Genomic DNA, 138690 nt, shown 5'->3' with positions numbered 1-138690 from the left:
TAAGCATTGGACATGCAGATTGCAGATGGTTGTTGCATGACTGTCTCATGATATTTGGTTCCATTCTGTGTGACCAGTTTGGGGCTGGAAACATCATCCACTGTCTATGGGTTGTCTTGGTGGTAACTCTGTTGACAAGGCTTTTTGTGTTGATTAGATGGTGTTGCAAAAACAGCCATTGCTCTGGACTCGATGATCAAACAGGTTTGAAACTTCACATTGTGTAAGTTGAATGACCCATGCATTGGACTTCAAAGGTCAATTGAGATTTTGGCCGGGTGCCCCACAATTTAAAACCGCATATCAGTATTTCTGTCAAAAAATTTGTCTGTTGCAAATGTCCTCATAAACTCACTTACGCCACAAGGAAACTGTTGATGCATTGGAGTTAAATTAATTGTTGATTGAGTAGGAAGGCACGTCCTGTTGCCAGGACGATTTTTAGCGTGTTAGGTGCAGTTTTAGTGCATTTTATCATCATCTCGGTCATCTGGTCATTTGGTACTGGGTGCTGTGAAAAAGTTTGTTGAAAAAGCATCAAAATGTTTAAGGTGATGTAGTTCAAAACTGAATCACAGAAGTATGCCTTTATTTGTGATTTTTTGTTAGGCACGCCTCTTGTCTATGCATTCAGGTCAAAATTAGTTCCGGGGTTATTGTTTAAAGCGCCCCCCAGGGGTCATTATTTTAGCTAAATTGGCATCAAAAAATGTAAGTTGGTTTTGTGAAAAAATGTATTACTAAAACCCCATCAAATTTGCAATTTAATGTTGGCCCCAACCCCTTTCTAGGCTACAGCAAAAATTATTGTTACAGGAAAGTTGCTTTGGTAGCCCCCTGGGACTGTTTATGCTATCCTATAGGACATAAGATTTTCCTGGAGGATCTCAGATCGTTGCTGTGTTTTGTCCGATGCAGCTGTAATCGTTTTCTTCCTCTTTGAATAGACTAGTAGTTCTTCTTGGTTCAGAGACCTCATGAATTGTTTTGGGCAAAAAAGCAAATCACTCAGTATGGGTGTTAATACAGACAGCCTTCTAAACATGATTTTTGGTATGTAATACTGATTGCCATTTTCTAAACTGTGCAATGTATGTTAATTGTTTGCATAAATTTGTAGATTTGTGTATTTGAAGAAACATGAAGAGGTTTTGAATGGTCTTGAAGCAAGTTAACAGCACCATTCAGATGTCATTTTCATGGTGTTGAGATGTTCATAATTTCCTACCACATTGTATGCCCCCTAATTGACCTTTGGATGTTGATTAATTAACACTTGTGTCATGTAATTAAGGTTTGGACATGCAGATTGCAGATGGTTGTTGCATGACTGTCTCATGATATTTGGTTCCATTCCATGTGACCGGTTTAGGGCTGGAAGCATCATCCTATGTCCATGAGTGTCTTGGTGGTAACTCTGTTGACAAGGCTTTTTTGTGTTGATTAGATGGTGTTGTAAACACAGCCATTTACCTGGACTCGATGATCAAACAGGTTTGAAACTTCACATTGTGTAAGTTGAATGACCCATGCATTGGACTTCAAAGGGCAATTGAAATTTTGGCCGGGTTCCCCACTATTTAAGACAGCATGTCAGTATTTCTGTCAGAGCTTTGATGATTTTTTTCATTCATAATGGCATTTTGCATTTGCTATCTTTCCCAATATCAATTTGCTTTAGTAATCGATGCTTGCAATTGCTTGAATCAAATGTTACTACATTTTACGTGGTCATCACTAATTAACAAAATTGCTTATTTAACTCTGAGCCATATTTATTACCCCAGAGAGTATTATTCATAGAGAAAAAAAAATAGTTGCAGCTGCATCCGCCAAAACACAGCAAGGATCCGAGGAGCCTCCAGGAGGATCTTTTGTCCTATAGGATAGCAAAAACAGTCCCAGGGGGCAACCAAAGCAACTTTCCTGTGACAATTTTTTTTCCATTGCGTAGAAAAGGGTTAGGGCCAACATTAAATTGCAAATTGAATGAGGTTTTTGCGATTCATTTTTTCGCAAAACCATCTTACATTTTTTTGCAGCCCATTTAGCTAAAATAATGACTGATCGGGGGACGAAATGACCCCTAGGGGGTGCTTTAAGCAACTTTCTTGCAACTAATTTTCACCTTACGGCGTAGCCAAGAGGCGGGCCTAACATAAAATCACAAATTAAGGTATACTTCTGTGATTCAATTTTGAGCTACATCCCCTTGAAAATTTTGATGGGTTTCAACTAAACTTTTCACAGCACCCTGCACCAAACGTCTGACTGACTGAGAAGAGCAAAAACTGCACTAAAACTGCACCAAACACGTTGAAAATCGCCCTGGCTACACCATGTGACTTCTTGCTCATTCATCCAGAAAATTGACACCAATGCATCACCGGTTGCCTTGGGACGAAACTGAGACTCTCTATGACAGGGGAGTACAAGACGGGCATTCCCCGCGGGCAAAACTATTTTGATAGAATTACTGATATGCGGTCTTAATAGTGGCGCACCCGCCCAGAATCGCAATTGTTCTCTGAAGTCCAATACATGAGCCATTCAACTATTACATTGTGAAGTTTCACACCTGTTTGATCATCGGATCCAGAGTTGTAGCTGTTTTTCTAACACCACCTAAACAACAGAAAATGGCCTTGTCAAAAGATTTACCGCCAAGGCAACTGATAGACAGAGGATGATGCTTCAAGCCCCAAACCGGTCACATAGAATGGAACCAAATATCATGAGACAGTCATGCAACAACCATCTGCAATCTGCATGTCCAATGCTTAATTACATGACACAAGTGTTAATTAATCAACATCCAAAGGTCAATTAGGGGGCATACAATGTGGTAGGAAATTATGAACATCTCAACACCATGAAAATTACATGAGAATTGTGTTATTAACTTGCATACAAGACCATGCAATGCATTTATTTGCTTAAAATCAATTGATAAACCAAACTAGGAGCAACTTTACTGGTAAAATAGTAGCACAAACCCAGAAAATGTTGAACATTGCAGGTTTCAGTGGTGTAAGCAGTGAATCCGTTTGTATAAAGCATCAATCATATGGTGATGGAGCACTTCTCTCTGGGGTAATAAATATGGCTCAGAGTTAAATAAGCAATTTTGTTAATTAATTATGACAAAGTAAAGTGTAGTAACATTTGATTTGAGCAATTGCAAGCATTATTATTAAGTCAAATTGATATTGGGAAAAAGATAGCTAATGCAAAAATGCCATGATAAATAAAGAAAAATCATCAAAGCTCTGTGGTAAAATCAACCCGAAATGTGTTGCGGACTGTTCATGCAGAGAATTCATGCTCTTAAACCAATTTTTTGGGCCATTTAAATGCCTGTGATTGAAGAACTAGCCACACATATTCATGCACATAAAGCGGTGAAAAAATGTTTTTTTGTCACTAGGTGGCAATAAGTGACTGGAGATGCTTGAAAACCTTTCCATGTTCCTCGAAATACATAAACTTACAAATTTAAGCATAAATTTGACACACATTGCGCAGTATACAGAATGGCTAATTTCCCTGAGGCCGCATATCAGTATTAAATCCCAAAAATCTTGTTTTCAAGGCTATCACCATAGTATACTAAACATATAGTAGGCCGACTGATTGTCTCGGTCATGCATGGTTGCATCTGCTCTAATACTGTCTGGTTGACATTTGAAAACACGGTTTTCTGCAGCTAAACTTAATGTAGTGACGGAAGTTAAGCGAACTTAAAACTGTTATTGCAAATTATAACATTAAAATAATGTAGCTGTAAGTTACTTTGCTTGTTTTGTTAAGTTTGTTGCATTTTGTAGTTGCTTACTGACTAGTAGATTACGCTAAACTGAAGTCGTATGTCTCTGGCAGACAACTTGTGATAGTTTGTACAGGCGATAGCAAATATTTTTATTGATGAAAATGGAGTTCGCAATTACCCAGTCCATTTGGCATGATGTTATGACCGTTGAAGTCATAAACGATCTTCTTCTGGATGACCTTGACGGCGATCACGCGGAGGCAGCTACATTTACAGCAAACGTATCTGAAACGTTAATTAAATATAACGTTCATCTGTCAAAATCTGGTGAAGAGATTGTTCTTGAATGGTCCAGGTTAACAAATGAAAAAAACAAAATGTCTGATATCATATCACATTATCCAAAAATTTGTAAAAATGCGCAAAAATACTTTGCAGAAGGACTTAATCAGTGCAATGCGGCTCATGTTTTATTAAAGATAATGCAGGCTATTGTCAAACTACCAGTTGTGCAACCTGTTGAAAAAGCATACGGGGAAATAGGTGAAAAAGAAAATGATATTATTGAATACTTGGGAGGTTATACACTGCAGAAGGCCCAAAAAAAGTTTACATGTACTGAAGTTTTGGATTTCCTGCAAGCAACACAGCCACAGGGGAAATTAATTAAAATAATGGAATTCAAAAGTGGTTGCCTTAAATATCCATCAGAAGATTTATTACACTTGCTCCAAAAGGTATATATTTAACTACTAAAGAAGTTAATCAAGCCCCAGGAAAAGTGGACTTTGTTTTATTGGCGGAATCAGTGTGTGCTTGCAACTATTTTATGCTTCTAATTGACACACTCAAATCTGTGTGCAAAAAGGAGGTTGATATGGTCGATAAAGTCGTGACTTATATAGTTAAATTGTTTGTCCGTGTTTTATCTCACACTTTTTCAAAGAAACTTGTGGAAAAAATGCTAGGTAAAACTTGTAAACAATCCAAAGGACTGCGGGGTGACCTGAAAAACAAATGTAGCAAGTAAGGTGATTATTACAAATATGTTTAAATGTGTCTTACCTTATTGTATCAATGGGACAAAACCTAGCGCATGTTGAAACCCTACTAGTGGTGACAATAAACAGTCTTGTGTGTTTCTTGCTGTTTATCTTTTTCACAGATTTTAACAATTGATAAACAAATATATAAAACAATAAATTATGTACATAAGAACCAAAAAGTTTAAGCAATTCGCCCCTTCTTGGGCATTGGCTCATTAGATACTGTTATCCATGAGTTTTTGGCTCCATGGGTTGTGCTTCCACCCTTAATTTTTTTAATAATTTTTCGTTGTAAAATGTGTTGCATGCCATAAGATACTTGAGAAATGTCTGGATTTGAAGACCGCCGGCCAAGTTGTCTCTGAACATTTTCTGAGTTTTGTTTGAATCACACAAAAATCATGGTACTTACTATGTTCCCAAAAAATGCTTCCAACACATCTTGGGTAAAGGTATGCAGTAACACATACTCCAAACTATTTATTTCAAGAAGCTGTTGGCAAACACCAATTAGACTAAAAGTCGTGAACAAAAGGCCTTCCAAAGTAGGATATGCCATAATGCGTCTTTTTTCAGCAGTTTTAACACTAGCCTACAATACATAGAAAATGTAATGTATATTTAAATTTAAAACAATTTGATCTATTTGGATTACCTGCCAATTTTGCAATGTGCTGACAAATGTAGTTTTCAACCAAATGATTCTGTCATCCATCATATTTCGAATCGGTATAGTGCTATTTACGATATCGAACCACCTTGTAGAAAAAGATGTTTTGGATTAAATGCAAAAAAAACAAATGAATATAGAAGGTTTCAGTGTGTTTACTTTGCAAATAGCAGTACATAATTAGCAGTGCCCATTGCCTGTGGGATCATTTTGAGGCAGTTTCCAACTTTCCAGCTAAGAGTGTCTCTTGCCAAGCTTACTTTCATCTATGAAAAAAAAAAACATATCAAATGTTGATAATATGGCTTTTTCTGGCACAGTACTACTAACTTTTGTGAATGGATTTAGATTTATATGGGCATCTGTTAATCTGGTACAAGACAAAAGTGTAGAACTTTTTTCCAATTTATACAATTCCTTTATATGGGTCCACAAGATATCTTTACCGTGTCCTTCCATATTCATGTATCTTGAACTAGTTGGTTTGGACGCAAATAGCGAATTTCTTGTTGTCTACATAAAATTACACATATTTTGAAAGTCAGTTGGCCCCAGGAAAAAAAAGTTTCCCAATACTTTTAACAAGTGAGATGGGTCTGAACATAAAAATACCATCCTTTGTTCCTCTGTGAATGGATTCGGAGCTGTTAGAGCTTTTGTAATGGAAATGTTGTCCATGCCGGAAATTAATTTAAAAAACTTTCTGTTGGTAGCAGATCCATCTGCAACAACTGCATGAATATTAACATTTCTGGTTTCACAATCATGTAAAATATTCCAAAAAATTAAAGCCAGCTGCTCTGCTGGAGCGGTGTTGGTAGGGTACCAAGCAAGTGGAAGAGACAGCTCTCGCTTGTATGGATCTCACATAAAACACTGAAATTCAGTGACTGATTGTATAAATCACAAATAGTGCATTATAAAAAAGCGATTTACAAACCAAGGATGTGGGTTGCCAGTTTCAAGTCATTGCAACCTCCGCCTTCCGGAATATCTACAAACCCAACCAATTTGCCATCTTTTATAACAAGATTTTCACGAACTGCAAATAATTGTTGAAGATAAAACAGAGATATGCTGCAGATAGAATTGTTATACTTTTCATTTCATCGAGCGTTAAATAAGATGGCAGGGGGCCATTTTCACGTAGTGCAAGCATGTTTATACCAGGTTTTGGCGAAATACAATTTCTTGAATAAATTGTGTTATATGTTTAAAAATACAAGCAATTCAAAATAAACTTTTTGCAGACTGACCGATATTGTTTGATTGTTGAAGTTGATGGTAAAATTAAAACACCACTGGTTCTGACATGTTCGTATGCTGCTGGTGATCTAGAGTAAAACTCAACAGCCCATCTAATTATGTCAGGATGATACCTCCCGTCTTGTAACAGGTTCTTGTAAATTTAACTTTTGGTGCTCAAAGAATAATTTTTGCCATTCATTAAAGACAGACTTTCTACTACTTTCATCGCTCTAAAACATTTGATGTCTTAGATAAAAATATTGCTGCAATAAACTTATTGTTTTACATTTCCTGTTGCACTTTTCAGTTCATTTACAGAGACACAAGATTCTGTACTTTTACCTTTTAACATTGCTATGCATGTCTCACAAGATCCTCCACCTCTAACTATAACAACAGATCTTGAAATTAGTAAAAGCTGATTTAACAGCTGATGTTAGTCTCTGAGAAAATAAGGTTGGTTTACCATGATTCTTTCATGTCAGAACAAAAGACCATGAAATACCACCTATTCACTCAGCAAATTCACATAAACCTTGTGCAGACTGAATTTTTAGTCTACACATGACTGTCTAAATTTTTCTGATAAAATCAACATAAATAGCTCCACATACAAAAAATATCAACCACACAACATAATGGCCGCATCTATCACTGCACATTTCACACTAACCACTAGTTTTAAACAAAAGACACAACAACAAACATTCAAAAAATACACCAACTTCCTGGCAAAAAGTTCATCACTATAATTAACATCCTTTATGGATAAAAAGTCCATCACTACAATTAACATTATTTATGGAAAAAATTGACACTAACCTACTACTTTGCAAGAAGGAGAACGGAATTGTTGTTTAATTTTAAGTATATTTTCATCCCAGTATGGAAGTGGATGGGAAACAGCATTTGGCATGTTTTCGAAAACCCCCTCACAGGCATCCAGTCTTTCAATGTCCCCTAATTCAAAAAATCACTTAAAGTGGAACTGCTTGCAACAGTAACAACATCATCTCCTAGTCTACAAATTTTACTTGCCTCAACATTTTCAGACTCTCCTATACGTTTTATGCAATGTTTTACCACCTTCCTTGGCTGATGTTTTTGTGGGAATGTTTTTGTGGTAACTTCTATAATTGCTTGAAGATCTTAAGTTTTCTTGTTTATACCTGCATAAAATATATTCTGTATATTTCATTTTTACCATGTAATATTTTAACTTACTTGTTCCATCATTTGGCAGGAATTCTTTGTGCAGAATTGTAATCAGACCAGACAGAGACTTGTCTGTCCTAAATCTGACATGACATTCTTTTAAAACACGATTTTGTCTCTCCACACCATTGTTTGTGCGAATGAGGACCTTCAACTGATCGGCTCGATGTAACCATAACCATCGCTATAATTTGTTGGTTTTTACATTATGAAACTATTTTGTAACTGCTATATAACATACTTTTTTTTCTTTTAGCCAAATATTAGTGAAGTACTTTTGCAGTTTTACATTGTTTTTCCAATGTGGGCTTGACTGCAAGAGCTGCAATGCTTTTTCATAGCTCTCTTCACATTCAGCACTTGTTATATTTCTCATTAGTGAAAGCACTTCGTCTTTATGTTGGCCAACATTATTGTCAGACTTTCTTACCCATCTTTCCCATGCCTGTTCTCGATGGAAATCACAAATAAGGACATTTGTATCTGTAAGTAAATTTATCTCATCAAATTATGTCTTACAAACTACAGAGAGGAACATGTATACCCGCAAAAACACTTTCAATTGCATGTATTTCTGCGTCACATTTGTCAACCATAAAGAAACTTGGTTTCCAAGAAGGTGACCAAGATTTTAAGATGGACAGTGCCTCTTCAATGTCCAATTGCCGTTCATTTTGTGTAATGAAGCTGGCCACAACTTGGTAGCCAACATTTGTTTTTACACAAAGAAAAAATAAAGGAAGGGCATATTTGGATGTTTTGTATGTAGCATCCAGTAAACAAATATCTTGCCCATAACGAATAAGCAATCTGTGCTGCCAGGCAAATTGGTGTACAAACAACATAGTTTGTTCTGAATGAATTACTGGTGCTGATTCTCCATTCCCAATAACATCAGGTATCTTGCTGGCAACATATGGGCGATAATGTATTTTATCATCTGCATCGCCACTTTGTTTCCACTCATCAACCAAACATTGGACATTGGTTTGATCGATTTTTGCCAACCTGTATTTTGAAAAAGCTTTGTAGTAATGATTTTGCACATCCTTTTTTGTAGGATAAAATCGTCTATTTGAAAAGACTGGACCCTTTTCATTTTTAAAAAGTTCATGGACTACATAGCGTTTTAGGCTACGCAAAATTTCCTCAGTATTGATCACTCCCTCATGAACCAGTTCATCTATTTTTGCAATCAACCTTTCATCAACAGGTTGTAGAAATCCAGCAGCCTTCATTGTAAAAAGTATAGATTATTTTATGTTTACATTATTTTCTACCTTAGCACCTACTTCCCCCACAACATGACCAGAATGATGACTGTTTATTGGAAAACGAATGCTGCAAGCCATTTCTTTCACCAATTGTCCATCATTATTTGATAATAGATCTTTAATAATGACATTTGCTCTTTTCTTTATGAGGATGTCTTGTAAGCATGACTTTTAAAAATTGTAAAAAGCTACATGTATTATGTGAACAATTGGACAGTTCAACACATAACTCTCAGGTATAGACTTGCACTACTAGATTTGGCATTTTTACATAAGATTAGAAAGTATATTAAATATTGAGTATAAATAGACTGGCCCATATTGCTATTAACACTGTCATGTTAAAGACGTTATATTGATGGAGCTCTACCAATCGCGTCAGTCAAACTGATGATGACAAAAGTTTTTGTCGAAACGTCTTTAACATGACAGTGTTAATAGCAATATGGGCCAGTCTATTTATACTCAGCATTATGAGAAAACCCGTGAGTTGTGTTCCTAAATATTAAATATTGATATTGAAGTTATAGCTAGATGCTTTCTAAATTAGATTAGCAAAAAATGATAAAGTTCATAATATATCTTGCTTTTTTTGGGGGAATTTTTCTGGACAAAGATTGACACATTTAATGGTGTACAGTTTGCTGGTTTTAATGAGAACTTTACCCAAATAAAAAAGGTCATGGACAAAGTAGCATTTTTAGTAAAACATGAAAATTTGAACAACTGACATTTACCTCAAACTGGATAACTACAATTATCAAGTTGTCTAAGTACGCAGCTGTAGAATACTTATATCATCAAAGGAATACAAACTACCTTAAACAGTGGAAATTTTATAATTTTTTGCACATATATTTTTGCTTTGCAATCCTTTTTTTTTGTTCCTTGCACAAACAACCTCTTTTTGCAAGGGTTCGGATGATCTTGCAACTACAAAAATTTCAACAAATGACCCAGTTAATTCAGTTGAATCACCTGTCTCACAAAAATTTACATGTTTAGGGATAGATGCAGCACGTGTCTCATTTTTCTTGTTGTTGCGATCTTTACCCTGGTGGCATTCCAAACTCACACTTTTTAAAATAATGTATGGTATTTGTGAGCTGTTGTCCCGAAATATTCTACCTTTGGAAATGTCTGCGAAAATGGTTTAAAGGTTTATCATAAAACTTATCTTATTACTGGACACTTTTTGCATACCATATTCATCCTTCTCCTTTTTAATAAACTTTGTTAGGGTTGAAACTTCAAACTTTTCAATTACTTTATAAGCTTCATCCATCGAGTTAACCCACTGCAAAATGTTAGTGTCAAATGAAAAACAATATCTGTTAACCCAAACAACTACCTGTGCATTTTGGTGGTCACTGTGCAAACTGTCCGGCTCATTTGGATTCTTAAATGTCTGTTGCTAAAAAACATAGATGTCCGTCTATCTACATTCAACACTAACAACATAATGAAGCTAACCTTTATTTTGCCTTGATTTTCTGGCTCAAACATGACTTTCACAAATTTTACATAAAATCCTATTTCTTGCAACAAATCTGCAGCTTTGACAGACATGCGTTGCCTGATTGCTTTACTTGCCTTATCAAGCTGGTAGGTTGTATCCTGGTTCTATATACACAAATGACCAATGCTAAACTTCATGCTTTACACCAGGGATGGTCTACCTTTTGGTTTAGTGCAATTATTGCTTTTTAAATGCAATATACCACAACTTTTATCCACTCAATTTCATAGCATGCTACATTTGCATTGCATTTAATGTCGGTTATACAATTTTAGCTATGAGATACAGTGTGGTAGTTAAAATTGTGCTTCCAATCCTGTTTAATGCAAAATTAACAACTTCGTACAAGTTTACCTATAGGACAAATAGTTTGCAACAATCACTTATTTTTGTTCTCTGGAAAGTGTAACACATCACAAATTGTCACTACATAGTGGAGTGGACAATTAGTTTTAGTTTCAAAGTATCTGTCAAAATGACAACATGTTTTTCCGAGCTCCTCCTGTGTAATTATGTATGGAATTCCATTGGTCTCACTCCAATGAACTTTATGTGAAACTGAATTACAAAGTAGCAAATTTTGACCTCCACTTCGTAATTACGTCATCATTTTTTTTTTTTAAATACATAATAACAAAACTTCTATTAAAAACAATAATTTTATGCTATGCTACCTATAAGAGAGTTTTAGCTAATCCCCTTACCTTCAGTTTTGACTTGTGAGTCCTTTAATTTCAGTTGGACTGATTCCAGAAACTGTTGTGCACAGTTTCTGGCATCCTGTTTTAACTGAAACCACTATACATAGACAAAGAAATAGCTTGTAATGATGTCAAAACAGTTTTTGTTTTATTAACATGCCTACATACCTTTTTAACTATGTTTGTGGATGTAAAATCCGACAAATGAATTTCATTTGAATACATCTTTTTCTACAATTTTAATTGTAAAAGAATCTGAAAGTTAATAATAATACAGATAGTTTTCTCTGTGCAACTATAAAGCTACATTTGACAACCAGTTGGAACCTGTCAAAAGCTTATATTAACGTTGTTCACAATATACTTCTGACTGCCTCTAATTATTATGGCCAAAAAACATTCACGCGTTAAAAGAGTTTGACTATTAATAGACAGGGTATAACGCAGCACGGTTGTCAAAAATTAATAAACACTTGCAATTCTTTTCAAGCACCGAGTTTGCCAAATTATCTGCCATCAACAAGTTGCGAAAATTCGACAAGCACTTCACAGCTGGCGCCGTGTTCACGTGATTACTCTCCCGCCGTTCACTCTGTGACGTAATAGTGTGAATTGTCAGTGATCGCTGGAACATGTGCAACCCCAAATCAGTATGTGTTGAAGTTGCTGTTAAGCAGTTGGTCTGTCAAGCAAATGTATATCGAGAATATTGGGAGGTTGATGTGGCACATATTGGTTAGGCTTGAATGGCACTTTTGTGTATTAAGAATAATTCCACATGTCGTGGTTAGTTGATGAGACTAAAAATTAAGAATATTTTATGTGAAAGTGCTAAGCATGGATTTCTTTATCCAGTGAGTTGGTGATGTTGTAGAAGCAGACGTGAGGACGTGGCGCAGGTAATTTACAGCCGAATGTAACTAATCTCCCTGTTATCATGACTGTTAAGATTAACGTTATACTATCGACGATTGGGCGTAAATAAGTCTCATTGATGTTCGTGGGAACTGGAAAAATCCCCATTCATGTTTGAAAAAACTTTGGGCCCCGGTGTATTAGTATCTTCCATGGTTATGAGTGTTGCGCCAAACATAGAAATCACAACAATAATGAAAATAACTAATACAGTTTGGTTTGGGAATCTACAAACACCATTAGAATCATAGTATTAGATGTCCACACTTATAGTGTAAAAAATTGTTTTTCTTACTTTTTTCGCCTTGTAAATTGCGGTGAACAAAAAAATATGTCAAACATATCTTTTTCCAATATCAAAGTAATTCTCCACCTACTTTTTTTGTTGTTGCTGCTCCTGCCCGATGCTGGTGGTGGTGATGGTTCACCACCACCCATTGAACAGTGGTAAAATTAGACCGCATTTCCAAATTAACAAAAGCATAAATAAATTAAGAGTAGTCACAACGTAGATTTATACAAATAATTTTTATTATAGGCAAACGGTAAATTCACACAAACGCAATCGCACGCTACAAAAAATACCTTGTATACGTGATGTAATGTTTCGCCACAGAAGGTTCGTCACCAAATCAGAAACGAATGTTTATTTATGTGAAATCTCTGATTAACAACGATAGTCTCGAGAACCACTATACCATCCGACGACAGTTTATCAAGACCCAATAACGCACAATAATCTCGGCACCAAGATTTTTATACCATAGACATCATACGTTACAGAGCCCTCCCCATTAGTTTCGCGTCCCGCGAATGACTGAAAAGTAAACAAAACAATAACGAAAAAAACGGACAATTCAATAGTACACCCACTCTCCATAACGTCCTGGAGGGTAAACACGACGACCCCCGCGCGATAACCGCGACGACAAAGTTCCCTCCTCTGGTATGTCGCTAACCTCCGGCTCGTCAGCCGCAATATCCGGTATCTTTTCTGGCATTGATCGTTGCCCCGAGTGTTCAACGACATCATTGCCACGTGAAAAATAAGGCTTTAGTTCATCGAAACTAACAAGCAATCGTCTCCGTCCCCAACCATGTGACTGGATTCGATATGTCGATTCACTTAATACTTTCACCACCTTGAATGGGCCAACCCAAGGTTTCCAGAATTTCTTACAGTGACCTTTGGGCATCACAGGTTCGTGAAAATACACCAAGTCACCCACAGCAAACGGGGCACCGTGTATTCGCTGGTCGTAAATTGCTTTCTGTCTCTTTTGCTGTTGAAACCCATGTTGTCGAGCTAGCTGGAACGACAGACGCAAGTCCCGTTAAATCCTCTCCGCGTAGGTTTTAGAGTCAACTTGCAAAGGTGGATCGTTTTCCTGGAGATCCACGGAAATTTTCATTTCGCGTCCATTTTGCATGAAGAACGGTGTGAACCCAGTCGTCTCATTCACACTGCTATTGTATGCGGCCATCACCATTGGTAATTTCAAATCCCAGGATTTTTCGTCCGACGATACACTCGAACACAACATTTGTCCAATAGTTTTGTTTAAACGCTCACAGAGACCATTTGATTGGGGATGGTAGCTACAAGTCATAGTGCGATGTGCACCTAATGCAGAACACACCCCTTGAAAGACTTCCGACAAAAAGTTAGTTCCCCTATCACTGTGGATCCTTTCCGGGACACCCTGGTCACAAATCCATTCCACAACCAAAGCTTCTGCCACAGTCATAGCTGTTTGGTTCGGCATAGCAACCGCTCTTCCATGCTTGGTGAAGTAATCGACCATAACCAGAATGTATTTGTTACCTTTGGCCGTTTCAGGAAGTGGCCCAACGACGTCGATTCCAATTCTTGCATTTGGGTATCCTACTCTACTGGGTATCATAGGTGTTCGGCGCTGCTTTTGAGGGGACTTCCGGCTCTCGCACACCTCACATGATTTGCAATATGTGGCGACATCATCGTTCATACCCGGCCAGTAATATCCAAATTTTATGCGGGCTAATGTCCGGCGTTGGCCCATATGTCCAGCCAATGGCTTGTCATGAAACTCTTCCAAAATTTGTTTTCTCGTTGTTGTTGGCACTATGACCTGAAGATTGTTAGCAAGACCCGTAGGACGGCCAGAATCGCTTTCATTTTTTCTACAAACCACCCCGTCTTCCCTTAAGACTAACATGTCCCACATGTTCCAATAGGACCTTAGTTGCCTTGACTCTCCATCAAGGTCACATGATTTCGGCCGCTCTCCCACGTTCAGCCATTGAAGCACCCGAACCAGTTCTCCATCCATCTCCTGTGCCTGACGAAGGTCTAGACCATGGCTGGAACCACCAAGAGCCATAACAGACTTCCGGTCAGGTATCCTAGACAGAGCGTCAGCGTTGCAGTGCTTTTTTCCCGCGCGGTGAGTGATTGTAAAGTCATAGGCTCCTAGCGTTTCCAGCCACCTCGCCACACGTCCACAAGGCTCCTTCAAATTTCTAATCCATTGAAGTGCGGCATGGTCCGATCTCACACTACAAGGTCGCCCAAGAAGGTAAGTCCGGTAATATACACAACGGCCAGCAATTCCTTGTGAGTTGTCGAATATCGTCTTTCCGCGTTGCTCAGCGTTCGACTTCCATACGAAATTACATGTTCGACACCATCCTGCATCTGAGACAGTACAGCCCCAATGGCACCATCGCTTGCATCACAGTCTAAGGTGAATTTCCCATCCTCGCGCGCAAATGCCAAAATAGGTGCCGTTGTCAGTTGCGACTTCAAGGTCTCAAAGCTCTGTTAGTGAATGTCAGTCCAATGAAAATTTTCATTTTTCTTTGCTGACAATTTGTGCAATGGACCAGCGATCTGTGCAAAGTTTCGAATGAAGCGACGATAGTACGAAGCCAATCCAAGAAAACTTCTTACATCAGAAACAGATTGGGGAACAACCCAACCCAATACAGGGCTCACTTTATCAGGGTTGGGACCGACACCACGATCGCTAACCAAATATCCAAGAAACGGTACTTTATCGCGATACAATCGACACTTAGACGGTTTAAGTTTTAGTCCAGCACGCTTAAGGCGGCACAAAACTTTGCTCAAATTGGCATTGTGGTCATTTTCATCAGCGGCATAACACAAAATATCGTCAATATAGCACAAGCAAATATCATTGAGACCCCTTAAAACGACACTCATTAAACGTTGAAATGTGGCACATGCATTAGTTAAGCCAAACGGTAAACGATTAAACTCGTACAAACCATTGTGAGTGGCAAAGGCGGTTTTGTGTTTGTCCTCTTCGCACATAGCCACCTGGTGATAACCTGAAGTTAAATCCAATGTAGAGAAAAACTTCGCACCACCCAAAACGTCCAGGGTGTCATCAATCCGAGGAAGCGGAAACGAATCTTTCACGGTCACATCGTTGAGCCTCCCGTAGTCCACACAAAAGCGGTACGACCCGTCTGACTTTTGCACCAAAACGACAGGTGAACTCCAACTGGAAGCACTGGGGGAAATCACACCCAAGCGCAACATTTTTTCCACCATCTCATCAATCCTTTTTCGATGCACAAAAGGTGCGCGTCTCGGATGCTGTTTGATGGGGGAACCAGTGGTTTCAATCTTATGCTGCGCAAGCTTTGTATAGCCAACATCATCGGAATGCTTGGAAAATACTTCACGGTTATCCCAGATAAGCTGTGCTAACACTTTAGGTTTCTCCAATCGCCTTTCGATCTCTTCAAAATGCAGTTGCTTCAACAGGGTCGCAAAATCCGGATCATTCCAATCTATTTCCGAGCAGTGCATGTCACCGTCGCTCTCCCCCGAGACATCTCTCACCGCCACCATATCTTTCGGTATGGCTGACAACCTTCCGAAACCAGCCACAGGATGCAACACACCAACATTTGCCCCTTTCCTCAAACAAACTGAAGAGTCAGAAGTATTTAGTGCACAGATTACAACTCTTCCATTTTCAGTTTTTAGCAAGGCTCGCGGAATCATCACCTGCGATTCTGATTTTGACTCGAACATTCCTACCATGGAGGCTGCGTGTGCACTGTTGACTCCGAGATCGGTAACCACGTGACCATAGCTACCCGAAGGAATAACGCAATCACGACTGACATATACGCGTTGACATGACAGCGCAGCGGTGTAAGAGGAAAATGGAACGAATGCGTCACCGGCTTGCAACACATCCTGCGAGTACAAAATATCACACCGAAATGCTGTTAGAAAATCATGACCTAAGAGACAGGTTCTGTCCAGACTCCTTGTGACATAAAAGTCAAAAACGTTCGACAGACTTCCGAGCTGAAACGACAGCGATGCAACGCCGTCAGTTGGAAGCAAGGTTTGTCCGTCCGCCTGAAACAAAACCGTTTGAGAGGCAGCCAGATGAGTTTTTCTCAACCCTAACGCTTGCCACATGCCGTAAGCAATTAGACTTACTGGGGATCCGGTATCAATAGTAAACACGACGGACCGAGATTCGACTGCGCCATTTACGTGTACTACCGAGCTCGCGCCACTGGAATGCTGTAGAGAGGACAGAGGCACTATTTTTCGTTGGGTTGGGGCAAAATCCTCCCGCGGTTTCCCAACCCATTCTCGTTTAAAGGACATTCCCGACGAATGTGTCCAGGCTTACCGCAGCCGTAGCAGGTGAGACCATACGGTGGCCTGTATGTTGACCTTCGCCTGGGGTTTTCTTCCTGAAAGTTTAATTTGGCTAGGTCACTCAGTTTTTCTGATATGTCCTTCATTGCCCCTTGCATTTGTTTATTTACGGCTTCAAGATTAGCTAGGCGGACATCGGTTGATACTTTGGGCTCATTTTCAGGACATCCGTGCAACGCATGGACCATCTCTCCACTCGGTTTCAAACCAACTCCAAGCAGTTGAGCGCCACGCCGATATTTGTCAACTATATTTAACAAGTCATCTGGAGATAAATCCTTGTCAGTATTGAAAATGTGGAACGCCAGATTTCTATCTAAAAGACCACGCAGAAAAGCACTGCGTACTGCCTGGTCTGTTATCTTTTTAAATTCAGTTTTGTTTCCATAAGCTAAGCGTGCTAAGTCATTTAGCTCACCCAAGTATTCTTCGACCGACTCCGAACCCAATTGCTTTCTTTCCATTAACTTGCACATTGCAGCACCGCTATCCAATTCCGGAGAAAACATGTTTCTCAGACAGCCCGTGAAGTAAATAAAGTCCCTCTTTTGTTCTTCGTCGAAACTCATTTTCTTAATTCTTAGACCAATTTCCGGCGAGCAAAAAGTTAACATTGAAAAGGCCCGTTGATCCAAGGGGATATGTAGAAGCAAAGTTCTCAAAGCAAGCCAGCCATGCGGCAAAATCTTGTCTGCCGTCAATTGTGGTGGTGAATTCACCCATTTGGTAGGCATTCCTGTCCCTACCGGAAAATCCAAGCCTTCACCATATATCCCCTCATACCTTCTTAGCCAAGCCTTTGCCTCGTCGGTTTTCCTTTTTCCGCCGATTTGCTTTTCCACCTGTGTTGGATGAGGTGTCTGTAACAGATTTTCTGTATCTTTCCCCTTGCTTTTTGAGGACGAAGCCATGTTGATTCGCCAGCCCAATGAAGTTGCAACTGTTCACTTCTGAAATGGTCACCGCTGCCACCACTGTAATGTTTCGCCATAGAAGGTTCGTCACCAAATCAGAAACGAATGTTTATTTATGTGAAATCTCTGATTAACAACGATAGTCTCGAGAACCACTATACCATAGTATAGAGTATACTACGACTATACCATCCGACGACAGTTTATCAAGACCCAATAACGCACAATAATCTCGGCACCAAGATTTTTATACCATAGACATCATACGTTACACGTGATTACTTACCCGCCGTTCATTCTGTGTTATTTCGGCTTTAAATGCTGGTTCGGTAAATGTTTTCAAATTAATTGAGATTTAGATAATGCTACCAAATTAATTTGACAAGTGTTTGTTACTCTTTGCCGAAACCGATGTACCATATATTTGCACGATTTCTATGATTACAATTGCCGACCAAGCTGTGGGGGTTGTTCTTTGGTAAATACTATTACACCGGGTCACAAAGTTTTCGCCAAACTTGACAAACATATAAGTCTGTGTAAAACATAAATCTGTAAGAATTTTAATGATTAGGTGTAAACAGTGCTAACACCTGTTAGTTTTGGTTATACATTTGAGTTGAAATACCACACGAAATCGCAGCGTTAATATTTGCACAGATTTCTATGTTACATAGGCTTGTATGTGGATCAAGTTTGGCGAAGACTTTGTGACCTGGTGTAAAAGTATCTTCCTGGTTCTTTAGCATCTACCATTTGTCACAAAACAACGAACACCAACACAAGCAGTAATGCGAGGAACCTCAGTAAAACAGCGGTAAAATCGGACAATCGATACAACTTAATCCGAACTTAGCTAAGAAGGAGTTAAGCGGGGTTTCTGTATTTCACCCTTTGTGTACATCGTCCCTCCGTCCCTCCGTCCCTCCGTCCCTCCGTCCCTCCGTCCCTCCGTTTAGTGTACACCATCCTTTCATTTTCGTCACTGCTTTCTTTCAGTTTTGCCCTAAAAGTAGATGGCTTTTTCGTTTCTTCTTTCAGTTTTGCCACTGCAACATGATGGCTTAAATATACAAAGTAACATATAAGAAAAGTGTTTGGCGATCTGGAAACCAGGGTGTACGTGTGCAGATGCTTATAAATAATTAGTTGTTGGTTGGTTGGTTGGTTGGTACTTAGTAGTACTCTCGCACCTGTGCTTAGCAATGTTTTATTTTTTTATTTATTCGATATTAAATGAATTTCACTAAAGGTTGCTTGTAAGTCATGTCTTCGTACGATGGACATCAAGCTAAGCGACAAAGGTTGTCAGAAAATGGAGGGTCAAATGCAACAGTAAGTCAAATGTTGTTACAAAGTAAATATGTGTTGTTACAATTTTTTTTATGTAGGAGGATTTCAGAGGGGAGCGGGAGCACAAGTTTAGGTAAATCTTACAAATTATTGTCAAACAAGAAAACATTTCTGTATCCATATTGGAGAAAAAATCCTCCACGCGCATTTTTGAAACTTTATCGGCAATCAGTGCAAAAAATTACATTGCCAAATGTGAGAAACATATCCACATTACCAGTGCAGTCTATTGTTCCCAAAAAAATATTCTTCTGCACCAATTGCAAACTTTCTAATCTTGTCCATACTACAATATCAACCTTTAAACACTTATTGCCTATTTTCTTGCATGGTGATAATGTGATGGAATAAATTTAGACCAATCTATTTATACTCATTTATTATTATGAATTCTTTATTTTTAGACCCTTCACCTTTTGTAACATCATGATTACTTTCCACAATATATGTAAAAACCTTTATGAAATATTTTGGCAGGGATGGTCCTGATCAACCCAACAAGGTACTGCTATTCACAATAATGAATGCTGTCTACCCAATCACCACAGTAAGTTTCTTTTTTGTGTAACTATTCATGAAAATTTTCTTGTATTGATTTAACTTTCAGGAGGTAATTCATACTATTTGTGAACCTTGTGGTGAAGTTCAACGGATTGTAATTTTCAGAAAACGTGGAGTTCAAGCCATGGTTGAATATCCTTTTCACTTCAATGTTGTGAAAGATTTTTCCAAATTGTAATATCTTAGTTGTAAATTAAGAATAAAACATGAATTGTGTTTTTCCTGAACAAACTTTACATTTAATTCGATTCAGTCTGCACAGCGAGCAAAAGCTTCTCTAAACGGGGCAGATATTTATTCTGGTTGTTGCACCCTTAAGATTGAATGGGCCAAGGTAAGCTTTTCTGTACAACTACAAGGTTCATCAATAATTAAGAAAATTTGGGGATGAACATCATAAAATAATACACAAATCTAGAGTACTTAATACATTTCTTATATCAGTGGTTTCCAACTTTCATGGATATAAAAAGAAAATAAAGTATTATGACTATTCCAGATTTTTCAACTATTTATTTGATTTTCAGCCCACTCGACTTAATGTTTACAAGAACGATGATGAAACTTGTGATTACACTGGTGCGCTAGGTCAGTCCTTTATTACTATTTTGCTTTGGTTTAATGTTAGCAAAGTTTAAGGGCTAATGTCACGAGTATGATATTGCAACTTATGTCTAATCAACTTACTTTTATTGTTCTACAAATATTTAAAAAAAACAAACAAACTTTAATTGACCAAATACAATTCAAATTAATTTAGTATAAATCCTTGTAAAATAGTTGATATCAAACATTCTATACATTGATTTTTTTGACAGATTGCAAAAGTACAAAAAAATATGTATAGTTTTTAAGTGCGCCGGCCCAATAATCCTTTAAATATGTAATGAAGCAACCACTGTCTTTCTGAACAAATTGACAAAATGGTTTTCTTGAAACAATTGTTTATGTCATCTTCATTCATCTTATGACATGACAGAAAGTTGTGCTGCAATTTCACAACAGTTTTCACAGCAGATGACAATCATAACAACCATGACTGTGTGTTGACTGTTGCATAGCAACCAAACACAAAACATTTACCACAAGGCACAGTAGATGATGAACAGAAGCTGAACAAAGAAACAACAAAACAAAAAACTACAAATGGTGACAGACAAATATCTGACAAAATAAAAGACACACAAGCACTGGAAATGTACCATTTTGAACTGAAACAATACTTCAGGGAACATGGACCACTAAGAGGTACAAGCACATCACAACATCTACAAACCTTAAACAAACAAACACAAGTGAACCAACCAAGAACATGTAGTAGTTTACTTCTTCTAATAATCTTGTGTTGATTTTCTACATGACATCAGACTGTGAACAGAAGATCTGTTAGTGAAAGTTTTGGTAAGACTGCGGAAAACCTGTTTTCAGAACATTCTGGTAAGGTATTTGTGCAAATATGTGGTGAAGTTGTGTGGTTGCAAATATGTAGTTTTGACTTTATGCTTTTGCACATGAAACTATGTTGGTGTGTAAGTTTTTGTTTCTTTAAACAAATATACAAATTCTTCACAGTTAATAGTCTGAACTAAAATTTTAATTTTGCTATTGTGTACCAACAGCGTCTGGGAGGCTTTTTCATTCAAGAAATATTTTTGAAAAAAATGACTTTTTTGAAGATCAACGCTCGCTTTTATTTGCTTCTGTGTTTTTGTGCTTAACTAATTTACATTTCATCTGTGTATTTAGGCAAATTTATGCTCCTATTTGTAATGTGACAAAAATACTCTTGCTGACTAAATGCAATAAGATTTTGTGGTTTGCAGTTGGTTATTTTGTTTCAGATTCACTGGAAGGTGGAAACCAACCTGCATTGCTAGGTGATGCTCCAGTGGGATATAACCATGCCCAGGGATTTGGACCAAGACAAAGCAAGTTAACAAACATTTACACTATATGCTGGAACTTGGTTATCTAGATTCATTTTGTCTGACAAATTTGTTGAGATCAGTGAAAAAAACAAGATGCCTTTTTTGAAATATCAGCACAAACTAATGTATGACGTTAGGTCATGATGGTAAATCTTCCATCAACTAACAACAAAACGTTAGGAAAAAGGATGAAGCTGATACGTTTTCACTAGAGAAAATCTTTTTTTGTGGCTTGGAAGGATCAGCCATTAAAAAATAGCTAATAGTCATTCTTATAATTTTACATGTTTGGAATTTGTAATGTTTAAATACCTGTAGTGAGAAATGCACCACCTCGTGGTCGTGGTATGATGAGAGGTCGAGGTATGATGACTCCAAGGCCTCCAAGACCAACGCACATGCCATCATCAAGTAACGCTGTGAGTTAATAATAAAGGCTATAGATCAGAAAATATTAATAAAATGTTTACCTGGGGTTAATGTTTCTTTAGTTGTTTATTCTGTTCTAGCTTAATTATGTTGAAAGTTAAAACAAACATGTTTGTTTGTGATTTAATATGTCATTAATTATTTTTAAACGATTTAATCTTCTGGCCAATTTTTTTAGCAAGTTTGTTGTTACAGATGGGAGGTGGGGAATATGTTGAAGATTTTGGAGGACAGGATATGGGGGGTTATAATCAAAGTCCTGTTTTAATGGTTTATGGACTCAATCCAGATAAAATGAATTGTGACCGTCTATTCAATATCCTCTGTCTCTATGGAAATGTGATGAAAGTAAATTGAATATTTTTGTAAGCTGTTTCACATAAACAATTTTTTTTAGGTTTGTTGTGTGAAATTATCTTTGAAGTTCAATTTAACAGAGTGTTAAGCTGTCTCACATGACAAGAAACATTTTCTTGCAAACGTTGAATGTGTCAACAAGACCGTGTAAAATTTTATTTTAGATAAAATTTTTAAAAAGTAAGCCGGGTACAGCCATGGTTCAGATGGGTGACCCTTCAGCTGTGGAAAGAGCAATTACCAGTTTGTCAGGAATGAAATTTTTTGATGACAAAATGGTAGTCGGGTAAATACTGTTGTATGTTTACGAAATACTCTAATTTTTATGAAATCATCTTTCATTTTGCATCAATTTTGTGACTCTTATTAGTCTTGCCATTTTGACTGTAAGTCATAGTAGATTCGTTGTTTTGTCTGCATTGATAGAAACACAAATATGATTGCAATTAAGTTTTTGAGTTTGAAAGTTAAGTTGAAATTGAAAACAAAAACGTGTTTTCAATTTGTTTGTAGACATTCCAAACAAATGTATTTGACTGATACTGGTGCTGCTGTTGGTGAGCAATCAGATGGAACACCAAGCCAGGTTGATTATTCAAGCTCAAGAAATAACAGGTCCTTCACATAAACAATCTATTAAAATATGAAGAGGCAATTTCATGAAATTAACTCACTGCTGACATGAATCGTTTGTTTGTATAATATTAAAATCTGATCTCTGTAGATGTTCGAACACCAATACATTTATTGTTGCCAAATTATTTTTGCTTTATGTGATGTTAATAATTTTACAGAAATCAAAAAAAATGTTTAGATTTATCAAAAAAATTAAAGTTAAATTTTAAAAATGCATTTCCAGAAAGGTATTTTATCATTTTACCAGATTTACAACTACTGAACAAGCAGCAAAAAACAGAATCCAGAATCCTTCAAAAGTTTTGCATTATTACAATGCTCCGATTGATTTTAATGAAGAAAAAATGAATGAGGTAAAAAGAAGTATTATTGTCAGTAACTTGCAGTGAAAATAGATAATTGTGTCCATAGATGTCTATTTTTTAACTTCCAGGCTACCCAGTTAAAAGGTTCTGTGGTGTATAAATGTAAATATATTTTGTATCTGATGTCATGAGCGACAAATATCGATTTATGTTCGTTAACAGAAAATCAACCTTATGTCAAAGCAGAAAGCTTGGTTATATGCCTGGGACATGCAGTTCCTGAACGAAAAAGAATGTTTGGGAACTGCATTTCCTGTAGCGATTAGACAATCTCACATGACAAACCAAAACTGTAACACAACGCTGAAAAAATTCTGTTATGCGCAAAATGCCCACAAATATTTTTATTTTAATAATTTTTTCGGACTTGAACCACCTAGCATACAGCGTGAAAAACAAGTAGCACAATCCAATAATTTAAGCAATATTAACAACTTTCGTCCCGTGAGTCGTGATGACGACATCCGAAGCAATGCAGCATGGGCGACTGGAATGGTTTTAATTTATATAATTTAAGATGGTTCTCTTTTTTGTTTAAATTAACAGAGCCTGCTCGAGAGACACTCAATGCTGGAGGGCAATTTATGCTCCAATTTCTGATTTTTTCACAACACATTCAAGTTTACTTGTATTGCATGTCTCTTGCTTTGCACAATAACATGACAACCTTCTAATACTAGCTATGCCTAAAACACCAAGGTTCTCTGATACATACTGTGTGAAATCGACCAGTTGTGCAAATAGTTGTCATTTACAAAATAAATAAATTGAAATAACACATTTGAGTCAGTAAATAATTTGTTTGAAATAAAAGATTATTTTATTAGATCAATTTTTATCTATAAGTATGTAATATTATATGTGTATCCTATCAAAGGTTACCAAATGCACCATGATAATCAAATTAACAGAATATTCTTTGTATATTTTATGATGATAGATAACCACAATATGTTTGTTCTACTTTTTCAGATATGCAAAGAATTTAGTCTTGCTGAACCAAAGAAATTCACACCATTTAAGTCAAAAAGTAAGTTTAAAAAATTAAAGTTTTTGTTTTCTTTTATCTTATCTGACTGCAGGTGAACGGAGTTCTTCTGGCTTGATGGAATTCGATACAAAATCTGAAGCACTTGAAGTTTTGACGATGGTCAATCATTACAAGATGGAGAATCCAAGTATGTTAATGGGGAAAAAATACCTTTGTTTGAAGTCAGTGGTTCTTTTTCAATATCTAAAAATCTTTTTTTGGTCACATCTCCCATACTTATTGTTTTACGCATTCTGACCCATGTTAACGTTGAAACAAATAGTTGAATTCAGTTAGCAACACCACAGTAGTTCTTTTCTGGTTGAACAATTACTTATCTAGTTAAAAAATTGCAAATTTTCTGTTTGTTTGAAGGCCACATGTCTTTTCATAAATAAGTTTTGCCTGTGTAAAATGCTTACCCTGTCACAGTTAAAAATTAATTAAAAGGTTGATTTTTAGTTAAATGAGCGCATGTCCTGTTGCTATGGCAAATTTGAGCATGTTTAGGGCAGTTTTACTTTTTGGGGTTTTCAAATCCGAAAGTTACTTAGTGCTGGGTGGTAAAACTATGGTAAAAAATGCAACACAAAATCCAGGCTGTATTTACAGAATCATGAGTCCTTTAAAGTGACAGACTAGTTAAAGCAGAAAAAATCAACCACATCCTGATTTCAAGATGTGATAAGAATTGTTCTGAAATAAATTTCCAAAATTGTAGAAAGTTTTATGAAATTTTCTCAAGTAGTTTTGTTTTAAACAATTTTGTTGTGTATTTAGATGGACGCTTTCCGTATATTCTCAAACTTTGTTTTTCCACATCACCTTCAGCAACCAGGGAATGAAGTGAATTTATCCCAGTGAAAATTTCTTCAACAATATCTCCATAACAAATGAAGTAATCTGTTTTATTTTTTACAACCAAACTTTGTTGCAAACAAGACTTCTATACTGATTTGCCAAACACATTTTTAAGACACAGTGAATGGTTTTTGGGTGAAAAAAGATTCGAATTCTTCTTCCATCTGCTCGCGATCCATAAAACCTGTAACAATACGCATGTCATTAACTGTTTTTTGTGGAACATGTTTTGAAAATAAAACTTAGTTCGTTTGCTTTTTGACTGTTTTATGTTGGACAGGTTTAAAAAAGTAACAAAATTAAGAAAACAAATACATTTGTAGTGGAAATGTGGGATGGTCCTTGATTTGATGTCATGTATTTGTCGATCCAATCGAGTTTGTCGTTTTTGAAGTTTATCAAGGTCGCTTTGCATTCTTGTCAAGTCTCGATTCATATCAGCATTTACTGCATAAATATGTTTAACAAAAAAAAAAAGTAAATTGTGGAAACGAACCAGATCCAGGAATTGAAAACTTCATCATATCTTCCATTTTTCTCATCATGTCACTCAACATTTGATTTTCATTTCTGTATAAATCTGGAACTATTTCCCTCCACTTTTCACGATCCTAAGCAAGTATTTTTGATCAGAAATAATGTAACATTTCTGAGGATAATTTAAGCTTGTATGACAAAATCTCATCACTCCAAAGAAATCTTGGAACATTTTTTGTGGTTCCTCAAATTTACATGGAAGATCATTTTTCCAATTCTTTCCAAATTGTTTTGCTTTTTGCCTTCTTTCTTGTTGCTTCTTTACATATTCTTCTTGTTCCTGAGCCATCTTTTGTACTTTTTGTAAATAAATTAAATCAAGAAAATGAGAATTTGTCACCAAAGACATTTCAACCAATATTAGGTTGACAGGAAATTATCTAAACTAAAAGTGTTCATTTCATCACCTCTGTTTTTTCTCTCCCGCTCATTTTGCATCTTCTTCTTTAGTTTCTCCATCTCTTCCCTGCTTTCATGATTTGCACAATGAGAATCTTCAAATAAAAACCAGGTATTTGCCCATAATAATAAGGAAAAAAAACTTTAGAAAACTACAAAACTTCTACATGAAAAGTAATATTCTTACTATTAGATAATACTTCATAAGCTTTAGCTATTTCTTTAAACTTGTTTTCAGCAAATTGTTTTTGTCTTGGGTTCTTGTCTGGGTGCCATTGCTTTGCTAGTGTCTTGTATCTGTTGCAATTCAATTGATCAAATAATGCAAATACTTTTGTCATCAACTTACGCTTGCTTAATTTCTTCCTTAGAAGCATTTTTGCTTACGCCCAAAACACAGTATGGATCAGAATTTGTTGAAAGCATTTTTACACACCAAAGCTTTGGTCACAAAATTTTCATTTGAATTTAAGCCATCAAATTTGTTCTGCAGAAACATGCCCAACATTTGTTGTTTACAGGGAAAAGTTAAATATCATGAATTAGAATGTGACAATCGTTTTTAAAGCATAAAGTGTGTACGTTTATATTGAGAAGTTTGCTCACATGTAACATACTTCCTTATACTTAGACAGAAGTGAGTATTTGTTATGGTAAAATTCCCAGATATAGTGGGTGGGAGGTATTGAATCGCTTTGCATTGTTTGTGTTACACCCGGTAGGAGGCTGATATTGGAAGGATATCAGTCTTCCCTATTTGAATCTTCTGGAAACATATGCTATTGTCAGCTGATTGTTCATAGTTTCCTGACTTTTAAAAACTACAATCTTCATACACGAGTTAGAATGAATGATCGGGGACAATGTGAAGATGTTGTAAAATGTAAGCTGGTAATGGTTGGAGAGCAAGCAGTTGGAAAAAGTAGTCTTGTATTTAAGTTTGTTACTGATCAATTTGAAGACAACTACAAATGCACCATAGGAGGTAAGATTAAAACAAGTTTGGTTTGAAATATAAATAATAAAATAAGTTAATTGGATTTTCTTTCAACTTTAAAATTATTAATGGGAGTTTAAAAAATAAAGACAAAATGAATTTGAACAGCTTCATTTCTCACCAAGCGAGTTTTAATCGATGGAAAAATAATACAACTGGATATATGGGACACAGCAGGCTTGGAGAGGTTTCAAAGTTTAATCCCTATGTATTATAGAGGTGCCAATGCAGCACTGGTTGTATATGACATCACAAACCAAGTGAGAAGAAGGCAACAAAATATTACAATATAGAAAAGTTTATTATTTATTTTCCCAAACAGGAAAGTTTCTTGCGAGCCAAAACTTGGGTAAATGAAATAAAACTTAAAGCTGAAACAGTTGTTGTCACTGCACTGGTTGGAAACAAATCTGATCGCTCAGAATACAGGAGTGTAGGATATAATGTAAGATAATGTTGCAATCTTTACACTAACTTTTCTATTCTCATTGTACTAAACTTATTGTGTTTATGACACGAACCTGAATTAAATTTAGAATTCTACAATTTTTGCCAAAGACCATGATTTGTTATTTGCTGAAACATCGGCAAAAACTGGGGAAAATGTTAACACCGTATTTCTTCAAATAGGTTTGTAAACGCTTTTATTACATTTTCTGTTAACATCAATACTCCTTAACACTTCGATAAAAGTGTAACCTTTGATGTTGTGAAACAAATGTTTGAAATTTATCAACTTCTCACCAATAATTTTAAATATAAGCAGGTAAATATGGAATTCAACATTTTTTGAAAAAATATGAGTAAAACTTTAATTACCTGTTACAGCAAAAGAATGTGCAAAGAAAAAAGCATGGACTCAACAAAGCTATGGAAGATCGCAGAACAAACTACGAGTTAATGCACAAAATACCTCATCTAAATCTTGTTGCAAAACTTAAAATTTTGAAACTTGTTGTCAACAAATTTTTTTCCTATTTAATTCACTAAAAAATTTTTTTTTTAGAGAAATAATCAAATTTGTATGTAACATATCACATCCATTTTAAAATTACCACCAAATTTGTATTCAAGATATGTGTATAGTGTGTCCAAAATAACTCACAAAGATTGATGGATGATCAGTGTCAATGCGATCTTATTCAAATAGAATCATATGGGTAGTGTCTGAATAGTACATTGAAGCATGACTGCTCAAAAAAAACTTGTAAAATAACAAAATTAGTTATTGAAGATTTATACACAGTTTCCATTATTTTTATTTTGGAAATGCTTGCATTTCATACAAACCGAACCTAAACAAAAAAATCCTGTTTCACATTTCAAAATAGTTGACCAGTTTCGAGGACAGTAAAAAAAGGGAATATGAAGGACATGTTTCTTCAAAGCAGCAACCAGTTTATCCACAGAATCTTTGTTTAACAAAAGGGATCGTTTACAAAGTGCCTTAACCCACATTGGCCTTTCAACTTTTTAAAGCTCATCTTGCATTCTTATATCAGATTTTTATTTCTCTCATGCAATATATATAGTTTTCCTGCATGTTTGGTTGATTTGTCAAGTTATAGTTAAGCTATAAGCTTGTAATGAAAACAAACTGTGCCAGAAAAAACAGGAAGTCTGTCTAGACCGGACAATGCGTGTCAAGTTACAATCGTTTGTTAATTCGTCAAGTAAAGTTTGTGACACAGGGCATTACATTGCCTTTGATATTGTACGTTTGCAACTTCCATAATAAACCACAATATATTGAATAACCTGAACAAATTACGGGTGACAGAGATAGCTTCTATGGTTACCAAGGCAACTCTTATTCCGCGCAGTTGCAACGAAGACATTGTTTTTTAAACACATTTCCCTTGGTGACCTTTGCGCAAAAACGTTCAATGAAGACATATACGACTTCTCAAATTTAACAAATTTTTATTTCGTCAACCCAACGGTATTGCTTGCTTCAGCGGCCAAACGAATCCGAGGATTTTTTTGATTGTAAGTTATATGCAATGTTGTTCATATCTGTCACATTATTCTTGTAGTCAAAAACTGCTCGAAATTATCTGTCTTTGTCTGATAATCGGTAACTCTAAGTTGTACAATCAAACCCAAATAGCAACTGGTTCAATGCAAGGTCCATCTCTCCTCTACACAATAGCACCAGAGCTTATATAGTTGCTGATTTGCCTGAGCTACCCCTCCAGGGGTGTTTATTACCCCCACACTGTAGGTCACAAGATCTTCCAGAAGGCTCCAAATCCTTGCTGTGTATTTCTGTCCCCGTCCAGGGGAAATATATTTTATGGCCCCCTATAAGTCAAAAAGACCCAGCAACGGTCATTGGGAAACAAGCGGTCGTCAGGTGCGTTATTACAGAAAGCCTATTAGGTCCTGTAGTCCAAAATTACTTACAAGGAGAGGAAGAACGACAAGCGTTAGTTCGGTCTTTTGTGGTGAAATATATGGAATTATTAATTTTGACGTTACGGCATTATTATCAGTTTCTGTTAATTTTGTTTTTTCAATATTATTCAAATAGAAATCGGAGCAGTGAAGAGAGATTCGTCAGAGTCTTTGTGACATCATTCTCAGTTACAAGTTGATATCCCTCCTGTTATGATGTCAGTTTATGTTTCACGATTATTGTTCATGCACGTGGTTACTATGTGAACAAAATAAGTGATTTGATTTAGTTACAAAATCAATCTTTTTTTGTTAAACATGTAAAAACAACTTTTGTTTTACCTGACAAAAAATGCCAATGTAATGCAATTCTTCGGCAACTGTGATCACTAATCCCTGTTATCACGTCTTCCTACGTCATAAACTAACAGCTAAGACCGCTACTAAGTTTGTCCAATAGCCGACCTTTAAGTGCTTTTCGTACAAATTACAACCGCAAGTCGACCAAAATCACCATCCCCGGATTTTCACACAGGCAACATTATTATTCGCAACAGTTACTCCATCACTGACGTTTTAAACACGAAAAAAACGCGATAATAAAATAAAAAGCGCCATAAACTTTCGACCCGAACTGTTAAAAAAGTAGATCATGATTATTTTCGTGCAGAAAAACGACAAATTCATCTTTGTTACGTCACAGCGTTCGACGCTGAACGTCTTTGCGCAGAGCCTTGGGGTTGCCCAGTGACGTCACTTTTCATTACCGATTTTCTCTCCTTGACGAATATGCGCTTGACATTGGGTTATCATAGACCTCAGTTCCTGCATGACCACACCGTCCTTGCTATGGGTAACTTGTAACACTTTCAACGACTGAAAAATCACGACAAAAGGACAATTGTTGTTGTTGTTTTGTTGGTAAAAAATAGCTTTTAGCAAACTTACAAAATCTCTTTATTTTATGTATATTTGGCAAAGAACAGGCAAATGACTAAAAATAAAAGAACTAGAACTTAAACTAACTAAGAAGTATTGTTCGTTAAAGTACCAAAGTTTTATATATCATATATATACTCACCTCTAATAACATTTGCAAAGCATCATCAAACTTTCCAGCATGAAGTAAAATTTTCCCAAGTTTCATTACTTGAAGTCCAGTCATTGGATGACATTCATGAAGATATTTTCTACACAACAAAATTCATCTTCATGAAAAACTTTTTGATTCGAAACATAGAAAAAATTCAACATTTGAGACCCACAACAACAATTATGGGATTTATCCACTTTTCACCTGTAAGCGTTTAAGGAAAGGACTCCAAAATGAAAAGCTTTGTCATACGTATGACATTCAATGGCCGCGTCCATTGCAAAATCCAAGACCTACAGAAACAGTATTTAACACTAAAATGTTTTCATAATTATTTTGTAGCATTTTACCCTTGCCATATAAACATTCTCCAAAGGAAGAACCTTTCGTTGAATATAACCCCCACATAAATCTTTAATTTTGTTATAATTGCCACTATTTCGAAAATCATGAAGATCTTTCAAAAAACCTTTCACTGATTCTTGTTTTGATAACGACATCAAACCATCAAAATCCCGAAGCATCAACTTATCCTGCAAAATAATGTTTGCAACAAATAATAGTATGTATGTATGGTTAAGCTATTTCGACCAAAAAGATAATCGGGACCAACATTTTTTTGTGACTCGCAGGCATCGCATTTGCATTGAAAACGGTAAATGTTCATTAATTCTTCTTGTCGGTCATTGCTTGGAGCAAAGAGATCAATGTAACTAATCAAAAGCTGGAATAGAAAATTAAAAACATGATTGCAAAAATCCAGTGTGTTATTTCCATGTAAATTGCAACGTGCATAAAAAATACATGATAAAGAACAAAATCTTAAATATAAGAAATGGAAAAAAAGGAAATCACCTCTTCCCCTTCTTCAAGATCTCTCAGTGTACGAATATTTAATTTCATTTGATCAAATTCAGCCACACAATTAGGCACACAACTGTGGTTTAATAAACTGCAACTGAAACAAGGTTCTTGATGTTTCATTGTTTTATCAAAATATTGATCAACAAAGAGGACAAAAATTGATGTAACTTAAATACATTCAATACAAAGAGTTTTAGAACACTTTTTACAAGCGTATTTGTTGGATTGTTTACTGAATTGTAATGTGACAAAGACAAAAAAAATAATTTGAGAGTTATATTTGGCATTTTGACATTGTCACATAACGTCATGATTTATATTTACAAATAAACTTCCAAATTCCAAACATTGTTTCTATTCGAAATTGTGGTTTTTGGTGAAAAGTTATTAAAATATAAAACATAAAAAAAAACCTTAAATATATTCCAGTTCCAATATCTGACTGCATCTCTTCGTCAGAGATCGCAAAACTGTTGTTTTTTATCTGTCAACACAAATATATACTCAATACACATAACTGGATGAAAATCCACCAGTCACAAAATAACAATCAAACAAATAGAAAAAAAGCCTTGTGGAATCCTCACTTTTGCACAAAGTTCTAAAACAGCTTTTATATCAGGAACTTGTAGTGGAAGTGACCCTTGACCCCAATATGAATGGAGAACTACAACAAACTGACCGAGGCCTTCTTTTTGTCCATCACTCAATCGACTGTAATCTGAAATATTAGTTTGGGAAATTAAATCACAAAAAAAAGAAAATGTTTGATTCTGAATGAACTCTAAACAGTGACATAAATGTCACTTGTGGCTGAAGCAAACGAAAAGGTTCAATGGTGAGACACAAAAAGTGGGTCATCCAAAGGTGACAACAGGTTAGGGAAGGAAATTACTTCACCATAGAAACTAATTAAATAAAACAACAGTTTCACTGTTTAATAAATTTGCTTTCATAGAATTTAAAATTTTAGAACTAAACTATTGTCAAAACATACTTGATTCCAAATCAACAATTGAAATTAAGTCCTCTGGTTTGTTTCCATCCATAGAGTCTTCCTAAAAAGGAAAGAAAATGTTACCAATGCATCTGGTTCTCATTTACTTGAACTAACCAATTTCCACAAAACTCGACTTAACAAAATCACAAAATCTGGAGGAATTTTAGGAGAAACTCTTTTTAGTGCAGAACATTCTGGTTTGTGTTGATGCCAAGCTCCTTTCTAAGAAAGTAAAATATTATATGGAAGACTCTGAACCCCTTATAAGGACTTGTCAAAAGTCCAGTCAAATTAAACATTTGTTATTTCACCTGACATTTTCTGTCACAATATCGCATGAATTTGCATCCTGAACAACGGAGCAAAGTGTCTTGCCTGAAACATACAAGACTTTCAGTGACTGCTCATTCTAAGGAGAAATCAAGTTTATGTATCTTAATAAATCAGTTAATTTTTTGACTAGATTAATGACAAAATTTTGAATATGCTTCCTTGCTCACACATCATCATACCCGAATCAGATCCCACCTCAGAAAACAGTGTGCTTAACCACAATGTTAAAACATATAGGCTATACCTTTTCAGGCAGTGGTCGCATCTTATTCCCTTCTGTTGTTTCGAAAGCACGTACACAAAAGGATCACACGACAGCACAACAGAACCACGAAGAATTCCGTCTTTTGTGCAAAGTCCACGTCCTTTTTGCGCCGAATGAAACACTTCAATCATGCTTTTGTAACATGCAAAAAACGTTCTAACTGCGAAAACATTCAAACTAATCTAAACGACCAGTCTGATTGAGAGATGACAATGCCTTGCAATAAAACCAAAACACACACACTTCATGTTGTTCCGCTCCGTTGCACATGTGCAACCATGCAAAAACTTATCTAATATTTTTTGACAAAAAAGGAATTAAACCATAGGCTACCTGTTAACAGGAATTTAGTTTCAGTTTTCCCCTCAAATTAACAAGTTAGAGCGATTCAGAGGTTCACTTCCCCTTAACCCTTCACTGTTTTGAAGAAGCTGTTTTTTTTTCACTAAAAAAATTCTGTCTAATGACCGAAATGCCAGCAAAAATTTAGGACATTTTCAATTTATTTTGGTCATTACGATATAATGTTTTCGACCGTCGTCCGCTCGAAAACGATTTGCCGAGAATTATAAAAACGACGTCCGGGGCAACGCAAAGGGCGTTTTCGCCTAGCGATGAGACGCTCGAACCATCTAACAGTCAATTTCCTTTGGGACATTGTGACCAAAACGGCTTTCATTTTTTTTTTCACAAATTACACAAAAAAAAACAGGGTGGAAGTATGAATTACCGAGCCTATAACATAAACTGTGTGTTTCAAATTTCAAAATATCCAACAATACTTTTAAAACCGAAAAAATGATGACTTCTACATACAAGAAAAGAAATTCATTAAGTAAATGCCAATCTGAATAAATCGTTTGCCTATGTCATTTTAAACTGTACATAGTGTAACTGTATGAATGAAATATTAACATGTTCGCTACACTGCGATGTCACAAACAGCATGTTTTCAATATTTTTGAAAATAAGATTTTTACCACAAGTTGTTTTTTCAGTGGAAACTAATTCAAAATAAACCTTACAAATAAGAAGGCATTTAAATGACGATCAAAAAATTGCCTCAAAAAGAGGAGCTACTAATGACACGTAACAAAATATTTCCTGACCGCTTTGTTTAATGCGCAATTAAGCTGGAACAATAGCTGATACCTGATACCTGATGCCGTCGTGAGCAACAGGGGTTGTAACCAAAAAGTGGCACGGTCCATGTGGCACCAACATGGCACGCATGGCACCAAATTTTTCCCACGTGGCACCAAAATGGCACGCATGGCACCAACATGGCACCAGCATGGCACCAGCATGGCACCTGGGTGTGTTTTCTGTTTGTACTACTTAATGAATCCACTGTATGCTAAATCAGTAATATAGTCTGCAGTTGTCATTTGCACTAAACGTTAGGGCATTTCATCAGTGTGGGAAACTTTGTTTCAACAAAAACAAGATGCAACAATAACTTTAAGCTAGGGTTGCAAGGTGTGTTTGTTCAATAACTTTACAATTGATCTGAAAAGTCTTAATAGGTTTAAATTTGGTTATCAATGAAATGTTGTATTTTGCTGCATGCCTAGTTGTGCATACAGATGTAAACTTTAATGACCTCTATTACAAATTACAGGTAGCGAGGCTTTCCAACATGTGGTCATTCCTGTTACATCAATAGTTAATTGTGCCATGTAAATTGGTCATGAAATTTATCATTTTTATGCCTGTGTATGTTTTTATCGTGTTCTTCTTCTTCGAAATCTCTGTGTATACGACACCAATCAGTTATAAACTTTTATTAAGATGGCTCAAACGAATGGCAGCAGAATTAAAGAATGCAGCAAGCAAGCCAATATGGCCTATTTAAAGTATCCTAGGGCTGACCAACCGGCTACATCATTTGATAATTATTGTTGGACACATTTCTGTTTGTGGCAAACAGGTCTCGGATTAATACACTGTGTTCGCTACTTGTGTGAAAACGTTTCATTATCAATTTAAAACCATACGAAAATTTTTGTAACAAACGTAGTTATCGCAATCAATTCCAAAACACTAGTTTGCGTTGAGGTTTTCATTGATTCAATGTTTGCAATAGGGTTCCTCGTACAGTTCAGATTTCAAATTGCTGTGCTGAAAAATAAAAACAAAAGGAAGAGTTAATTCATGTCACAAAAAGAAATGTGGGCCAAAACTTCATACACAAATCAAGTAAACTGACCATAACCCTTAACTAAAAATGTAGTGTTGAGTGTGTATCTGTGACCTTGCCTAGCGCTATTAGCTGTGTCACCTCAGTGAGGGTTTTTCATAAGCAGATGAAATGTAAGGCTAGGTTTCACACTTTATCATTAACTACCGTCAACATGTATGCCAAAATAACAACTAATGTTTGGTATATTGACTTACTTTATATTTTTAACAAGAATACAATACATAGGGGAATAATACAATGACATAACCACAAAAGATAGGCCTATACTTGTGTTTACAAAGATTTAACAAAACATGCTTTGAAGCAATTCACCAGTAAAACTTTAAAAACGTATATAAAAAAATATAACAATTACAGTAGCTGGTCAAGTAGGAGGGTAGGCGAGGTCTTTCATTGAGGCAAAAATTCCATGTCGATCCATTGCCTGGTTCATCGTAAACTTGAGCAAGGTCCATAATCCAGAAGTGGTAGAAACATTGAAATTTCATCGAAAATGCATTTCTTAGCATGAACTGTCCTTTTCTACATAATATTTCTGTAAATGCATCTTTACAAACATATATATGTTCCATGTTGTTGCCAAACTATGATTTCTATGGTGCCATGCCCTTATATGCAACAGGGGTTGTGCGTAAAAATGTGCGCTTCGGTGCAGTCACTTCACTCAACTTCACCGATCACCGTACTCGGTGAAGGGACTTCACCTTATAACCTCACTCGGTGCAGTCACTTCACTCAACTGCACCGAGTGAGTCACTGCACCGAGTGAAGTCACTGCACCGAAAGCACGGCTCAAGTGAAGTAACTTCACCGAGTGAAGTTGGGTGAAGTAACTTCACCGAAGTGAACTTTTTCACCCACAAGTCCGTCTCCTTATATGGGGTGCCATGCCCTTATATGGGGATTCTTCAAGCGCCTGTCCTCTACTCGCAATAATTTTAATTTGTAAAAGCAATTCATATCTATATTAAGGAGGTGCTTAACTGCCCTTTTCTTACATAATAGGTTGGTTAACGCAAAGGTTTCACGCAGAGCCTGTTTGATTCCAGCCAAATACCAACTCTTTTCATTTCTTTGTTTGCCAACTCTTGCAGTATTTGTAAGTTTTTTCCTGACATCCATAGACATGTGTCATCAGCGAATAGTCTGGTATTAAAGATTGTGGAGTTTGGCAGATCATTGATGTAAATTAAAAACAGCAGTTGGCAATTTGCTGTAAAAGTAATAGAGACAGTAATGTATTTTATGGTGAGCTGCAGACAGGGCCCTGTTTCAGTGCAGCTATGGTGTGACTCACAACGATCTTGTCAGCAAAAAACAATAAAACTTCCACTTTGTGGTGGCTACATAGTTGGCATCAACCATTGGGTGTCAAACAAGATGGAACCCACGGAACCTAAAATAAGTGGAAACACAGTGGCCAATCAAAAGCTAAAACTAATAGTGCCATACAACTGTCCCTTTCTTACGTAACAAGTTGGTTAACTTAACAGCAAGGTTTCACGCACATAATTAAGAAGAACGGTTCCACATTTGTAATACGATTCATTTTACTTTCAGGCTTTCAAACAAACATTTCTTATCACATTTTTAACATATTTGATTAACACATATCTTTAATCTTCGTATACTCATGTTTGCTGTTGCATAAGTACGCTATTTTAACATAACAGTTAAGCGAAATGCGGTGCCATGTTATGGATTGCTTTGAGGTATTACAGATGCTTTTTGTCACAGTTGCAAGTGTATTTATTATTAAATACAAAACTTATTACTGCATCTATCTGCTTAGTGCTGCACAGCTGCTCTTTTCTAACACCAAACTTTGGCAAATAACAATTACATTATGACATTGTCCACAAATACATTGGTCCCATGTTGGTGCCACGTGGGAAAAATTTTGTGCCATGCGTGCCATGTTGGTGCCACGTGGGAAAAATTTGGTGCCATGCGTGCCATGTTGGTGCCACGTGGCCCGTGCCACTTTTTGGTTACGAACCCGCCTCGTCGTGAGAGTGGCTTAAGGGTACGACCGACCGTCGGTGCATTCTTTAATCTTCGATTATTTATATTTGTCTAGTGAGGAATCTCACGTATCTAAGTTCCAAATATCAGGGAACACAAAAATTTCGTCACCACATCACAATTAAAATTAATCTCTGTAGGGATGCACCGAAAGTTCGGTTTGCCGAATTTATTCGGCCGAAACCAAGTTTTTTATAATTGTTCGGTTTCGGCCGAATATTTTTGCAAAATTCGACCGAAACCAAAACTTTTTTAGGGTCTAGTGTACTATTAATGCATGCAACACTTCCACGCCAAGTTTAGAATCATTGTTCAAACTGTACTAGTGTGTTTTATTGTTAATTGTCATCGAAATCAACTTTAAGAAGTTGCATTCTTAAAGTACCAATAAAAGGCTGTATGACAGGATCAGATCCATTCCAGCACATGTTTTGTTTAAATTTATTGCGATTTTAACTTTTGCCGAATATTCGGTTTTGGCGGAATAAAAAAATTGCTGTTTCGGTGCATCACTAGTATGTATCATCATAAGGTAGCCTACAACAGCAATGAATATGATATATATTTTGAAATTAAAATATGTTGCATGGTTAATTTATAATATCCAACGATATTGGTTGGTGAACAAATAAGGAGCAGCTCAATTTACAATAAAGCGAAACCATTATAGGTGTGCAAATATGTTGAGAGTTGTCATTTCGTTTCTGTTGTGCTGTGTTAAAGCGAAATGAAAAAATTGGTTTTGTCAAAACCTTGTATTTTATGCCCGAAAGGCAGGACAGCAAAACATTTTCTGCAATGGCAATTTAATGTGAGGAGTTTTGTGATTTGGGGGCAATTTACTGTTCTGTTTTTGTTAAAAATTCATATAAAATCCAATAGTGGTAACGGGTAACATACCACAAATAAGCAGTATTGACATATAAGTAATACAGCTTATTGTATGATTTTTTTTTATTTTAGTTGATGTGTGCTAGAAAAATATTCACTTGATGATGTCGCAACTTCCAGTAGGTGGATGGAAAGAACTTGAAAGTGACCCAGGGTTATTTACTTTGCTAGTTGAAGATTTTGGTGTGAAAGACGTTCAAGTTGAAGAAGTTTATGATTTACAGAAGCCAATTCAAGGAAAGGTTTTTGGATTTATTTTTCTTTTCAAATGGAGTGAAGTTGGGAGATCTCGAAGAAAAGTTCAATCGTTGACGGATGATCAGTTTTGTGAAGACGAAAAAATTGTTAATGGAATGTTTTTTGCTCACCAGTTGATACCAAACTCATGTGCTACACATGCACTGCTTAGTGTTCTCTTGAATTGTGATGATATTGGGCTGGGGAGTTTGCTGACAAGATTTAAAGCAAGTAAATTTTGTAATTGTGTGTTCCATTCTTTTGTATGACAAGGCCCCATTGTGCAGGTCCTTTATATTGCAAGAGTAGATTATGCTTATGTAACATTTACTAATTTCTTGAAAAGTAAGGTTTAACTCAAATATACCAATAGACATTAAAAAAGATTTTGTTATAGGAGGACACATGCAATTTCAATCCCGAAATGAAAGGATTTGCAATTGGAAATGTACCAGAGTTGGCTTCGGTCCATGGTAAACATGCACGACCTGAAAGCAATCCTGTGTCTGATGCAATGTCAGACAAACCCAATGGTATCACATCCTCTGTAAGAACAATGGAAGCTTTCCACTACACTTGTTACTTGCCACTACATGGTCATCTTTTCGAGTTAGATGGCTTAAAACCTTATCCAATTGATCATGGACCCTTATGTGAAGATGAGACATGGCATGATATGGCTAGACGGGTTGTTAGTGATAGAATAAAACTGGCAACAGGAGGAGAACAATGTCATGATATTAGAAACAATTTAATGGCTGTTGTTCCTTGTCAAGTCAACCACCTGACTAACAAATTATGTTCAATGAAAAAAGTGTTTCTTCGCTTAAAAGATATTATTTTGAAGAATGCTAATAGTTTGACGTTAAACTCATCTGAAGCAGAAAGACTTTCATCTGATTTGAATGATTTTGTTCTGCCAGCTAATCAAAGACAACAAAATATTGACATTAATGTTCTCAATGGGCATACCTCAACTGATTGTGCAACACAACTTCCACCCTCTGGAGTTTCCCAGGAAGAACAACAAGATACTCAACTCCTCTGTGAAACGATCAAAAGTGTTGATGAGTTATCAGGTTGGTTGGCAAAAGAAAAACTCATCCCTTATTTTTCTCACAATATTGTTATTGGTGTGAGTTCTATCTTCAAAACTGAAAACGAATCAGAATTTACTGTGGAAAGTGTGTGGGATGTAGTTAAAATTTTTCCCCTTCTTCTGACTGACATTATTAAATGCAAGGAAATGTTGGAAGAAGAAATAGAAAAACGTAGAAAGTACAAAATTGATGATACTCGCCGGACACATGATTATGTTTCATTTATCAACTTGTTTCTGGCCATGCTGGATGAACGTGGGTTAATGGCCCCGATTTTAGACCAGAATATTCTGAGGAAACGACATTCTGTTTCATTTCCCAGAAGGAAGCGTCCTCAAGAAAAAAGACGTCGACGCAGAAATCGGTGAACCAAAATAACCGAGGGAGGGAGTTTCCCTGATTCGTTTGGGAAATTAACACCACTGATATCATCGTTAACTGACGACAAAAACATTTTTGTGGTCATGTTGTTTTCCTGCGCTTATTTGTTTTTTTCCGTGTAAGTAAATGGCGGACACAATGGTTGGCTTTTACTGTCATGTCAGAGTCCACGTTACAAGGTGGTGTTTGTATGAATGTAATACAGACATTAAAAATTGGATTTTGCAAAAGTAATAATCACACTTTATGTATCCACAATGTTAATTCCATGATATGAAAAGTTAGGGACCTGGTATAGTTTGGACAATCAACCGTGGTTTTCGTGGATTCACTGATAAATTGACTTTTCCTGATAATTTTCTGAACAGACTTGATTTAATTGTAAAGTTCCTGTTAACGTGTGATAGGCACATAAGGCTTTTGCAAGTGTGTGTTTAACTATACCTAATTGTGACGTTCAGTGTAGTATACCTTGTCCGAGGTATCCCCGGCCAATAATGTTTTTTATAGTAACTTACTACGATCTTGTCAGCCAAATGCCATAGTTTCAACTTTGTGGTGACTGTACTATACACTCGCCGTCACCCATTGGGTACAAAACTAGAAAAAAATTTAGATATTTTCTCAAGGAATGTATGCAGACATAGTGGCAATAACAATGTGTAGCAGTTGTTAGAAAAGACGTAAATCGAAAGAGAATTTAAATTGATATTACACCACATGTCCCCTTTAAACATCTTTAACCATAACTGAAAATATATTCGACCTTGATTCTACTAGAGGAAATCACAATTAATGGGCTACTGACTCGATAACTCCAAGTTTCTATCAGTGTCCATTTTATTTTAACACTTGCTTAACGCAAACCTGTACAGGCAAGAAAAAGTTTAAATCGGTAAATATATTTTAAAATCGGCATATGTATTGCGATCGGAATTTCAATATTCGCTGATTTCAATACTCTACGTAGAGGGCGCTATGACTAAAGTTAATTCAACAAAAATCACGAGTTTGTTGTTGTGGTCATGCTTGACTGCACTCAGGTTTGGGCAATGGGTAACTTGCAAAGCAAACTTTAGTTTTGCAAGACAAATTTGCGAAAAAAGCGTTTGTCTGCCCCAAATTGTCAAACAGTGAGCTATAACTAAAACATCATGTCTGCTTTTTGCTGCATGTAAAAAAGTAATATGTATAATTATACCGTAGTGTAGAAATGCATGAATAAAACAACTAAATTATGGTTACTGCAGAAAAAATTGTAATTAAAATTATTTTTTATCACTACTAAGATTCAGGACTTTAACTTATAATTATTTTCATGTTACCAGTCCAGACAGGATCCACAACATCACCCGTGAAAACTTTTTTCGTATTTCATGGACAATATTTAATATAAATAAGCATGGAGCCAATAATATGATTGCTGTGAGCTACATACAGATGGCCACTATTTCAACAATAAGGTCTCATCAGTGCAGCTGGTGTGACTATCAGATGACTTTTCTGACCAAACGGCCAAGCAAAAAATTCGCTTTGTGGTGGTGACTATACAATCATCGTCATCCGTTGGGCACCAAAATAGGTGCAACCTTACGGAAAAAAAACAAGGTGGAAACACTATGGCCAAGCAATACTCAACCAATAGTGCCGTCAGGCCCCATGTCACAATTATCATAAGGTCAACGTTGTTTGTGATGTAATAAAACATCAGACCCTTTATGAAAATGTGCTGTATTTAGTTGGTCAATAAATTGGAAAGGCTTCCACAATGAAAATATTTTAACAGATGCTAACCCACATCACCAATAAGTTTTTAGCACATTCATAACTAGGAACATTACTAATAGTCACCAAAAGGTGAAAGTCTTTGTTTGGCCGTTTGGCCGGCAAGATCAGTCATACACCAAGCTGCACTGATTAGACCTCATTGGTCAAAACAGTGGACATCCGTGTCTGCAATTCACAAAATTTTATGTAGCCTTATCATTTTTAGCTAAGGTTCTTTTTGTTCTTTTTTACACTTTAACATTAACTATCATAATCACTACTATCAAATTAATGACAAATGAAAGTGAGTTTCGAATTGATCATGGGTATTCACCAAACAAAATTCCATCCATGAGAAATTGTCCAAAAAAGATTTCAAAACCAGATCTACAAAATTGTTTGTTTCACTTTTTTCCAATCTTAACATGGCTACCATTGTACAACATCAAAAAAGACCTACTCCCAGATTTTGTGACAGGATTGGTTGTCGGCGTCATGAAAGTTTCCCAAGGTATGAAGAGAATTTGTATAAAGAGGTGATGAACCTTGTTGAGTGACAAATTAGACAAATCAATTTGTTGGTGTTCTCACAAAAATTATTGGTGTTCCAGGTTTAGCTTATGCACAACTAGCAGGCCAGCACCCTGTGTATGGACTATACACATGCTTGTTCCCTCCTCTGGTGTATGTCTTGTTTGCTTCCTCAAAACATTTATCATTCGGTAAGCTTTTTGACAAATCTTCCTGGAAATTACAAAATGACCGAAATATGTTTGTGACCAAAGAAAAAAAACGATGATATTATGTTGGTTTTCACTTATCTGTGATTAACTTTTTTTCTGTTTGTTATAGGGATGGGCAATATAGAATAATACACTATTCTACTTTGTGGCTGTTAAACCTAAATCATCACAACCATTGCAGTTGATTGACAAAAGTTCTCAAAAAACGTACGCACTGTATTTACTCGATTGTAATCCCAGTCTTATAAAGTTGTTTAAGCTACTGTTTGTGATGCTTACAGTCGAGGGTGGCTTATATTATATAATGTCATGCCGATATTTTGTCTGCGGCTCTCAGTTTCAATGAAATTTACCTGTAGCTCGCTCTGCCGTACCAATACATTTTATCGAACACAGTTATCAGTGTACATGACAATTTTGAACGACAGATTTGTTGACAATTATTGTAGGGCACCAAGTTTTACCTTTAAGATTTACATGCGGCTTACAATCGAGTAAATACGGAAAGTCATGTGATGAACCGTACATTATAGATAAGTAGCGAAACCTATTATTCGGTTTGAAGACAATTTGGATTCGGATAGTTTAAGATTCGAAAGCTATTCTAAATTGCCCTTCCCTAGTTTGTTATATACATGTATAGATATTTTCTTAAAAAATAATTTGTATCAAATACATGTGGAATTTTTTCAAATTTTTCCTTTAAATAAACTTTGTTATTACAACACAATAAAAAAGATTTTTACTATGTTGGCAAACTACTAAGGTCGCATGTTTGGAAATAGTTTGGCATTTATCCATATTCATATAGGACTTGTAACATACAATATTACATTGTTTTGTTTCAATATCGTTTTTGAGCAAATCAAAAAGTGCAAGTGCAATTGTTTGTTATACGTGGTGTGCATTTTCCTTTTCTATAAAATGGTTTGACAACCTTGGTATAAAATCTATTTCACACTTTGTATAAAATACAGGATCTCATGCAACAACAGATTTAATGTTGGGTTCGCTCATGGAAGTTTTGGTTCCGTCACCAAATTTCACATCAAACTCATCCCTCCATGAAGCTATGTGGAAAGTTGTGTATGATGAAAGGATTTTGTATGTGACTGCAATTACATTTTTCACAGGATGTATTTTGGTGAAAATGTGAAACATTATTTAATAAAAAGGACAAATTTCTACAACTTTGTTTCTTGCAGATTTTTATTGCAGTTTTCAGACTTGGTTTTATTACAAGAATTTTTTCTAAACCTCTTCAACGTGGTTTTGTGTTTGCTGCTGTTTGTTATCTCTATGTTTCCCAATCCAAAACTTTGTTGGGAATTTCAGTTGTTAAACATTCCGGCCCACTCGGATTTTTTAAGGTGAGTTTTTGTTAATTTATCTTCGACATATTTGTTTCAGACGATTTTGTCAGGTTCTGGTCAATGTTAAATAAAATTTGTGATTGTAAGTTTAACAAACACTTCTGTTATTGTAAACCAAGTAATTGTAGCATATTATCAAATGTTGACTTGGAAAATAAGTAATGAAAATAGCATAAAATATCATGCAAAGTATGAAGTATTCAATGAAAAACCAATTATACTTGCAGAATATTTTTGAGATTTTTAAGAAACTGACTGAACTAAATTCTGAAGAAAAGGAATCAGTCATATTCACATCCATTCTTTCACTGTTCTCCGTAATCTTTCTTATTTTGATTAAACTTTTCAATAAGAGATTTAAGAACAAACTCCCTTTAAATATTCCAATACCTGGTGAGATTTTGTTGGTGAGTAAACATTCTTATTTTTGCAAATGATGTTTTTCAAGTTAAGATTATAATCTTAGTTAATTTGTGGAACTCTTGTGAGTGCGTTTACTCCCATCCACCAGTTTGTCAAAGTAATTGGAAATATTCCTCAAGGGTAAGTAAATAATATTTTATTTGGTAACTTTACAATTTAAACTTTGTAAATCAATGTTAAAATATTGTTGTGCATGTTTTGTTTGAATTTTTTTGTGGCATTCTATGTTCTGATGTAATGTTGTTTGTTATGCATTTTTGCTAACATTTACATAAAATATTTATTTCACAAAAAATGATTTTATATGAAGATAAAACATAATACACACAATTTTAGTTTGCCACAACCTCAAGTGCCTGATTTGTCAAAATCTGGTTCAGTTATTGGCACCAGTTTTGCTGTAGCTGTGGTAGGTATCGCCGTCGCCATCTCACTTGGCAATACTTTTGCGGATAGGGGGAAGTACCCTTTTAGCTCTACTCAGGTGACTTGTTTCTTCATTCAAAATAAGTTTGGTATTATAATCATGCTGCACGCCATTATAATATTTCACATATATTGTTTACAGGAGATTCAAGCTATTGGCTTTAGTAATTTATTTGGAAGTTTTTTTATGTGTCTTCCTGCATTTGGTGCAATGTCCAGGTCGTGTGTTCAGGTTTGAAACAAACATTTAAAATCCAGTCAATTGTTCATTCATCTAATTACGGGAATCGGAAATCCCAAACCGTCTTCAGAAAATACTTCCATTGATCTGATCGTGTTGATACTTTATTGCATAAAATTCAGTAAAGAGAAATAAATGATTTATTTGATTAATCAAAATGTTGAAGTCACATCCTAAAGTTTCACTCAGAATATAAGAAGTGTAAATTGCATAAAAATAAACAATGAACGCAAAAACCTGCAAATATCTGATTTGTGTCAGAAATCCATCTGATTTTGACAATATAACTATTTTGAAACCTAACGAACTTTTTCTGTTTAGTTTGAAAGTGGTGGAAAAAGTCAGTTTGTTGGTTGTTTTTCATCAGTTTTAATCATCATGATATTATTTGCGGGGCCAGTTTTAAATGCAACTCCAGTGGTAAATTATACTTTCTTTTTCATTTCAAAAAATCCTGTTTCACAAAAAAAGTGCAGATTTATTTTTATGAACTTTGCTAAAGATACCAAGCAGACTTTTTCAACTGTTTTCTGCATTCTTAGGATTGTAATTGTAAAAATGCTTAAATGCTTGCTAAATGGCTAAAACAATATTTTAAAAATACTCTGCATGAAACTGATCTAATTTTGGTCATATTTTCAGGCATGTTTAAGTGCAATGGTAGTGGTAGCTGTCGCAAATCTTTTGTTACAAATTCAGGATTTAAAAGTTTTGTGGCCTTCCCAGAAGCTTGATTGCTTGGTTTGGATAACAACATGTGTTGGGGTATTATTTACTACTCTTGTAAGTCCACACAACATTGATCATAAAAATATTAATGTAGTGAATTTTTTGTTGACTGAACTACACTTCTAAATTTGTTAATATTATTTTCCCTAAAAATCTTATAGATCAAAACAGTGGTAATGTAGCTTACTGGTCACTTTGCTCTTATTCTTGAATATTTGATATTATTTGTGAAACATAGTTTGTGTTTTTTTCCTAGACATTGGGTCTCATTATTGGAATAATTGCAGCCTTGCTTTCGAACATCGTGAAAATAAGTTTCCCTAAACCAAAACTAATCAGTGTTGTGTCTGGCACCGATGTTTACAGAGAAACCGGGCTTTACAAAAAGGTAAGCTATGAAACATTGATTGGCAGGATCGCCCCACTGCGCAGGTCCTTGCTTGGCGATCACAGCTATCGTATCGCGATCATTAGGTTTGCAGGCTTGGCAGCCCAGGCATTGCAGGTATATACCCCGCGAAACCAACTGAGCTCCTGTAGCTCAGTTGGTAGAGCGTTGGGCCTGGTTAGCCCAGGGTCGTGAATTCAAACCTCACCGGGAGCTTGATTTTTCAAATCTTGCTCTGACTTGTCAGGAAAAAGTGGCTGATCCAGCTAGGCTGCAATGCCTGGGCTGCCAAGCCTGCAAACCTAATGATCGCGATACGATAGCTGTGATCGCCAAGCAAGAACCTGCGCAGTGGGGCGATCATGCCATTGCATGAAATATTACTGCGTTATCTGATACGGTGGTAGAGATCCCTTACGTATATGTGAAGGTTGCCTGGCAAGTTGTGCGCTTGCGCACCAGTGTACCTTGGCCACAATCAGGGGCGTATCCAGGAATTTTTAAAGGGGGGGGTCCAATTTTTTTAGGGAATTCCCCGATTTTCAGGTATAAACTAAGTGTAAACTATTGTGGGCGAGAATCGCAAAATACGAACGCCGGTGTTCGCGCCAATCGTCACATAAACGGTGGCTTTCTGGCTTGCGCAATTGTGTAACGCTATGGAAAGTTTAACAACTAAACTAATTGACTTTCACGCAAATAAACCGCTTGTCATTACCACGTGGCCACTGAAAAACGACATTTCGTCCGTGAACTGACGAAAAATTACACTTGTTTCGTAACAATGCAACATGTTTGGTAACAATGCCAAGTGTTCGGTAACAATGCTCCCTGTTGGAAACAATGGCGAATGCAACACGATGCGGTTTTTAGGTCAACGTCAAAGAAAATTTCTGGTTTTCACGCGGATTTTGACAAAAAAATACAGTGGCGTTTGTTTAGTTATCAAAAAAGACCAAAATATTTCACAAAAAGAGGGGGGTGAAACCACTGAGCTCCTGTAGCTCAGTTGGTAGAGCGTTGGGCCTGGTTAGCCCAGGGTCGTGAGTTCAAACCTCACCGGGAGCTTGATTTTTCAACTCTTGCTCCGACTTGTCAGGAAAAAGTGGCTGATTCAGCAAGGCTGCAATGCCTGGGCTGCCAAGCCTGCAAACCCTATAAAACATTGATTGTTGTTATCGTAACATTTTTTGTCGTATGTTTTTTTTATTCAGATAATTGCATGAGTGTTTTGATTTAGACATTTTCTCATTCTTATATTCATATTCAGAGTGACAAACCTCCGGATCATGTCATTACTTTGTCATTTCATGCTCCAATAAGTTTTCTAAATGCTTCTGGTCTCATCCATGACATCAAGAAGAAATATGCAATGAACCTTGTAAACCAGATGCAAACTACAGAACTAGTTGAGGTGGAAATACCACTTTATAAATTTCTACCCTGACGTTTAGTGTCATTGTATATACTTTAGTTGCAGGATTTCAGCCAGGATTCTTCAAGCAATTCTAATCCACTCGACTCAAGTGAATCTGATGTCTCCGATATTCTTCATCAGAAAAAGATAAGATTTATTGTGTTGGATTGTTCTGGTGTTGGGTTTATTGATTCAGTTGGTGTTCACCAAATATGGAAGGTAAAATTTTGTCTCCACAAACTGTTGATTTTTGTTGTTATTATTTAATTTTTTCAGTTAATTGGTGATTTTGAAAAGGATGATGTTAAGCTTTTGCTTGCTGATTGTCCGGATCACATCTTACAATCTTTTGTTGGCATGGGATACAATGACATCACTAAAATATCCTATGTCACTGTTGATGATGCAGTAAAGTTTGCCAAATCTGGGAAGTGCTGAAAGGAAATTGATAAAGAAATCATTGCCTGGTTTTCCCGGGTTGTTGTTTACTTTTTGTTTTCCAAATGTAAAGGATTTTTGATAATTTTGTCAGTACGCTGAACAATTTCCCTTTGTTTCTAAAACTCAAGTGAATTTTTATGTGCTTTTTTCTACTTCCAGCATTGTACGTTCCATGTACCTAATATGTGAGAAAAACAATTCTAACATGTACAATTCCATAAATGTTTCTGCGCAACTAACATTCATCCTTGTACTAAACTCAGCTGTGCTATTTACCTTTCGAACAACATTAATTGTATTTTATTCATAAAATACGATAAGGTTTTTCATTAACATTTAGTAAAAATGGTGCTAACAATTACTTAGAATCAGTATTTTATTCTTATGACAAAAAAACGTTGCTCTAAAATACATTTTTATTAGCGCAATGACAAAAAGTGAAGCAAAAAAGAGCACAATGTACGCTAATACAACACAGACAATAAAATTAAATTTTGGTTCATTTCCCAAAACATTGAAACACTACTTTTTCAAACGACAATATACAGAACGTTAAGGACCCATATTGGTATTTCGATTAAAATAAGTTTCGCCGGCGGGAAATGCCCACCTTGTAGGCCTCTGTCACAACGGAAGGGGGGCGTCGCTTTTGCTAGCTCGAATTTGAGCCAGTTTCTGATCAGAGTGCCGTCCAGTATGTTAGCACCAACGGTTTCTCCTGTTCGGTCAGTTTTATCTTTTTAGCATTTAACTATGTCTTCTCTGTTTATTTTGTTTGCACAGAACTGATGCTTAATAAAAAGCGAAACATGTATTCTGAAAATAGAAGCGTTGACACAAAGTTATTGTAGTAATATTTGAAGTTGACATTAATGCACAAGGATGACGAACAAACTGCTTAAATCGCAGAATATTTTGAAAACCAATGTAAAAACGAAACAAAACCAGCGCAGACGTTGATCGCGAGTCATGTGATAGCAGTAACTCCCGCAGAAGAGCTTTAAAAGCAATGAAAAAAACAAGTTTCGAAATAGAAAAAGATAGGTCAACGATTTTAACCCGCCTTGAGGGACTATAATGGAAAGAATTGTACTCACTGATTAACTTTTACTATTTGGTGTAGAAAACGTAAATACGAAACGAGTAAAATTAATTAATTTGATCTGATTGGTAGTCTCATTCACAAATGTAAATTAGCTAAATTGCAACCCTGTTTCCAGATATTCCATAGACAAATTCAGCAAGTTAGGGCAGCAGAACCCAAAACTGTTCACTACGAACCAGTCAAAACAACGAATTTGCAGCGTCATTCGTTTAGAATTGTGGTCGTGTTATGTAAACCGCCTTTTGATGTGTGAGTAATTGTTTTTGTCTGGTTCGGAAATTGTTGTAGGAAGTGGTTGGTTTTGAAATAAAAGCTAAACGTCTTGTATTCGATTGGTCAATTTGACTGGAAGGCGATGAAAAATTATCTGGCGTATACAAACTATCCGCCAATTTTCCCAGCTCTTCTAGTGACTGATTGTCTTGGCGGGATAGCAAAATGTTTGCAAATGTCCTTCGGAATTCGTTCAACACAATTTCTCTTGTAGCATGATCTGTTGCTGGATTTCTCGGGCAAACTGTTGCAAGCCTTGTTAGAAAGGTGCTCGACAACTCATCTAATTCTATCCGTAAGTTTTTAACCGAGTGATTTTTGACAGTTGCGTACCCTGCAAATTCAAACTAAAATGGAATACGTTAATTTAACTGCAGTTGTTCTTAAGGACCCATACGGCATTATACCAAAGAAATCCTATTTCAAGGCCCTCTACAATAATGCACCTGGCGACTGTTCCGCTTGTTTCGCAGCGATTTGTCATCAAATTTTAATCAGAAAGTATAACTTAGGATGGATCTTTCACAAAACCACAGATGAACATAGCCTGAAGGTACACTTATTGTTGTGTGTTCCTCCCTTATCCAAATTGTTATCAAAGACGCAAACAGTTAAAATCTCCCCCCACTAGGCCTACTTATCATTTTCAAACTGTTGCTGAGTCTAGTGTTCGTAAAAAAAATGTGTTCGTAAAAAAAATTGGGTGGTCTATGTTTGGGCCATAAGTTTTACCTATAGTGATTCTAATATTTGTTTTACATGTCTAAATAGATAAAGCAGCCGTTTTCGTCCAAGTTATAATTTCTTTATGTAGCTATTATGACAGTTTTTTTAAAAACAAAACAGCGACGCCCCAATAACATCTAAAAAGTGAGCTGTGACTTAGGGTTTTCAAATAGCTAATAACAACCGCAGTGCACCACTGTAATGTCCACATGACATGTTGTCACAATATTTGCTCGTACCTTTTTTGGGGATTGCGTGTAGCGTTTCGCATGAAGGGGATATGGCCGACTTTTCACATTGGTGACATTCCTTGAAGTTGATTCGCTAGTTTGTACTCAGGCTGGAATTTGTTGCAGCAAGGTATCAACCTCAACGGTAAACTGCATTCTGAACATGTGGTTTTCTTCGTTTTATCTTCTACTAAAAACGGTTTTGCATTACTGAAACAACATGGATACATCACCGCGTATTGATGCTTGCAATATAAGGACCAGTTCTATCTGGCTTCTTCATGTAATCCCTTTTCATCGCAATTCGGGCGATCAACGTCTGAAACACTTTTGGTTTAACTTTGTTTCATTTAATTCTGCAAGCTTGTGCTCTCCCGTGGTCTTTCTGCATGGAGTTGACTTTTGGAGCAAATCAGCTCGTTATGGGTATAAAAATAAAAAAGAGTTGACTTTTGTTTCATTGCTTGGCCCAAAGAGATACCTTCTTCGCCAACCCATGCCAAACAAACTTGTAGACAAGGTTATTTGTGGTGCGAATGGACGGGTGCGATAACCCGTGGACGGCATCGAACAGGTAGCGTTGTTGTCGAGCAGACCACGGTTTTTCTTGATTGCAAAAGTGTGAGGTTTGTGGTTGGTGTACGCAGCCATGGTCCGAAAGTCGTTGGAAAAGCTGCTCGAGATGTTCCATTTGAGATGTTTCTACATGTGTTGGACAGGAATGTCGTCTGCGTAGACGTAAAGAAAATTCAATCCTTGACAAATGGAGTCCATCCTCTGGAAAGTTTGTGCATCATTCTTCAACCCAAACGGGGTTTTTACGAAACTCAAACAGGCCATATGGCGTGAATACAGCCGTCTTTGCAATATCGGCTTCAGCAACAGGAACCTGGTGATGTCCACGTGCCAAGACTATCTTCGAATAGACCACCGAAGGGCTTCTCCATCATACAAACACGAATTTCCATTCGAAACCATTTCCAAACCTCTTTTTGAAGCTCTGTCAAAATTGACTTAGATTGCGAAGAAAATTACTGGAGCGGAAGTATTTTGGCACGCGGTTGAATGTGACGTAACCTTTCTAGCAAAACACGAAAAACGGGGGAGGTTTTATGTCATTCTAATTGAAAACCTGGAATTTGTACCGATTTTAATTACATTATTTTCCCGCACCAGATTCTTAACTTTTGTGGAGATTTTAAGAAAGCAAGGTCGGCCGAAAGCATTTTGGCACGTGGTTGAATGTGACGATATACCCCCATAGCAAAACACCTAAAACCAGTACGCAGGTTTCATGTCATTCTGATCAAAATCCTTTAATTTGTATCGATTTTAATTCTTTTGAATCCTAAACTGTTCGTTCTTCCGGTGAAAAAAAAAACAACAAATATACACCTTTTTGTTTAAAAATTTGCATTTTCTGAAGTTTTGCCTGTACGAACGACTAGACTTCTTAAAAGAATAAAACAAACACAGTAGCGAACCCAAAATTACGCGGCGAAAAAGTACAAAAGGGTGCAACAGCTAAAACACAGCGTGACATAAATCAATGCGAGTCAATCGGCCAAACATGGGAAACAAGAGATAAAAATGATTACGAGCAAAATCACGGAACACAGGTGAAAGTAGTCCCCTACCTTTTCATCAAAACAAAATTCCACGACCAACCGTTTTGCCAAAATTGTTTCTAATTTTACTACTTTTGCCCCTTCCAATTAATACGGTGGCCGGTGTCAAGCATTCAGGCACAGCAGATTTATTAGGTTCCATTATTGCGCATACGGTTGCCTTGTTTTCTTTAATCAAATTAAGTTTTGTCCGGCCAATGTAAACACTGTTACAATCATGACAAGGTATTATATAAACTACACCGGTCAATTGAAGCATGGAAATTACGATCCTTCGGTTTGGGTAGCATATGTATTCTGAAGTACACACAGGATTCATGGCAACTTTTACTCCGTTAAGTAGGCCTATTTTAGATAGGGCCTATATCCGCTCAGACACTCCTTGTATAGGGGAGACCGGGGATACCTCGGACACGGTGATACCTCGGACCAGGTATTTTACGTCACAATTAGGTGTTGTTAAGACACTTTTACAAAAGCTTTATGTCTCCATCAAACGTTAACAGGAAGTTTGTTATTAAATTATGTCTGCTTCAAAAATTATAATCGAGAATTTAATTTATCAGTGAAACCAAGTTTTTCAATTTTATAGGCCTATGTGTAAGGTTATGTATCAGTCATAGAAATCGCGAGAAGACAAAACTTTTTGAGTTTTATGAAAAATTATCAGGCCATAGAAGATAATATACAAAGGCTTGATGAAATTATCGAAATTGGCAGTAGGAAAAATCCCCAAAGATAAAAAATCGTTTGTTGACCCGAAAATCTATGATATCCGTGCTGTCGTTAAAAGTACACGAGTTACCCAAAGCATGAACGTGTGAAAGGGTCGAAACGATAAGTGGCCACGCCCCGATTCCTGAAAGCTTGAATGATATTTTTTGCGCTAATGCCCCAATGCTGATATTGTACCAAGTTTGATTTCAGTTAATTGTTAAATAAACAAAAAACTGTGTATAAGCTGCAGACAGATGGCCTCTGTTTCGACCTAAAAGGTCTCATCAGTGCAGCTGGTGTGACTATAAGACGATATTGCTGACCAAACGGCCAAGCAAAAAAACGTCTGTTAAAACTTGCTGTCCGAGATATCCCCAGTCATGTCATTTGAGGCCTGTTTAAAAAATGGGCTGAATGGGTATTTTTAGTGAGCTAAAACGAACGAAAAACCTTTTGTTTTTCGAACAAGGTTTCATGTTCTCCTACTTACAACAAAATAAAATTTAAGAATGTGGTTCACCATTTAAAAAAAATATGAGCAATTTTCCAAAAACCGTCCGAGCTATCCCCGGTCTCCTCTACATATTGTATGGAAATGAATGCTGTGTAGGTTATGTTTGTGTTGGTTTGTTGCGGAAAGTATTTCGGCACGCGGTTAAATTAGACTTGACCCTGCACTGACCTTCCTGGGAATGTAGTACAAAATATAACACTGCCGTATATCTGACTCCTGCTCTACTGTTTAAACAAAGTCTGCGGACCTTTAAGATTTACCCTCCAATTAATTCATCAAAAAACAACAAAACACATCGACAACTTTCAAACAACGCATAGAAACTGGTCCCAAACAATAGCTCGTATAGACGGGCGACAATCAACCCGTTTTGCCTTGTCTCTCTCTTGGTCTTTTGCTTGTCTGATTCTTGTCTCTGTGTGTCTCTCCTCTATTTCTGGTTAAATGATAAATTTGAACGGAATATTTGGCCAGAGAGAGTGCAGCTAATTGAGTTCAGGTAAAAGGAACACTACTTTAAAAAATGACGTTAGTGTTGAAGGTTATGACAAGATTGGTGCAGAACGTTTTAATGAGGTGGACGGAGCGCTACTTATGTCAACTAGCATGAATGATGAATGTTCGTTCGTTCTAATCGAGTTGACGTGAGTTTGGAAACTTCCCGTGGCTAATTGTAAAAGGTTGATGTCGGGACAAAGCAATTGCGTGTTAAACAATAGCATCACGATACTGGGAAATGTTCTCCAATATGACGTGATAGATGCAACCCCCATAGCAAAACACGTAAAACAGCGCATTTTTTTTTATTCTAATGGAAAACCTGGGATTTGAACCGTTTTTAATTTCTTTTCCGTAATTCACCACTACATTCTTCATAGATACAAAGATTTAAAAAAAGCTTTTCTGACGCGGGAAAGCATTTTAGCACGCGGTTGAATGTGACGTGACGTTGGCAAAACACCTAAAATCGCGTAGTTTTAAGTAATTTGATGTAAATAATTGATGTAAACATTTGCACCGATTTTTATTTATTTGCTTTCTTGTTATTCTGCCCAACTTTCTTGACTGATACAGAGATTTTGATAAAATAATAAGTTGCCGAAAGTATTTTGACACGCGGCTGAATGTGACATGGCCGGCCTGGCAAAACACTTTATGTTCCAAGTCATTCTAATGGAAAACCTGGGATTTGCATTCGTGTGTATTTTCCTTCCGGAAGAATTTTTGTTCAAGTTATAAGACTTGCCTAGATTCATAAAACATGTTTGGATTCTGCCTGATAACCCGCACATAAAAAAATATTCCTTCATGGTCATCATCATCAGTGGCGGGAAATTTTTAGAGATAAAAAATATAGTTTGCCAAATGTTTGAGTGAAATTTCAGTGATAACAATCTGAAGTGCATTTTTTGGTGGACGATACAAAAATAAGTTGGATAAATGAAGGGTTATTGCACGGTTGCACCAATAAAAGACAAATTATTAAAATACGGTTCTCAAGACAACCAGAAGAAGCGCGAAAAGTGCGATATTATTAACAAGCTTACACTTCACTTCCCCAAGGTATATTTGTGGGGTAATTTTATATTTGATACTTTTCTTGAATATGCATTGTGATGTCCAAAAGACATGCATGCATTTATAACTGAAAACAGCACATTGCAGTTGTGGTTCTTGTTGACAACATACAGGGTAGGAAATAATTGCGCAAAGCAGTTTAATCTATTTGGTTATGGCACTTCCTACAAAACAAAGGACCTTGTTCCAAACATGGAAAAAAGAATTTAAAACGATTAAGCCAGAGAATAAACCACCTTTGAATGAAGTGATCGAGTTGAGTAGTGAAGAGGTTGATGACGATGATCTCCTGAGTGCTACAGTGGCACTTGAAAATCAGAAAAATCCTAACATATCCTCTGTGCGTAATGGTATGTTGGTTGTTTTTTTTATCACTTGAAGGCAAATAAATAAAACTAATTGCATGCAAAGTTGATGCTGCTGATACAAAATACAACTATATACATATATTGCCACACTCACTACTTTTCTTCTGATTGTGGCCTTGTCAAAAGCTACAATTGCTGATACTAACTGTAGTTTGTTGATATATTTTCTTTTTCACTGAACATTGCATTTATGTAAACAGTGAATGTTGGAGTTACATTGAATTGTTTTACGGTTACACATCATTTTCTGAAAACAGAGAATTTTTTGTAATTTCATGTTTGCATAAACACTCCAAAAACTATTCAGATTGAACTAAACAAATAATTTTGATAATAAATTGATATGTAAAACAGTTAAAATATTTTAAAATTTTTTGAAGAATTTGATGCATTTGCTGGAAAACTGTGGATCTATCCGACCAATTACCCAATGAGAAATTATCAATATTCAATTGTCCACAAAGCATTGTTTGAAAATACACTTGTGGCCCTCCCCACTGGCTTAGGAAAAACTTTCATTGCATCTGTTGTGATTTACAACTACTACAGATGGTTTCCAGAGAGAAAGATTGTGTTCATGGCACCAACAAAACCTCTTGTTTCACAACAAATTGAAGCTTGCTATAATATCATGGGAATTCCAATGGAAGATCAGGTTCAAATAACAGGTTTGGTGCTTGAGGTTACATTTGGTTCATTTAGTGGCCGGTTTAAGGCTTGAGCTTTTGTAGCCAATTGCAAATATTACTCAGTGACAATGCACACTGCAAATTAAATTTGAATAATGGCAGAAAAGAACATATTCAGAATTGATATTTTACACACTAAGCAATCATGAAAACTAATCATGTTATCATCTGCCTTTATTGAAGAAATGTTTTTTTCCAAAGTGAAATAAACCTCCACAAAGCTCTTCTGTTATAGTTGTACACGAATTGGGAGTTCTACAGCAAAATCTTTTGTTTAGGTTCAACTATGGCATCAAACCGTCGGGAAGAACTTTGGAACTCAAAGCGAGTTTTCTTTTTAACACCCCAAGTTATCAACAATGATTTAACAAAAGGTGTTTGTCCAGCAAAACAAATAAAGTGTCTGGTTATTGATGAAGCACATAAGGCACTTGGCAATCATGCTTACTGCCAGGTATATCGTGCAATCGTCATCAATCTGTGTAATTAGACTTCTAAACTGTTGAAGGTTGTTCAACAACTTCTTGCGTACACCCGTGATTTCCGTGTGCTTGCATTGAGTGCAACTCCTGGAAGTGATCTCAAGTCTGTGCAGCAGGTGATTGTATGTTTTATTGTTAGAAATTCTTATATTCATTAGCACTTCTTTGCAGGTATTGACAAATTTGCTCATTTCACACATAGAGATCCGTGGAGAAGATTCACTTGATATCCAACAATACATACACTCAAAAAAAGTAGAAAAAATTGTCGTTAAACTTGATTCAAAGATACTCAGTCTAAAGGAAAGATATACAAGTGTGAGTAATATTTATGTGAATGCAACATATTTTACTCAAATAAAAAATCCAAAAATCTGTTTTGATTTAAATACCTTTAAACACAATTTTCAAACCATGCTCAATGTTGGGCCACTTCATCAATTATACATTAAAACAATGCTATAATTTCCTAAATTGTATTATTTCTATAGGTGATTCAACTTTTTGTAAACAATTTGGGGAAGAACAAAGCGATGTTCAACAAAGATGTTACATTTTTATCAAAATATTCTCTCTTAATGTCACGCGATCAATTCCGTCAAGATCCTCCCTCTGGTCTTTCAGTAAGACATAAAAATCTTAAGTTTTCAGTTCCATGTAAAACTGTCTGTCGTGCAGAAACAAACAGTTGGAATTGTGGAAGGAGATTTTGCAATTTCCATCAGTTTGTTGCATGGTTTGGAATTGTTGCTGCAACATGGAATGAAATCATTTTTTATATTTCTGAAAGGGATTGTTGAGGGAAGCAAAGGTAGTGCGTATAATGTAAACATCAGTAACACGACTTCGAAATTATGAAACACATCCTCACCAACTAAGAAAAACTTTGTCAGAAACTTTTTACAACCAGTTGAAAATTGTAAAAAATCTGTCAACATTTTCATATTTTTAGGAAACATGAGATCAAAAGCAATTTTACAAACAAACTCAACATTTATCTCCATTTATGAGGAGTTAACAGAAATGTACGGAAGCTCACCAAGTTCAGTTGTGTTGCTCACACAAGCTGGAGAATCGCAGCAACTGCCAAGGGATAATGTTCGTCACATCCTATATTTTCCTATCCTCTCCCAAGTAAATGAATGAGCGTGTTTGTGTACAGGTCCAGGGCCATGCTTCAGCATATGTATACGGACATCCGAAAATGAAGCAGCTTGAAGATGTTGTTCTTAAGCATTTTAAAACTTTTAACAACCAGGGTAATAACCTTTTTTAAAGCATTCTATGACAAATGGTTTAACTTTGTATCAAAACTGGTCAAGGGGAAAGATTAGGTTTAAAGAACGTGTTTAGTTGAAGACTGTAATTTTTGGTAATTCAGAATATCTACACAGAATCAACCCAGGGTTTGGAAACTCGAGTTATGATTTTTTGTCAATATCGCGATACAGTTCGTGAAATAACTGAACTTTTACAAACACATCGTCCATTAGTTCGACCAATGCAGTTTGTTGGTCACGCTCCATCGACCAACCCTGTTGATAACCAATCAACTGGGAACAAGTCAAATAGACGTTTTACTCAAAAAGATCAACTCATGGTAATAACACAAAGCTTATTAAATTTGTGTTTATGTGTACATTTATTGAAAAAGATTTTGTTGGAAAATCATGTTATTACTAAAGTACCTCATGTTTACCAAGAATATTTGACAGGTTGTGAATAAATTTCGAAATGGTGAGTACAACACTCTCATTGCAACGTGTGTCGGAGAAGAAGGTCTTGACATCGGAGATGTTGATCTAATAGTTTGTTTTGATTCACATAAAAGTCCTATTCGTCTCGTGCAACGCATGGGAAGGACAGGAAGAAAGCGTGCTGGAAAAGTTGTTATGCTCCTTACTGAAGGAAAGGAAGAAAGGGTGAAATATTTTAAATCAAGAATTCTTTTACTGGGGGGGGGGGGTGAAAGGTTGTCGATGTTGGCGCAAAAGTTTTTAGAATACCTGCCTAGCGACCAATCAGTGATCAATACATGTGAAGTGTTTGCAGTTAAACGTTACGAAAATTTGAGTCAACTATGAGGTAATTTGCTGACAAAAGTATTTTTATCCTTCTGGCTTGTTGTTTTGCATTTGTAAGTGTGAAGAAAAAAAGCATGAAACAAACTCAACTGTGCAGCCGACCTGCAATGTATTGCCATCCACTATTCCCTGGATTAAACACTTGCTTTAAAAAACCTCCCTTTATTCCGGCATTTGATGAGTGATATTAAAAAAACATAAAAATCCTTTTTGAATTGGATTTTTATGAGGGGGAGCGAGATTTAATGAATTATGTCTGGGGGTGCAACCAAAAAATTAAAAACTACTGTTTTACATAAGAGTCAATTTAGGACTGATGGAAATGGAGAAAATAGCAAACTTTGTTCTGGTGTTTGTAGTTGACAATAAATTGTTATGTTTATTGTAGGATTATAATTCAAGTGTTGTGAGTCGGAAAAGTATCCATAAAGCCATAACTGGAGCTGGAAAAAACTTACAATATTATTCTCATAATCCAAGGATGATTCCACCTGGAATCAAACCAACTTGCCACAAAATGTTTATAACAGTTTTTCCAAAAAAATGTATTGGGACAAAAGTTAAAGAAAAGAAAAAAAGCAGAAGTGTTGCTGATGTTTCGATGATGTTAAAGCAAGGTATTAGCGTTTACTGTTTCTTTTTATATTTTGGTTTAACACTTCAACCAACACCAAAGCTGTTGAGAATTCCAACAAGAAAACATTACTTTCTGAGGCACAGCGAGAATATTGGAAAACAAAATGTTGTTCGAGTTTACACGACAAATTATCTGTCAAGAAATTACCTCAGCTTGGTAAAATGTTTTCTTTGAACAAAGAGGTAAAGATTGATAAAATGTTTCTGCAGCAATATATATTTGTTTTATCTAAATCCTTTTTAGTTGATACAGTTAAAGGAAAATCAAAACAACATTTCTTTGTTTGAATGGTTACCATGGCAGCAAAGACTTCAACAAACTAAATTTGTGGGACATTCATCGCAAAGTGAAATATTGTCAGAGGTAAAATTCTGTAAACCTGTGTTTTTTAACCTTTGTTCGGTCAAACCCCTGGGGTTCGATGGCGAGGTTTCAGGGGTTCAACGAAGCTTCAATGATTAAAAAAAATCAGCGAACGTATTCGTTATATGTTTTTAAACATTGCAAACTGCAGACAGGGTGTGTACACGCAATGTTTCGACCTGTAAGGTCTCATCAGTGCAGCTGTTGCAGGGGCACTGTGCTAGCTTTCACACTAGCAGGCACACTAGTTTCCACTTTGTGGTACCTTTCGGTCAACGTCGATCTGCAGGGTACCCTATACTAGGTACCGAACAACAGAGACGACGAACCACTGTGGAGCGCACTATGGCCAAACGGAACTGCTTGGTAACCGATAGTGCAAAAGGCAAAAAACACCAATGTAATATATGTGCAAAAAAAGCCATAATATTGCAAAGCTGCAGACAGGGTGTGTACACGCACTGTTTCGACCTGTAAGTGGTTCGTCGTCTCTGTTGTTTTGTACCCAGTATAGGGTACCCTGCAGATCGACGTTGACCGAAAGGTACCACAAAGTGGAAACTAGTGTGCCTGCTAGTGTGAAAGCTAGCACAGTGCCACTCAACAGCTGCACTGATGAGACCTTACAGGTCGAAACAGTGCGTGTACACACCCTGTCTGCAGCTTTGCAATATGATGGCTTTTTTTTGCGCATATGTTACATTGGTGTTTTTTGCCTTTTGCACTATCGGTTACCAAGCAGTTCCGTTTGGTCATAGTGCGCTCCACAGTGGTTCGTCGTCGGCTGATGGCTGATGTAAACAATCAGCACATACATGACATCATTAGGCTTGAGAAAAGGGATTTTCAAAACATATTTTACTTGCTGCGTTGGAATCAAAAGAGATTCCATTATTGGCACCGCTAAATATGCTTTATAGAGCAACCATATCTGACCAAGCATGGTGATTTGGTGATGATCCTAACTGTTGAATATTATGCGAATTCAAATCTCGGACTTTAGTCGTTTCTCCCCGACACATATTTGAACACCATTGTAATCTAGTTGCGGTAAAACGAAATAGCATAACATTTTGCATGCAAAAATGACTTAGCTTGGGACACAGTAACGCAAATTCATTAAAATTGTGAAGGATTGATATCAATTCGTATTTCATTTCGTTTGCTATTTTTGCTTGTCTTATTCTTCATTTTATCGGGTTCGACAAATCTATCCAGGGGATCCAATGGGTTTGGCGAGATAGAAAGGTTAAGAACCACTGCATTTAATGGTTAAAAATGAACTTTCAACATATTTTTTTCAGATACTTAATTTTTGTGAGAACTTGAAACATGGACAAACTGCAAATGATGACAAAAAAAAGTTTAAATTAGCCAAGAAAATGAAAATGGAATCAGAAGAAGTTGGAGAGTGTTTTGAGCAACAAACAGATTTAGGTAAAAAAGTTCAACCGATTTGCACAATTGACATTCCGCAACACAAACAACATAAAAGTACAGAAACAGTAAAGGAGTCCAAAATTACTTCAATTTTTGACAATTTGTCTGCTATTTTTCCTCTCTCTCTAAATTGTAAAACTGATGAAAAAATAGAAAATGTTGGTGAGAAAGAAGTTCAAATTTCCACTCCCCCGCTCATCGATTCATCCTTGTTTGATTTCCTTGATAACTTCCCTAAACAATCCGAAGTGAAGAAAAAACGATCATGTTTTCAAATTTGGGATAATGAGGAAATGCATTCTGACAAAAAGTTTGGAGATTCTTGTGATGAAGTTGACGACTTCAAAGTAAATTTGAACAATTTCACAAATGAGGAAAACATTTTAAAGCATGATGAAAAAATGTCTCCACATAATCTACAGCAACATACAAAAAGGGAAAAAAAGTGTCTCTTTTTGAAAAATTCAGATGGAAGTGAAAATGTTAACAAGGGTTCACAAAAAAAGCTTGGTAGAATGTTGACATCCAGTAAACAAAGTGTAAACGACAAAAATTCAAACCTTGAAACTGAAGAAACTTTTTGTCCTAACTCCAGCATCAAAATGCAGAGTAACAAAGAAATAAAATCATCTGGATTTGAATTTTTTAATATGTCGGCAGATATGTTCAACCCCCAATTTGATTTGAACTTTGAACTTGGCTGTGAAGATTTTTCTGCAAAATCAAAAATAAGTTTAGCAGGCAATGAAAATATTTCAGCATATTCTGTTACCCACAATGCATCACAGTCATGCCAAAGCCAAGTTAACCCCAGGTCATGTGAAAATACTTCAAACAACAGCATTAATATAAGTCAGTATCAACGTAGAAAAAATCAGGAATTATTTGCAGATTTATCAGTCTATGTTGATCATACAGTTCCAGTTGCCACAGTAAAACCACATCGAGCTGCATTTGAAAGTTCAACTGATAATCATGTAAGTAAAAAAACAAATCAAAATCCACTTAAAAGACAATCCAGCCTCAAACGACGAAGGAATTTGGTTGTTCCAAACTCGAGTGATGACGATGATTTTGTCATTTTACCGAAAAAGAAATGTTCAGGTTTACCACGAGACAAAAACAATGGTATGATGTGGTGATGTGGTAAGATACATTTTTTTTTGTATAAAGTTAAAATGTATTTTTAGAAAGCACGACAAGTTGTGAAATAACTCCTGTTCGTAAACAACAAAGAAAAAAGATGCACTTTTTGTCTTCTGATTGTGAATCAATGAGTGAAGCTGGAAGTCCGGTCCTCGAAAAATTTGATGTTTCGAAGAAGCCTGAAAGCATGAAATCACACTTGCCTGTGTTGAAGCACAGCACACCCAAACTTGAATTATTTGGTCACAAAAAGAAAGTAAAAACCAGTTTCATATTTAACATCATTATATTTTGGTTGTTTGTAGGAGAAAATCATTTCTCTCATTCTTTTTCATCAATGTAACGATCCAAGTCAATTCCATGAATATCTTCCATGTCAATAAATTATTTGTATGGAAAGAATTCTGTGTGCAACTTCCTCCATTATCATCTGCAGGCATCAAAATATGAACCCAATCCACTTTCTTTCATTGACAATGAAGCTGATGTGAGTGGTGAGATTTTGTCGTCTGATGAAATTACTGATGATGAATTTGATGAAGATTTAGTGAAGTTTGTCAATGATGCAACACAACTAACTCAACATGTTAAAGCCGATGGTGATTGTTGTCAAACATTTTATTCACATGTTGTTGTAATACTTTCACTTTGAACAGAAAGTATACCAGATGAACGTGAAATGTATCTCAGATCTGTCAAAAGTCCATCTGCAAACATCAAAGGAAAATATAAACTTGCTTATGGAAAAGGTGTTGGCATTGATGTGTATTCACAAGTACGTCACTGTTTTGCATTTCACATGGTTATAATAATCACAATGTTGATTTAAAGAATTATGTAAATTGCATTATTTCAAGCGTTTGTTTTCTTTTTGTTAAAGGTTGTTGAAGAGAGTGACTCTGAATATTTTGAAGATAGTTTTGTTGTTCCAAACGATCAAACTGAGGTATGTGAAGATTTTGGGGAAATCACCATCTTGTCCCAAAATCAGTTTCCATCACCAGATAATTGGGAAAGAAATCGACCAAAAACAAGAAGAGAGGTTGGATGCAAAAATGTTTTATCACTACAGAATATTTCCACTAAGTCACAGAACACATTTTAACAATTCCAATGCAAATGAATCCAATTCCAACACATTTACAAAAAATAAATTAAAAGTATTCCCAAAGAAGTTTACATGAACTTATTGTTGTAAGAACTTGGTATTAACATTGAAAAATTTACACTTTTTTTTTAAGAAAGAATAAATATTAGAAGAATTAAGTTTCTGAGCACAAAAAAGTTCTTTCAGAAAAATAATTTTCTCTGTGTTTTGAAAGGTAAAATTACAAAATGCAATGAAATTGAAATCTAAACCAGTGATGAAAAAAGGACGAAAAATTTTAGTTTGTGACGATGATTCGGATGCAACAGATATTGATGAAGCAATTACATGTGGGACAAAACCAGGTAATAATCATTGATCATTTCAAGCTAATCATAAATTACTCTTGCATTAATTGCAAAAATAATATATAGAATGTGTTGAAAAGTTGAAGTGTGCAAAAGATATCAAGTTAACAAGAAGTTGGGAAAGGTTTTGTAAAGTTTGTGGATGTGTTTTAACAAGCAAAGGTTGGGTCTGTCAAGATTGTCTGGACAAACTAGGTGAAGAACAAAATTGTGGAAATAACAACGTTGCTTCCACTTCGAACACAACACAAACAAAACAGATTTCTGAAAATTTATCAACAACAAAACTTGGTAATTATCAAAACCAATATTTTTTAAGTTATTAAACATTCACGTATTATTTCAGGCAGAGAATCTCACTCAATTTCTACCAGGGCAGAGAGATTAATGCAATCAAAGCTTAAGCAACAAAAGTTAAGAGAGAAACAAAAGGTAACATGGCTGTTTGTTGCAACACAACATTCTTAGTGACTTTATTAACAGTGTTATGTTTAAAGGAAAAAATCAATGCTTCTCATCAAAAAAGCTTTCTAGATCAAGGTAAGTTGCAAATAAATTTATCTCTTTATTTTTAAACCGAACATTTTTTGTTTCAGAAAAGTCTCATCAATCATCAGCTAGCGATGCAGTAAATGTAAGGTAATATAAATTTTATGTATGTAACTGTTTAAAGGGAATACATTATTAACTTTGGTTTATCGTCCTTTTTAGCTTTTCACCTCGATTGATTCCAATAAAAATGCAAAACTTGGACGATAGTTTAATTGCGTTATCAACACATCATGATAAAAAAAGTAAGTTTCAAAAACTTATTAAAAGAACTTGAACCAAAAAACAATAAAACTATGTGGGTAGATGTTGTGAGCTTGTTATTTTATGATTTGTTATTTTTTGTCAAAATTGAGTCGTTGATTCTTGTGAAGATAAGTTGGTTGTGATGATCGACAACCGGGAAGCAAGTGGTGTTGGAAGGTTAGTTCAACGTTTACGAACTAAACATGATGTTAATGTTCTGGTTGCTCCTCTTCATTCTTGTCATTTTCTCATCAGCCGCAGGTATTGGTGCATCTTATTCTTTTGAATTATTTTTCATTCTAAATTTACAACATTTTATTTTGTATTTCATAAATTGTTACTTTTATCAATGGTTAATAATTGTCCAAAATAACTCACAAACAATGATGGATGATAAGCGTCAGTGCCATCTTTTTTTTAAGATTTTACAGAAATTTTAATTTTGTCATAACAGCAATCAGCATCATCAGTTTCTGTGCTAAACAAAAGAATAAAAACAAACAAAAGCAAAGTATAATTTAGGAACATAACTAACGGTTTTGTAAATCTTTAATATGAACAGAATAGCCAATACAGTGCTGGAAAACTTCATGTAAACGTTTCGATTGTTTCTACAACCATTATCAATACAAATGAAGGCGGATCGGCAAAAATGGTACGGTGAAGTTGGGAAGTTCTAGAAAAAGGCGGGGAATTAAACAAGCGCAAACAATCGAAACGTTTACATGAAGTTTTCCAGCACTGTATTGGCTATTCTGTTCATATCAAAGTATAATTGTTTTGCTGTTTATGCCTGTAGTTTGATTGGTTTGTTTGGTGTTTAAGGACATTATTTAGGGTTTAGGGCAGTTAAAGACATTTCATCGATTTTATTGTCACTTGTAGTGTATAGTAAATTATCAAAATTAGTTGTTTGTCTTTTTTAAGGACGGCAATGTTTCGTAAAAGTGCCGCAGATTTATCTACTGTTTCATCCCGCAACAAACTTACTTCAGTCATCAATCTTGCAAAACATTTCTATTCCAAAACGTATTTGCTTGTGGAAAAAGATCGACCAAAACCAAGTGAGTAAAATACGTTTAGTTAAGAACACAAAAATAATGTCGTGTTTTAGACAAACTTGGATGGAGTTCTACTTCACAACTCAACAATTATATGTTGAACCTTGTTACCATCTCAAATAGATCAGTTAAGGTTTTATTTAGTGATAACCAGGTTAGTGGGATAATTTCCAAAATTAGGTTGAATTTACACATTTGTTTTGAGTCCAAAGCTATTTTTGTTGTAGTTTATGATCAACATTACGTAAAACATGAAAAAAAATATGAAATATTAGAGAAAAATTATTATGCAAGGAATGGTGAGTTGGGAATAACAAACAAATAGTGAATATGTTGAACCTAAATTTATGTTTAGGAAGATTCCGCTGACATCATCTATACAGTTGCTAGGCGTGAGTCAGACTGTGGAGAAGAAATTGATGAATCTGTTGTTGCTTCAGCCTCTAGCGCCCATTCAAGAAACCTGTTCAATGTTTGTTCATCATTTCCTGGAGTTTCGTACCTTTCTGCTAAATACTTGAGTCAAAATTTCAAGTCCATCCAACACATTTGTATCAGGTAACACAAGAAGCCACATTGTAAACAAATTTACCAGGTTTTTTCCCCAATTTTTACAAACACAAACAACACATGGAATATTTAATATCTCAGCTAAAATTGTGGTTTCCACGAATTTATGTTGATTTGTTGTTTTGCAGCTCAGTCGACGAAATAGTAAAAGGGGGTTCCCTAAGTACCAAAAACGCAGAAAATCTAAGGAAATTTTTTGCCAAAATGTTTGACCTTCAAATGATTCCGGAGTAAAAATGTTTGTTTTAGTTTACGCCAACTACCTTGTAACGTTGACTTTATTCTGATACAATAAACTGATTTCTATTCATTTCTTTGGCTTTATCGAGTAAGTTTAGTGCTGCAATGGATGTACAGGGTACGCGGCTGCCAATTTGTGTCGATGAAGGTCGGCTGATGACCTGTTAGCGAGTTGGCACTAAATTGTCCATCTGAACCATAGGAAAATGTGTGAGGACGCTGCAGGTGGTAGAACGGCATATATATATTGACCAGAGGGATGTTAGTTGACAAAAAAAAATCGCCAGTTAACAAAAGTTTGAACGCGCGTGACTCGGCCGCCTTACGAGGTAGCGACTTACTTTTTTCACACAAAGATAGATCACAGGCTGAACTTTCCAACAAAAGAAAAATCAAAAAAAATTTTGCATTAATATTCGAATATGAATATGATATGTTTGCTATGTCATAACCACAAGTAAACATCGATTCCCGCTGAAATCCTTAAGGGTAGATATTCTTTGGTGTCTGTACTATCTAAAAATAGTAAACGTTTTCGCGATAAAAAACGCGCGCCCTCTCAAATTTGAAGAATATTAACCATAACCCCCACATTTTTCAACGCTCTGCGCTCGCCGCGAAAGGTAACAAAAAAAATCGCCTTAAGGATTCTTAAGGATTCCATCGGGAATCGATGTTTACTTATGGTTATGACATAGCAAACATATCATATTCATATTCAAAAATTAATGCAAATTTTTTTTTTATTTTTCTTTTGTTGGAAAGTTCAGCCTGTGATCTATCTTTGTGTGAAAAAAGTAAGTCGCTGGCTTTTAAGATGGCAGAGTTACACACGTTCAAACTTTTGTTAACTGGCGATTTTTTTTGTTACCTTTCGCGGCGAGCGCAGAGCGTTGAAAAATGTGGGGGTTATGGTTAATATTCTTCAAATTTGAGAGGGCGCGCGTTTTTTATCGCGAAAACGTTTACTATTTTTAGATAGTACAGACACCAAAGAATATCTACCCTTAAGGATTTCAGCGGGAATCGATGTTTACTTGTGGTTATGACATAGCAAACATATCATATTCATATTCGAATATATATGCAAATTTTTTTTTGATTTTTCTTTTGTTGGAAAGTTCAGCCTGTGATCTATCTTTGTGTGAAAAAAGTAAGTCGCTACCTCGTAAGGCGGCCGAGTCACGCGCGTTCAAACTTTTGTTAACTGGCGATTTTTTTTTGTCAACTAACATCCCTCTGGTATATATTGTTATGACTTTCAGCTTTGTGCTGTAAAACTTTGTTATTGTCGCGGGTATTGTCAAGTAAAATACGTCCACGCGGTAGCCACCCAAAAATTAAATGAATCGCAGACAATAAATGAAAATTGGATGCTGTTGACTATTACGACACAAGCTCTACTACTGTTTATGCATCAACAACACTGGCAAGTGTGTACAAGATATAATGCGACAATGTATATCATATATATATTTAAACACACCAAAAAATGAACTTCACACTAAACCAAGCTGTGACGGCATGAGGAGCTCTGTACGCTAACGCGTCTTTTGGTGTTAAGTTCATCGCCAATTAACGAGGACCCCAAACCACTCGCTTATCTCATTTCTGTTGATAGTGCAGCCAACAATATGACAACATATCATACATATTAGTTGTTCATGAAATAACCCAAAATCAATTGAAACTCTTGAAAGAACGCCGAATAGGTTTGGTTGTCTTGCATTTCTGGAAACTTGACATTAAGTCAGTCTGTTCTTGCATGTATTATCCTGATACGAGACACCCAGGTGAAATGGTCTAAAATCCGAGGCTTGATCATGACGTTGAAGTGTGGATTATAACAAATCTTGTCCAAAATTTAAATCTAAGACTGACTCCTTTGTTTAATGCAGTGGTTCTTAACCTTTTTAACTCGCCAAACCCATTGGATCCCCTGCATAGATTTGTCGAACCCGATAAAATGAAGAATAAGACAAGCAAAAATAGCAAACGAAATGAAATACGAATTGATATCAATCCTTCACAATTTTAATGAATTTGCGTTACTGTGTCCCAAGCTAAGTCATTTTCGCATGCGAAATGTTATGTTATTTCGTTTTACCGCAACTAGATGGTGTTCAAACATGTGTCGGGAAGAAACGACTAAAGTCCGAGATTTGAATTCGCATAATATTCAAAAGGACGCCCGGGGTCATCACCGTGCTTGGTCAGATATGGTTGCTCTATAAAGCATATTTAGCGGTGCCAATGGAATCTCTTTTGATTCCAACGCAGCAAGTAAAATATGTTTTGAAAATCCCTTTTCTCAAGCCTAATGATGTCATGTATGTGCTAATTGTTTACATCAGCCATGACTACAAACGATTTTCAAATTCACGGAAGTGCCCAGCAATTACTATCTTAAACTCATGCGAGTACAAATAGTTGTCATGCTCATTGTTACATCACACAAGTGAAACTATGGTTACAATCCAACATAGCCTTGTCTACCTAACTTACAAAAACTAAATATTTTAGTTTATGCAATTAATGTTTAAAAAATATATGACGGATACGTCGCTGATCTTTTGATAATCATTGGACCTTCGTCTAACCCCTGAAACATCGTCATCGTGTCAAGATTAAGAACCACTGGTTTGATGGAAGAGTCGTAGTGTAATAAGATCAAACAAACAAATAATTGCAATGATTACGCGACAAAGGAGACTTTTAACGCTTGTTGAAAGTTGTAACGCAAGCGAGATAACTAACGAAGGCGCCAGATAACTGTAAAATATTGTAAAGTAATTCAGAAGAAGCGAATTTATGCAATATACAAAAGAACTCGAATTACAATCAACCGAATTCCCTGCACAGTGGGTTGGGACGCATTTATTGGTTTTTGAAAATTGCTATATTTTTCAGGCAGACCAGCAGCCCACGGTATCAACAAAGCAACGGAGAAGCAGAGAGGACGGTAAAAAAAATCTAAGCAAGGTCGAAGACCCATATTCGGTGTTTTGTCAAGTTTTACAGCTAAATGATCTCAAAAAGTACAAAAGCAAAATTACGACAATCGACAAGCACGGACCTAAGGTTTGCAGAACCTAACACTATTAAGAACATCTGCCAAAGAAAACCTTTGCGACTTTTAATCCAAACATGAAACGTTAAACAAACATACCCACGTTTCATTATCAATTTAAAACCACACCAAAATATTATCGCAATCAATTCCAAAATCGACACAACATCACAAAACACAAGTTTGCGTTGAGGTTTTCATTGATTTCAATGTTTGGTGTTCTCTCACATGGATTCGGGACCTCTTACAGTTCAGACTTCAAATTGCTGTGCTGAAAAATAAAAACAAAGAAAGAAGAGTTAATTCATGTCACACAAAAAATGTGGACCAAAACTTCATACACAAATCAAGTAAATTACGAGTTTTATGCTTCAACTGACCATAACCCTTAACTAAAAATGTGCAAGGATTTTTCCTGAAGGGAAACAATGTAGCGTAGTGTGTGGATCTGCGACCTTTCTCAGATCGCTATTAGCATCAGGCCCATAGCTGTGTCACCTCAGTGAGAGTTTTCCACAAGCAGACGAAATGTTAGGTTCCACACTTTATCATTAACTACCGTCCACATGTATGAAACAGCTAAGGGCCTGATGCTAATAGCGCTGAGCAAGGTCGCAGATACACACTCAACACTATATTTTTAGTTAAGGGTTATGGTTAGTTTACTTGATTTGTGTATGAAGTTTTGGCCCACATTTCTTTTCGTGACACGAATTAACTCTTCTTCAGCACAGCAATTTGAAGTCTGAACTGTACGAGGAACCCTCTTGAGACCACACCAAACATTGAAATCAATGAAAACTTTAACGCAAACTAGTGTTTTGGAATTGATTGCGATAACTACCTTTGTTACAAAAATTTTCGTGTGGTTTTTAATTGATAATGAAACGTTTTCGCACAAGTAGCGAACACAGTGTAATATTAATATGAAATACGAACCTGAACGTTATTATTGGCATCGTTTATCCGAGACCTGTTTGCCACATACAGAAGGACAACTCAAATGTGTCTAACAATAATTATCAAATGATGCGGCCTGTTGGTCCGCCCTAACATACGTATGGACACTTTAAATAGGCCATATTGGCTTGCTGCATTCTTTAATTCATTTTCATGTTGGACTGCTGCCATTCGTTTGAGCCATCTTAATAAAAGTTTATAACTGATTGGTGTCGGATACACAGAGATTTTGAAGAACACGATAAAAACATACACATTTATTAAAACAGGTATAAAAATGATAAATTTCATGACCAATTCACATGGCACAATTAACTATTGATGTAACAGGAATGACCACATGTTGGAAAGCCTCGCTACCTGTAATTTGTAATAGAGGTCATTAAAGTTTGCATCTGTGTGCACAACTAGGCATGCAGCAAAATACAACGTTTCATTGATAACCATATTTAAACCCATTAAGACTTTTCAGATCAATTGTAAAGTTATTGAACAAACGCACCTTGCAACCCTAGCTTTAAGTTATTGTTGCATCTTGTTTTTTTGTTGAAACAAAGTTTCCAACTTTGATAAAATGCCCTAACGTTTAGTGCAAATGACAACTGCAGACTACATTACTGATTTAGCATACAGTGGATTCAATAAGTAGTACAAACAGAAAACACACCCAGGTGCCATGCGTACCATTTTGGTGCCATGCTGGTGCCACGTGGGAAAAATTTGGGGACATGCGTGCCATGTTGGTGCCACATGGCCTGTGCCACTTTTTGGTTACAACCCCCTGTTGCGTTCTTTTGCACTTGTAAAACAACGTGGCTGTGTCACGTGACCCCTTCCTATAAGTGATCCTCTGTGTGGTCGTGGGCATTCCATTGTTACTTACGTTTCTGTCCACTGCCGTTTCTTTCCGTTGTGTAATAAAACTAGTTTCAGATCGCCAACGGTTTTCTAGAAATGCTGGGTGAGTTGTCTTTGTACCTTACTACCTTTGTTAAGAAGGTAATGTGCTTTTCCTCAGACAAATGGCACGGTTTCATGACTAATTTTAGAACAGTTTTTCCCAACCTTTTTGTTACCAAGTACCACCTGTACGTATAACGCAACGTCGCCGCGCAAGCAAGTTCCATTGTAAGTAATTTCGATCTGATATCTGTTTGATTTTCTGAATCGAATAATCTAAGTGCAATAACAAAAGCAGTAAAATTTAATGCCCGGCCTGCACTATTTTGCTCTCCCAGAGATGTTCGGGGAAACCAAGGTGGCTCCTTCTCCTTGATTTTGTGTTTTTCATAACAAAAAACTCTGCTCACTTCTCTACGTAGTGCAGAATGTGAATAGGCCAGTTGGAGTATTATAAGAGTATATGAAAAAATTAGGGAAGTAAACTGAGCCACATTGCGTGGGTTTGTTGAATTAAGGTGGGGTTATGGCAAACATGTTCTTAATTCCTTTATCAATTCTATCATTGTGACTTTGAGTTCTAAAACAAAATAACCGTAAATGCCCTGAAGCATGTTTTTAACTTTTCCCCTGACACGAAATAAGGAGGTTGTTGTCATAGTTTCAGTGCGTGCCTTGTACTAATTTCTTACAACCGTGTAACCTGGCTTAACGGCTTATAATAAGTAAAGTGACTTTGTAGCACCACCGCATGTTTCCGAACTTAATTCTTCACACATTGGAACACAAAGGGACCGAAGGATGCAAACGGTGTTCGGTTTTCCTGCAGAATTCGCACAGTCTTCTGGCATCCGGCACGACGGCAGATCTTTTTTTATTGTAACTTGTTAAATACCCGTTTGCACTTTATTCACTCTGCCACCCAACTAGTCTCTGACACTTTTAACCAACTGGCACGCTCAGTCACTTTCTCAACTAACCGACTATAGACAGGGGTGCACAACCTTTTTACTATTGCCGGCCGCAACACACACACCACTGTGTGCTAACGGCCGCCACTGAATATACTGTTTTTTCAACGATATACCCCTGATAATTACGACAAGTTGACGTGAGCATTATTTGAAAGTAATGGAAATGATTCCATACCTAAAAAATGTGCACTATTTATTATTTACATTTGCCAAATTATGTACATTACAATGTAATGACATATCGAATTATTCAATGGCTGCCTTGTTCTTGCACGCTACGTTCACGTCTCCATCATAAAATAATCCACTTCCCATTTGGGATTAAACGCCCTTTTTTCTTCTTTTAACAACCTTTTGCGTTTCAGCGACATGACTGAGTGATTCCACTGTTTAGCTTTTCGACAACTGTACATGCGTACATGACAGTTCACCGATACGCTATTAATGTTTTTTGACGTCACCATCCATATTGTTGCACTTTGTCTCGGTTGCAGTGGCTGCACCAGTTACTACTCGCTATACAGCGAACGAATGTGTATAACGCGGAAATGGAAATGGGCCTAAATAAAATCTTAATTCTTGAGACCGTTTCAAAAACAAGTTTTAGAAGCAACGACAGCCGCCAATGCACATATTTCGATTGTGGCCGCGGCCGCAGGTTGTGCACCGCTGGACTAGAAGTTATACTCGCACTGTAAGGTTTGAACCTCACCACACCCCGATTAAACAGTTTATTATCAGGCTATGGGAATAAATCCCAAGCCGGCGAATAGCGTGTAGAGTCTCAGTAATAACAGCAGTGTAACATTAATGCGATAGAACAAGTAGAATCGAATGGAATCAAATAGAATGAATTTACCGGTCTAAACTGGGCTTTTTAAAGCTCTCCATACTGAGAGCTGATTGGTCAATGATGTCACGTGATATCACGAACCGCTCGAAGTAATATAATACAAGAACATAGGTGTGATGTCACCTAAGCATAGGAGAACATTTTATGTTGTAAACACGATGTTGAATGAATCACTTTACTCGAGAACACTCGATGGATAAATCATTTGGGTCACATTATGGGATTATGCAGTACATGTGCAAAGCTGCACGCAAAACATTACGCAATTCAAGCACTGGTTTCTGTGACGTATGTTGCAGATGCAGTTGAAAACAATACTATCAATTCCATTGAGCTTACTTTCAGATGAATTGCTTATTCTCCAATTTTTTTTAATATAATCTCTATTTTAGGCAATAATTGACTTCAGAAAATATAAAATTTCACTAATCAGGTCACCTCGCTTCGTTTTGTAATTAAAAAAAAACAGTTTTATATAAAACATGTTAAACTAATAAACTAATTTGTTAGTTTTTCGATTATGGCGTCACATTATACAGTTATTTGTTTTAGTTTTAATCCGACGTCAGCATTTCAATAAAAAAAATTACCTCTGCTATCTTTTCTTGGCTTAATTGGAACCTTGCAACTTGTCGCCGTCGTACTCATTTCTCTTCAAAGTCACTCATGCACAACGTTCGAGACTATGCGTAGCGTAGCACTGTATTAGGGAATTACCCGGCAGGCTTTTTGAAATTTAATTTTTTATTGAGTTATGTTTTAGTTTTGTGCCAAACACCGAATATTTCACCACCTTGCAGGCAAAAATTTGTTAGTTTTAGTATATTTGACAATTGTTATTCACTCACAGTAAAAACTAGATCTTTGATTTCGACATTATGTTGAGGCACTTCCATGAAGTATCCTGTTTAAAATCATATAGCGACAGTAACATCGAAAAATATAAATAGTTTTTTGCTAGAAGAACCTTATTTAAGTTAATTTCCATACAATTTGGTTTACTATTACTCTACTCTTATTGCAGTCAAAAAATATGAAGTTATCAATACTATACCCAAAACAATTGTTGGCATCTAAAAGTGGGCTTTTGGTAGGAAAATATTCCAAAAGGCTAAACTGTTGCTGCATAACAAGTGTATCAAAAAAGTCAAAAGATTTTTCATTCAAACAAAGAAAAAACAAAGAAGATCATGAATGCAATAAAAACAGTGTTCTTGGATTCCAAAGATGTGAAAAGAGAGATGATAAACTCTACATTAATTGTACAATAACAGAAACAGAGCAAAGTTTCACAATTGTATTGAACTACAAAACAGCGAAAATTTTAGAAGTGGAAAAAGATGAGATTGGAGAAACTCCTCTTTTATACTTTTATGATCAAAACTCTGTATTGATGGGAATAAATTCACTTTCAAACTGGAATTATTCACATTTAGAAACTGTTTGCAATCAAGCTGTGTCTTGCCACAATTGTAACTTTGACATCCTTAATGAAGACTCTATTTACTTTTTATTTAAAAGTAATATTGAAGAGAAGATGCAGGTGGAAAACGACAAGAATTTGTCGACACTTGAATTCACTTCAGAATTATGGTTGAAATTATTTACAATTGTCCCACTTTTTACAACACTTCTTGCATTGCTGGAAAGGATTGTAAAATTATCAAGCTTTGGAACACAACTGTTATTTAAGATTGGTTTGTTGAGAAAATTATCTCCAAGAAATAAAAACATCACAAATCTTCTGAAGAGCGACATAATGTGTGGATTGTTGTTTGACACCTTGTTGGGATTATTTTTCTACACTTTTGTATGCAATGTAAATGGAACGGTCAACAATTACACTTTTAACATGTTAATGTCATCTATTAGTTACATTGGAAAAGAGGTGGGACACGATATTTGCATTATAACAGAATCTTTGTAAAATTTTTATTTTTCAGGTACAACTGATAATCAAATGGCTAATGGGAATACCAATCGGACTCAAACTTAATTCCCCACTCAATGAGTTTCTGGGTCATTTTTTTCTGCATCATGTTCAGTTGTGGTTGGAGTACATACAAATGCTTCTCTCTACACTCCACGACAAACAAGAATATTTTATGCATTGGCCGTTGTTTTCATCATGCTTTGGATTGTCATTGTTTGTTTCTTTTGTTTCAGATGTAGTTTCCCTTTTAAGTTTTCATATTTATTGTTTCTATGTGTATGGAGCAAGACTTTATCGGTTGCAGGTATTTTGATTCTGCATATTTTATTACAAATTACTCATATAAAAAAACTTTACAGTTTGTTGGTCTAATGTCCCTATGGAGACTCTTTCGTGGAAAAAAGTGGAATCCATTGCGCTACCGTGTGGATACACTTCAGGATCCAAGCGAAGGAGAAAATCCTAGGTTTTTTTTGGGGACGTTACTTTTTACAATAATATTATTTCTTCTTCCTACAACTGCACTGTATTATGCAATTTTTGCTGCATTGCGAATTGGCATCATGATTGTACAAAACATACTGACATACACTCAAATGATTTTGAGTTGTTTTCCATGGTGCACATTTACCTACCGTTGGTTTTTACCGCTCACGTTTCCAAACTCTGCCCAAATCAAGTTTCTAAACCCGATGGATGCTAAATCCCTTTTTCCAGCAGAAGAATACGACAATATTTGTTGTAAACCAACCAACTTCACCATTCACATCCAACCTCACGCTTACAGCTGGGTCATAAATGCAGCATTTACCAAACTAAATCCAACACAATATCAAAATTTTGAAGTTCAATCATTTTTTTTGGCTTTAATGACAGGCAAACTATTAAAATGGACTTGAAAACTTAATCCACGAAAACAAGACAAACAACTCTTCCTCATATTGTGCTTTCAGGTGTTACTTTTGACCATTTGTTGTTGACCCATTGTCCAGTAGCTTTGCTGTAGACTTTTGTTTTGTTTTCTATGGACTGATAGGTTAAGAAGTTTGTCTTTTCATTACATGTTGTTTCCTTTTCGTTGCAAGAAATGTCTTCTGTGACCTTAACATAGAATAGCATAATTAAGGATCAAGTTAGCACAAAAACTTAAGTGAAAAGCTCTAACTTGTACATAGGGATGTTATTTAAATTATTAAGTATGATTGTAGATATGCAAACATTGGGTAAAATTGCAATTAAAGTGGCAATTCTAAACAAAAAAAGGAAATTTGGACTGTAACTGTTGAACCAAACTTACCAGTTTTCTAGCGCGTTTCTCTAATAACGACCAAACTGCATGATGAACTTTTAAATCTTTAGGTAGGGAAAGCCCTTGTATTCTCCAAACATTTTTATTTTGTAGTTTGTGCATCTGAACATGTTCAATGTGATTAATAAAGAGCTAAAATTATAATTGTAGAGGTTCTTACCGCAGTTACAACAAAATGAAATATAAGTGACGTATTTGCGATCAACGGCCCATCAACAATATCAATGTAATTGCCAAGACGATAAAGGGAAATCTTTGAGGATTGGGTTGTTTTAAGTAAGTTGTCAATTCTTAAAATCTTGTGGCTAAAAAAAAATACTATTAATCCCCAAAGAAAATCTTTTACAAAAAAGGGTAACTCACTGGTCGTTACTAAACAATTCTTTTGCAAACTCCGCTTCAACTCTTAATGGTTCAAACTTTTTGTTTTGTGAAATAATGCTTCGGACAAGCTTAGTTAAATATGTTAATGACTCCTCATTTGTATTCCACTCGATATTTTCACGGAGTATGACATCACAGCAGAAGGCTCCACCGTTTACTAAACCATTAGTAAGGAAAACTTTTACATAACAGTCACCCAATCATTAAAAATGCTACAAATGTTAATTGGGGATGTCAAACAGACAACATAAAGTTAAAAATGAATATATGTAATTTCTAGTTCAATAAGTAATTTGTGTAATAAGTAATTATAAACTTACTTGAAACATTAGGATAATTAAATATTTGTGGTGATAGACTGTTGTGAAAAGCTTCTTGTGAGATTGCTCCAAGTAAAAATGCACAGGATCGCCAGTAAGCCTGTTTGTAACAAAGATTTTAATAAACGCCAAAAAATATATTTTAATCCATAAAACTGAGCACCTTGTTCACTTCTTCGTGGTGCCACGCTGTTGATTGCAACATGTTAAATCGTAAAATCTGTAAAGTGCAATCCTCTTCCAATGGATGATGCATTGACCAAACAACAGGATCGTTCTCCAATGTTTCACCTTGGAGCTTAGTATGGAATTGTATAAAAAAAAAATGAAAAATGTGCAAAAAAAATCTGTCAATACCAAATAAATAAGAAAACATACCTGGATTAAGTCTTTAGTTTCAACACCAGCAGCTTCCAAACTTTTCCCTTTATTTCGAGGTTTAACCAAGGCTAGTACAGAAGATTGTGCGAGACCATGTGATATGTCTACAAAGTTTATAATACAACTTTTTTTCAAACAATTGTAGATAAATTGCAAACACTCACGCATTGCACAGTGAAATGGTGTGGACATGTGCTTGTTCATAAACATCACAGCATTGTCTGCAATTCCCCTCCCTTCATAATTAACCTACACATTACAATTTATTTTTTATTGAAAAACATATCTGCACGTGAAAACACTCATATATAAAGAATAATTCTGGCCCATAACTGTGTAACATGACCAACCATGTCATATATGTTGATGTTACTGCAGTATGGGCCAGTAGGCTATATTCATTCACAGAAATTTCTGCACTTGTTATCATGAAAAAATATTTTCATGTTTACCTCAATCTTCTCTATTCGGGGAATTCTTTTGGACATTTGCTGCCTAATTTCTTGATCAAACAAAATATTTTTGTTTTCTTCATCATTTGATAACTTTTTAGTCGGTGATTGTGAAGATAATGCTGGGAAGAAACAAACAAAAAACTTATGTTGGGATAGGAAAATACGACTTTGTGTTCACTTTTGCTCCACAATCAAATTATTAATCACACGTCAGTACACACTGCTGTGATAATGTGAAGGTCTGCTTAAACGATCTGGAAGGAACAATCATAAATTACAGAGTTAACAAATAAATAGTTGGTGTTTGACTGTTTGGCAAAGCATATGAACTTGTGATGCCTTGTGCAATAACGAGGTACTGTGTCATGCTAATACTGAGAACATACTACTACCATTACACGTGAGAAACATGTTAAACGACGTTTTGGCACAACCGTTCGTTAAACAGGCTTGCAGGATCCACATACCTCGATTTAAGTGGGATGAACAGAATTCTAACAGATTTCCATTAAATCTCCGCAACAACATTACAGAAACTTATTTTCATTTACAACGATGTAATATTATTACTGTTGCACCATAGAGTATACTATGGTTGCACAACCAAAGAGACGCTAGTCGACAAAACTTTTTTTCCAGTCGACAAAACTTCAAACGCACATAACTCTGCTGTTTCTCAATGGATTCCAATAATTTTTTTGGCAAGATTCATATATTGACACAAAATTTATGGAAATGTAAAAAGAAATATTAATTTCGAACGAATTTTGTAACGTATATTAATATGCATGGTCATAAATCCGCTATAACTTTTCATAGGTCGACAGGAAAGATAATTCTACCACTGTTGGAAAGCTCTTTAAAATCCCTTTACAGCGATACCTAACTTGTGCGCGATTTCTTGGGGGAAATATGTTTCTCGACCGAATATTAATTATGACCGTCATAAAAAAATCAATCTTTCACTTGTAACTTTGGCTACAGTTCGACAGGAAAGACAATTCTACCACCATCATTATGTTTGTGTAATATGTATAAAAGTATTTTATTTCTTGCAAAAATATTTATATAACTTGTGTGTAGCAAAGTTGTTTTTGAAGCACGTACTTTTTCGCTTGCACCTTTCACTCAGCAAGGATGCCAGCGATGTCGGCAACGTGAGTGATCGGCCTCATTACCCGCAGACTTGAGCGGCCGCGCATCTGATCGGAGGTGAAAACGCTCAAAGTCGTGCGGCAAGTGTTTCAATCAGAGTTAATCAACTATTTTTTTTGTTTTTTTAAGAAACTCTATATAAACCTAGGCAAAATGCTGTTTCGATCCATTTCGTTTTTACAACGAAGTAGCCTACTGCCAAAGTTTACAGCAATATTCTTTGCAAGTTTTCGAACAAGTTTTGAAATGTCTTCTTCCATGTTCAGTGGTTTTAAGATCGTCTGCAGCCAGAGAAAGGTATGTGATATGCTTAATCTTTTGTTGATAAATTGTTGCGGTTGCTAACGTTGGATCGTTTTACAGTCTTATGGAGTCGAGAGGTACAAAACGGGTATCTCTGGCAAGCAGACAAAGTGGAGGATTCCGGAGAAGAGTGTTCGGAATCGGTTGCTGTTCCTCTCGGACAGCAACGCCAGGCGGTTTGTATCTCCGTATACAGTTAAACCAAGCGATGACTTTTGTTTAGACTTTGCGGCTCTGAGTATGCCCGGAGGAAGGATTGACCACGCGTTCGTTGAGTTATCCAACACAACGTTGAGTCGTTGAGTTTATAAACAAAAGACTGATTTTTGTTATGACGGTAATATTTAATATTCGGTCGGGAAACATATTTCCCCCAAGAAATCGCGCACAAGTTAGGTATCGCTGTAAAGGGATTTTAAAGAGCTTTCCAACAGTGGTAGAATTATCTTTCCTGTCGACCTATGAAAAAAGTTATAGCGGATTTATGACAATGCATATTAATATGCGTTACAAAATTCGTTCGAAATTAATATTCCTTTTTCATTTCCATAAATTTTGTGTCAATCTATGGATCTTGCCAAAAAAATTATCGGAATCCATTGCGAAACAGCAGAGTTATGTGCGTTTGAAGTTTTGTCGACTGGAAAAAAAGTTTTGTCGACTAGCGTCTCTTTGGTTAAAAGCGCATGTGTTATGCTCTTGTTCGAGATATTGGGAGTATTATTTGGGGCCATGTCAAAAAGGGGTCTAGCTGAAAATGCATTGGTTAGATAGCAGTTCTTCAATAAAATGAACGCAGTGCAATAAGTAATCCTTTCTGGGAAAAATTTTACGTTTGGGCAAAGAAATTGTCAAAGAATATAAGTAGTAAGTACCAAGCACCCAAAACCAAAATTTCTATTTAGGCAAAGAAAGACATTTAGATTGTATAATGTAGGAAGTGGAAGCAGATGAACCCGATAAAGTTTGTCTGTTATGTAAATATTAACATCTTTTGCAGGACTTTATAAGCTGGCATAGAGAATTAGGAGAACGCATTTATTATTTTATTAAGCCTATTATATCTCATAGGCCTACTTACGGGAAGTAAAAGTGTAAACCGAAGCCAAGTAGCTCTCAGACGTATTTTTTTTGTTGCTTGGTACTTTTATTTCTTGACAATTGCTGCTTTACCTAAATGTGAAATTTCCCCCAAAAAGTGATTAGTGTTGTTGTTGTGTTACATATGTTTTATTGAAGAACCCTATCTTAACCAATGCATTTTTAGTCAAACTTGACCTGCAGTATTGTGACGTCAGACCCATTAATAATGCGAATTTGGAACCATAAATACATATGATGACTTTATTGTTTTTGCTTTGATTACTGATGTAATTGCAAAAATATGATGATTTTTCATCACCATTTTTCTCAAAAGCTATGTTTATATGCAAGTGTGAAGTGTGGAATCATGTTTTTATTTGGCTTCCAACCTGTGTTTAATTATGCTGTTATTCTTGTTTTGATCAAGGTTGAAGTCAAAACAGATGTTGCAATGTTTAAAATTTTGTTGGTAGTTTTCATGTTTGGAGGTAAGATTTTTTCAGAAAACAATCGTTTTATGACATTTTGCTTCTAATTCCTTTATTAATTTGATCTATAAATACCCAATTTCGCAAACATTTCTTCCCTAATTCCTTATAATCTTATCTAAATTTTGAAACTATTTCAAGTTTAATTGTTGATGTTATTTCAGGTTTATGCACTCATGCTGCAATTGTGGATAATTCAACTGCAAGTTCTGCTTTTCATGAAACTCTGCAGGTTAATATTTGTACCACATGCTTGAAGTAAATATTAGTTACATTTTTTTTTACAGAATTCTGTTGAAGCTCTAGTTATTCTTAGTCCTTCACACACACTTAAATGCACATCGTATGATTTAACATGGAAGGCACCGATACATGCAAGAGCCAGTAAATATTTTATCAGATACAAGCAAGTTAGTTAGTTCTACTTTTTTTTTTGATGTCATGGAAACAAGCGTCACCAATATGTTTTTGTGTTACTCAGGCTTTTGTACCTTCTGGAGTAAATAAGACTTCAGATGAATGGGAGTACATCACCTTACCCGGAAACTTAACACAATATTCTATTAGAAGGTTAAAACAGCAGAGTATTTACCACATTGAAATAATATGTGAGATGCAAAATCTTGTCCGAAGTAGACCAGCAATGTCATCATTTCGGACAGGTAGGTGATAATAATTTATCAAATGTCCTATTTAAATAGCATGTGGAACTTGCCTTATATATAGCAACTAGTTAAATACCACTTTTATACAAAAGACTTTGGCGCCAAATCCTGGGTCATCATGTCACTTTTCAGTTATTTAGTCATAATGACAACTTTGTGTTGCTACAATGAAGAAAAAAAATTTACATGTTGGCACGATTGTTACGAGTGAAAAATAAATCTGTAAATAACCTGGAATGCATTATGTGAGATCTGTCAAATCCGTTATATTTTTATTAGTCTTTCAAATTACAGCAAAAAATGCCTCATGTTTAATTTTGCCATTGTCACCAAATGTGTTGCATTTTTACGAAACATGTGCCATTTGCATTTGCTCAACATTAGGAGACTGTATATCATTTTTTTTCCTGTGATGATATTGTTGCAATAGCAGGCATTTTTTTTAGTATAAACCCATTTGTGCTGTGCAAAACAAAACTAAGATTAGTTCAAGCTCATTGTGCAAATGTGCAGAGGGTTTCGGGGCTGCAACAATGTAATGCAATTGCACAAGCTGCAGTTAATGTTTATGTGTCCGTTAGGGCAAACATGGACATTCATATTTTCGAAAGCTCGTCCTGCATTTACCGTAATTTCATAGCGAAAACTAGAAACTTTGGGGCCGCCCACCTGGTGATTCTGAAAACTTGGTGCCAATGACAGGGATAAATAAGTTTCAATGGTGTTTACCAATGGAACTAAACTTTTAAAGTATATAGTGCCATTTTGCAACAAAAAATGTTTGTGGCTGTGACTTAAGAACACACGATGTGGGCACTTACCACCCCTGTTGTATGTCATGATCTCAAGACAAACAAGTTGCATGCTATGCGACTATTTTTAGCTATGTAATGACCAGAGCTGAGATTGTATTTTTGCCTTGCTGCAAATTTCACAGTGTTACTGTAATAACACACAGAGAAAGGCCTTGGGTAAATGACACCATTATACTAAAAGTCCTATAGCTGATCCAATTGTATCCATGTTTAGGTTGTCAGGATTCATTAGCTGCCGGAGGTACAAACACAATTTCTCCCCCTATCAAGGAAAGTGATGGTAAAGACATGCAAAAAATTAAAGGTAAATTTCATTATGGGTGTGCGTAACTACTGGTTGGTTTCCAATTTAAATTTGTTGTTATTTTCCTAAACCTAATTTGCACGAAGTACATTCCAAATACTCTTTGTTGATTAAAAGTTTTTCAAGGAAAATTAAAAAAAAATATTGTTTATAAATTTGTTAATAGTTCTCAAATCACCTTTGCTATCCATAAAAAGATTATCTGATACAACCCTTACACTAATGTGGAATATAGAAAATATTGAGGAGACAGATATTGGGAGAATAAAGGTTTGTTCCTTTTTGTGGAATCCACTGATGTTGTTGGATAAAATTATTTTCTAATTTTACGAAAGGTGGAAATGAAAGTAAATGGAAAAGGAAAAAGTTGGAAAAGCAAAATTCCCCATATTTCTCCAATCATTAACAGACAAAACATAACAGATTTAAGAAAAGGTTTTGTAATTTATTGTAAAAAGCGTTATGTAAAATATCTTCATTCAATATAAATTCCTTGAATGCTATTAGTTTGTTGAACAAATTAAATACTGCAGCACAAAGGTCACCCAGGTTCCCAAATTTCTCGCAACTAAATAAGCACATATTATAAAAAGTGTTAAAAAATGTTAAATAAACACTTTCCATGCAGGTTTTGGATACAAGTTTCGATTGACTGTTGAATACGAAAATGGGGAATCAATTAATTCCAACATTGTAAGGTTTTTCACCACACGGGAGAGCATACAACCACCATTAAATTCACCACAAATGTTGTATGTCGATCTTAGAAATGCTTCTCAATTATGTATCAAAGTAGAGGTAGGATATTAAAACATATTTTCTGGTGGGGATTTGCCAAAACAGAAAAGCTTCGGCCGAATCCGAATACCTGCACCCAATATTCGGCCGACTCTGAATATATAATGAGGTCATAAATTTACATATTGGTCGAAAATTTTGTTCTAACGTCATTATTTATGCATTAAAGTTTGCTTCGTACAATTCCATTTTTTGCAATTCTAAATATTATTGCTGAAATTGAAGTAAAACCAATGTAGGATTCGAAGTCAATGTTTGGATTTGGGTTGAATTTTGAAAAACACCTTTCATTCAGCCGAATCTGAACATTAGGATTCGATCCAGCACATCCCTATTTTTAGATTATCTTGCCAAACAACCCATTAACAATGTTTATGTCTCTCAGAGTGGTGGCCAGACACCAGATGTTGAAGGTTATTTTGTGAAACTAGTCAAAAATAATGTTGGATTGAAATCCAGACTTGCATCAGTCCATGGCAATCTCATTTGCATTTTGTTCACGTTTAAAACAGAGATTCCGTACTCCTTCAAAATTCAGGTATGAACAACATGATATATGTGTTGAATGAATGTTGTATGATCTAATCTATATTGTGGTTTTAGAGTTTTAACATACACGGCAGGTCTCCTTATTCTCTTGATATATTCTTCACATTACCGGTAGGATATAAAAAGAAAACTTTTGTAATATTAAATTCAACTGGGGCAACCCTCTATCCGAACATTCCTGCTTCCACCAACAAACCGCACCATGAAGGTTTGATATCATTTTACAACAGCATGTGTCAAAAAAATTCTTTTAAACAAATTTCATTCAGAAATGGTTTTTATTGCAAAAGAAAAACAATTGGTTGATCCTACATTGAACAAATAAAATATTCACTGCTAAAACTAAACAGTTAATAATCCTTAATTTTTTTTTCAGTAAGGATCGCTCCGTACCCCCCACTTCGAAACATGACACAGAGAGATATCGCCATCCTCATAGCAGGCCTTGCTATGGTTTTGGTTGTCATAGTTCTTGTTATTTCTGCCATAATTTATAACCGATTAAAAATTCAAGACAAAAAGTCAGCTATGGACCCAAGGACGTATGTGTTTAAAAAATATTCTGTTTATGTGAATGTTTGAAACCTTTTCTAGCAATCACTTTAGCTTCACTCCTATGAGCTTTGGTGTTTCAAAATTCTACATGTCATAAAATGAAATATTAAAACAAACTTTTAATAAAATATTTCTACAGTCGCTCACCCCTACCACCAAGCAGTAGAGATATGAGTGGATGCACAGATCCGAAGTCTCGACATTATGATGAAATATGCCTTCCATCTTCCAACAGTAGCGGTCAGATTGGATGCACATACCATGATACAGATATTCGTAATTGTGGCAGCAAGACCGCCCCATTGTGGTGGGTTCGAGGGCTTGACGGGGAATTTTGTCATATTATTCCAAAAGACTCAACGAGACCAATCACACAGGGACTTCCCCCCTCCGGAACGTCATGTGTGGTAACTTCTCAAACCTCTCAAATTAAAAACTTGCCTGAACAGCAACCTAACACCTATTCCACACCAGTGTCTGTGTAAAATGATTCCACATGTACACAATATTCCATGCGTAACAACATCAGTTTCTTTGTACATTGATTTACTTCTGCTGTTTTTTTATATTTGTTTGTTTGATATTGCCAGGTCAATTGATATGTGACAGAACAACTTGTTGCTTGTGTGATTGTGAAATCCAACCATTTTTAGTTTTATAATTTGACCAAGTGATATTGTAAGAACTGCAGTGCTCCTTGTTAACTTTTACCTTCCTGTATAGTTTCATATTGCATTTTATTTTGACGTTTCAACCTCTGGTGCCTGTTTGTTGTTTGCAGTATTTTGTTTAATTATGAAGGCATTGTACATTTTTATACGATTTGCTGCGTTTAGATTTGAATTGTTTGGTGTTATTTTGATATCAATGCAGGATTTTGATTGCCCTATTTGAACTGCTTGTTAATCAAATAGACTCAAATCAGTCAACATGGTCTTCAGACTAGAAAAACGTCCACGTGAATATGGTAGTGTAAGGGTTTACCTCCTCACCAGCAAACGGTTAAATCCGAAAAAAAAAGTTTATTATCAGGCTGTGGGAATAAATCCCAAGTCGGCGAATAGCTTGTAGAGTCTCAGTAATAATAGCAGTGTCTTGTCACCAAATAAAAGAACAAAGATAAAACGATGATTCCGAATAGAGTAGATTCGAGCCCATTTAACAGGTGCACATGACTATTTATACTTGGGCTATCGGAAGGTTATTGGTTGTTTTAGTCACGTGTCGTTATACATTACTTGGGTGAATATAACACAAGAACAAAGATGTGGTGTAACATAAGCATAGGAGAACATTTTATGTAGTAAACAGGATGTGGAATGAATCACTTTATTCGAGAACATCCGATGGACAAAACATTTGGATCACTGGTTCCTTAATTTTTCCAGAATCTAGCCCTCTGGTTGGCATTGTATGAAACTGAGGATGCCTGTCCAAGCGAAATCAATTTTTTATGATTGCTAATAAATGAACTGACTGTAATTTGAAGCTTCTGTTAGTTTCATAACATTGACTTCATTTGGGTCACATTATAGAGTTATGTTTACACTTGGGTCGGAAGTTGCGAAATACGCTATACGTCATGTAACAGGGCTTGCAAATGCTTGTGCAATGTTGCAAACAAAATCTTACACAATACAAAGGTTTGTTTGGGTTATGTTACAGTAGTAACAATCTTGCGAGGGTCGACGTCGTTAATTGGGTAAGTCATGAAGTTCACTAATGACATGAAAGCATTCAAATAAGACATAAAAAAGTAAAATAACTTAAAACCGCATATCAGTATTTCTATTAAAAATACTTTGTTCGCGGGTAATGTCCGTCTTGTACTCCTCTGTCACAGAGAAACTCGGTTACGTCACAAGGCAACCGGTGATTCAGAAAGGTCAAATTATGGGTTGAACGGTAAGCTTGGACTTCTGGAACATGCTGTGCTTTGGCAAGGGCAAACTGGTCCAGATTGATTGCACGATGTTGCATGGAGCCAATTACTGCTCTGGATAAGGTATCAGCAACATAATTGTATTTACCTTGTACATGACGATGGTCCGTTGTATATTCGGATATGGCGGACAAGTGGCGCTGTTATCTTGCTGACCGATGCCCTTTGTAACGGAAAAGTCGACGGTTTGTGGTAGCGAAAATGGCGAATAGCCAGATGAGCCGCCAGCAACTCTCGGTCGCAAGCGCTGTACTTAATTTCGTTAGCACGCAAATGAAGTCTTTAAAATGCAAGAAGTTATAAAGAAAAAAATCTGTGATGAAAGTTTTTCATTCCAGAAATCTTTGTAAACCTTAAAGATTTTCACTTTACTGGGTAAAGGTTTTACGCCTTAGGCATTAGGCATGACCTAGATACTGGATTTGTTTTTTTCAAAAAACGCATTATTGATTACAAGGCCACATTTCTGCAGGCGGCAGAAAAGCAGTTCTAGGTTTAATTTATGTTGACTTGGTGAAGAGCTGGCCACCAGTGTGCCGTCCAGGTAGACACAAACAAATAGTAAAGATTGACATGTCTGGGCTGCATTTTTTAGGCCGAAATGCATTCTTAGGAATTCAAGTTATGATAGCAGTTTTTTGGATGCAAGTTTAAACAAAATATTAAAAGGTTTCGAATTATGACAAGCCGAATTTTATTAAAATCGAAACCAAATAAAGGTCAGCTCGTTCTTATGCCGACAGATCAGTAACCCTATTTACATCCAGTAGGTGGCGCTATTTTTGCAGCAATTTTATATCAGTCGGGGTACGATCTGTGAGATTGACATCCGTTTCAAGGCTACGAACTTTTCTTGGAGTAAAAATAACACCCATTTACAAAGTATAAAGAAACAAAACAGCTTTGTGCAACAAGACTCCTAACCGAACTGTTGTTATATGAAAGTTTTGTTTGTAATTTATCATAAGTTCCACCATTCCAAGTGCTGCGAAACTCACCCAACCATCTCTGGAAAGATACTTCAAAATTATGACAACTTGTTATCTAATGTCACATGCACAAAAAAGCAGATCAAACACTTCCATTCCATATTTAAACCCCGCAACTACGCTATATGTCAATTGTGCCCAAACATTTTCCTCGCGAGGCCTGTCTCATTCAAAATTTTGCGCATGGAACGAATATGACGTTCTTCGACGTGTTTAGGTTGTATTTTTTGAGAGATTCGCGCAACATGCGCTCCGCACCCACAAAATTCGTGCCAAACACGCGTCTTAGGCTTCCCACGTCGCCTAATGAACCCCTTAAAGTGCATATGACACGTAAAAATAAAACAAGTTAATAATCAAACTAAGATATGTGCAAAAAAAGCCATAATAATATTGGTAAGCGGCAGACAGGGTGTGTACACGCACTGTTTCGACCTGTAAGGTCTCTATTATGGCTTTTTTGCACATATATAGCATTGGTGTTTTGCCTTTAGCGCTATCGGTTACCAAGCAGATCCGTTTGGCCATAGTGCGCTCCACAGTGGTTTGTCTCTGTTGTTTGGTACTCAGTATAGGGTACCCAACAGATCGACGTTGACCGGACAGGTACCACAAAGTGGAATCTAGTGAGCCTGCTAGTGTAAAAGCTAGCACAGTGCCACTGCAACAACTGCACTGATGAGACCTCACAGGTCGAAACAGTGCGTGTACACACCCTGTCTGCAGCTTACCAAACTAAGATATGTTCATAACTTTGGAACATTTTTGGCGAAAAAAGTAGCTGGATATGGCGACTGGTTTCTGAGTAATCTGAGATACAGCTGATCAAAGTCGCACTTTTGCCGCTGCGAACGAAATCGTGCGAAAGCGAGGTATTGTTGCGTGACGTTATAGAAGGCGCTTCGGTCGTGCGCGAGTGCTGGCAGGAGCAAGCCTTATGCGTAGGAATGGAAAACATGGTAAAACTGGTTTAGTATATTATTGCATTAAACAGGGGACAAAAAGTGAACAAGTGCAATAAACGGATTTTTATGTTAATTTAAACTGAAGACAGATGGCCGCTGTTCGACCTATTATGTCTTATTTAGTTGTGTAATAATAAAACAGTTACTGGGATAGGGTGTTCTTGTTGTTACAGCATTTATGATCGCTCACGTGATACATGAGCGTTACCTACAAGTTCGCGTCAGAAAAGATTTATTTAATTCGCAACAATCAACCACTGATGTATTTTTCGCAATATAGTTCGTAACTAGAAATGTTGGAATCATCAAATTAAATTCAACACAAAGGTGAGGTTAAAGTTATGACATCGCATCCAAAATGGCGTCATGTAATGTCACTTAGCAAAGAAACGCACCATTCCCGTCTTATCGAAGTACAGAGTAATGTCGTTTCTGCTATACCCTATGGCAGTGGTTCTCAAACTGTGGTACGCGTACCACTAGTGGTACACAAGAGCTTTTCAAGTGGTACGCGATTTAGTCTACTCTATACAAGTTGCCGCACTTTGCAGAAGCCAAAACCGCTGCAAATACATGATGTCGGTTTTCTTTATTGTGCATTTGTGACGCAATAGTATCAACGTGAAATTGTTGCACTGTTGAAGTAATTCTGACACCGTGCATTCAACTGTGCAACAATTTCACGTTGATACTATTGCGTCACAAACGCACAATAAAGAAATCCAAGCAACTGGTGATATTGGCTAAATTGTTATTCATTGGTGGTATGTCATAACAGTTATGGTATAGTAATACGGTGGTACGCAGTGTTTTAAAAAACAAATGAGCGGTACGTGATTGGAAAAAGTTTGAGAAACACTGCCCTATGGGATAGGGCCTATGGTCTTTCGTTAATTAGGGACAAATAAGCCTTTTGTTTGTGACGTCACAATGACATATTTTTGTGTGATGCAAAACCCTGTCCTGACCTTTAAGGTAACGTAATCTGTGGATTCTCCTATGTTTGAAACTATTCGATATCTGCAAAAAAAGGCGCCTTCTCCTATCTAAACAATGCTTTTTTTCGACGCAAGCGCCTTGTGTGATGTCCTTTTCTCCTTAGCGCAAAAGGTTTACGATTTTTGGTCGCCGTTACTTTTCGTGCAGTTTTCTACATTTTTTAGTTGACGCAGAACCGTAAAACTTCGGATATATGTTTGTTGTGGATGTACCTTTAGTTTTACGCAAAGTTGTCATGGCCGTGTCATATGCACTTCAAAAGGCATTATCCTCCAAATGCACGGCACGAACAGTCATACATGTGAAGATGCAACCATACCTTTTGACTTCGCTTCTTTCCTGTTTGACAAGCATACAGGTCTGAAGTAATTCACTCCAACAGATGAAAACGGAGGCTCGCCCGGAATCGTGCGCTCAACAGGTAAGTCATCATTACAAACATTCACGTGAGACTGGCGTATGATTAAAGTAGTAATATGATGTGCGTTTGGTAATACAATTGGGTACTTCAAGTAGAATGGTATTGGTGCCCTTTGCAGACGAACACCCACTGGCAAAACGCCATCAATCAAGACTGGATTGAGTCTATATAGTGCCTTCGACGGAAGTTTCTTCATAATCTTCTTCCTTTCACCACGACCGGTGTCTTCACACTTACACATTGCATCCAATTCCTCCGAAAATTCCCATCGCTGGACCTATTTAACAATCGCGATTTCGGCCCTTGCAAGATCAGCGACAGTCATTCCCTTAGACATCTGCGGTTCTCCAATCTAGATTGAAGATAGTCCACAAACCACAGCAGGAGCTACGCGACTGCCTGTTTTACCTTATTCCATGAAAAATAGCGCTGAATCAAGTCATCAAACAAACAACATTTCTCAGTAGCATACAAAACTATCGTTTTCTTCGGCCTCAGGTTTAAGTATTCTTCGAGCATATACGGGACGTTTACAGGATTCGCAGGCCAGCGACCTGAGCCCCTAAGAACCAACGTTTTTTTCGATAAGGGGCCCTAACAGTAGACCCACGAGATGCATCATCGACTGGGTTGTTCTCAGTAGGAACATGCCTCCACTGCGACGCGACACTCAGATTAATCTCCTGGCTCAACTTTTCTTTACAAAGTTTTTGCAACAGCCTTCGTGCATGCAATATCACCGGTGCAACGAATTTTTTAGGCTCAAACAAAAACTGACCATAAAGTATTCTTCTCCTCGTGGCAGGCTTCTTCTTAACTTTGATGTCGAATTCGAATATGTCGGAGCGATAATTCCACAACGCACATGTTCCATGTTCTTCACATGAGCATTTAACACAACTGACTGCACGGATCTATATTCGACTGGGATTGACGAATTGTCTGAGCCGTAACCGTGGCGCTATTCCTTCCAGATTCTTGTCATTGCTCTTTAACTGCAAGGATTCGTGAAAATTATAAAACCAGGTATTGTTACGTCACAGTTAAATTTTGAGTTTTGTTCCAATACGATTTCCTCTCGTCTAAGGGAAATTAACCGAGAAGTAAATTTGTAAATTAAAGACGGCGTTGGTGGATGTAAAGCTATGCGAGCTTGCACAATTGTTGGTTTTACAAGATTTAGGGAAAGGAATTTCGTTTTGAAGATAACAGGAGATTGTCTACGGAAGCTACTTGCCCGCGATGTAAATGCGGGAAGTATCATGGCAGAGATGCAGTGAGGGACGAATTTAGAGGTGTCCAGTCAGAGTAAGATGTGTTTTAAGAATGGTACTGTTATTTCTCTGCAATCCGTAAAACCTTATTTTTAACCTAAACTGTTTTGTAGGACTATCAACGAACACGGTCTATAAGAAAACGCTCATTCCTGGAAAAGAGCCACAGGGTCTAGTGCGGAATCGTACGTACCTAGCTATGTTCCAGACTTCGGGGAAACCCCAAATTACGTCACAATGAAGGTGGGGTCAAGGTATTACGTCACTGTGACATCACTAGCCGAAGATACGCACCAACGAAGATTCTCGCCTGCACGCACATACGCAGTTCTCCTGTAGGCAACGGACAGGCGACGAAAGGCACAACAGCAACGAAGAAATACATGTTTACGCTTGATTGTTTTTTTAATAAACCAATTACATGCTTGAAATTACGTATGATTAACCACAAGGGCGTCGAATAGCAATTTACGAAAAATGTAAGCTGAGCATAGGGCGTTTTAGCGGTAAATATGTCACAAAGTGTACAATTATACGTCACCCTAAAGAAGATGTCGTACAGACTTTATATTTTGCACAGACAATCACAAGTGTGTCAACGCCAACATACTAAAAAATCTAGGCGATTATGAACCCTATTTCAATCGACGACAAACTTTTGTTTGTAACGTAACGACTACAATAGTACGTAACCATGAAGGAAGCGTCACAGAAACTTGAAACTTAGTACGATTGACAGGAATGGGCATAAAACAAACATACTAAAAATAAATGTCGCTACCGGTTTATTAACCTTCTTTTAAACAATGATAAACTTTTATTTGTGACGTAATAACGTTGATGATAGATGGATTTATTTATAGTTGTAACCCACCGTCACTTCTGTACAGTCGTACCCATTTTTAGATCAATCGAAGTAGTAATTTAGCTTGCACACCTTGAAACACATACACACTAGGGATGTGCCAAAGCGAACCCGAACCCGAATAGATTCGCCGAATAACAGCACAATTTTGATATTCGTGCGAACCCGAATATTGCGCGAGATTCGCGTGCGAATATTTATTAGCGCACGTGATGAAATATTGAGTACAAAAGCGGATAAGTTTGTGTGATTTACTGCAATATCTACTACAGCAGCTACTACTGAATAAGTGCATGGTTGTCTCTATCCTGTTTATTACCAAGAACGCTCAAATATTGAAAATAATAATGTTTTACCTGTAACAAAATGTATACACAATATCAATAAATGTCGGTTCCTAGTGCTAACCAAACACATATGCATTGACGTCGGTTATGGTCGCAGACCGTTGTATAATATTTAAGAACAAAATTTCGCCAAACCGTAATTGCAAAGCAATGACAATCGATATTAAAAAGGGCAGTTTCCGCAGAACTAAAAAGGGCAATTGCCGCAAGTTAAAATGTCTAAGAAATCAAGTGTATGGAGTTATTTTCAAGTTGATAAACATGACAAACACACAAACACAAAGCTGTTTGTAATGTGTGTGGGGCGCAGATAATTAAGCAGAGGTAGTAAATCTTCTTACACAATTTCGGCTTTAATCAAGCAGTACAAAAAGTTAGTACAAAAAGATCAAGACAAGCAACAATTGAAGAGGCAATATCAAAAAAGAAGAAGTTCGAATCCCACTTCACACAAAATTACTGGCATTATAGCCGAAATGATTGCTGTGGATTTCTTACCCTTCTCTGTTGTGAAAATTGGGGATTTTAACGTTTGTTGGAAGAACTAAAGCCCCGTTATAAACTTCCAAGTAGAAAATATTTTACAAAAACTGCTGTTCCCGAGTTGTACAAAAAAGTTCAAAGTCGTGTTTGTAGTTTATAACTGACACTTGGACTAGTTTACAAAACGTTGCATACATGAGCTTAACAGCACACTTTTTGAGCTGGGATAAGTGTGATTTGAAAAGATTGTCTTTCGTATTAGCTTGTACCGAAGTTGAGGAGGATTTTCACACAGCAGACGCCATGCGCGAAATACGAAGAGTGGAGTCGCAGTGGGGTATCAATTGACGTCAGATAACGCTGCCAATGTGGTGAGGGCACTTAAAAACGGCAATATTTGTAATGTTCGTTGCATGGCCCACACTATAAACCCGGTAGTCCAAGCTTCTTCCATTTCAAATGATTGGGATGTTGACGTATCTCTAATAGAAAAGGCGCACTTCGACATATTGGAGTCTGTTCAGAAAACGTCACCCGAAGCTGATCTCACAGTGAAAGTCCATCATCGGATTAAGGTACAGAAAGTATTTTCGACAGCTTGTTTGAACCAGTGGCAGCACAAACACAAGAAACTCTATCGTTGTCTTCTTCAATATTGGTAGTCTCTGCAAGTTTGCCAATAATACTCATTGTTTTCTAAAAATTGGCATCCTGAAAACTTGGGTATCGCCTTTTTCTTTTTTTGTGATGTGTAACATGAAACGCAAAAGTGATATAAATTATTGGCAAACTTGCAGAGACTTGGGACTACCAAATAAGGCAACGAAAATATGCTTTCGGGTATTGCGAAACTACTTTTACCAAATACAAGCAGATTCATTGCTTACAGTCAGCATTCCAGTATTACCGACATGTACCACAGCAAAGCGGTTCTGGAACTGTGAAACGTTTTTGACATATAAAACAATAATTTATTGCTGAAAGACTTAACTTGGTTGAAACAATATATTGAAAAATATATTCTCTGCAAAAGTGATACAAACATGAATTCGCTGGTAGATGTTAATTCACGACAGTTATCTTTGTGCTGTGCTTTCCTCCACAACAACGACACCATTACTGGGGCTCGTCAACATGGGTTGCTGTCTGTAACAAAAATATGTATATGCGGGTTAGGCATGATGGAACAACGACTGCAGGCGTCCAAGGACGGACGAGTTTGGAAGTGCCCGAAAAAAGTCAGTTTTTATCAATAACGGAGGCTTTATTGATTTCAAAGTGTTGTGTGGCTCATACTTTGAAAGGAGCAACCTCTCCATGGTGCAGCTCCTAACCATCCTCTACAACTGGGCAGAGGAAAGAACTCAGGATACAATCTGCAAAGAGGCAGAGATTGCCAATGGAGCGTGCGTCGATTGGTGCGGTTTTCTTCGCGAGGTAACTAATATCAAACAAGTCATGTGACATTTCGTGCGTAACTAATTTGTCTTGGCAGGTTTAGATATGTACAGAAGATCTCATGACCAGTCCTGTTTTGATTGGAGGTCCTGTGGCCACGTAGTGACTATTGATGAATCGCTGATGGTGGCGCAAAGAAAACCGTGCTCCAATGCCCAGGCCCGCGCAATTCCGCAACAGTGGATTTTTATTATTTACTTTTGGACAATAGAAGTGACGCAAGATTCAATTATGAAAGAAGCGTCGATATCGAATAAAGTGTGTATAGTGGTGTTGTGACATGATGCTACTTCATTCGTGAGGTAACAGTGGAATTGTGACATAACTGCTGGCAGTTTTTCTGTGGCATCGAAATGCAAACAGATTTGTACGGAAGATCTCGAAATAACTGCGGACTACTTCGGCGTTTTTGTTAAAGGCATTTAACAAATAAGTAAAATTTACACGACGCAATGCAGGTTACTTATGAGACGTGTAAATTTTCATAAAATAACATTTAGGTTTTGTGGGTGTTGTACCTTACGGAGTATGCCATTGCAGTTCGTTGACAGGTGTAGCGCGTACAGAGAGCAAAACTTTGAACTATAATAAATTTCGTTACGTCATAGGTGATGGCGTCATTATTTGCATGGTAACTCGTAAGGTGTCACTTAACATTCATATAAAGTTTCAGGTTTGTAGTGCTAAGAATAGCCGAGATATTAGGCGCGTTGCTAAAAGTACACCAGAGCAGAGCAGCAGACCCCATATTTTTTATTAATGTTTAATTTATTTAATGCAGGAAATGCAATAAAACCGTAGTTTGGTGTTGTGTATAATTCCATTGCATGCTCCTTGTGGTATAAGGTAGGCATCATGGAAGAAATTATACAAAGTAAGGAGAGAGAAGGTAAATTTAAATTCTTTCTTAAAAATTTATTTCTCCACCACAACTCAATATATTTAATGTGTAGTTTTGCAATCTCTTAGATGGTTTTTGAAACACTATAAATCACCCAGATTGGAAAAATGGTAGACAGATGTAAAAGAAGCAATTTTTATGTGCAATTGGTGACAAACCAGATCAAATATTGTGCATAATTTCAAATATTGTAATTAAGTAAACAGTACAAATTAATTGTAGATAACCTCTAATTGAAATTAATATGAAATCTTCATTTTATTAAATTTACTGAATCTGAATTATCTATGTAATGTGATTTTTTATTTAATGATTATTATTTAATGATAGCTCGTCGAAAGGGTGATGTTATCCACTCTGGACATTTCATGATTTCATCTGTAGCGGATGATCAGGAAGATATTACAGAAACTATTGATCATGACCGTGATTCTCCAGTTCATCATGAGCAGTCAATAATGATCAAACATGGATATGATTTTTCTAATGTTGCTATGGAAACTAAGGTAAATGGTATAAGAGTGGTGTTGGTTTCTGTTGGACCAATCAATTTACTGATGTGATGTGCAGGATACTTATCAATTTGGTCCAAGTCAATCAAACCACATCACCATTGATGCTTCATTGTCACGGTTATTTCAGTGTATGTCTCTTGCCTACAGAGGGTAACCAAGGTTTTTTCGGTTAAGTTTTTGTCGTTTAAATTTCTTTTTATTTCAAGAGGAAAGGTTGTTTCTCCTAAATGGAAAAATTTCAAGGGATTAAAACTAACAGTGAAAGACAAAATTCGATTGAACAATGCAATATGGAGAACTTGGCATATACAGTGTATGTATAATGTTTTGCGTGAAGTTTCAAAAGATATATATTTTTTCACAGTTACATAAGATTATAGATATATTTATTGAGCGTATTTTAAGTTTTTTTTAATGTTTGTATTATTTTGACAGATGTTATGATGAAAAGAAAGCAGCATTCATTTATTCAGTTTGTAACGCCAATGGAAATTGGTGGAGATTATGAGACTCACAGCAAACCGGAGGTAAATTTTTTGAAAAATCGCACAAAAAAAATCGGAGAAAAAAGGGTTGGATGCGAGTTTGCCACAAAAACTATGCAGAAGAAAGGAAACAAAAAATATAATTTTTAATTTAGGATTTGTTGTTAGGCAGTTGTCATGGAAGGAAAATATTGGAAGCGAAGAATCGAAACGGTCGTTGCAGAATACAAGAAATGGAGAGCATTTTTTATGGAAAGGGTGAAAGTTTGATTTCATACAAATGTTTAAAAAAAATATTGATGAATTTTCATTTTGACTATAATTCGAGTTTGCTGGAATAATGTTTTCTAAATTGGAAGTGTTTTTATTTCTAAAGTTATTCAAAGTCCTATTTTTATTCTAAATAACAAAATATATTTTTAGTGCATCACCAGCAATCCTGACTTGGTCACCCAAAACTCTGGAAGTTTGAGGTACGGAGAGGATCAGCAATACACAGACTTCACCGATACACTTTTTAGTAGTTTGTCTCAACAACCTTTTCAGTTTCCAAATCCCAGGGAGATTGGTGGGTTTATTCACATGATTCATCTATTTATATATCATCAACTTTTTTGTAATTTTTGTGAAATTGTCATTTTAGCCCAACACGCAACTAACTCTGATATGATCCAACCTGGCTTGCTTCAACTTCAACCATCTGTTGATGATTTTGATTTTGATCCCTTGCAAGGTTTTTAATGGTTTAACAGTACTCCCCTGAAAATGTTTGATATCAAGATTTTTGCCATAGTTATTATTTAATTGCTATTAGACATTTTATTTTGAGGTTTATTAGTTGTAGATATTTGTTGCAGACTTTTTCAACAACACAAAAAGACCACAAAACAGCATGTTTGGTGGGGGTCATTCTTCTCACACCGATTTCTCTTCTGTTAGCGATCCTTTTATATCATCTGACATTGCAAGTGTGTTAGAACATCAAATTCCAAATACTATTTCACTCACTACTTTGTCCCATGTTCCTGCTCAACAGGTGAGGAATGTTAGGAAGTTGCTAAAACCACCTTTTGTTATAGTTTTAGTTGGTTGTAACATTTTCTTTCTTTATTTCAGAAGTGTTGTTTTATTGGGACATAAATATGTTAAATTGGATATTCACACCAACTTAATTTTAAATTGCATCACATTTACAAACATTACAGCATTTTTGTAAAAACAAACTTTGTGCAACCCTCACTAATTTAAAGAACTTGTGTGATTTGTGTAGACCGGAGGTTTTAATATTCAACCTCAACATCATGTGGAAAATCGGTCAGTTTTTGAAACATCAAAGTTGGACCACAACAGAAGTACAGGCAACCACCAGAACATCAATCTACCGCAACACTCTCCTTTAAGTAAGTCCCAAGTAAAGCTACCATATGTCCTCCTTTTCTGAAAAATATAGTACGTCACATTATCCACTTTAGCATGTTTCCAGTATGAATGTTACAATTCGGATTAGGAAGCTCACAAAAAGTGCGAGGGGATTCTTCTTTAGCTTATATTTTACAAAAGTTTAATTACTAATAAACAAAACTAAACCACAATTACTGATGATTGTGATAATTTACAGCAGAAGTAGCTATTTTTTGGGGAAGCTGTTTTTTCTTTCATTTGTCAGTCATTGACCAATTTTTTTGAGCTGTGTCGGTAAAAATTCAAGCCATTACGTACATAATGTCCGAATGCATTTCTGCAAAGAAATTACGCAGATAATCAACTAACTCCTGTGCTTTTGTGAATGAAGGTTAGCTACTTGTTTTAAATTCAAAAAGACAGAAATTTTTACTGACTTTTTGGACACTTGTCAGAAACTATTAATTAATATAAAAAAAACAGCAGGAAACTAGTCCATTTTTGTTGAAACAAATGAATTGTCACAAACTCCTGTATAGTATTGTACTATGCCATAATATATTTGCTTTGAGTTAAACCTGATCGCAGAAAGAGAGAGGAAATATCTCTGTGTTGTTGCATGTTCATCAAAAACGATGTTATATTAGCTGAGAGGAAGTGCAAATTTGCACTTTTGGTAATAACATGATAGTTGCTGATAATTGCAAAGTCTGGTTAATCGCATGTTTGGTAAATTGTATGTGATTGGATTAATACATATATTACCCTTAAGTTCATCAGCAGTCTGCGTATGCTTGCAGTGTTTTATATTCATAAAGATAAGTTTTTTTTCCAACCCTTTAGATGCATGTCTATAACATGTTGCATACATTATGAATATAGGAAGCTTGATGCAATCTATTGAAGTCCCACAACACACTTCGATTAGACCAACTTATTTATCAGTGGAACAAATGAAACAACACATGAGTGAAAATGTATGTTAGGTTGGTTTTTTATTCAAACATGATTTTATTATTGTGACTTTTTTTATATTTTAGAATTACAGAGTGGGTGAATCCCACACAGAAACAAACAATAGAACACGCTTTGTTGCTGATAATAACCAACGTCAATTTCTTTACCCACACTCCAAGCAAGGTCCCAACAAGACAATGGACAGAATAATTTACACAAACACACAAGTACTTGAGTGAGAAAATGGAGTTACATCAAACTGTAATATATAAAAGTTTCTTGGCAGATGAATGTGGGAGTTTTCCAACACAATCCTGGAATTCAGCAAATTTCTCAAAGCATTGCTGGCTCAACCCCTTCCCAACTTAGTCATATAAACCCTGAAATTGGTTGGTTATTTATAATTTCATTTAATATCTCATAATAAATGTATATTAAATGTTGTTTAGATCAGCCTGTTGTTTGCATTACAAAGCAGGATGAAGAACAAAAACCATCCGATTCTCCAAGCGTGATTATTCTGAAACAACTTCTCACTAACAGTAAGTTTAATTTAGTTTTGGTAATTAATTCATTATGTGTCTAATGCTATATTAAATGAAAAATTGGGAAAGTAATATATAATACCTGAACCACAAAACAAGACATTTAAAATATGTTTATGCTGAATAGAAAGCACTGCTGACAAATCAACAATCAAGAGACAGGGGTTGGAAACACAAAAGGTTTGTTCATATTTACACATATTTTTTAACACGAAATTAAAATTTGTTGGTAGTAAATACAATTAAATACAAACAAAAGATTGACATTTTATAAAGAATTAAACTGCAGACAGTGGTGCACCCTGTTTCAGCCAGAAAGGTATCTTCTCTCATCAGTGCAGTTGGTGCTTGTAGCACTAACCTAGCCAGGCACAGATAGGATGAGAACTATTTAAGTAACATATATCTATATTAAATTTGTTGTCAGCGGGTTAAAATATTTTTTCCACAGATCCAATCAGTAGAATGCAATGTGGCAAAATCAAATAGGACTCTATCTTCAAGCAAACAAATTCATCAAAATTCCTCATCAAATACTTCTCCAACCAAGTCTTTTGTGAGCGACCCGGTGACATTTAGTGATGTGTCTATGGACCAGGGTAGGGTGTTACAAATAATACCAGTCGACAATTCCACTTTATAAATAAGTTGTTGCAGGTGAAGAATATTCCACTACATTTGTCGATGATGGGTCAGCCATGGTAAAAAACATTAAATAAAAAGTATAGAATAAATATTAACAGTTTCATCGTTCCAGCTACAAAGATCTGGTTCCTTTTCTGCTGAACAGAAACGAAGATTTAACATTAAACTTGGTTTTAATCGCTTGCAACAATATCTCCCAAACTGCAATGTTCAATCCAATACAAAGGTTTTAATTCAAGATTTAATCTTACATTATTGTGTTATTTTACAACTATTTTTTTTTCAGATAAGTAAGGCTAGTCTTATGAACAAAGCAACTCAGTATATTAAATCACTCCAAAGTGAAAGGCAAAAAGTTTCTGATGAAATTCAGACTCTCAAACAAGAGCTTGATGAATTAAAATCATCCATCAGGTTAATTGATCAACAATGCTTAGTTGTTGCGATGGCTAAGAGGGCAATAAATTGATTTTTACATTTTAGTTCATGTCAACAACAACTTCCAGCCACTGGAGCTCCGGTTTCACGTCCTCATATTGAAGAATCTAAAACCAAATACAAGCATTGGGTGAAGGAGAGAACTAAAAGAGATTGGAAGTTTTTCTTGTTTGGGATAATAGTTGAACCCTGGTTTGAATCCTACCAATGTATGGTTTCTGTTACAAGCACGACAGATTTGTGCCGAAGTGTGTTTGATTGGGTCGACCAAAAGTGTGCCCTGCCTGTCCTTCGCCCAAGTATGTTAGTTGTAAAGTTCACTTTTTGAGGTTGTTTACTGGATATTGTTAAGTGCATTATAATTTTGTCAGGTGTTGTTCAATCGTTGCAAGTGTTGAGTACGTCAACATCGATCCTTACCCAACCTTTACAACTGCAAAAACAAATTGAAGACTCTGTACAAGAGAGGAATACTGAAAGGTGGTTTCAACACTATTTCTTTTGTGTTATCATCATAAGCTGTAGGGCATAGGATAAACTGAGGGAAGATATTTTCTTGATTTATTAAATAAATAGTGCCACCTTAAACAAGAAATTTCGCCATATTGTTTACATTGTTTCACTGCACAGGCCTCACTAAAAAGCATTCATTTTTATAATATAATGACGCCGATTCAATGTTTCCTAACTGAAAAACCAACAACTGAAAACAGCTGTAATATATTTTATCGATAAACAGTTTTTGAAATTATTTAAGATTGTAGGTAACTGCATAAAACGACCTTTCACTAAGTTTAAAAATTACGTCATATTTTCCAAACCTATGCATGTGATTAACTGAACTTTTGCTGTGAGAAAGCAAAGGCCTTGTCCCAAACCTATTTGGCATTTTCGGTTAAAATGCGCAGTTGAAAATAAAAAAATTTTTTTTTTTTGCTCGAGGTGTCCATCTTCCCTCAGTCTACTATAATATAAAGTTTTTTATTCGATATTTGATGTTAATAAGTTAGAAGTTTGGCATTTATTGAAAATATCTTTTTCCAGGTAAATATTGTTTGGAAAATTTGCAATGAGACGGATAATTTTGGTGCTCCTGCAATTTTGTTATTGTTCTACATTTGAATTAAAATATGTTTCTCGCTCTTTCTTTATTTTGCCACAATTTTAATCTCTTTACCGCAAAGTAACATGTGTGCATTTTTACCACAGTTTATTACTTGTGCTTTAACAGAAATTGTGTTCCACATAATTTTTTTCGTGTATGAGGCTTTTGTATCCAATCGCATAAACGATTGTATTTTATTGTGTGGTTGAAACTTCAAAGTTTATTTTGAGCAGAACTACTTTTCTGGAGTCAAGAGTGATTTTTCCATGAAAAATTCAGTGTTAAGTGCAAATATATTTGGTGCTTCTAATCATCACATACTAAAAGTGTGTCACTACGGAAAAAACAGGAATCTATGATTTAAACAATACACACTGCTACATATGTGGATTTCAAATGTAACGTTTCTACAATCTATCATGTTTCATTCAGTTCAGAGATACTAGCAGAGTTCACAGTACATAACAATAATGCAAGACAGGCCTCCAATATTAAATCTACATTCAATTGAATAATTTGCACAACTTTTTGTGCTTCTGTAAACATTGACCCACATTCAATATCTTGTTGGTGAAATAGATCTCGATCTATGATGTCTATGTTTTCTTGGACTTGCAGTTCTACTTCTGTGCATTGGAGGCTGAGGTTGATACACTTGATTCATTTCGTTTTCATACCCAGAAGCAAAACGTTGATTCATGAGTTGGAGTGAACGATCAAGGCCTGCACCAGCAGCAGCCCCGATGTGATGGTTACGGATAAGTTTCTCCAGTTGGGAAATAATCTCATAATCTGGGATTGCTAAACTTGTCACATCCAATCCCAGCATCCGAGCAACAACTTCTCGAAAATCAACAAGCTGCATCAAAATTGTCAACCAAATAATTTTAATTATTTGAAACAAAATGATTTGATATCCTAATGCATTCCTGTTAAGAGTAAATTAACTTCAAAGTAAAGTTTGTTGTGTGTTAATCTACATTGAAAAAACTACTATTTTAACTTTTTTCGTTAAATTCACAAGCCAAACATGTACAGGGCACTAATGCAGGGTCATTCTATTTTTATTTATATGTACAAATACGATAATACATAATTATTGTCACCTGTTTCTCTCTGCGGTTTACTTCATCTAGCAGAAGCTTATTGGACTTGAGGTCATTAGTTAGAGATTCTAATTGCATTTTAAGGCTTGATGAATTATGCCCGGCATCATCTTCTGTCATTTTTAATTCCTTCTTAAGACATGAAAGTTTCTGACGTTGACGATCTTTGGTGCTGCTCAATTTGTCAACAAAAGTTGACAAATCATCAATTTTCTTTCTTTGATCCATTGTTACAATCTACAAAATACCTTCCAAATTATCATCCACTTTGTTGGGTATTTCAATGATTCCTATATCAAAGCTGAACATGCAATAAACATTTAAAGTTGCGAAAAGAAAAATGGAATACACACAAATTGTGAATTTTGAAAGATAGCTCTTTAAACATCTTCAACTATGTTAAATACTTTCAAAATGTTTCCAGGTCAAAAAATCCTTAAATAGAAATGATGTAAGGTTACCTTTAGTTGGTTTGTGTCTGCTAGTTTTGCTTTTAGTTGCGTCACTTTTACTCTCTCATCACCAAGGGCATGCTGCAATCTTTCTATTTTTTTCTGTAGTTTTTGTACTGTTATGATTGCATCATCCCTATCAATGGCCAAGGCAGAACGTGTTTGTTCTTTTTCATCTTGTTGGGCAATTTTTTTTCTCAGCAATTCAATGTGTAATTCCTTGCTTTGTAATTGCTCCTTTAAAATTTTGACCTGACAAAATGTGTAAAAACAAATCATTTAGACAATTTTGTTTGTCAACAACATTCCTGGACTTAATTAATGGTAAAATATTTTTTTATGTATTAAACTCAGCCAATTAACTTTTTCATATTTAGAAATTTTACCTTTTTGTAAAGATTGTGATTAGTCGAAGTTTTCTGCACCAAAGCATCAGATTCAAGTTTAGCAAGTTGTCTTGCTCTTGCTATCAGAGATTCGGTGTTCATATCGTATCCAACATCTAGAACCAGACTTGTCATCCCCATGGCGTCAGACATTTGTTGAAGAAATTTCATGAACTTGTTTCAAAAAACAAAATGTTTAAATAGTTCTGTAAATTTTTTTTTATTTAACAGAAATTTAAGGCAAATTTTGGGCAAATACACAAGACAAAAGCAAAAAAACGTTATGCTATGTTGTCATTGTTTGGAGAAACATATATTTGGGTCTTGTCACACATAGAAAATATGCTTTTTAACTAATTTCAAAAATATGCGACATATTCTTTTAGGTGTAATTTTGCAGCAAAGTGACTCAAAATACTTCTTCAAAGATTTATAAAAATTGGCACCGAAAATATAAAATTCCTATGCACAAAACTTTGGTCTTCATGTTGCGCTAAAAGATGCAAATGTATTTCCAGCATCAACTTTCAATATATAACCTTACTTTGTTTTTTTCATTCCTCAAAGTGTCGTGGAGAATGTTTCCTGATAGAAGTTCATTCTCCAAATCCCTCATTCTGTTTTCCTGTTGATATGTCGATGACTCAGCTTGTTTTGCTCGACGAATTGTATCATGATAAATTTCACATTGTTGCTCAAGTTGTTTCGTCAGCTCGTTCACTTGATCATTGAGAGAATCTGTTTTCTATCCAAATTAAAAATTATGTATATTTTTACACAAATTATGAGTCACTAATGAGCTGGGATCTGTTTAGATTCTATTTGAATAAAAAGTTTGGAAATAAAACAAAACAAAGAATATCATTGTTAAAACATTATGCTATGAAGTTCAAAAAATTATGAAGAACTCAAGGAAGAGAGGTTTTTTTGGTGTTCAATGTTTGTTGCTCCATTTACTATTAAGAATTTTTTTGCAAAAGATGAAAGCATGCATTTTTTTTGTCTGAATTCTTAGCAAAGTTTAAAAAATCAATCTAACTTTTATGGAAAATAAATTAAAAATTAAACTGCAGTTTTTACAAAAAAATAATAAAGAACAAATTCAATTTTGCCATGTGGCAAAAATAGCCATCAACATTCTGATTTACCATTTTGTAATCACGATCATGTGCTGCAAGTTCTTTGATCCTGTTTTTAATGCTTTCTTCTGTGCAATCAATTTCAAAATCATATGTGCTCAACAACTAACAAGAAATGCATGTTTTAAACTAAGTAGTATTGGAAAAGAAGAATGTCAAACCTTTGCGATTGTTTCTTTAAACACTTGGAACTCTGAGGCAGAAGAGGTGAGTTCATGAGTTAAGCGTTTGGAATCATCTGTCATCATTGCAGCCTTAACCACAATTTATTAAAGTGAAAAACAGATGGTAAATTAAACTATCAGAATCTTTGATAAGAAAAAAGAAAAAAAACAACCAAATATCAAACCTTGTTTCTGGTCTGAATCAATTCCTCTCGAGAAGAATCGACTGCTTTTTCCAAAGCCTGAATTCTCTGCTTAAGTAAATCATTTTCACGCTCCAAACACTCCTGCTTGTTCAAATAATCTTCTGTGTCCTGCAGGACAAACAACGCATCTCAACAAACAATTCATATCTCATACACATAACTTTGCCAGAAATACTGTTAGTCTATTTAATAAGGGTGTAATATTGCACCAAAATTGCACTTAAATTCTTAACTTACTTTTTTTATTTTTTCCAAAGCATAATTTGTTTCTGATGCATTTTTTTGTTCTTTTCCAACTTCTGACACAAGTCTCATGATTGTTTCACGGCTAGCTTTTGTCTCCAGGTTGTGGGCATTGAGCGTGTCCTCCAGTGTTGCAATCTTGCTTTCCAGCAAAATCTTATCTTGAGTCAATTCTTTAACCTATCACATGGTCCAAAAATGAATGTTATGTAGCAAGAGGTAATAATTGTACCTTATCAATAAGACTGGTGAAATTATCACCAGATTCCTCATCATAAGGAGCGTTTAATGATCCAGCCAACTGCAAAACAACTTCCTTCAATTTACGCTTGTTTGAATCAGCATTCTGCTGAGTTTCCTCATTTATAACTGCATGGTTTCTAAACACAAATCAAAGGTTATATTTTATAAGCTCATTAGGTTTTGTAGGCTGTCTGCTAATACATTAGCATAAAGACACCTATTCCCAAATCTTACATTAGAATTGCAATTTTAGTTTTTTTTGAGTTAAAACAAAACTAAATTGTAAAAGGCAGCATGACCACAAGAAGTATGTTTGAAGAGTTTAAAAGCAAAAAACCTCAGGCGTAATTCCAATTCAATTATTTTTTCTTGTGCATCTCTATTTTCTTTCTGCAGTGCATAAATTGTTGTGGAACCCCGAGTTGCTGTTTGTTGAAGTTCTCCAGACTGATTTTCAGCAGCTTGTATTCGTTCTTGTAATGTCTTCAAACATTTCAATTTATGATAAGCAATGTGGAGCCAATAATATGAATTGTGTATAAGCTGCAGACAGATGGCCACAGTTTCGACCTAAAATGTCTCATCCATTTGGTCAGCAAAGTCGTCTTATAGCCACACCAGCTGCACTGATGAGACCTTTTAGGTCGAAACTGTGGCCATCTGTCTGCAGCTTATACACAATTCATATTATTGGGGCCTGACGGCACTATTGGTTGAGCTTTGCTTGGCCATAGTGTTTCCACCTTGTTTTCTCTGTTTTGGTTGCACCTAGTTTGGTGCCCAACGGATGACGGTGATTGTATAGTCACCACAAAGTGGAAGCCTTTGCTTGGCCGTTTGGTCAGCAAAGGTATCTGAAAGCCACACCAGCTGCACTGATGAGACCTTTTAGGTCGAAACAGTGGCCATCTGTCTGCAGCTTATACACAATTCAATTTATTTTTGCAAGGACAGCAAAATTTGTACCTGTATGTTCAGTGCTTGCCTCTGTGAATTTTCATTCATCAAATCAATTTTTGATTTTAATTCCTTCAAATATTTGTCTTTCAAGTTTAACTTTGATTCAGATTCCATCAGCTGCACATAAACAACCTTTAAGGTCACAAGTTCAAATAAGTGTTTGATGCCAAATTATCAACTAAAATACTAAGTCATATAAAAAATGGTTTCATCCAACTGTTTTTAATGAGATAAAGTCTTACTTCACTTGACAGATTTTCGTTTTTCATTCTTAACCGTGACAGTTCTGCTGATGAATCAGTGTGAAAGTTTGGGCCTAGATTAAGTGTTTCTTCCCATTTTCTTGAAGGATCAGCAATCTACATTTTTTTTTGTAAAAAACGAAGTCAGTTTAGGTTGTTAATAAAAATTATCAAGCTGTCTGTTACATTAAAACTTAAATATTTATCAAACAAAAGCTGTAAAACAAACAAAATACATGTGAAAAGTGAATTTTAAGTGCATAATTTACCTGTGAACTGCCTGGAAAAGCATGCATGTGTCTTGGAGACCTGAAACAATGGTAGTTTTTAAAATAGATTTTCTCATCAAATGTTTTGTCACCAGCTACAGATTGTTTATAATACCAACTTACATTGATGAAAGTTCATTAATCAAACCGTCTTTCCTTTCAATCTCTGCCTTGTATGATTTTAGTTTTGCTTGAAGCTGTGACAGATTAACATGTATCCGATTTTTTCAAAAACATTTTTATTTAATAAAAGGGTTGTAGGCATAATTTTTTTGCATGAAATGCGTAAACCCAGATTGGATAGTTTGTAACTTGTGCGGAGGATTGTTTTCGGTAAATGTGATCAATTCAAGGATTAGCAGAACATTTCCATATGTTAATGCATTAAGTAGGTAATTGTTTTTGCATAGGTAAATTTTAGAAAAAAAAGTATTCTCTGCAAACAACATTTCTTTGAATTTGGGCTTGCATGATATTATTTCAATCTGGCATAACTGCATGTTGTTTATAATTCACAACATAAATACAACTATGTTAAGTTACCTCTGACACCATTCTTGTGTTGGAAGCATTTTGACGGTAATCAAAATTTGTCAAATCGTTGTTTTCGTTTACATCAATACGATGTAAGCCTCTGTAATGGGAAGACATAGCCCTAATTTCTCCGAACCTGAAATACAATTAGCTGTAACTAAAATTACCTAGTTTTGCTTTCCTATAGATTCATGCATGTAACTTCAGCAACCAACAACTTCGTTATACTTGTCGTAATCAGTAGAGCGTGACAGCGCGTAACTACAACAGAACAGTTGCTAAGAAACTATGAAATCAGATGAGCGTTACAGAATGCATATACAACTCGAAAATAATAGAGGACCTTTTATCGGCATGGGTCCTGGAGTTTACGCTGTTCAGTCCAGGAAGTTTTTTTGTCACTATTTTCGGCGACGAAGTTGGACTGTCCAGTGTGGCTTTTCTGGACAAAATTTGTTGAAAATTTCCTCTGCGTAAACACGTGTTGTAATAAGCATGTCGAGTAAAACTCATTGCCCAGAGACAATTACCAGGGCAGCTGCGCAATGCTTTTGTACCTTCTGACCATTCTAGTGTCTCCGCACAACACATGTATATCCAAAAAAAGACCCAAAAAGGCGTATCTATCTTATGACCGAGAGTTAAAACCAAAGTCATGGTAATCACGCGTTCAATGCATGTCCAAGTTGTGATGTCCAATAAAACGACATGGGGAAAAAAGAAATAATTTCCGGTTTAGGTCAATTCCTGATCGGACAATTTAATAGGAAAAACCTGCCGAGCTGGTGACAGGCGAAAAAATTGTAGCCGGTAGAAGCAGCCACATTATAGTAGTGTTATAAACCATGTATTTCGGCAATTAAGCCATGTAGGTAACCTAGGCAACCAAACAAACTGCGTAAATCAAGTTAAAATAATTATAGGCATTTCTTTAACAAATAATAAATAAGGTTAATTTAAACACAACTACTTTCTGTTATTCGGAAAACAAAGTCAACCTAAACATAAACAATCCATTTAGGGCAACTAGCCAGTAGGTCAGTCAACAACCGACGTTGATTGAGAATTTTGTGCCAGCATCGTCGACACAAATTGCCAGGGTTGCAACCAGCTGCTGCCCCGTCGTTCCAGCTTACAACCGTCAGACATTTAATGAGCAGTTTTTAACATGGATTAAACTTTTGGCAGAGCCTGGTTTTGTACGCCAGCTTAGATGCTGTTAATAACTGAACTAAGTCTGCTTTGCGTGTTCTTTAAGGTAAACTAATTTGACTTCATTGGCAGACTTGCTTTATTTGAAAATTAAAAGACACATTGCAATATCAGGCGCCAGCAGTAATTAAGTAATCAAGGCGTTTTAGTGAAGGAACATTTTAAAGACAAAAGAAGTACAACACGTTATACTGACTTTTAGGAAGCTAATTTCCAAGAGAGCGTGCTTATATACCAGCGTGAAAACTAGCCTGCGTGAGCGAGTTATTGTCATCACATAATTTCATGCCAATGTGCGCGATGGGTACGTTGCGAAAAGCACGACACCTAAGGCCTGTTGAATTAAGGTCATCTCTTCAACACCTGCATTTTTTATTTTATTTTGTTTGCCTCATTGGGGTTGAAGTCCTCGCACGATTTTTCTAGTTACCAGTAGTGATGTGTTGCGCCGGATCCGGGTACCCGTACCCGGCCGGATATTGACCAATTTTCAATACCCGGACCCGGCCGCATAATACACTTATTTTTACCGAATAGTTGGGAACGCATTTTCGTCCTAAAAACGCACAAACATTTCGCAAATTACTCGTTTTTGGGACCCAGTCTGTGATACTCGCCGACGTAAGATTTTTCTGTTATTTGTTATTAAGGTTTTTCGTGACGTGTTATACCATATTAATAAATGCCCACGTTTATTTGTTTCACTCATGACAGGCTAACCTTAACATAGCATTCTGTTTGGCAATCAAACATTTTTGCCATACCGATAAAATACACGAATCGGTGTTAACAAACTGCCGGATCCAAATTATCCGGCCGGATTTGATTGATAACTATCCGGATCCGGCCGGGCCGGATAATTTGAAACTGGGAACATCACTAGTTACCAGTAGCACAGCCAATGTCAGCGGGTTGTGCGGACGGCAAAAGTTGTGCTGTTGGTATATTGCATGTATGTTTTTGATGATTTGGCCAGATTGTTAACCGACATGCGTGTAGCCAATCTAGAATAACCACCTTTGGTTCGTTTTTTTTTTTAAATTTTGATGGACAGTTTACTGTTTCGTGATATGTTTCCTTCTCCAGTTAAACCTCACCCGTTACAAAGCATTTTTACGACTATACACCTATACAAGTTTTCCTGAAACCGCGGCGCAAAATCTACACATCCACGTCCAAGCAAAAAAGATAAAGTTCGTGGCAATGCCTACTTCACGGCCTTTGTGTAAAAAGGCGTCATTACAATGAAGCTATTATCTATACCTACGAACGACGCAAGTCAGGAGATACGCAGAGCATGCCACGACGGACGACTTTGTATGTGTAGGACTGGATAACTGCGCGCGCATATATTAGTTTTCGGAAAACACTTTTTGTCCGGTGGGGAAGCTGTAAGGAAATCGGTTTGTCTTAACTCGAAACCTTTGAATATTTTTCTTAAACTTGGTCTTTCGAAACCGCTTTTCTACTTTTTTACATTTAGGGGGAGACCGGGGATAGCTCGGACGGTTTTGGGAAAATTGCTCATATTTTTTTTAAATTATGAACTACATTCTTAAATTTTATTTTGTTGTAAGTAGTAAAGCATTGCTCAAAAAACAAAAGGGTTTTGGTTCGTTTTAGCTCACTGAAAATTCTCATTCAGCCAATTTTTTAAACAGGTCTCAAATGTCCGAAGTCATCCGGTACCGGGGTAACATCGGATATGACCGGGGATATCTCGGACAGCAAGTTTTAAACAGACGTTTTTTTGTTTATTTAACAAATATCTGAAATCAAACTTGGCGCAATGTCACCATTGGGGCATTGGCGCATATAATATCATTCAAGCTTTCAGGAATCGGGGCGTGGCCACTTATCGTTTCGACCATTCCACACGTTCATGCTTTGGGTAACTCGTGTACCTTTACGACAGCACGGATATCATAGATTTTCGGGTCAACAAACGATTTTTTATCTTTGGGGCTTTTTCTTCCTGTCGAAATTCGATTATTTCATAGAGCCTCTGTATATTCTCTTCTATGACCTGATAATTTTTCATAAAACTCAAAAAGTGTGGTCTTCTGGCGATTTCTTGCCATGATGTCCGAAGTATCCCCGACCACGTGACGACATAGAAATTATTAAAATATGGCCGTATTTTTAAAGGTTACAAAAAATCACCATTGGCCTATCCAAGAATAGACATATGAATATGCAATCAACCAAAAATTACTGCATTTTGATTAACTGTGACAGATATATAGCCTTACACATACAAATTGAAAAACTTGGTTTCACTGATAAATTGACTTTTTCGATTATAATTTTTTAAGCAGACATGATTTAATTTCAAAGTTCCTGTTAACGTTTGATGGAGACATAAAGCTTTTGTATCAGTGTCTTAACAATACCTAATTGTAACGTAAAATACCTGGTCCGAAGTATCCCCGTGTCCGAGGTATCCCCGGTCTCCCCTACACCTCGTCTTTCACACGCCTTCGCTAGTTTTTTGCGCTTGCTTTGCGTGTATCATATTGTGCTACTTCTTTTAAAAGTCTCCTTTGTTGCGTAATTCAGAAACCATCTTTTTGTTTCTGCCTCGTCTTTGATATCGTCCTATATATTTGCGACTCTTTCCACAGATAAACAGACCATCACTTTTGGTCTGAGACCGAACTGAGGTCCAAGAACAGATAATCGGTGAGTGGACCTGCAGCCAGCAACTTGTCAGACTAAAACTTTCTTAACAGACTTGATGGGTCGCGGTATTCCGACAAACCATTCGCGCCCCTTCAACATTTGTAGACAAGAACTGATTGAAAAAGACTTATTGTAGAGACTCATGACTCTGGTGATGTGCGCAACTTCAGAATGTATTAAATTTATTTATAGATGCCCAGAAAAGCATCCCATGCCGTATCAGAAAGTACAATCATAAGTTGCTATTAAGTCATTTAAACTGGCTTTTTCTGTTGGACACACATACGAACATTTTGCATTCCGAAGCAGTTTATTACAAAAGGTGAATACCCAAAGTAAAAAGAAAATACTGATAAATAAAATCGCAAATTTACCACAAAAACATGATTTATTACAAAGCACCAATATTAGGAAATTCTTTTAACTTTTCTGGAAAATCGTCCTTGTACAGCACCGGATCTGCCCGAAAATTGATGCTTTTTAGGGGCAACATGCCATAAGCTTCTATAAAATGGTTCATGCATTCAGTTCTGCAGACAAAAATAGAAATGTCAATAAATACTTTTTGTTTTTAAACATTGAATTGCAACAACCAACAATAAGGCGTCACATGATTTTTGCAACTTGTTGGTATAAACCTTTAGTTCGCGAGCAATCAAAGATATGCATTTCATAAAAAATTTACACAAATTTTATAGGGTCTACCTTTCCACCATATGAGATTCATCCAGAGATAAACTGCCGCCCGTTGTACACTCCGAGCACTTGAACTTTTTCCGAGGTGTAACTTTTATTGGAGCTTTCCCAGTGTGGTTACTTGCAACAAAATTCATGGCAATGTCTTCACAGTTCATATGATCATCAACCCAATCTCGAATGTCTCCTGGCATTCTGTATGAAAATTACCCCATTGTTGAGTTGACAACATAATTATGACCAGGTGACAACTCATCATGCTTATTATGTTGCCATCTACAATAACTGTTTAAAACATGGATTTAAGTTTCACTAAAGAATCAATTTTGTTTTACCAACCAAAGAGGCAAAATTTAGACTGACCACTTTAAATACACACATAAGTTAGTGCTCTCTTGTCAGCACAAAAGTAAACTACTTACTTGTATGTGTATAGGTAATTGAAATAGTTGTGATAAAAGGCAGCTCCAGTTAGAACAATTGAAATATTATTTTTCCACTCAGATTCATAGCGAACTTTTTTGTTGGACGTCCACATATGCAATCGGGGAGGAAATCCTACAATTCTGTCAGGGAATTCCCTCCATACCTGATCAACATTTCACATATTATCAGTAAAAGTTGACAGATCATTTGAAGTGAGGCAAGTACTGTAGGCATATGACATTGTAATGTTACTTCAATTGCATATTTACTAGTTACCAAGCTATTTGCAATGCACACATTTGACAAATAGCCACCTACAGCAACTACAACAAACGAATGTTGTCAATAGTTTCAAAGGTAGATTTTTATACTACAACAGTAGATCACACACAAATGCATGTACAAAGTGCCATCTATCCCATTGGTAGAATAGAGTTCAAAAAAACACTTTTCTTGTTAACCAAATTTTTGAAAACAACCTGAAATCCAAATTCAATTTCATCAGCACTCAACATAATGATGTCATCATCAATTGACAAAACCGCCTCTGTTTTTATATCTTCATATGGAAAAAACCTGTGAGCAAAAAGTGCATGTGCAATAAAAATTTATTGTTGTTTGGCAGAAACTTACCTGTTGCTTAACTTGTTGCTGGCAGTTTGGGTAACTTTCCACTCATGGTCAATGATTGGCCACTCATTTCGTGCTGGAAATGACTTCTGTTGATTATTCCACACAACCAAAATCATTTTTAGACTGGGAACTTTATCTATTGCTAAAATCAACTGAAACAAGCTGTACACTCTGTCGTAAGCAAGAATTACCGCAGTAAACCCTTCTAAAAAAAACATGGATATCAGTGTATAAATAGTTTGGTTACAAATATAAAAAGTAATGACCTTCTTTAGATGAAACTAAAGGTAATGGAAGAGGAGTCTTAACACTTCTGGGTGTGCCTGTATTCCAATCGTTGTAGGAAAGAGCATTTTGGGGAAATACCCTATCATTTATTATTTGAAAACTCGTCAAAGTGGAAGCAGTAAGAGAATTGAAATATTCTTTCCAAAAAAACTTAACCTATAAATACAAACATTACAATAAGGTAGCAAGCTATTTTATCAACCAAGAAAACAAAATCTTCATACCTGCTCTTGCATTTGCCGTATTTTTGAGAGTGGAATTTTTTTTACAATAGTCATCACATCTGGAAGAGAAGTTTCTTGGATCCGAATAGAGCTTCGGGTCCAATCCAATACTTCAGAGAATGGCAAAACGTATGTATCACAAGCTATGACAGGAATGCATCCAGCACCTAAAGCATCAGGTAATGTCCACTGTCCAAGGTGCATAGTGGGCAAAACAAGGCAAAAAGTCCCTTCAGTCAACACCTGGAGGTTGGTGTGTTCAAAACTCGTGACTAAACATGTATATTAAATAAATAAAACACACTTGAGGGTAATCTTTTCTGATGTCGCCATCACATCGGACTGATGACAACGGGACGTCATCTGGCACATTTCTGCATTTTTCCAACAAAAGAAGATCTCTATTTTCAGCTGCTACTTTTTCCAAAAGTAATCTGCTCCAACAAAAAAGGTTGTATTTAATAACAAATCAGTAAAACACATACATGCCTGAAATCAGCATGGACATTGGGTTGTGCTGCAATTAATGTCCATTTACGTAAGGTTGTGAAATCTTGTGATGTGATGGGAAGTTTGTAGCTCAAAGAACTCATTACGGGAATGCTGATGTCAAACTTGCTTCGGTATGTCCAATGTGAAAACCCTCCACCAGCTACAATTGCTTTTCCATGCGCTACATCAAGTGTGGTGCTAAACTCAGGCGCAGATCCTGGCAACATGTTAAATAACACATGATTTTTTCCATAATTCCAATAGGGTAACGATGTTAGAAGACTACTCATTTTGTCAAGGTCAAGGCCATTTTGATTGAGTAAATCAATAGGAGGGACAAACAAGCATGCTCTGTAAATAGAATGTAAACATTATTTGACCCTTTTACAATAAAGTTTTACTGCCATACTTTGAAGGATCATTGGTATAAAATTCACTTGAAACAATTGCCGTGTAAAGCTCATAAAATTCTTTGCTAATTGCACCATTGAGAACTTCCCCATTTTCATCAACATACTGGTTGAGTGGATACACATAAACTTTTATTTTGGATGAGTCATCTTCATTAACACCACACCTAGAATAATATATTCTTAGTGCAACAGGTTTAATAAGCAACCAAGCGAATTATAGTGTTTTGCACAAATAATTTTTAAAGGTAGAAAGCAAAAAAATTTGTTAAATTGATTACCTGTAAACATCAAAGCAATTATACATCTTGCAGTTCAAGTCAGTCTTGTCTGCTGATAACTCACTCAGGTGAACATAACTTTTGGGAAGATTATGAATTAAGTGAAGATTCAATGAGGATATCTCAGGCCCCCATTGTAAACTTGTGTTGCTTGGTATCAAAAACCACAACAACACCACAACTACTCCAATCCCAGTTATTACAACAGTAGAAAGTATTGAAGATTTAGGCATTTCCTAAAGTTGAAAATTCCTTTTTAAACTAAGTGTTCGATCCAAAACAATTACCGGTATATTTTTTGCACAAGCCACCAACGACTACCAAGAACAAATACCACAGCCACAGGGAAGGGAACTAGAGATCTAAGCTAATTAACCAGAGGGATGTTAGTTGACAAAAAAAATCGCCAGTTTTGACAAAAGTTTGAACGCGGGTTACTCAGCCATCTTACAGGGTATAGCGACTTGATTTTTTGCCCGTAAAATAGATCATAGGTTTGAACTTTCCAACGATATAAAAATTAGAACAAAATTTATATTAATATTCGAATATGAATATAATACATTTACTTTGTCATAACTGTGAATAAACATCGATTACCGCTGAAATCCTTCAAATACAAATATTCTTTAGCGTCCATATGGTATCTTATAATTTAAACTTTTTTCGCGAACATTGTTAAATTTGAGGAACGAAAACCATACCCCCCATACTTTTCTATCTTTTTCGCTCGCCACGAACAAGTTTCGGCCATGCAACCTTGCACAAACGATTACCGCTGAAATCCCGTTACTCAAACAACCTTGCAAACACGGAAAATACTACTACACCGGGTCACAAAGTTTTTTCCAAACTTGATCCACATATAAGTATGTGTAAAACAGAAATCTGTGCGAATTTTAATGATTAGGCGTGAACAGGGCCACCGCCTGTTATTTTTGTTTATAAATAACAGTTGAAATACTACACGAAATCGTAGCTTTAATATTCGCACAGATTTCTAAGTTACATAGGCTTATATGTGGATCATGTTTGGAAAAAACTTTGTGACCGGGTGTAAAAGTATCTTCCTGCAAACACACTCCTGCTGTAACATCGAAAATCACTCATGCGCAACCCTAAGTCACACAGTATACGTAATTGAATTTGAACACAATGTCAATCAGGCCTTTTATGTGACATCACAATGCAAAATAACCTTTTTCCTGCAGCCATGCTTGGCAGCGTTGCCAGTTGGGCGCTTTTTACGCCCAGTTGGGCGTGTTGTCTTGGGTGTTTGCGGTTTGGGCGCATTTGGGCGTCTTTCAGAAATTTAAAAATTTGATAATTAGCTCATTAATTATGGGACAAACCACTGTTTCAGTCTTATTTTAAATACTACAAACTGACCACACAACGATATGACCTCATAATCATACTGCAAAGACGACTGTGATCAAAATATAATGAGTGTTACAGGTGTTGCGGCCCGCTCAGCGCTCACGGTCTTAGTTTACGGTTTGAGTGTTCAACCATAATCATAAAGTGACCATTGGTGTACGTAGCTGATATGTGTAAACTTCATTAACATTGGGCGCATTTGGGCGTGTTGTTTTTGCAGAAATTGGCGCTTTTGGGCGTACTGAAACAAAAAATTAGGCGCTTTTTGTAAAAAAAACAACATCTGGCAACACTGATGCTTGGTCAAACTGAGTTGTTGAGGTGTATTTAATGTCAAGTTTATAGTCCTGAAGCTAAATTTGTCTTCATTCTATTTAAAAAAGTTAAATAAGTTAGCATTATCAATTTGATTGGTTCGTTAATATTATTTGTGATCTGGCTCAAAACTCCGGTAAGAATTTTTATTGACACAATATCATTGCATAACTGGGATTATAAATGTACGTTTTCTTCACAGAAAACAGTGTACGTGTTCGTGTTGTCAAGGTGACTGTGCCCGTGTGCCAAATACACGCGTTTTCGGGAATTGACATTCCTTCTTGGTGTGACGACGGCGCGGTGCCAGACGTGCAAATTCTGCCGTTACATTAAAATTTTCGGAGATTTTCTGAAACAAAGTTTCCAAGAAGTTTTACTTTTTGACGATCTGTGAAGTAATGGATATAACCATATCTTCGCTTAAATCGCCGGAGTCTACACGGTTGAGACCTCTCGCCGCTCAAGTCGTACCGTCCCATGATGAGATACACCGTTATGTCGATAAGCTCAACAGTTGGTATGTGGTGGCTGAGACAGGAATATTAAATAAGGACCACTCCCTACTGTAGTATTAGAAGGAACCTAGCGGCCCTAGCGGCCCTAGCGCACCTGTAGTATTAGAAGGTTGCCCAGCAAATGCGTTTGCTATGAACTCCATGATTTCATCGGACAGAAATTAATTGTCAAACATTGTCTTGTTAAGGCACGGGTAGTTCTCTTTTGCGGTGGTGCTTTGACTAAATTTTCGGAGATTTGCTTCAAATGTTTTGTTTGGCAATTATCAAGCAGGCTAATTGTCCATTATTTCAAACATTTTGCCCAAGTGGCAAAACGTTTCTTTCATTCGAAAATCTTTGTCTTATAAAGTTTTGTTGCAGGATCCTCCCGGTTCAAAAATGTTTTCTGGGTGGTTCTTGACGATTGTTTGTTTGTCTGATATTTGAGACTATTTTTCAATAAAAATCCGCTTAACTTACGAAAACCAAATTTCGCATTATTTATTTAGTGTTGCATAAAATATTTTCCGTCAAAATATTTTATTCAAATTTTCTTAAAATTTGCATTTGCAAAATATGATATACAACGTTTCGATAAAAATGCTTACAATTGAGATTTTCAGGGCACACTAAATAATATGCTGATATGTCGTTAGTAAGTATATGTTACCATAGTATACCCATAGTAATATATGTAAATACAGGCAAGAGGTATTATGCTTCGGCGATTCCGCTATGTATCTTATGTGTTATTGATTTCTTTCGTACAAAAAACCTAAAAAAGTTCGTAAAAAGTTTCTTGTTTCACTTTAACGTATTTACCCAAAGAACTTTAGATATTGTTAAGATTTGTCATTTTTCCTCAAATTTGCGGTTTAATAGTATAGACTACCCCTATTTTTAAATAAAACTTTACTTTTTCTATAAACCCATCTATTTCAGTACAATGCAAATTTTCTGAAAGTTTAGCATGACAATATTAAGATAACTTTTATATTTTTAAGAGTGCTTGAAATGTGAGAATATGAATAGCTGCGGGGATGAAAGTTTTGAGACAAATCCAATGATGTCAGACAATGCAGTTTTAGATGATGATACAGAAGAAGAATTGCAAGAACAGTCCTTAATTGCATTACATCAAGTAACACAAGAAAGAGCAGGCATGGAAGAAAGTGTGATAGTACAACCGGCTGAAGAAGTAATCGAAGATGCTGAAATGAGTGGAGCAGGACTTATTGGTTCTAATGAAATGCTCATACCAATGCCACGGAATTCTGCTGGTAAAGATATTCATACAACCAACAAGCGAAAGAAAGCAAAGAAAAGCAAAAAACTAGATGTGGACAAAAAAGCTGCAAAAAAGTGGGAGCAAAAACAAGTTCAGATCAAAACTTTGGAAGGTGAATTTTCTGTCACAATGTGGGCTTCAGGTATGTTGAACAAGTTGGTGATGCAAGAGCTATTTCGTTAAAATTTATCAAACAACCTTTTATGCTTAGCTGATGATCACCGAAGATTAGAGAATGAGGACTTGAATGATGAATATGCTGCTCTTGCGAACTTACCTGCTGTAACTTCTGCTGATGAAACTTCACCATCACTTGCTCCTCATGTAACTCCTTTTTTGTTAATGATAATAATGTATTTATCACACAATATTTACAAGTTATATCAATCATTTATTATGTAGTTGCTGTAGAAATATTGCTGGTTAGTACAAAAGTTTGTTTCAGGTAGCCAATGTATACTTTTTTATGCTTTATTGATGTAATTTGGTTACAGCAGCATAACCAAAAGTTTCTCATCACCAGTTAAACTTATATAATTAAAAATCATGGCAACTTACAAGCAAATGTCCTAATTTTTTTTATAATATTTTTTGTGCCATATATAATTTATTCTTAGTTTATTTATTGCAAAAGAGTCATAAAAAATTTTTTACGAAAAAAGTACATACTTTTTTTTACCCATAGTATAAGATTTTGTTAGAACCTGGCACAAATGTACATATTATGTGTGAGGTAAGTCATTGGCGTAGAGTTTTGCACATCAACAGGGGTGCGGCGAATAAAAAATACTAACTTCAGAAGGTCGTTTTCGCGACGAACTCGACAGTCGATTGTCTCTACACAAATAATAAAATCTTTCTTAACGTTCCTCACCAACGTGATTTCGCCTTTGTTGCATAATTATTGGTCGCGAATACGAGGCAAACAAAACTGCATGTTAAGAACCTTTGTGAGCGTAATCAGTAAATAAATGCGCCTTTTTTTTTGCTGCGGTTTGAACCGGCAAAAGCCGAAAAGATGCGATTGTGTTGCTAAATTTAGAAAATGTCGCGGGTGCGCTGCACCCCCAAACACTCTACGCCAGTGAGGTAAGTAATCCAATTTTGTAGATACGTTATGTATGTAATGCAAGAAACTGTAGTAGATTAAAGACTGAAAATTCCACTTTATTCCCTAATTTTTATTGCGAAATTATAAGAATGGATGTTAAAATGTAAATCCCCCATCCATCTGGAATGCCAAGAAATCCATTTCCTTAATTTTTAGGTCATCAGTAGGCGAATTGACCTCTATTCTATTATTAGTCTTGACACAAGTATATTTGGTGCACAAATAGCAAACATTAAAACAAAAAATTTTTACTACAGCAAAAATGCAATGGTGCATGTGATTTTTTACCACCGATATAGTTGTTGTTTTATGTCCTCAAATATTTGGCTTTGGCCTAAATGTTTTGTCTGATAAGGCAATAAAATGTGGTTAATCTGGAAATTGGCTCAATTCATATGAAGCTGAATGTACAAATAATACAGAATCACCCGCATTACTACACAAAGTTAAGCTTAGTTGTCAGTATCACTGAAAAAATTCTAGTCTAGTTTTCCTGATTACATACGTATAAAATACACAAATACTATTTCTGGTTCCTTAATTTTGGCTGGAATCCAATTTGCAATTTTGTATTTGTAGAAATTAAGGAATCCTGTGCAGTAAACTTTGATTTTCAAATGTTTATAACAAACCAACTGACTCTGAAACTTCTGACAGTTTCAAATTATTGACTTACTTCATGATTCTATGCAGACCACAGGAAGTAGAGATGGAGAGGATTATGAATATCTAAGAATTAATAACGAGCTTTCATCTGAAGTTTTACAATCCGGCAACACTTCGCAAGTAACAGGGTGAGTGTTATGACTTAACTTGGGGTTTCTTGTTTGTATAATTATTTTGATCCAGTAAAAGTGGCATAGAATTGTAGTAGTTTTGTCCACAAAAATATTGACTCTTCCAGATCAAATTCAAAAAGCAAAGCAAAGCGACTTAAGACTGAGGAAGTTCAGAGAACTGTTGCTTGTCCACATGATGTAAGTAACAACCATTAAATTTATTATCACAGTTTTGGATTTTGTCTGTGTTGTTGGTAGGGATGCAGCAAAATGTTTCGTGACAATGCTGCAATGCGAAAACACCTTCATACTCACGGGCCCCGGGTTCATGTTTGTGCCGAATGTGGAAAGGCATTTGTTGAAAGTTCCAAATTAAAGCGCCACATGTTGGTCCATACAGGCGAAAAACCATTTCAGGTAAACGAGTATATTGTATTTGTTATTTTTTGTGCCACGATTTATGTTTTCATGCTTTGTTCAGTGCCCATTTGACAGCTGTGGTAAAAGGTTTTCATTGGATTTCAATCTTCGGACACACATGCGAATTCATACAGGAGACAGACCATATGCATGCCCATTTGGAAACTGTGACAAGAAATTTGCCCAGTCAACAAACTTGAAATCACATATTTTAACACACGCGAAAGCAAGAAAGAATTCATCGAGTTCATCATCGGCTACTTCACCCCCACCTTGTTGGTCTTGAAGCAAATTTTTAAGGCAATCTGTTTTATGTACAGTTATTTTTAGGTTGCTTTTTTTACTTTACTTGCACAAATCATGGACATAAAATGTTGCATTGACTATGTGTTTTAAGGGCCATTATCACACAAGTGCAATCATAAATTTTTTATTGAAATACAATAGAAGGTAAAACAACCAAACACTACAATTCAAAATGTGTATATATTGGTCTAGGAACAGTGTAAAAATGATAAAACACTATAAAATGTGTATTTGCGTTGGAGATATTGGTGATGTGATGTTCCTGCAAAGATGCATATTTCACATTTATCCACAACAACATTGAAAATTGCCTAAACCTAATTGTGGCGTGAATTGAAGTATTGAGTGCTTAGATCCACAACAGTAAAAGTTGCTGCATTTACAGGAAAAGCACGAAGCAGTGTAGAGGTGATTCCCCTAAAAAAAAAGTTGGAATCTAGTTGTTGCTTTTTCTTATCAACTGCTCACCTAAAAAACACTGCAGACCCCTCTCTTCTTTGCATTTGTTTGACACAATCAATAATTCCGGAGTACTTGTATGGTTTTCCCCCTGTACCGTCTGCTTGAATGCGTGATTTAATGACATCTACAGGATATGTGATTGCCCACGAAACCATGCCAGCAAACCCTCCTGCCATAAACTTTTCAAAAATCCCTTCCTACAAAAACCATGTATCACACTGAAGGCAAAACATGCTTGCACACATGGATTGTCTTGCAAACAAAATTTTGTAAATCTTTTACCTTTAAAACAGTTGAGGTCAAAATGTCGTATGTTGCAAAATATGAACCGAAGGCAGGGGTTTCGCGTGTTAACGTTATAATCATTCCCCTGTAGCAACCTTTTAAGCCCTCTGCTTTAAAAGTTTTTCGCAAAACATCAACGGAACTTCTGTAAACAACCTGGCAAAAAGGTAAACATTTTATGAATGCCGTTTTAGGCAAAATATATTTTTCTCTAAATAAATCGATCTGAGCTGTCTGAAGATCGCTGTGTTTGGATTTTAATACATTTTATGAATTTATCAATATTTTTTCAGTTAACTTTTCAGTAAAGATTTTCTTTTCTTTGAGACAAAACTATCAAAAAATACATTGCATAATGTTGAAAATACAGCTGATGCTGAAAAAGAATAATATAAAAAACATACAATTTTTCATGCTGACAAGAATGGGTGTTTTAACAGGTGTACAAATTTGTATAAAAAAGAAAGACGAAGAATTAAAATGGCACCTTGTCCTTTACAACTCTCGTGCCAATACCTTGGACCTGCATTTTTGTTTTGGCAAGTTCCATTGGAGCACAAACAAAACTTTGAACAGCACCAGCAAATGCCCCACTTATAAAATGTGTGTAGGTGGTGTTGCTTCCGAGGGCCTGTATCGTTTGTGCTTCCACTCCAAACACAATGGCATTTATTAGGCCTAAACCCAATAAAGGGGAAGACATCCCTTTAAAAAGACCATAAACCTGACAAAACAAAACATCAATGTCATTTGTCCCACTAAAATTTCACATTAATTACATTTTTACATTGCAACACATTAATGATAAAGTAAACAGGTTAATATATCACTCACAGTCTCTTGATGTACAATAGTTCTGAAGCAATCCCATATTCCCCTGTACTTCCCTGGTAGAGTTTGCAAACGAACCTAAACATGATTGCGTTACAATCAAGATAAATAAGTAATTTATATACACAAACATTACATTAAAACAAAATATTTATACAAACCATTACAGGATTACCAAGAAACCCGATGATTCAAAGAAACAGATACAGACTCTGAAAGAATGGAATTGCCCAAAAAGAATGTTCACAAACCCAGTTTTGGGGAATGAACAATATTCAAAAGTACCAGCAATGCTTTTTTGTCAAAAAAATGTCAATCAAAGTGTTTTACCTTGATAGTGTCAAATGGCTGCCCAACCAGAACCCCAGCAACACCTAAATCATAAGACTATATCAGAATCTAGATTATTTTTTTTATCAAGCCATACCCACCACCAAGGCACCCTGACAGATATTCCACATATTTCATGACGATTAAATTAGGCAAGACATGATCAAAATGAGGTAATATGATATGTTCAGTCAAAATTTTATGTCCATTATTACAAAAAATTAAAAAAGCATTCAAAATTACATGACCACTCTGTTGAAAAGATACATTGTTTTTGTAAGTATAGGCCTAATGACAATTAAAATTTGGTACACGATGCTTTAATTTCTATGTGTCATGTGAATATGTGGCCAACGTCAAACCACTGGGGTGTTCCAAACAAAAAAAAATGTCATGATAAATCGATAAAAAATACAAGTAAGAGAACTAGTTTTACTGTGACAAACTGACAACAACTGCTGCGTACTTGACTGACCCACACAACATAATAATCTCTTTTTCTAAAAAGAGATTTGCATCAGTGCTCACAGTTTCGTGCAAGGACGCATCAATTAAAAAAATGCACAAGTGTTGTTTTATTCTCTGACCTATCCTATTGTTTTAAAAAAGAAAATGCAACACAGGTTTACATTTCTGATTTATTCTTTAGAACTTTTTTTAATGCAAAGTAAATACAAGCCAGTAAACGCAGCATTACAAGCCAGTGTCGAAAAATGTCCAATTTGATTTTTACCTAGTTTTACAACAACATTTTCATGCAGATTCAAATTTGTTTAATGCAGTCCAAAATTGATTGATTGAAGATCAGCGTCAGTGCAATCATTGCCCTACATATTTCGACTCTTTTCGCAGATGAACATATTGAACTTGGTCTTATGATTAGCTTGGGTCGTGGCCATGGATGATCCTACATGCTGAACTACACCGACAACCGTCATCCGTTGACCCAACATTCAAAAGATTCAACAAATTGTCCAAGACCCTGCTTCTGTAGTAATGAAAAACTCTCTAGTTGCAAAAACATTTGGAATTTTTGGTTTTGTTGTTTTACTTTTGATCAAAAAAATTAACTGAATCAGGTTTCGTTCATCCGTGAAATATATTATAGGCTACTTCCCTTTTTTAAACTGACCACAGATAAGTATGATATTGATCCTTGATCCAAAGGTGAACATGATTTGCAAAATATTCGCAAACAAACGTGATGGACAATTTTTTCACGTAAATATTTGCGGTTTACATCATTTAATAAATATCGAGCACAACAACATAGTGGGTCACTGAAATTCAAACTCCTTGACTGAAAACTGAAAATGGGTTTTGACCATCAGGTATCATGATGAATACAAAACTATTCGTTCTTCCGGTGAGAAAACAACAAATATAAACTTTTTTGTTAAAAAGTTTGTATTTTGTACGAACGACTAGGCTTCTTTAAAGAATAAAAACAAACCCCAGTAGCAAACCCAAAGGCAAAAAAATTACGCGGCGAAAACGAACAAAAGGGCGCAACAGCTAAAACACAGCGGCACATAAATCAATATGAGTCAAGCAGCCAAACATGGGAAAAAAGAGTTAAGAATGATTACGAGCAGAATCATGAAACACAGGCGAAAGTACTTTTTTATCATTACAGTTTAAAACATTATAAGCTTAATAATTTTCCACGAACAACCGTTTTGCCAAAATTGTTTCTTGTTTAATTACTTCCCCCTTCCAATTAATACGGTGGTCGATGCCAAGCATTTGGGCACATAGAGCAGATTTATTAGGTTCGACTGCCTTGTGTTCTAATACGGGACGTCAAATTACGTTTTGTCTGGCCAATGTAAACAGTGTTGCTCGCCTGTACGCACAATTACGGACGAGTGCTTTGTTGTTTTTCACCGGAAGAACGAACAGATCATTTATCTAATAGGCCAAAATCTAATAGAATAATGACAAGAGAAAACAGTAATAGCAGAAGGTTTTCAGGCTTGGCAGCCCAGGCAAGGCAGCCTAGCTGAATCAGCCACTTTTTCCTAAAAAGCCGGAGCAAGACTTTAAAAATTAAGCTCCCGGTGGGGTTTGAACTCACGACCGTGGGCTAACCAGGCCTAACGCTCCACCAACCGAGCTACAGGAGCTCAGTGGTTTCACAGAGTATATTGTGGCCAAGGTACACTGGTGCGCAAGGGCACAATTTGCCAGGCAACCCAGGTGTCACGTAAGAGGAGGGCGGAAAAGAAAAGGAGCTGATATCGAGTCAACGTGCGTTCGAAACAATAATATACATTAGAACATATATTGACATAAAAAACGTTGTACCAAGCAGGTAAAATAATGGAGTGAGAAAAAATTGACGTAAAAGAAATGTGAAACAAATGAAACGTGAAAGATTAAGGTAACGTTTCAAAATCACTCGTGCATAACCCTGCGTCACACAGTATACGTAATTGAATATGAACACAATGTCAATTTAGCCTTTTAAGTGACGTAACAATGCAAAAGAACCTTTTTCCTTCCGCAATCCTTGGTCAAACTGAGTTGTTCAGGTGCCACGTATAGCGTGCTGTATTTAATGTCAAGTTTATGATACTGAATGTTGCGCTGCCCTTGACAGTCAGACGGGCGTGACTGGTTGCGCCCGGACAGTGCAACAGACGGGAATTCTGCAATGGTTCTTAACACGCAACACTTCTTCTTCAAAAGGAACGGGTCAACTTTATTCGGAAGGCGCTGCGGTTTCTACACAACACGCGTTGAATTAGCGACCAAAAACATTGAAATTAAATGCACAATTCTGCTTACCGAACTATTGTGGAACCAGTCACAAAAATATCGGCTTCTTCCCAATTTCACACAACAGGAAACAACGTTAGCAGATTCAACTTGCACTTAAATTGTCTTATTCAAATAGAAATAATATTAGTTTCCTACAGCAGTGCACGACAACTAAACTAACCAAAACTAAAACTTAGCCAACAACAGTTCAGGCATGCACTGGGGTTCTACGGGAACAACGGTACTTGTGACGTAACAACGGTACATTGTGCTGACGTCAAATTATTAATACATCACATAACATAGTGGCGATGTAACACTCCCCCCCAAAATGTGGGAATAACATGAAAAAGTTTACAAACACATCTCCAATATCGTGCGTATCGCGGAGAGAAATAAGTGTCCGATGGTATCTTCGGAAGACCGAGCAGTTAACCCGGAGTTCATCTAGCAACCCGAGCTGCCATCGCTCGGAATGGTTGAGGAGGTCTCATCAGAATCAACGATGCGACACAGTTTTGTTATAGGGCGCCGAAAGACACCGCTGCTCGTCCGAACGAGTACAGTGTGAACTTTTCCATTTTCATCGGGGTTCGTCTCAATGATTCGACCGATCGACCATTTCGAACGGCACTCAGATTCGCACACAAGTAGGACGACATCATCTTTCTTGAAGTTGCGATGAGAATCATGCCACTTTGGACGAGCAGTGATAACCGGCAGGTATTCTCGCATGAACCTCTTCCAGAAATGGTCAGCAAGAAACTGCACCTGACGCCAACGCCGTCTTGCGTAGCAATCCCCTTTCTCTGCAATCGTCGGAGGCAGGTTGGGCGATCCTCTCATCACCAGGAGAGGGTTCGGGGTCAGCGGTTCTTCGTCCCTATGATCAAATGTCACCGGGACAAGGGGTCTTGAGTTGATTATAGATTCAGCTTCCACAAACAAGGTCTCCAGGACTTCATCAGACATCACCTGGGAACCAGCAAGCGAGGACATAATTCGACGAACAGAACGAATCATACGTTCGCAAACGCCACCCATGTGGCTTGCAGCAGGAGGGTTGAATGACCACGACGTCTGTTTCTGAAGCAGAAATTCAGAGATTTGAAGCTGGTTCCATGATTGCAACGACTCTCTCAGAATTTTCTCTGCACCAACAAAATTTGTGCCATTATCGCTGAAAATATGTTTTGGTGCTCCTCGTCTCCCAATGAAACGACGAAGGGCAGCTATAAACGAGTCAGTAGACAAACTGTGGGCAACCTCCAGATGAACAGCACGGATTGTAAGGCAGGTGAATATGCAACCGTAACGTTTTACTTCGCTGCGACCCTGCTTCACCAGAAAAGGACCGAAATAGTCAATTCCGACATTGGAGAACGGAGATTCAGCGATTCCCAAGCGAGCCGACGGCAGATCGGCCATCATCTGCCGACCCGGTTGAGCATTGCGGCGTCGACAAGACAGACATTTTCCAAGCACGCGCCGTATACGGCAACACCGCCCTTGATGATCCAGTAGTCTTGTCGAACTGAAGTCCAGGTGTGTCCCATCCCGGAGTGTCCAACTCTTTCATGATGGGCCAAGATTAATAGGTCAGTCAAATGCGAAGAATGAGGCATGATTGCAGGATGTCTCGCGTTGAAACTAATCGGCGCTTTGTCTAAACGTCCACCAACACGGAGCACTTGATCAATCAGAACAGGGTTTGACTTGTACACGGAACGACTGCAGTCAGTCTTTTTCAATCGGGAATTTCCACTTAATGCAGAGAGAAGTGAAGCAAAGCTTTTCCGCTGCTCGTACTTGACAAGTTCCAACTCGGCGATCTTCAACTCAGACAAGTCAATATTAGTTGGCGGGACAACTGATAATTTCCTTCGATGTACCAAAAACATCTTAAATCTCATCCACCAAACCACGGCTTTCTTTAATCGATGTAGGCACGAGTAACGTTCAATGATTCGATCCATGGGGTGCTTCGGCTGATGTACGCCAGCAGTACAGGAGGATGCAGTCTTCCCCATCGGATTAAATTCCTCAGGAACATCGGCAGCATTTGGCAGTTGCGGCGGCCAGTTAGTTTCTGGCTCCAGGAGAAACATTGGGCCTTTTAACCAGCGACTCGAATTGACAAGAGCATCAGCGGGTAGACCTCTTGAAGCATCATCTGCGGGATTTAATTTTGTAGGAACGTGTTCCCAATTCGTAATGTCGGTCAGTCGCTCAATCTCTGCCAGGCGATTGGCGACAAAAACTGGAAACCGTTTAGTTGCATTTCGAATGCTTAACAGAACAGCAGTGGAATCACTCCAGAAAACTGAACTTTCAATGGTCAAGTCTAGTTCCTTTCTCATGAGGCGATCCAACCTCGCAGCGAGCACAGCAGCGGTGAGCTCCAGTCGAGGGATCGTCTTCGTGTTCAACGGGGCACGTGATTTTCCAATCAGAAAAGAACACATCACTGTCCTGTTATCGTCTTCGATGCGAAGATATGACACGGCGCCATACGCATACTTAGATGCGTCAGCGAAATGATGCAGTTGATACTTCAATGGAGGTTTCAGTTCCGAAGAACTGAAGCAACGTGGAACGACAACATTGCTTAAGTGAGGCAACTCAGCAACCCACCTCTTCCAATTATCGGAAATCAAATCCGGAATGTCGTCATCCCAATTCAGTTCCAATCTGCACAAGTCTTGCAGCAATAACTTGGCCCTTAGAATCACGGGAGATACGAAACCCAGAGGGTCGTAAAGTGAACTGACAGCTGAAAGGATTCCTCTACGTGTGTGCGGCCTGCTCGGCGGTTTGACTTTGAACCGAAATGCATCCTCCGCAACAGACCAATGGACACCAAGGACTCTCTGTTGCGTAGAATCATCGAGGCAACGCGATTTTGCAACCTTTGCCCCATCATTTCCGGGAACCGACTCCAAAACGCGCTGTTCGTTAGAAAGCCACTTTGTCATGCGAAATCCTCCTCTGGCTAGCAGGTCTTTCAAACGAAGACGAACAGCAATAGCAGTTTCTATATCCTTGACGGATGCAAGGCAGTCGTCCACATAAAAATTGCGCCGTAGAACGGATTCAACCTGTGGATCAAAGTTTTCACCAAAAAAATTTGCGGTCTGTCTCAGACAGAAGGTGGCGCAACTCGGAGAGGACGTTGCACCAAATAAGTGCACTTTCATCCGGTGAGGCGTCGGTGTACAGGTCAGATCTCCACCGGGCCACCAGAGAAATCGAAGTGCATCGCGATCACGGGGTTCCACCCGAACCTGGTGGAACATTGCCTCGATGTCGGCAATCAAGGCAACTGGCTGACAGCGAAAACGGGTTAGCACGCCAACCAAACTGTTTACAAAATCAGGACCTTGCATCAGTGCGTCGTTCAGTGAGACGCTTCTGTTTCGGGCAGCACAATCAAAGACCACACGAAGTTTGTCAGGCTTGTGTGGGTTAAATACTGGGTGGTGCGGCAAGTACCAGATGCGATTGTCTGTCACGACCTTGTTGTCGGGAATTTCTTCAGCGTATCCTTTGGATATGTACGTTTGCACCGTGTCTACGTATCCCTTTCGCAGAACATCGTTGTTGGACAATCGTTTTTTCATACCGACCAGTCGCTTTTCCGCCATCTGGCGGCTGGGTGGCAACTTTTCGATTCCAGGTCTCCAGGGTAATGGGAGCTCAAAATGTCCATCTTGGTGCTTCACCGATGCATCATGTCATAAACAATTCGATCTTCCCTGGATGTGGGCATGTCGAATACTGATGTCCCGTCGCCAAAGTCGCTCTTCTACAAACACTCTATCTCCCGTTGGAACATGACTTGTGCAACCTTTAGAAAACGGCCATGTGCTTGGCCCCTTGCAGACGAACCAAGTGCGGGACCAAAGAGTGACCAGCCAAGAGATGTCTTTACAGTACAAGGGGTCCCCTGCGGTCCAGAACGTGTACACTGTACGTGGAAGGCTGCGGGGTTATCGGCTCCGATCAGTATCGTCACAGTTCCCCCTTCCAAACGACGCAGGGGCAACTCCTTGAGGTGATCGAACTCGGCAAGCTTCTTCGCATCAGGGATCCTATTCGGCGACACGGGAATTTTGTCGATGGACAGCACTTCCGGCAACAACAACGGCTCTCCGTCATCAAGCGGCATGACGGTGAAGGACACAGTGGAGCCTTGGTACACTCGCGATTGATCTGTCAGAGTGCTCAGACAAATCTTTCGATCCTTGGATTGCAGACCAAGTTTATCAATCAGACCTTGTTCGCAAAACGTAGACGTAGAACCTTGATCAAGAAACGCGTACGTATTTACCTCGATGTCGTTGTGTTTGACCTTTACGGGAACGACGTTGAGGTAGACTCCGCAGTTGTCCGTTGTAGCTTCCATTATCGTTGCCGATTGTTCTACCGGCGGAGGCTTCGGGGCAGGGTTCTCTGTAATCTTGCCGGGTCGCCTCTTCTGAAAGGCGCCATGCAACTTTGTGTGGTGAAAAGTGCCAGTGCAACCCTCCACCGAGCATGGCTTGCGAATCGTGCATTTCCCGCAACGATGACCTGAACAAAGACATTTAAAACACAAGCCATTTGTGACAACAAACTCGCGTCTTTCCTGGGGAGACATTCCGTCGAATTTCGGGCACTTGGGCAAGTCGTGAGGCTTGTTACAGCACGCACAAGAAACGGGAGTAGGTAGGGTTTGACTTCGCGGCTGACTGGATCCTGACGACGAAACGTTGTACGCAGCAGCACGAGAAACCTTCTTTACCGAAACAGGGACGGGTTTTTCGCGCACGCTTTCGTAGACTGCTTCGACACCGAACAACGAATTGGCGATAAGCGATCGCTCCACGACAAAATTTGTAAAGGCAAGATATCCAGCTTGGGATCCAGTCTCGTCGAGCACTTAAACGGAACGTTCGATCCACTTCTCTTGAAGCCGGAACGGCAGTTTTGGAATTAGCTGTCTTAACGTGTCCAGGGAGTTCAAGCTCGCGTACTCCTCGATATCTTCGAGTGAGCTGCGACACTTTTCTAACAGGTCAGAAAATTCCATCAGGTCTTTTGGACGACCTTGCTTGATTGGCGGAAATTGTTTGAGCCGACGTTCACATGCGTTGGCAATAATATGGGGTTGTCCGTAATCGTATTCAAGTCGGGAACGGGCTTTCGAGTATCCTGAGATCTTATCCTTGCTGTAGATCTCAAGTTTAGCAGCAATGAAGTCTTCGCAGAATTGCAACAAACAAACTAGCCGTGAATCTTGGGACTTCGTTCGGCTATGAACATGGGACTCAATAGCACGAACAAATGACCAGTAGTTCAACGGATCACCATCAAACTTTCTGACCGCGGGCTGGGGCAAAACGATTCGCTGTTGTATGAAGTCCTCTTCTGGGACGTATCTACGCGACGGAGAGACAACATCCTGTATGTTCGACGGAAAGGGATCGGGACCTTGATATGACTTAGCAACGGGTGCGCTGACAGATTGCGGGAAAAACGGCTTCGTATCCACGCAAGTTGGGTGTGACCATGGCACGACAGGGACAGCAGGTTGGTAAGCATTTACTGGCGCACTATTGAACTCAGGTCGAAGCCCCCCGACAGAGGAACTTGTCACGGGAGGATGTCTTGGGTCACACAGCAGGGGATTTCCAGCAATGGATTCTTCCTCCCACGCACGTACTTCAGCCTCAGCTATCTCAACCTCATCGTTTTCTTCTTCGTTCAGCATCAAGTTCTGCTCGACGCCTTGCAAGGTCAGCATCAAGTTCTGCTTGACGCCTTGCAAGTTCAGAATCTTCATTGACTTGACGCTGTGAAACCCGAGCCAATTGAAGTTTAACACGAGCGGCTATTCTTTGACGGGTAATCGAGGAGGTGGAGGAAACAGAGCTATGTACGTCAACATGTGAACTCGACGATCGGCTTGATATAGTCTTCCGACGCCCAGTTGACTTCTTGGCGTTGGCAAACCACTCCGCCACACGAGAATCGAGTTCACGTTTTGCACGCTGGCAATCCTGTCTTGCCAGAGCCAATTCTTTGCTGTTTTCAGCAAGCGGCGCATAGGCATCAATCAGGTCGGAAAAACACTTCTCCAGCTGTGGCAGGTATTCCTTAACAAGAACAGCGTTGTCAATTTTCAGCATTAACTCTTCAACATGCAGACAAGATTGTTGCCATGCGTGCGCGCAGCTGGATACTAGCAAAACCGCCGGGTCCTCGACGGTGGAAGACGAAGACGGTGAAGCAGGATCACACATTTCGAATGGTAATAAATCCAAATGGTTCGAAACGGACTGAGAATAAATCCAATAATTCGAAACGATGATAAGGAATTAAATAGTTCGAAACGATGTTGCGCTGCCCTTGGCAGTCAGACGGGCGTGACTGGTTGCGCCCGGACAGTGCAACAGACGGGAATTCTGCAATGGTTCTTAGCACGCAACACTTCTTCTTCAAAAGGAACGGGTCAACTTTATTCGGAAGGCGCTGCGGTTTCTACACAACACGCGTTGAATTAGCGACCAAAAACATTGAAATTAAATGCACAATTCTGCTTACCGAACTATTGTGGAACCAGTCACAAAAATATCGGCTTCTTCCCAATTTCACACAACAGGAAACAACGTTAGCAGATTCAACTTGCACTTAAATTGCCTTAAATTGTCTTGTTCAAATAGAAATAATGTTAGTTTCCTACAGCAGTGCACGACAACTAAACTAACCAAAACTAAAATTTAGCCAACAGTTCAGGCATGCACTGGGGTTCTACGGGAACAACGGTACTTGTGACGTAACAACGGTACATTGTGCTGACGTCAAATTATTAATACATCACATAACATAGTGGCGATGTAACACTGAAGGTAAAGTTGCCTTTATTCTATTTGAGTAAGTTTGCATAGCAATATCAATCTGATTTGTTTGCTGAGATTATTTGTAATATGGCTAAAAACTCCGGTAAGCAAAATGTACGTTTTCTTCACACAAAACCGTGTTCGTCTTCGTGTGCGTGTGACTTGTCTGTGAACTTGTCTGTGTCCGTGTGCCAAATACACGCGATTTCGGGAATTAAGATTCCTTCTTGGTGTGACGAAGGCCAGAAGCGCAAATTCTGCCATTACATTGAAGTTTTCGGAGATTTTCTGAAACAAACTTTCCAAGAAGATTTACTTTTTGACGATCTGTGAAGAAATGGATAAGACAATAAACTCCGCTTGAATCGCCGGAGCCTACACGGTTGAGACCTCTCGCCGCTCAAGTCGTACTGTCCCATGATGAGATACACCGTTATGTCGACAAGCTCAACAGTTGGTATGCAGTGGCTGAGACAGGAATTTTTAATAAGGACCACTCCCCACTGCAAGTAGCCAAGTCCCAAATTAACAAACGCTACTCACATTTGCAAAATATGTACGGAATGTATATTGCCTCTTGCGAAGACTCAGAGAACCGCGCTGTATGCGAGGACTAGTTGAAGTCCGTCGAACAATGTAAGAAAGAGTTCGAAACCAGAATTGCGGAGTTAACGCCATTTGAACTAACAAATGCAATGCCAGAACTTGTTCTGAGCCCACAGCATAGGGCACCAACTGTGGCTTCAAGCCACAGATCCTCACGGTCCAGCCGCTCACGTTCGTCTGTGGCGAGCTCATCTGCCTCAGAAAAAAGTCCCAATATTGAGTTGTCCATGCTGCAAACGTTATCACTTATTGGAAAGATGTCGCTTAGCGACGCGTTACTCCAAGGGCCCGATTTAGAAACAGTTTAATCATCGTTCTGGAAAGATTCCGTATGAACAGTATTGCTTTAGTGGCGGATGTGGAAACAATTTTCTAGCAGGTCCGCTTTCAAAAACAGGACATTGATAGCTTGAGATTTTTGTGGTGGCTGGGGGGAGACTTATCTAAAACTCCTACGGTTCATCGAATGCTGGTGCACAGTTTTGGCGCCACGTCGTCGCCTGGCTGTGCCACATTTGGCTTGCGGGAGACGGCCGAAAACTTCGGTGGCAGATTTGACAGGAACGTTGGGGACATCGTTCGCAACGATTTTTATGTTGACGACTGTTTGCGCCGCAGTGAGGAGGAACTCAACAAATGTATGTTGTGTCGCCAAAAGGCTGTTCGATGCGGACAACAACAAGAGGCTGACTTGCCATTTGCCCGACTGAAGCCCGACGAGCCGCCGTTTACTTACGTCGGCATCGACTACTTTGGTCCATTCATGGTGAAACGAGGAAGAATGAGACAAAGAGCTAAGTAGTAGAATCCAGCCCGTGAACGCTATCACTCTTCACTTATTAGGGATCGGGCACTCTTCACTTATGTGGGATCAGGCACTCTTCACTTGGTCTGAGATCGCGCACTCTTCACTTGGTTTGAGATCGCGCATTGTTCTGTGGAATCGCGCACTGTTCTGTGGGATCGGGCACTGTTCTGTGGGATCGGGCACTGTTCTGTGGGATCGGGCACTGTTCTGTGGGATCGGGCACTCTTCACTTATATGGGATTGGTCCCATATTGTAGGAAATATAACTTGGAGTGGTTCATTTGGTGAGTGAGTTGGTCGAGTAAGGACGTAAACTCAAGTGAGAAGTTTTTTGAATGAGCATTGGTCACTAGATGGTATAAAAGAGTTGTGGCTGTGAAGGCTTTCGGTTTGTTCACTTGCGTTCTGGGTTGTGTAGAAATATGTTATTTCTTACTGGTCTTTCCCCCTTTGGACGAAGAGATAGAAGTGATACTCTTTAACCTCGATCATATGCGCCCCGGGTGGATTGGTCGAGGGAACGAGGAATTATCCTTGTTTGGACCCTACAAATGTTAATATGGCTGAAGAGAGAAAACGTATAGATTCGTTCAAATATGGATTTTGGCCTTATCATACCCGATCAACACCGGCGGATTTAGCCGAAGCTGGATTTTACTTTATTGGTATTCACGATAAAGTGAAATGTTGGTATACATAACTACATAACCAAGCTCCAGTTCTTGCGACACTCGCTAAAGCCAAACCCAAGCTTGCTCGATCGATTATGAAAGTCGCTGATCGTGAATTAATTCAGTGCATTTGCGAATGTGCATACAACGTTTTGAAGGGAAACGTAACATTGACACCCACAGAACGAGCCATTATTATTACGTATTCTCAAATTAAAAATTGTAGAAAGTTGAAAACCAATATTATATTCTATAAATGAAAGGGCTGGGGTTATGGGTGTGTCTAGTATCCTGTGTTTATAATAATCTTTGATAGGAAAGAGATAAAATAAGTCAGCATAGAGTGGTATGTTGGCGACGCCGTAACCACCGTGGTCGAAAGACGCCGCCAGGGTTTTAACGGGAAGGGTGGGGTTCTGGTGACCTGCAACAAAGCTTGCCACAATGCCGTCGACCGTTTCTCGCTGCCAGCGAGGGAGGGGGTAAGTTTTAGATAAATAAGAGATTTGGGGTAGGAGTAGTGTTTTCGTAAGGATGCTTTTCGAGTTGTAGGTGAGAAAGGGGTTGCTTATAGTGGAGGTGTAAGAGCGTAGAGAAGATATGGCTTTGCGCCATGCCGCGGTAATAGAGTTGGGATGACCTATGGGTATATTTAAAGGGCTCATGGCCTGTCGATTCCAAGTTATATTACATTGGGTAATGTTGCAAGGGGGTTTGATGATGGCAATCGCCTGGGTCTTGATGGGGTTTACAGTTAATCCAGAAATTGCCGAGAATTGTTTGACCAGGTCGAGGGAAAAGATAAGGGAGTCGCGGCCGGTTACCGCAAGGGTGATATCGTCCACGTAGGCGATTGCTTTGGGTGTGTTGCGGCAAGGCGCGGGAATGGACCTAATTGAGGGGTGGTTCTGTATGGCAGCGAGCAACGGATCGACGGCAATCAGGAAGAGGTTCAGGCTAAGGGGGTCACCTTGCCTGACACCTCCCCTGATCGGGAAACCCGTTGTAGCAAACCCATTGAGGAGGGCTTGTGGCTGTAGAATGAAGAGCAGAAAGGTAATTAGTGAAAACGGGGGGAAAATGTTTGAGACGGAGTTGAAGGAGGAGCCAATCAAATGAGATAGAATCAAAAGCTTTCTGAAAGTCGAGAGAAACGAAGAAAGAGTCCGAATTGCGTATGAATTGCGTGGATATTGGCCTGTAATTACTTAAAAGAGAAGGGTCCTGAGAAGGGGCGTACGCATTTAAAAATTATTAATTTAAAGCTGAGGTAAGGTCGGTCCCGATCAGGTCCCAGAAAAGTTTATAAAACTCAGCACTGAGACCGTCAGGACCAGGGGTTTTGCCAAAAGGAAAAAGAAAAATGGATTTTTTAATTTCAGGGCGTGTAAAAGGAAGAGATAAACCAGGTAAAAAAGTATCAGGAATTAACTTAGGAGGTTGTTTAAGGAAAATATTGTCCGGGGTTGGTAACTCAAGATATCTATTTGAATACAACAACTGAAAGAAATTAAAAGTATGAGAAAGAAGTTCTTTGGGTGTTGTTAACGGAAGTCCATAGGGGTCTTGTAACTCAAAAACTGGGGGATTGTACTGTCGGTTTACCCGTTGTCGGGGTATGTCCCCGCTGGGTGACCGTGGGGTACGACTGCGTCTCGGCCTCGCACCCCAAGGGATCCGACTGAGTCTCGTTGGCAACTCGGCCTCGTAGGCAACTTGCCTTCTCTATCTCAAGGTTTACTGTTGGAGTTAAAGAACTCCTTTACACAAGTCTGTGCGTCTTCTAAATAGTCTAACTCCCGACTAAACACATACATCCACCAAGCTTCAAGCCAGTCCAAAGTTGTTCATAAATCCATTTATTGATATAATCCAACGAATAAATCCAAGTACAGTACAGTACAATTGGGGCTCCTATACAGTGTACTAAAGCAGAACCAACAGCCTAGACCCTCACACAGCAACAGTTAAAACACACTGATTTGGCAGGCGCTAGTTGCTCTGCTTATATAGTCTGCGGTTGGCCACACGTATTGATACCTTATTTGGAGTTGTTGCGCAACTTGAATGCAACTTGAAGTTGACCGATTTGGTCGATTACGTCAGTTATTTTTATAGCTTAATTAACTAAGTGCCCTAATGGGTTATTTATGTATAGGTAGACTTTGTTTTCAGAATAACTAAAAGTAGTTATGTTTATTTTAGCTTTATTTATCATTTGCGAAAGAAGTACTTGTGTTTAAATCAACCTTTATTTATTATTTGCCAAAGAAATGTCTGTAATTATTTTAACTTGATTTACATAGTTAGTTTGGTTGCCTAAGTTACCTATATGACTTTATTGCCCAAATTACATGGTTTATAACACATCTATAATGTGGCTGCTTCTACCGGCTACAATTTTTTCACCTGCCACCAGCTCGGCAGGTTTTTCCTATTAAATTGTCCGGTCAGGAATTGACCTAAACCGGAAATGAGTTCTTCTTTTTTTCCCATGTCGTTTTATTGGATATCACAACTTGGACATGCGTTGAACGCGTGATTACAATGACTTTGGTTTTAACTCTCGGTCATAATATAGTTATACGCTTTGGGCCTTTTTTAGTATATACATGTGTTGTGCGGCGACATAATACCCCCCCGCTTGTCTGGTACTTGCGGTCCATATATGAACGCAAGTTGTTGGTTCTGTTGAAGAGAGCGACGTACAAAGTACACTCACAAATATATTTTATAGTACACCAAAATAGTATATATACATTTATACAAATTTCCGTTGTTCGAGTGTAACATATTTACATATAACAAAGCAATCACGGGACACAATTGTTTAGACTTGGAGACATTTGCAAAGATATAATTGTGGATCCACAGATTATTTTAGTACATTATGGAGAGCAACGAGAATACATATACACAAATTTTACATTGATACATAGGCGATAGCTGGTGTTATTAACACAGTAACAAGCGTATAATTGATGTTAAGTAAGCGTCTGATTATTAATAGTTGCCACTATGTGGACTAGGCTATATATCTCTTTTATTATTTCGCTTTGTCGCTTTGCGAAACTGTTTATAGCGTTATTAGGCTTTACACCATTGAAATTGCAAGCAAGGTGTAAGTAGGTAGACGCGCATTCGTTGTTTGTATCGTGAAATGGCTTGAAAAATTGCTTCAAAATTTTGAACTGTGGAAGAGTGATTACATAGGATACCAACTACTTCCACGTTGGTGCCATTTGATATCAGAAAAAGTGAGATATTGGACAGAAGTGTCCTCATGAACAAGGCTGTAAATGGCTGTAAAATGCCTTATATGTTGGAGATAAAAACGCAATTCGCATTCCTCGAGGTAAATACAAATCGCGAAATGAAGTGAAGATCTACGTTATTTATTGCAAGAAGATCCATTCCACGTCACCCGACTGGGCCCAAATCAGGTTCAGTGGAACGGAGTCTTGTCGCGAATAGATTCCAAACGTAGGGATCTCATGTCTTATATTTATTTGAACAGCACAATTGCATGAATATGTCGGCTGTCGCAGTCGCTGATCGAGTGACCCCATTCAGTTATTATAAGGTTTTGTGGGGTTGATCACTGCTGATGTTTACGTGTTGAAGGATGCGCGTCGCATGAGATAGCTGCCTCAGGAATTTATATCCTGATTTGAGAGATGCAGAAGGAAAGGCGATGCACGTTGCATGAGATTACATTGGCGGAGTAAAATTATATGTAGCATTGATTCGGTTCTTATACATATATAAACACATATAACGTTTTGGTGGGTCAAACATAAAAAATGTAACGAATCTATGTAAAAAGTGTGCTTTGTTGATTTATCAACATTTGTGCAGATGCCGGGTGTTGGAAATTTTATGCGGCCTTCAGTAAACACAGACGGCTCACTATATTTGTAAATTGTAAAAGTCTTGTGACTTTATGGATGACTTCACCAAGACTGGAGTAGTCATACCTTGAAATTTCATGGCGGTCATTTTGCATGATGGTCGCTTCTGATTGATGCATACGGAACTGTTCGCAGTTGAATTTGGAAAAATATTTCCTACTTCCATCACCAGAAAGGGAAGAGTTGGCATACGGTTTTTGTTCCAGTTTAACCGACTGCTTTGGTAAGCGAGGATTGTTTCCTCCTGTAATTGTTGCATTGCTACTTTGGCGTTTTCTAACGCTTGGGTACCTGGCCATTTTAGTTTTGTACTGAGGCAATTTATCTGCAGTTGAAGAAGAGTGAAGTTTAGTTTTTTGTTGATGTTGGGGCACGTCTGTTGACCCAAGTGTGTTTGCCACAACAATACTAGGCTTGTCCTTTACAGTTGTTTTTATAAGAGTGTTATTTGCATGACTGCCTCGGTGCGGAACTTTTACAAGGACTGTATTTATTTCCTTCGAGC

The 138690-nt window shown here is 37.0% G+C and overlaps 16 protein-coding genes, 2 long non-coding RNA genes, 1 other non-coding gene and 1 pseudogene across 29 annotated transcripts; 11 read left to right on the top strand and 9 right to left on the bottom strand.

The window, feature by feature from the left end:
• The first annotated feature begins 18982 nt into the window (after window positions 1–18982).
• Window positions 18983–25744, top strand: LOC145888324 (heterogeneous nuclear ribonucleoprotein L-like). Its single transcript, XM_082979041.1, has 15 exons — window positions 18983–19305; window positions 19362–19396; window positions 19801–19870; window positions 19931–20018; window positions 20124–20218; window positions 20412–20472; window positions 21726–21812; window positions 22131–22231; window positions 22437–22589; window positions 22763–22884; window positions 23112–23213; window positions 23482–23587; window positions 24572–24629; window positions 24682–24777; window positions 25410–25744. Exons 1-15 carry the CDS (start codon window positions 19237–19239, stop codon window positions 25472–25474), a joined length of 1308 nt encoding a protein of 435 aa, XP_082835167.1. The 5' UTR covers window positions 18983–19236; the 3' UTR covers window positions 25475–25744.
• On the bottom strand, window positions 25533–28378 carry LOC145888325 (uncharacterized). 2 transcript variants are annotated; one of them, XM_082979042.1, is made up of 8 exons: window positions 28243–28378; window positions 26776–26913; window positions 26614–26723; window positions 26435–26521; window positions 26179–26324; window positions 25987–26101; window positions 25806–25937; window positions 25533–25674 (listed from the first exon to the last, which is right to left on the bottom strand). In XM_082979042.1, exons 2-8 carry the CDS (start codon window positions 26850–26852, stop codon window positions 25601–25603), a joined length of 741 nt encoding a protein of 246 aa, XP_082835168.1. In that variant the 5' UTR covers window positions 26853–26913; window positions 28243–28378; the 3' UTR covers window positions 25533–25600. The 2 variants fall into 2 exon arrangements, with proteins under 2 accessions (XP_082835168.1, XP_082835170.1); XM_082979044.1 differs by lacking the exon at window positions 28243–28378 and adding an exon at window positions 27033–27171.
• On the top strand, window positions 27269–28387 carry LOC145888327 (ras-related protein Rab-5B-like). Its single transcript, XM_082979045.1, has 5 exons — window positions 27269–27411; window positions 27532–27683; window positions 27746–27868; window positions 27960–28053; window positions 28252–28387. The coding sequence occupies exons 1-5, from the start codon at window positions 27273–27275 to the stop codon at window positions 28362–28364; spliced, it is 621 nt and encodes a 206-aa protein (XP_082835171.1). The 5' UTR covers window positions 27269–27272; the 3' UTR covers window positions 28365–28387.
• A 1969-nt stretch (window positions 28388–30356) lies between these two features.
• On the bottom strand, window positions 30357–33629 carry LOC145889229 (histone-lysine N-methyltransferase SMYD3-like). Its single transcript, XM_082980130.1, has 12 exons — window positions 33355–33629; window positions 33089–33152; window positions 32892–32999; window positions 32775–32835; window positions 32365–32498; window positions 32191–32261; window positions 31769–31871; window positions 31527–31637; window positions 31264–31446; window positions 31118–31206; window positions 30902–31010; window positions 30357–30696 (listed from the first exon to the last, which is right to left on the bottom strand). Exons 1-12 carry the CDS (start codon window positions 33504–33506, stop codon window positions 30574–30576), a joined length of 1308 nt encoding a protein of 435 aa, XP_082836256.1. The 5' UTR covers window positions 33507–33629; the 3' UTR covers window positions 30357–30573.
• A 1248-nt stretch (window positions 33630–34877) lies between these two features.
• Window positions 34878–37439, bottom strand: LOC145889434 (uncharacterized). 2 transcript variants are annotated; one of them, XR_014399496.1, is made up of 3 exons: window positions 36577–37439; window positions 35934–36100; window positions 34878–35496 (listed from the first exon to the last, which is right to left on the bottom strand). It is a non-coding gene; the product is annotated as an uncharacterized LOC145889434 (long non-coding RNA). The 2 variants fall into 2 exon arrangements; XR_014399497.1 differs by having other exon boundaries at window positions 35354–35496; window positions 35934–36791; window positions 36876–37439.
• Window positions 37440–38570: 1131 nt separating this feature from the next.
• On the top strand, window positions 38571–40353 carry LOC145889222 (ubiquitin carboxyl-terminal hydrolase BAP1-like). Its single transcript, XM_082980125.1, has 2 exons — window positions 38571–38958; window positions 39129–40353. Exons 1-2 carry the CDS (start codon window positions 38596–38598, stop codon window positions 40197–40199), a joined length of 1434 nt encoding a protein of 477 aa, XP_082836251.1. The 5' UTR covers window positions 38571–38595; the 3' UTR covers window positions 40200–40353.
• Window positions 40354–41268: 915 nt separating this feature from the next.
• Window positions 41269–48672, top strand: LOC145888923 (solute carrier family 26 member 6-like). 2 transcript variants are annotated; one of them, XM_082979794.1, is made up of 14 exons: window positions 41269–42490; window positions 42591–42701; window positions 43700–43866; window positions 43928–44092; window positions 44323–44502; window positions 44562–44638; window positions 44855–45002; window positions 45087–45176; window positions 45507–45605; window positions 45828–45968; window positions 46171–46302; window positions 47573–47716; window positions 47777–47938; window positions 48017–48672. In XM_082979794.1, the coding sequence occupies exons 1-14, from the start codon at window positions 42271–42273 to the stop codon at window positions 48155–48157; spliced, it is 1977 nt and encodes a 658-aa protein (XP_082835920.1). In that variant the 5' UTR covers window positions 41269–42270; the 3' UTR covers window positions 48158–48672. The 2 variants fall into 2 exon arrangements, with proteins under 2 accessions (XP_082835920.1, XP_082835919.1); XM_082979793.1 differs by having other exon boundaries at window positions 47996–48672.
• On the top strand, window positions 47297–47370 carry Trnat-ggu (transfer RNA threonine (anticodon GGU)). The gene has a single exon. It is a non-coding gene; the product is annotated as a tRNA-Thr (tRNA).
• A 6155-nt stretch (window positions 48673–54827) lies between the features above and the next one.
• LOC145888502 (Fanconi anemia group M protein homolog) lies at window positions 54828–66485 on the top strand. Of its 5 annotated transcripts, XM_082979258.1 has the most exons (32): window positions 54868–54916; window positions 55045–55281; window positions 55680–55967; window positions 56267–56442; window positions 56497–56586; window positions 56642–56788; window positions 56962–57093; window positions 57149–57281; window positions 57423–57568; window positions 57633–57729; window positions 57865–58070; window positions 58186–58392; window positions 58943–59171; window positions 59231–59373; window positions 59435–59554; window positions 60859–61846; window positions 61913–62122; window positions 62185–62396; window positions 62577–62739; window positions 62797–62915; window positions 63021–63182; window positions 63463–63592; window positions 63662–63886; window positions 63942–64027; window positions 64093–64135; window positions 64192–64234; window positions 64307–64389; window positions 64519–64651; window positions 65318–65454; window positions 65505–65605; window positions 65807–66009; window positions 66150–66485. In XM_082979258.1, the coding sequence occupies exons 2-32, from the start codon at window positions 55086–55088 to the stop codon at window positions 66253–66255; spliced, it is 5454 nt and encodes a 1817-aa protein (XP_082835384.1). In that variant the 5' UTR covers window positions 54868–54916; window positions 55045–55085; the 3' UTR covers window positions 66256–66485. The 5 variants fall into 5 exon arrangements, 4 of the variants coding, with proteins under 4 accessions (XP_082835383.1, XP_082835384.1, XP_082835382.1 ...); XR_014399438.1 differs by lacking the exon at window positions 66150–66485 and adding an exon at window positions 65679–65750 and having other exon boundaries at window positions 60859–62122; window positions 65807–65817; XM_082979256.1 differs by having other exon boundaries at window positions 60859–62122; window positions 66150–66484.
• Window positions 66486–74049: 7564 nt separating this feature from the next.
• On the top strand, window positions 74050–75850 carry LOC145888788 (uncharacterized). Its single transcript, XM_082979643.1, has 3 exons — window positions 74050–74906; window positions 74962–75255; window positions 75311–75850. The coding sequence occupies exons 1-3, from the start codon at window positions 74052–74054 to the stop codon at window positions 75848–75850; spliced, it is 1689 nt and encodes a 562-aa protein (XP_082835769.1). The 5' UTR covers window positions 74050–74051.
• LOC145888789 (large ribosomal subunit protein mL39-like) lies at window positions 75744–78468 on the bottom strand. Of its 2 annotated transcripts, none has more exons than XM_082979645.1 (10): window positions 78268–78468; window positions 77798–77919; window positions 77510–77594; window positions 77339–77449; window positions 77128–77255; window positions 76965–77064; window positions 76624–76801; window positions 76421–76565; window positions 76249–76362; window positions 75744–76052 (listed from the first exon to the last, which is right to left on the bottom strand). In XM_082979645.1, the coding sequence occupies exons 1-10, from the start codon at window positions 78326–78328 to the stop codon at window positions 75888–75890; spliced, it is 1209 nt and encodes a 402-aa protein (XP_082835771.1). In that variant the 5' UTR covers window positions 78329–78468; the 3' UTR covers window positions 75744–75887. The 2 variants fall into 2 exon arrangements, with proteins under 2 accessions (XP_082835771.1, XP_082835770.1); XM_082979644.1 differs by having other exon boundaries at window positions 77128–77262; window positions 77343–77449; window positions 78268–78467.
• Window positions 78469–79891: 1423 nt separating this feature from the next.
• On the top strand, window positions 79892–85438 carry LOC145888806 (brother of CDO-like). Its single transcript, XM_082979663.1, has 12 exons — window positions 79892–80829; window positions 80994–81061; window positions 81117–81239; window positions 81311–81491; window positions 82524–82613; window positions 82780–82883; window positions 82949–83048; window positions 83242–83411; window positions 83797–83949; window positions 84015–84168; window positions 84337–84502; window positions 84655–85438. The coding sequence occupies exons 1-12, from the start codon at window positions 80643–80645 to the stop codon at window positions 84998–85000; spliced, it is 1842 nt and encodes a 613-aa protein (XP_082835789.1). The 5' UTR covers window positions 79892–80642; the 3' UTR covers window positions 85001–85438.
• A 3685-nt stretch (window positions 85439–89123) lies between these two features.
• Window positions 89124–91454, top strand: LOC145889595 (uncharacterized). Its single transcript, XR_014399518.1, has 3 exons — window positions 89124–89831; window positions 89950–91160; window positions 91219–91454. It is a non-coding gene; the product is annotated as an uncharacterized LOC145889595 (long non-coding RNA).
• Window positions 91455–95037: 3583 nt separating this feature from the next.
• Window positions 95038–101450, top strand: LOC145890538 (MLX-interacting protein-like). Its single transcript, XM_082981645.1, has 22 exons — window positions 95038–95147; window positions 95490–95665; window positions 95730–95824; window positions 95881–95987; window positions 96110–96201; window positions 96328–96417; window positions 96583–96727; window positions 96803–96892; window positions 97017–97195; window positions 97430–97559; window positions 98443–98537; window positions 98601–98744; window positions 98804–98906; window positions 98967–99059; window positions 99190–99242; window positions 99514–99661; window positions 99720–99763; window positions 99820–99933; window positions 99994–100121; window positions 100191–100444; window positions 100517–100625; window positions 101190–101450. Exons 1-22 carry the CDS (start codon window positions 95114–95116, stop codon window positions 101191–101193), a joined length of 2427 nt encoding a protein of 808 aa, XP_082837771.1. The 5' UTR covers window positions 95038–95113; the 3' UTR covers window positions 101194–101450.
• A 77-nt stretch (window positions 101451–101527) lies between these two features.
• On the bottom strand, window positions 101528–107368 carry LOC145890539 (coiled-coil domain-containing protein 170-like). Its single transcript, XM_082981646.1, has 16 exons — window positions 107204–107368; window positions 106784–106857; window positions 106661–106700; window positions 106392–106508; window positions 106156–106266; window positions 105527–105672; window positions 105179–105326; window positions 104941–105126; window positions 104683–104811; window positions 104495–104587; window positions 104343–104438; window positions 103739–103939; window positions 103195–103368; window positions 102818–103060; window positions 102357–102593; window positions 101528–102109 (listed from the first exon to the last, which is right to left on the bottom strand). The coding sequence occupies exons 1-16, from the start codon at window positions 107309–107311 to the stop codon at window positions 101807–101809; spliced, it is 2406 nt and encodes an 801-aa protein (XP_082837772.1). The 5' UTR covers window positions 107312–107368; the 3' UTR covers window positions 101528–101806.
• A 4017-nt stretch (window positions 107369–111385) lies between these two features.
• Window positions 111386–114861, bottom strand: LOC145888406 (exostosin-2-like). Of its 2 annotated transcripts, none has more exons than XM_082979145.1 (11): window positions 114539–114861; window positions 114257–114424; window positions 113845–114198; window positions 113660–113789; window positions 113356–113598; window positions 113110–113287; window positions 112844–113045; window positions 112690–112786; window positions 112207–112373; window positions 111794–111979; window positions 111386–111618 (listed from the first exon to the last, which is right to left on the bottom strand). In XM_082979145.1, exons 1-11 carry the CDS (start codon window positions 114769–114771, stop codon window positions 111480–111482), a joined length of 2097 nt encoding a protein of 698 aa, XP_082835271.1. In that variant the 5' UTR covers window positions 114772–114861; the 3' UTR covers window positions 111386–111479. The 2 variants fall into 2 exon arrangements, with proteins under 2 accessions (XP_082835271.1, XP_082835270.1); XM_082979144.1 differs by having other exon boundaries at window positions 112844–113048; window positions 114539–114860.
• A 2819-nt stretch (window positions 114862–117680) lies between these two features.
• Window positions 117681–120617, top strand: LOC145888380 (uncharacterized). The gene is made up of 6 exons (XM_082979118.1): window positions 117681–118163; window positions 118233–118345; window positions 119826–119926; window positions 120037–120109; window positions 120170–120328; window positions 120393–120617. Exons 1-6 carry the CDS (start codon window positions 117758–117760, stop codon window positions 120615–120617), a joined length of 1077 nt encoding a protein of 358 aa, XP_082835244.1. The 5' UTR covers window positions 117681–117757.
• A 128-nt stretch (window positions 120618–120745) lies between these two features.
• Window positions 120746–122793, bottom strand: LOC145888381 (mitochondrial basic amino acids transporter-like). 2 transcript variants are annotated; one of them, XM_082979119.1, is made up of 7 exons: window positions 122647–122793; window positions 122546–122589; window positions 122219–122293; window positions 121872–122108; window positions 121361–121540; window positions 121106–121296; window positions 120746–121054 (listed from the first exon to the last, which is right to left on the bottom strand). In XM_082979119.1, the coding sequence occupies exons 1-7, from the start codon at window positions 122681–122683 to the stop codon at window positions 120955–120957; spliced, it is 864 nt and encodes a 287-aa protein (XP_082835245.1). In that variant the 5' UTR covers window positions 122684–122793; the 3' UTR covers window positions 120746–120954. The 2 variants fall into 2 exon arrangements, with proteins under 2 accessions (XP_082835245.1, XP_082835246.1); XM_082979120.1 differs by having other exon boundaries at window positions 121382–121540.
• A 2962-nt stretch (window positions 122794–125755) lies between these two features.
• LOC145890300 (uncharacterized) lies at window positions 125756–126736 on the bottom strand. The gene has a single exon (XM_082981312.1). It carries the CDS (start codon window positions 126734–126736, stop codon window positions 125756–125758), a length of 981 nt encoding a protein of 326 aa, XP_082837438.1.
• Window positions 126736–131592, bottom strand: LOC145890298 (uncharacterized; annotated as a pseudogene).
• Window positions 131593–138690: the final 7098 nt, after the last annotated feature.

The sequence above is a fragment of the Ascidia mentula genome, chromosome 2 (assembly GCF_947561715.1).
Source record: "Ascidia mentula chromosome 2, kaAscMent1.1, whole genome shotgun sequence".
Lineage (NCBI taxonomy): Eukaryota > Metazoa > Chordata > Ascidiacea > Phlebobranchia > Ascidiidae > Ascidia > Ascidia mentula.
This window is presented reverse-complemented; position numbering and strand designations above follow the sequence as displayed.

Excerpts from the sequence above, each read along its gene's own strand:
- LOC145888381 (XM_082979119.1), bottom strand. The coding sequence starts at position 122,683 with ATGAAATATGTGGAATATCTGTCAGGGTGCCTTGGTG. Across the intron at positions 122,294-122,545 it reads AGCCATTTGACACTATCAAG|GTTCGTTTGCAAACTCTACC; the intron begins GTAAAACACTTT and ends AATCATGTTTAG. Across the intron at positions 121,297-121,360 it reads TAAAAGATTTACAAAATTTT|GAAGGGATTTTTGAAAAGTT; the intron begins GTTTGCAAGACA and ends TGGTTTTTGTAG.
- LOC145888923 (XM_082979793.1), top strand. The coding sequence starts at position 42,271 with ATGACAAATGAAAGTGAGTTTCGAATTGATCATGGGTATTCACCAAAC. Across the intron at positions 44,503-44,561 it reads TACCTGGTGAGATTTTGTTG|TTAATTTGTGGAACTCTTGT; the intron begins GTGAGTAAACAT and ends TTATAATCTTAG. Across the intron at positions 44,639-44,854 it reads ATTGGAAATATTCCTCAAGG|TTTGCCACAACCTCAAGTGC; the intron begins GTAAGTAAATAA and ends ACACAATTTTAG.
- LOC145890538 (XM_082981645.1), top strand. The coding sequence starts at position 95,114 with ATGGAAGAAATTATACAAAGTAAGGAGAGAGAAG. Across the intron at positions 96,202-96,327 it reads AGACTCACAGCAAACCGGAG|GCAGTTGTCATGGAAGGAAA; the intron begins GTAAATTTTTTG and ends ATTTGTTGTTAG. Across the intron at positions 98,745-98,803 it reads TAATTTACACAAACACACAA|ATGAATGTGGGAGTTTTCCA; the intron begins GTACTTGAGTGA and ends GTTTCTTGGCAG.
- LOC145888324 (XM_082979041.1), top strand. The coding sequence starts at position 19,237 with ATGTCTTCGTACGATGGACATCAAGCTAAGCGACAAAGGTTGTCAGAA. Across the intron at positions 23,214-23,481 it reads TCAAGCTCAAGAAATAACAG|ATTTACAACTACTGAACAAG; the intron begins GTCCTTCACATA and ends TCATTTTACCAG. Across the intron at positions 24,778-25,409 it reads TTACAAGATGGAGAATCCAA|ATGGACGCTTTCCGTATATT; the intron begins GTATGTTAATGG and ends TTGTGTATTTAG.
- LOC145888502 (XM_082979257.1), top strand. The coding sequence starts at position 55,086 with ATGGCACTTCCTACAAAACAAAGGACCTTGTTCCAAACATGGAAAAAA. Across the intron at positions 59,374-59,434 it reads TGTTTTCTTTGAACAAAGAG|TTGATACAGTTAAAGGAAAA; the intron begins GTAAAGATTGAT and ends AATCCTTTTTAG. Across the intron at positions 65,606-65,806 it reads TTTTATTTAGTGATAACCAG|GAAGATTCCGCTGACATCAT; the intron begins GTTAGTGGGATA and ends ATTTATGTTTAG.
- LOC145889222 (XM_082980125.1), top strand. The coding sequence starts at position 38,596 with ATGATGTCGCAACTTCCAGTAGGTGGATGGAAAGAACTTGAAAGTGAC. Across the intron at positions 38,959-39,128 it reads GTTTGCTGACAAGATTTAAA|GAGGACACATGCAATTTCAA; the intron begins GCAAGTAAATTT and ends ATTTTGTTATAG.
- LOC145888789 (XM_082979644.1), bottom strand. The coding sequence starts at position 78,328 with ATGTTGTTGCGGAGATTTAATGGAAATCTGTTAGAATTCTGTTCATCC. Across the intron at positions 77,065-77,127 it reads ACCACGAAGAAGTGAACAAG|GCTTACTGGCGATCCTGTGC; the intron begins GTGCTCAGTTTT and ends TGTTACAAACAG. Across the intron at positions 76,363-76,420 it reads TTCATTTTGTTGTAACTGCG|ATGCACAAACTACAAAATAA; the intron begins GTAAGAACCTCT and ends GAACATGTTCAG.
- LOC145890539 (XM_082981646.1), bottom strand. The coding sequence starts at position 107,311 with ATGTCTTCCCATTACAGAGGCTTACATCGTATTGATGTAAACGAAAAC. Across the intron at positions 105,127-105,178 it reads TCACCAGTCTTATTGATAAG|GTTAAAGAATTGACTCAAGA; the intron begins GTACAATTATTA and ends ACCATGTGATAG. Across the intron at positions 103,940-104,342 it reads ATGATCGTGATTACAAAATG|AAAACAGATTCTCTCAATGA; the intron begins GTAAATCAGAAT and ends TAATTTGGATAG.
- LOC145890300 (XM_082981312.1), bottom strand. The coding sequence starts at position 126,736 with ATGGCCGATCTGCCGTCGGCTCGCTTGGGAATCGCTGAATCTCCGTTC.
- LOC145888406 (XM_082979144.1), bottom strand. The coding sequence starts at position 114,771 with ATGCCTAAATCTTCAATACTTTCTACTGTTGTAATAACTGGGATTGGA. Across the intron at positions 113,599-113,659 it reads TCAGAAAAGATTACCCTCAA|GTGTTGACTGAAGGGACTTT; the intron begins GTGTGTTTTATT and ends ACCAACCTCCAG. Across the intron at positions 112,374-112,689 it reads AAATTGAATTTGGATTTCAG|GTATGGAGGGAATTCCCTGA; the intron begins GTTGTTTTCAAA and ends AATGTTGATCAG.
- LOC145888806 (XM_082979663.1), top strand. The coding sequence starts at position 80,643 with ATGATGATTTTTCATCACCATTTTTCTCAAAAGCTATGTTTATATGCA. Across the intron at positions 81,240-81,310 it reads ATTTTATCAGATACAAGCAA|GCTTTTGTACCTTCTGGAGT; the intron begins GTTAGTTAGTTC and ends TGTGTTACTCAG. Across the intron at positions 83,950-84,014 it reads CGTACTCCTTCAAAATTCAG|AGTTTTAACATACACGGCAG; the intron begins GTATGAACAACA and ends TTGTGGTTTTAG.
- LOC145888325 (XM_082979042.1), bottom strand. The coding sequence starts at position 26,852 with ATGCTTTCAACAAATTCTGATCCATACTGTGTTTTGGGCGTAAGCAAA. Across the intron at positions 26,325-26,434 it reads GCGGGAGAGAAAAAACAGAG|TACAAAAGATGGCTCAGGAA; the intron begins GTGATGAAATGA and ends ATTTACAAAAAG. Across the intron at positions 25,675-25,805 it reads CCCACATTTCCACTACAAAT|GTTTTATGGATCGCGAGCAG; the intron begins GTATTTGTTTTC and ends GTATTGTTACAG.
- LOC145888380 (XM_082979118.1), top strand. The coding sequence starts at position 117,758 with ATGAATAGCTGCGGGGATGAAAGTTTTGAGACAAATCCAATGATGTCA. Across the intron at positions 118,346-119,825 it reads CACCATCACTTGCTCCTCAT|ACCACAGGAAGTAGAGATGG; the intron begins GTAACTCCTTTT and ends GATTCTATGCAG. Across the intron at positions 119,927-120,036 it reads AACACTTCGCAAGTAACAGG|ATCAAATTCAAAAAGCAAAG; the intron begins GTGAGTGTTATG and ends TGACTCTTCCAG.
- LOC145888327 (XM_082979045.1), top strand. The coding sequence starts at position 27,273 with ATGAATGATCGGGGACAATGTGAAGATGTTGTAAAATGTAAGCTGGTA. Across the intron at positions 27,684-27,745 it reads TATATGACATCACAAACCAA|GAAAGTTTCTTGCGAGCCAA; the intron begins GTGAGAAGAAGG and ends TTTCCCAAACAG. Across the intron at positions 27,869-27,959 it reads ACAGGAGTGTAGGATATAAT|AATTCTACAATTTTTGCCAA; the intron begins GTAAGATAATGT and ends AATTAAATTTAG.
- LOC145889229 (XM_082980130.1), bottom strand. The coding sequence starts at position 33,506 with ATGATTGAAGTGTTTCATTCGGCGCAAAAAGGACGTGGACTTTGCACA. Across the intron at positions 32,262-32,364 it reads TTTTAGAACTTTGTGCAAAA|ATAAAAAACAACAGTTTTGC; the intron begins GTGAGGATTCCA and ends TTGTGTTGACAG. Across the intron at positions 31,447-31,526 it reads CCTGCGAGTCACAAAAAAAT|GATAAGTTGATGCTTCGGGA; the intron begins GTTGGTCCCGAT and ends ATTATTTTGCAG.
- LOC145888788 (XM_082979643.1), top strand. The coding sequence starts at position 74,052 with ATGAAGTTATCAATACTATACCCAAAACAATTGTTGGCATCTAAAAGT. Across the intron at positions 74,907-74,961 it reads TTAGTTACATTGGAAAAGAG|GTACAACTGATAATCAAATG; the intron begins GTGGGACACGAT and ends TTTATTTTTCAG. Across the intron at positions 75,256-75,310 it reads CAAGACTTTATCGGTTGCAG|TTTGTTGGTCTAATGTCCCT; the intron begins GTATTTTGATTC and ends AAAACTTTACAG.